This window comes from Medicago truncatula, chromosome 6 (genome assembly GCF_003473485.1).
Source record: "Medicago truncatula cultivar Jemalong A17 chromosome 6, MtrunA17r5.0-ANR, whole genome shotgun sequence".
Lineage (NCBI taxonomy): Eukaryota > Viridiplantae > Streptophyta > Magnoliopsida > Fabales > Fabaceae > Medicago > Medicago truncatula.
This window is the reverse complement of record NC_053047.1, coordinates 24010628-24154806: the sequence shown is the minus strand read 5'-3', so window position 1 is coordinate 24154806 and position 144179 is coordinate 24010628. Positions and strand designations below refer to the sequence as shown.

General features: G+C 35.2%; 5 protein-coding genes and 1 non-coding gene across 12 annotated transcripts; 3 read left to right on the top strand and 3 right to left on the bottom strand.

Annotated features, from left to right (window-relative positions):
- Window positions 1-27220: 27220 nt before the first annotated feature.
- LOC25479708 (uncharacterized) lies at window positions 27221-33412 on the top strand. 4 transcript variants are annotated; one of them, XM_013587855.3, is made up of 4 exons: window positions 27231-28162; window positions 32429-32578; window positions 32725-32781; window positions 33150-33412. In XM_013587855.3, exons 1-4 carry the CDS (start codon window positions 27314-27316, stop codon window positions 33183-33185), a joined length of 1092 nt encoding a protein of 363 aa, XP_013443309.1. In that variant the 5' UTR covers window positions 27231-27313; the 3' UTR covers window positions 33186-33412. The 4 variants fall into 4 exon arrangements, 3 of the variants coding, with proteins under 3 accessions (XP_039682639.1, XP_013443309.1, XP_024630522.1); XM_024774754.2 differs by having other exon boundaries at window positions 33144-33412; XR_005642114.1 differs by lacking the exons at window positions 32725-32781; window positions 33150-33412 and adding an exon at window positions 31369-31544 and having other exon boundaries at window positions 27226-28166; window positions 32429-32563.
- Window positions 33413-34488: 1076 nt separating this feature from the next.
- Window positions 34489-36761, bottom strand: LOC25479709 (cytochrome P450 736A117). The gene is made up of 2 exons (XM_013587856.3): window positions 35747-36761; window positions 34489-35253 (listed from the first exon to the last, which is right to left on the bottom strand). The coding sequence occupies exons 1-2, from the start codon at window positions 36689-36691 to the stop codon at window positions 34642-34644; spliced, it is 1557 nt and encodes a 518-aa protein (XP_013443310.1). The 5' UTR covers window positions 36692-36761; the 3' UTR covers window positions 34489-34641.
- A 2716-nt stretch (window positions 36762-39477) lies between these two features.
- Window positions 39478-44183, bottom strand: LOC25479710 (protein phosphatase inhibitor 2). 2 transcript variants are annotated; one of them, XM_024774750.2, is made up of 5 exons: window positions 44034-44183; window positions 42670-42742; window positions 40963-41075; window positions 40422-40607; window positions 39478-40091 (listed from the first exon to the last, which is right to left on the bottom strand). In XM_024774750.2, exons 2-5 carry the CDS (start codon window positions 42672-42674, stop codon window positions 39850-39852), a joined length of 546 nt encoding a protein of 181 aa, XP_024630518.1. In that variant the 5' UTR covers window positions 42675-42742; window positions 44034-44183; the 3' UTR covers window positions 39478-39849. The 2 variants fall into 2 exon arrangements, with proteins under 2 accessions (XP_024630518.1, XP_013443311.1); XM_013587857.3 differs by lacking the exon at window positions 44034-44183 and adding an exon at window positions 43857-43999 and having other exon boundaries at window positions 39484-40091.
- Window positions 44184-65084: 20901 nt separating this feature from the next.
- On the top strand, window positions 65085-67992 carry LOC25479712 (probable RNA-binding protein 18). Of its 2 annotated transcripts, none has more exons than XM_039827205.1 (5): window positions 65085-65142; window positions 65786-65846; window positions 66675-66748; window positions 67297-67423; window positions 67535-67992. In XM_039827205.1, the coding sequence occupies exons 2-5, from the start codon at window positions 65844-65846 to the stop codon at window positions 67802-67804; spliced, it is 474 nt and encodes a 157-aa protein (XP_039683139.1). In that variant the 5' UTR covers window positions 65085-65142; window positions 65786-65843; the 3' UTR covers window positions 67805-67992. The 2 variants fall into 2 exon arrangements, with proteins under 2 accessions (XP_039683139.1, XP_013443313.1); XM_013587859.3 differs by having other exon boundaries at window positions 65085-65200; window positions 65785-65846.
- Window positions 67993-83051: 15059 nt separating this feature from the next.
- Window positions 83052-89095, bottom strand: LOC25479714 (protein NLP7). 2 transcript variants are annotated; one of them, XM_013587861.3, is made up of 5 exons: window positions 88741-89095; window positions 86885-87459; window positions 86199-86246; window positions 84887-85829; window positions 83052-84498 (listed from the first exon to the last, which is right to left on the bottom strand). In XM_013587861.3, exons 1-5 carry the CDS (start codon window positions 88958-88960, stop codon window positions 83711-83713), a joined length of 2574 nt encoding a protein of 857 aa, XP_013443315.1. In that variant the 5' UTR covers window positions 88961-89095; the 3' UTR covers window positions 83052-83710. The 2 variants fall into 2 exon arrangements, with proteins under 2 accessions (XP_013443315.1, XP_013443316.1); XM_013587862.3 differs by having other exon boundaries at window positions 86885-87502; window positions 88741-88876.
- A 28010-nt stretch (window positions 89096-117105) lies between these two features.
- On the top strand, window positions 117106-117212 carry LOC120576222 (small nucleolar RNA R71). Its single transcript, XR_005642299.1, has one exon. It is a non-coding gene; the product is annotated as a small nucleolar RNA R71 (small nucleolar RNA).
- The last annotated feature ends 26967 nt before the right edge of the window (window positions 117213-144179 follow it).

Sequence of the window (144179 nt, the reverse complement as noted above, 5' to 3'; positions counted from 1 at the left end):
CTTTAGTTGCTATTATTGATACTGGTGCTACACATTGCTTTATTGCTTTCGATTGTGTTTCTACTTTGGGTCTTGATTTGTCTGATATGAATGGAGAGATGGTTGTCGAAATTCCAGCTAAGGGTTCGGTGACTACTTCTCTCGTATGTTTGAGATGTTCTTTGTCTATGTTTGGTCATGATTTCAAAATGGATCTAGTTTGTCTACCTTTGAGCGGTATGGATGTGATTCTTGGTATGAATTGGTTAGAGTACAACCATGTTCATATTAATTGTTTTAGCAAGTCAGTGTATTTCTCTTCCGTCGAAGAGGAAAGTGGTGCAGAGTTCTTGTCTACCAAGCAGCTGAAGCAACTAGAATGCGATGGTATTTTGATGTTTTCCTTGATGGCTTCTTTATCTATCGAGAATCAAGCAGTGATTGATAAGCTACAAGTGGTATGCGATTTTCCTGAAGTTTTTCCAAATGAAATTCCTGATGTGCCTCTAGTGAGAGAAGTCGAGTTTTCTATTGATCTTGTTCCTGGAACGAAGCCGGTGTCGATGGCACCTTATCGTATGTCTGCTTCCGAGTTAGCTGAGTTGAAGAAACAATTAGAAGATTTGCTTGAGAAGAAGTTTGTTAGACCAAGTGTTTCACCTTGGGGAGCGCCAGTTTTGTTAGTAAAGAAGAAAGATGGTAGTATGAGGTTATGTATCGATTATCGTCAGTTGAACAAAGTAACTATCAAGAATAGGTATCCACTTCCGAGAATTGATGATTTGATGGATCAGTTAGTGGGTGCACGTGTTTTCAGCAAGATTGATTTGAGATCAGGTTATCACCAGATTAAAGTAAAAGATGAAGATATGTAGAAGACAGCTTTCATAACGCATTATGGTCACTATGAATACAAGGTTATGCCGTTCGTTGTTACGAATGCACCTGGAGTGTTTATGGAGTATATGAATTGCATCTTCCATGCATTTTTGGATCGGTTCGTGGTTGTAGGACCACGAACCATTTGCAATGGGTAATGATTTGCACTATTTGGGGTAGGACCGAATTGGGGAACACTAGGACGGATGAACTCTTCATATCGTGGGCCATGCTTAACAACCACCCTGTTAACACATGCTTTTACTTGCTTGATTACCTTTCCCATGTCGGTAATAGGTTTGATAGTAGGGGAGAGATAGTTATAGGTGGTATCATCACATACATAGCTAGGCAATTGGGAGTGGGTGAGGACCAAGGGATTAACAACATTGAGGGAATTAATAGGCGTAACATAGAGACACTTATCTTTATGAACTTCATTAGGCCCCGTCCACCCATGTCCTACACACTCAAACTCAATGTGCCTATTTTGATTATACTTTCTAACCCATCTCGGACTAACACCGAGGTGGAAGAAATTTTTTTGTATGTTGTTGATGATCCACAGGTACATGAGAACACGATGATGAAGGCGAGGAAGATGCAAATTGCACCAAGAAGAGGAAGGTGCACAATTGCACCATGATGAGGAGCACCATGACCATGATGCCGGAGAAACCAATAAAAATGCAAAGATGGGCATGGATGCATACCGAGGTTGGGAGGATAAGCACCGAGCAACTAAGGCAAGGTGTTGAATTGTCGGGACTAAGGAATGATGTCCTAAGGGGCAACCGCATATCCGAATAAAATAACCAAATACTTCGGAACATAATGCACCATTTTCACCTCCAAGGTCCTCCTTATAGAACTCAATGAAAAATGTGAGTTTTCCTCTACCTCTCTTCTCTTACTCCTCCTCCTCCCCATTCTTCTTCTTTAGTTTTCTTATTTTGAATCATTGAGGACAATGCTTCTCCTAAGTGTGGGGGGAGCCTAATAAAGTGTCTTTAGTCGTAGTGTTTCCAAACTCCCTTGAACTTTATTCTTTTGTATAGTTTTATTGTAAAAGGCATGGTTAAGTAGCTAATTTTTATTGAAAATATCATGACACAAAATTTTCATTGTCTCCTCTTATTTGGTTGATTCTTGTACATGAAAGCAAACTCTTGTGTTTTAAGTCTTCTTGATATACCCACATCTTGTTTGAAAGTGAATAAAATTATCCAATGAGAAAAACACAAAGTTGCTTCCCTTGAGTAAATGTATGAATAGGTATTTTAAGGAAACGCGTTTTAATCTTAGTGGTGCATTCACCTTTAAAGATTCTCAAAGTGCCAGTAGTATAAGTTAGTATAAGGGAGTTCATAAAAAGCCAAAAAGTCAAATTAATTCCAAGATCTCATCATTGAATCTAGATTGGGGAAGGAGGTAGGCCCTCCGACTTCCTATGTAAAGATGATTGTTATCTTGAGAAAAACTTTAAAAAACATCATTGAATCTAGATTGGGGAAGGGGGTAGGCCCTCCGACTTCCTATGTGAAGATGATGTTTTAAGGGGCACCATTGAATATAGATTGGGGAAGGGGGTAGGCCCTCCGACTTCCTATGTGAAGATGTTGTTCCTTAAATAAAGAACTTAAATGTGCAAATGGCAAAGAACAAAAATTCTCAAATACTCCCATCTTTCTTATATGAATTATAGAAGGAATCTTTCTTGGTTGGTTTAGTGTTAGGATTAGACCATGTTTCCTCATAATGCCTATCTTATACAGGAGCAAGAAAAGGGTTGGACTTCACACACAAACTCACTTAAAACTTGATCGTTGGGTTGAATAAAAATTACAAGAAATGCTTGAGTTTGTGATTAGTGTACATTTGGGATTTAAGCCCTTGAGGAGACATGTCCTTTAATCGAATTGTCATTAGATAAAATTGTTTGTGCTACCATGTTTATGTTGGAACAAAATGTGTTTCACAATGAACCTTAATAAGTTTTGATGATAACAAGGTATTAAAAATTGTCAATTGGTTATTGCTAATAATTGTTCAAGGGTACAGGACCAAAGGCTACTCAAGTTATTTCAATAGGTCTTGGAAGAACAATGGAAAGAAAAAGAAATTCCAAGCATCTGAAGAAAACTGCGTCTGAAGCTAAAGTGCTTCTGAAGCTGAAGTGCATCTGAAGTGATGACGTCATCAGAAGCAGAAGGTAATCAGAAGCAAGGTTTTCATCAGAAGCGAAGTCATCACCAGAAGCTACATTTAATCCATATATTCAAACTGAAGATCCAAAGTAGCTGTTTCTCATTTCAATCTCATCTAAGAAGAACGAAGAATTGAAAGGAAGGTATCAACGGTCATTTGGACAGCGCTGAGCATTTGTCCTTCGTTAACAGAGTTGACAAAGTACAAGTGTACAACCACTACCTCCACTACTCTGTTTTGTCCACGCTACAAGACAAGACAACAGCTATGCCTGCAGAATTTGTGCCTTCAAGATGGGAATGAATTTGAAGCTAATTCATCAAAGGACTACACCCAAATCAGGCAAAGGATTACTGGTGAATGATCAAAGGATTTCAAATGACTCTTTAGACGTGCTAATTATCTCAACGTCTCTTTCACGCCTCTATATAAAGCAGTGAAGACTTGAAGATTGAGGAGTGATATATACAAGTTAAAAAGCGCCAAAACTCTGTCAATTTGATTCTACAAAGCACACTGAATTTCTGCACTGATTTGATACATCTTAGAAATTCAAAAGTCTAGAGTCTTAATTGTATTGTATTGTGAACACCACTGATTGTATATCAAGTGTTCAAGTCAAACTTAATTCATTGTATTTTTGTTTGATCAGAAGCCTCTTGCCTGCGTGCTTGAGCATTAGAAGACTCTTGCTTAGTGCTTGAGCATTGGAAGACTCTTGCGTGTGTGCTTGAGCATTTTTTAGAAGTCTCATACTTAGAGAGTATTGAGCATTTGTAATCTTTGTGATTATAGTGAAATCTCCTTGGAAGTGCAAGGGGGACTGGACTACTTCCGATTTGTGGAAGGAACCAGGATAACTGCTTGTGTCTTTGTCTTTCTTTTCTCTGCTCTGTTCTTTTCCGCTGCAATCTGATTCTGATCATTTCATCAGAAGCACTCACAAACTGCTTCTGAAGTTTTATCAGAAGAAGTATTTTTAGAGAGAAAAAGAAAACACAATTCAACCCCCCCCCCTTCTTGTGTTTTTCACACCTTCAATTGGTATCAGAGCTTGCTCTGTTATCATACGCACTTAACCGTGTGACAGTTCAAGATCCAAAAGAAAAACATGTCTGGAGGAGAGGAATCAGTTACTACAAAATACACAAGTGTCAAGCATGACTATGATACTGCTGACAAGAAAACAGACTCTGGAAAAGCTCCAAAGTTTAATGGAGATCCAGAAGAGTTTTCATGTTGGAAAACAAATATGTACAGCTTTATCATGGGATTGGATGAAGAGCTATGAGACATACTGGAAGATGGAGTTGATGATCTGGATTTAGATGCAGAAGGAGCTGCTATAGACAGAAGAATACATACTCCTGCTCAGAAGAAGCTTTATAAGAAACACCACAAGATAAGAGGAATCATTGTGGCTTCTATACCTCGCACCGAATACATGAAGATGAGTGACAAATCTACTGCGAAGGCTATGTTTGCTTCACTATGTGCAAACTTTGAAGGCAGCAAGAAGGTGAAAGAGGCTAAAGCTTTGATGCTAGTTCATCAGTATGAACTTTTCAGAATGAAGGATGATGAGAGTATAGAAGAAATGTACTCAAGATTTCAAACTTTAGTTTCTGGATTGCAAATACTGAAGAAAAGCTATGTTGCTTCTGATCATGTTAGTAACATTTTGAGAAGCTTGCCTTCAAGATGGAGACCCAAAGTAACTGCTATTGAGGAAGCTAAGGATCTAAATACTTTAAGTGTTGAAGATCTTGTTAGCTCACTCAAAGTGCATGAAATGAGTTTAAATGAGCATGAAACCTCTAAGAAGAGTAAATCCATTGCTTTACCATCTAAAGGAAAGACTTCAAAATGGCGATTCTGATGAAGATCAATCTGACCCAGTGAATCTGAAGATCATTTAACTACAAGAACTCTGAAGAAGAATCACCTGATGGAGATTCTGATGAAGATCAATCTGTAAAGATGGCTATGTTGTCCAACAAGCTTGAGTATCTGGAAAGGAAGCAAAAGAAATTTTTGAGCAAGAGAGGTAGCTACAAGAACTCCAAGAAAGAAGATCAGAAGGGATGCTTCAATTGTAAGAAGCCAGGTCATTTCATTGTTGATTGCCCTGATCTTCAGAAGGAGAAGTATAAAGGCAAATCCAAGAAATCAAGCTTCAGCTCCAGTAAATTCAGAAAGCAAATCAAAAAGAGCTTGATGGCGACCTGGGAAGATTTGGATAGTGAATCTGGTTCTGATAAAGAAGAAGCAGATGATGATGCTAAGGCAGCCATGGGGTTAGTGGCAACAGTATCATCAGAAGCAGTATCAGAAGCTGAATCAGATTCAGAAGATGAAAATGAGGTGTGCCTAAGGGCAAAAGAGAAACAAAGGTCATCGTACCTAGACAGCGGATGTTCAAGGCACATGACTGGAGAGAAAGCTTTGTTCCTTACCCTCACCATGAAGGATGAAGGAGAAGTGAAGTTTGGTGGCAACCAAACTGGAAAAATCATTGGTACAGGTACTATTGGTAATTCCTCCATTTCAATTAATAATGTGTGGCTAGTAGATGGTCTGAAGCATAACCTATTGAGCATTAGTCAATTTTGTGACAATGGGTATGATGTAATGTTCAGTAAGACCAACTGCACACTAGTCAACAAGGATGACAAATCCATTACATTCAAAGGAAAGAGAGTTGAGAATGTCTATAAAATTAATTTCTCTGATCTGGCTGATCAGAAGGTAGTTTGCCTTCTGTCATTGAATGATAAAAAGTGGGTATGGCACAGAAGATTGAGACATGCTAATTGGAGATTAATTTCTAAAATTAGCAAGTTACAACTTGTCAAAGGATTGCCTAACATTGATTATCATTCAGATGCACTTTGTGGTGCATGTCAGAAAGGGAAAATTGTAAAAAGTTCTTTCAAATCCAAAGACATTGTATCAACCTCAAGACCCTTAGAATTACTCCATATTGATCTTTTTGGACCAGTTAACACTGCATCATTATATGGAAGTAAATATGGATTAGTCATTGTTGATAATTACAGCAGATGGACTTGGGTAAAATTCATTAAAAGTAAAGACTATGCATGTGAAGTGTTTAGCAGCTTCTGCACTCAAATACAATCTGAAAAAGAATTGAAAATTTTGAAAGTTAGAAGTGATCATGGTGGTGAATTTGAAAATGAGTCATTTGAATCTTTTTGTGAAAAACATGGGATTCTCCATGAATTTTCTTCTCCTAGAACTCCACAACAAAATGGGGTTGTAGAGAGAAAGAATAGAACCTTACAAGAAATGGCCAGAACCATGATCCATGAAAACAATTTAGCTAAACATTTTTGGGCAGAAGCAGTTAATACTTCATGTTATATTCAAAATAGGATTTATATCAGACCTATATTGGAGAAAACTGCATATGAACTCTTTAAAGGAAGAAGACCCAATATCTCTTACTTTCATCAGTTTGGATGTACTTGTTACATTCTAAACACTAAAGACTATCTGAAGAAATTTGATGCCAAGGCTCAAAGAGGAATCTTTTTAGGTTACTCTGAAAGGTCAAAGGCGTACAGAGTGTATAATTCAGAAACACATTGTGTTGAAGAATCTATGCATGTTAAATAGAGAGCCTGGAAGTAAAACTCCAGAGCAAAGTGAAAGTAATGCAGGTACAACTGATTTTGAAGATGCATCAGAATCTGATCAACCTTATGATTCTGAAAAGCATTCAGAAGCAGAATCTAGTCCAGAAGCTGAAACTACTCCAGAAGCTGAGTCTATTTCAGAAGCAGAACCTAGTCCATTAATACAAAATGAAAATGCTTCTGAGGATATTCAAGATAACACTCAGCAGGTTATTCAACCTAAATTCAAGCACAAATCTTCACACCCTGAGGAGCTAATCATTGGAAGAAAAGATAGTCCTAGAAGAACAAGATCACATTTCAGACAAGAAGAGTCATTAATAGGATTGCTTTCAATAATTGAGCCTAAAACTGTTGAAGAAGCTCTCTCAGATGATGGTTGGATACTAGCTATGCAAGAAGAGCTAAATCAGTTTCAGAGGAATGACGTGTGGGATCTGGTACCTAAACCTTTTCAGAAGAACATTACTGGAACAAAATGGGTATTCAGAAACAAGCTGAATGAGCAAGGGGAGGTAACCAGAAACAAAGCCAGACTTGTTGCTCAAGGTTACAGTCAACAAGAAGGCATTGATTACACTGAAACATTTGCTCCAGTTGCAAGATTGGAAGCAATCAAGTTACTTCTATCCTATGCAATTAATCATGGCATAATATTATATCAAATGGATGTCAAAAGTGCTTTTCTTAATGGTGTCATTGAAGAAGAGGTGTATGTTAAACAACCTCCTGGGTTTGAGGATCTTAAGCATCCTGACCATGTTTATAAACTTAAGAAATCACTATATGGCTTGAAACAAGCTCCCAGAGCTTGGTATGATAGACTTAGTAATTTCTTAATTAAAAATGATTTTGAAAGAGGACAAGTTGACACTACACTCTTCAGAAGGACTCTTAAGAAAGACATTTTGATTGTGCAAATATATGTTGATGATATAATATTTGGTTCTACTAATGCATCTCTTTGCAAAGAATTTTCTAAGCTAATGCAGGATGAATTTGAAATGAGCATGATGAGAGAATTGAAATTCTTTCTTGGAATTCAAATCAACCAAAGTAAAGAAGGAGTATATGTTCATCAAACAAAATATACAAAGGAGCTTCTGAAGAAGTTCAAGCTAGAAGACTGTAAAGTGATGAACACTCCAATGCATCCAACCTGCATCTTAAGCAAAGAAGATACTGGAACTGTAGTAGACCAGAAGCTATACAGAGGTATGATTGGTTCTCTGTTATACCTCACTACATCTATACCTGATATTTTATTCAGTGTATGCTTGTGTGCAAGATTTCAATCAGATCCTAGAGAATCTCATTTAACTGCAGTTAAGAGAATCTTCAGGTATCTGAAAGGAACAATTAATCTTGGACTCCTGTATAGGAAATCCCTAGATTATAAGTTGATTGGATTCTGTGATGCTGATTATGCTGGTGACAGGATTGAAAGAAAATCAACCAGTGGAAATTGTCAATTCCTGGGAGAGAATCTGATATCCTGGGCAAGCAAAAGACAAGCAACTATTGCTATGTCTACAGCAGAAGCAGAATACATTTCAGCTGCAAGTTGTTGCACACAACTACTTTGGATGAAACATCAGTTAGAAGACTATTAGATTAATGCTAACAGTATTCCCATCTTTTGTGATAATACTGCTGCTATTTGTTTGTCAAAGAATCCAATTCTACATTCAAGGGCCAAGCATATTGAGATCAAACACCATTTTATCAGAGATTATGTTCAAAAAGGAATTTTAGATATACAATTCATTGATACTGAACATCAATGGGCTGATATATTTACAAAACTTTTATCTGTTGAAAGATTTGATTTTATTAAGAAAAATTTGAACATGCACTTTGTGTCTGATTGAAAAATTGCTTGCCTCTGAATAAGAAGTTCGGTTCTGAAGTCTATTCAGAAGCATCTGGTCCATCAGAAGCTCTTAACTGAGGTTCTGAGGAAAATGTGCTTCTGAAGATGACGTCAGCACTAAAGCTTCAGAAGCCGTATTCTTTGATTCTGAATAGCAAGGCTAGTGGGAACGTTGGCAGTTACTTTTTGTAACAGCTGTCCCATTACCCAAAGGTTAGTTTTCTGAAAAGTCTCTGACGTGGTCTATTTGTATTGGACTATAACAAAAAAAAAGGGCAATGATGTTTTATTTGCTTTTAAACATACTAACACGCCCCCCCAATTTGTCATTAATGCTATGTTTGTTTGTCCCTTCTGAATTGCAAACGTTTTACCAAAAACACTAAGTCAATTCACACACTACTCACTTCACAACAAACACTTTATATTTTCTTCTCAACCCTCTGCGAAGTAAGCGCATTCATCCTCTCTAAATCACCTTAGAACCCTAAAACATTCATTCGAATCAATGGAAAGTTCAAGTTCTGCTCCTGGATCATCCTCAAACATGGAAATAGATACTCCTGCTTATGAGATAAAAGGAAGAACTATGTCTATTGAAGAATGGGAGTTAATCATTCAAGCAAAAAACCCAGTGGATTTCGCCTCATTAACCTTCCATGGATGCGACCTGACAAAGTTCTATGAGAAACAGCAGTTGATGGGTTACTTTGGTCTTCTCAACGGTCCAATTTATGAAATTCTGGTCAAACAATTCTGGGTAAGGGCTTCAATCTTTGATGTTGTTGCTGCTCGACAAGAAGAAGCTCAGTTGATTTTGGTTGACCCTACTCTGAAGGGAAAAACCAGAGAAGAAATGGGTCTACTCTCCTTCACTAGTACAGAAATAAGATCAAATGTCATGGGTATTCCAGTAACTATAAATGAACAAATGATTGCTCAAGTCATGGGAAGGGATACCTCTGGTAAATACTTTGGAGAAGAGATTCCTAATCCAAGAACTAACTCCTGGAAGGAAATTGTTAATGAAACCATTTATGGATCTAAGGTTGCTCAATCATACAGCACCTTAAGCATTTAGAAGAAGTTGCTTTTGAAAATTCAAAATGAGAACATCTTTCCCAAAGGTGGAGGAAGTGATCAACCTTCACTTGGACATAAGGTTTTCCTGCATCACACCATCACTCAAGAAACCAAGATGAACGTTCCTAAGTACATGTTCAAGTACATGATCAAGGAACTTAGAAAAAGTCAGAAGGAAAACAGGAAATATGTTCCTTATGGAAGACTGCTCTCTGTGATTTTTCAGGAAGGAGGAATTCTAAGTGCCTTAAAGGATGTTGGCATTTATGATAACCATAAGCTGGGAGCAGTCACTGGGAAGGTAATCAATGGATCAACACTTGTGAAGATGAAGTTGATCCCAGCAGAAGCCTACAAGAAATTAGATACTGACATGCATGAATCTGATGCAATATCTGATTTGATTACTCATCAAATCCCCATTTGCAAGAAAGATCCCCTGGATGTGCAAAGGGTTTACATAATGGACTTCTACAAAACTTATAACAAGAAGATTGATTTGAAAGATGTCCCTGATGAAATGTTTGGTGGTGCACTGCCTGTGGCCAAAGGTAGAAAATCCAAGAGAAAGCTGATCACCAAGGAGGAATATCTTGCTGGTGATGCTTCTGAAAAGGGAGCTCAGAAGCACCAGAAAGCTAAGAAGGAAAAACCAGCTGTTTTCACCATTCAAGAGGAAGTGGAGGACTTGGATGAAGTCCCACTGATCAGGAAAAGGACCAGAAGTGGTCAAGAAACAGTAGAAAAGCCTGAAACTCAAAATGCATCTGAACAAGCTGCATCTGAACAACCTCAGATTCCTGAGAAGAAAAGAGAAGCTGCTCTTCAAACCATAAAAAGGAAGAGATCAAGAAGTCTGAAGACGGGTGAAGGACGCAAGGAGGAAATGATGGAAGAGCTGCAAGAAAACTTGGAAGAAGACTCAAGTCCCAAGAAAGCAAAAAGGACTATTAATACTGGGCCTACAGTCTTGCCTAGGTTTGAAGCTTTTGAGGATCAACTGAGACAAGCTGATGAGTATGCTGCATCTAAGATATAAGAGAAGAAACGGATGAAGGAGCTGTATGAGAAGCAAAGGGATGAGCGTCTCAAGGCTGCAGGGTATGTGCCTACTCCTGACATTACTGCTTTAGCATCTGAGTTAGAGCAAGAAACTGTTCAGTATGGAGCAACTCTGCTATCACAAGCCTTGAAGAATAAGCAAGCTTCAGGAGCCACTTCTTCAGAACCTGCTTCAAAAGCTCCAGAAGCAGCTCATCCAGAAGCTCACTCTTCAGGTATTTCATCCAAAACTGATATCTATACTCAGATTCCTACTCTACCCTCTTCACCCTCATCATCATCCACTGAATCAGATGACCAACCCCTTAGTCAACACATAGAAAAACTTCAAAATACCAAACTAACATACTATGGAACATTTGACTTTGAGCAAACTCAAATTGAATTTTCTAAGAACAGAATTAAAATCTGTGAGAAATTCAATTTGCCTGCTACTCACCCACTTTATCCAGAAATTCCAGAAGCTGTTAGTGTACAACACCCTGAACCCAACCAAGAACCTAACCAAACAAACCCACAAAATGACCAAACTCCACAAAGAGCCTCTGAAGTAGTTTCAGAAGCAACTACTTCAGAAATCCCCGAACAACAAGAATCCTCAACCCTTCACAACCTAGAAAGACATCTACGTGGTGAAATGCAACCTACACCTCAAAAAGCCTCTAAGACAGTCCCTGAAAAGATTGTTTTGGAAACCCAAACAGAAACCCACACTGAAACCATCCCTGAACAAACTATTCCTGAACAGGTTGCTTCTGACCAAGATCTAGGTGCTTCTGAACAATCTGTTCATGAACATCATGTCTCTGACCAACAACTAACAACACCAGAACAACAACAACCAGAATCACCTTCAATAATAGACTTAACCACAACAGAACAACAAACAGCCTCTGACCAACCCTCCACATCTCATACAACTCAATCTGAACCTTCACCCATCCCTGACTCTATCCTTAAATCTGAGTATATAGATGAACAGCTTATCAGGCTTAGTGATGAGATTCAGACACTGATTCTTCGCAGAACAGTTCTTGTACCTCCTATTCACTATCTTGATCAGTGGATGGATTTAAAGAAGAGTTTCAATGAGCTGCTGGATCACCTGAGCACAAAGTGTGTCTCATCTCACTCTGCAATGCTGAAAAGAATGTTGGATGATATGCATGAAGCAGCTAGAGTGAAAGAGCTGAATTTTGTGCCTTTGTTAGCCAACACTCCTTTCTATCCAGAAGATGAGTACATTTCAAGGACTGCTAGAATTCATGCTGGGTTGAAAAGTAGACTGAGAGCAAAGGATGAACAACTTCAGAAGAAGGATGAGCAAATTAAGTATCTATTGGAACAGATGTATAAGCAAGTCAAACCTTAGTTGCACACCCAATTAAGTATCTATTCTGAATCACACGTTTTACAAGCTTTGTACTCTGATAATATTTGCTGCATTTTAATGTTGTTTGCTCTGATACACTGTATTTTTAAAGTTTATACTTTTGTTGCTATGCTGCTCTTTCTTTTGTTTTTACTTACTTTTTGTTGATGACAAAAGGGGGAGTAAATGTATAGTATTTTAAGGCTCTGAGCCCCTTTATAATAACTTGATTAAGTTTTTTTTTTATGAACTTTGCTCAAAACCACTTCTAAACCTTTTAATACTTCTGATATGTTATGAATATTTTTTTTACTGAAATTTAATTAATAAGAATAGAACTCAGGGGGAGCTTACAAACCTCACCTTAAAGATTTATTAGACTCAGGGGGAGCTTACAAACCTCTATCCCAGTGGTCAACTTATTAATTAGATCAACAACAATTGAACATTTTAAATACTATTGTTTGTCATCATCAAAAAGGGGGAGATTGTTGGAACAAAATGTGTTTCACAATGAACCTTAATAAGTTTTGATGATAACAAGGTATTAAAAATTGTCAATTGGTTATTGCTAATAATTGTTCAAGTGTACAGGACCAAAGGCTACTCAAGTTATTTCAATAGGTCTTGGAAGAACAATGGAAAGAAAAAGAAATTCCAAGCATCTGAAGAAAACTGCGTCTGAAGCTAAAGTGCTTCTGAAGCTGAAGTGCATCTGAAGTGATGACGTCATCAGAAGCAGAAGGTAATCAGAAGCAAGGTTTTCATCAGAAGCGAAGTCATCACCAGAAGCTACATTTAATCCATATATTCAAACTGAAGATCCAAAGTAGCTGTTTCTCATTTCAATCTCATCTAAGAAGAACGAAGAATTGAAAGGAAGGTATCAACGGTCATTTGGACAGCGCTGAGCATTTGTCCTTCGTTAACAGAGTTGACAAAGTACAAGTGTACAACCACTACCTCCACTACTCTGTTTTGTCCACGCTACAAGACAAGACAACAGCTATTACTAGTGAATGATCAAAGGATTTCAAACGACTCTTTAGACGTGCTAATTATCTCAACGTCTCTTTCACGCCTCTATATAAAGGAGTGAAGACTTGAAGATTGAGGAGTGATATATACAAGTTAAAAAGCGGCAAAACTCTGTCAATTTGATTCTACAAAGCACACTGAATTTCTGCACTGATTTGATACATCTTAGAAATTCAAAAGTCTAGAGTCTTAATTGTATTGTATTGTGAACACCACTGATTGTATATCAAGTGTTCAAGTCAAACTTAATTCATTGTATTTTTGTTTGATCAAATGCCTCTTGCCTGCGTGCTTGAGCATTAGAAGACTCTTGCTTAGTGCTTGAGCATTGGAAGACTCTTGCGTGTGTGCTTAAGCATTTTTGACAAGTCTCATACTTAGAGAGTATTGAGCATTTGTAATCTTTGTGATTATAGTGAAATCTCCTTGGAAGTGCAAGGGGGACTGGACTACTTCCGATTTGTGGAAGGAACCAGGATAACTGCTTGTGTCTTTGTCTTTCTTTTCTCTGCTCTGTTCTTTTCCGCTGCAATCTGATTCTGATCATTTCATCAGAAGCACTCACAAACTGCTTCTGAAGTTTTATCAGAAGAAGTATTTTTAGAGAGAAAAAGAAAACACAATTCAACCCCCCCTTCTTGTGTTTTTCACACCTTCAGTTTATGCCTTTTGCTTGAGGACAAGCAAAGATTCAAGTATGGGGAGTTTGATGAGTCATTATTATATCTATTTTATCCATAATATTTAGTATTGTTTTATTTAGATTTTAGTTATATTTATATTTATAATATTTCCTTTTTGAATTATATTACTACAATTGCATATTTTATATTTCAGGAATGAATATTGGATGGATTGAGTCTTGGAGCAAAAGAAAGAGGATTGGAGCTGATTCGGTGCAGAAATACGAAGATTCGGAAGACAAAATATGTCTCCCCCAAGTCAGAACCTTGGCACGGCCCGTGCTAGGCTTGGCACGGCCGTGCCACCTTCCAATGCCTCTTTTGCTGCTTTTGCTTAGATTTTAAGCTACTCTATTTTTAGCCCAAATGTAATAGCTTAGATTTTAAGTCGAACAAATGCTATAAATAGAGTAGCCATCCATCACAAATATTCATCTTTTCTTGGAATGCAATATGTGACAATTGTCTTTCTAATAAAAGTTCATTTTACTTTCTTGCTATTTATTTTTATGTTTTCTCTCTTCTTCTCCTTGTCTACAATGAACGTCAGTGAGTAGACTTCTCTTGTCTTGGGATTGTTGGATAAGTCTAATGACATAATCCTAATCAAACCAAGCTTTAAACCTTAATCTTATGTAACCCTAATTCCTTATCTAAATTCACCGCTTTAACATGGATCAACCATTATCAAACTGTGGAAACGAAAGTGGAGGGTTTGATAATTGTTTATCCATCATCTCAAATATCAATTCATAAAACGAAAGTGGAGCTTTGATATTCGAACAAGTGAATTTAGACAAGGATTGCAAAGTCAGCGAAATAGGCTTTGCAATCTTTGAGACATATAGTTTCGATCTTCAAGGGAACTAATAACAATCAAGTCAGCGAAATAGGCTTGGTTGTTAGAGGAACCAAAATCTAATAGTAATCAAGTCAGCTAAATAGGCTTGGTTGCTAGAGGAACAAAAGAGAAACTGTCTTGAGAAATTAGGTCTAACATAAAGTTATAAGTTTAATAGTTTGGTTTGAGAAGGACTTGTCGTTAGGATGAACCAATAACCCCAAGGCTTTTATCTTTTATTTTATTATTTGCTTTTAATTAAAAACCCAAACTTTTCTACCTTATAAACCTTTAGTCTAATCATTATCTAAAGTCAATTAAATTCCTAACTCCCTGTCGGAACGATATTCTATTTTTACTACTTCGATAGAACCGTGCACTTGCGGTTTTATCCCATCAATGATTTAGAGTTGGCGGTTGTGGTCTTTGTATTGAAGATATGGAGACATCACTTGTATGGTTCGAGGTTCGAGGTGTTTAGTGATCACAAGAGCTTGAAGTATTTGTTCGATCAGAAAGAATTGAATATGAGGCAGCGAAGGTGGCTTGAATTATTGAAAGATTATGACTTTGGTTTGAATTATCATCCAGGTAAAGCTAATGTTGTTGCAGATGCCTTGAGTAGAAAGACATTGCATATGTCCGCCATGATGGTTAGAGAGTTCGAGTTACTTGAGCAGTTTAGAGATATGAGCTTAGTTTGTGAGTGGTCACCTCAGAGTGTGAAACTAGGAATGTTGAAGATTGATAGTGAATTTCTGAAGAGTATTAAAGAGGCACAAAAAGTTGATGTCAAGTTTGTAGACTTATTGGTAGCTAGTAATCAGACTGAAGAAGGTGAATTTAAGGTCGATGACCATGGTGTGTTGAGATTCCGAGGTCAGATTTGTATTCCTGATGATGAAGAGATGAAGAAAATGATTCTTGAAGAGAGTCATAGAAGTAGCTTGAGTATTCACCCGGGAGCTACGAAGATGTATCATGATCTAAAGAAGATTTTCTGGTGGTCTGGATTGAAACGAGATGTGGCACAGTTTGTGTATTTGTGTTTATTTTGTCATAAGTCGAAGATCGAACATCAGAAACCTGCTGGTATGATGGTATCGTTAGATGTGCCAGAATGGAAATGGGATAGTATATCCACGGATTTTGTGACGAGTTTGTCGAATACTCCTAGAGGGAATGACGCAATTTGGGTTATTGATAATAGATTGATGAAGTCGGCTCATTTTCTACCGATTAATATTAGTTTTCCTGTTGCCCAGTTGGCAGAGATTTATATTAAAGAGATTGTGAAGTTGCATGGTGTTCCTTCGAGCATTGTATCAGATAGAGATCCAAGATTTACTTAAAGATTTTGGAAGAGTTTGCAAGAGGCTTTGGGTTCTAAGTTGAGATTGAGTTCGGCGTATCATCCGCGGACAGATGGTCATTCGGAGAGGACGATTCAGTCGCTAGAGGATTTGTTGAGAGTTTGTGTTCTTGAGCAAGGAGGAACTTGGGATAGTCATCTTCCGTTGATTGAGTTCACATACAATAATAGTTATCATTCTAGTATTGGAATGGCACCTTTTGAGGCTTTATATGGTCAGAGATGCAGAACTCCATTGTGTTGGTTTGAGTCAGGAGAAAGAGTGGTCTTAGGACCAGAGATTGTTCAGCAGACTACTGAGAAAGTTAAGATGATTCAAGAGAAAATGAAAGCGTCGCAGAGTCGACAAAAGAGTTATCATGATAAGCGCAGGAAAGATCTTGAATTTCAAGAAGGAGACCACGTGTTTTTTAGAGTCACTCCTGTGACTGGTGTTGGACGTGCTTTGAAGTCAAAGAAGTTGACTCCGAGATTTATTGGTCCATATCAGATATCGGAAAGAGTTGGAACGGTGGCGTATCGAGTGGGATTACCACCGCATCTTTCGAATTTTCATGATGTTTTCCATGTGTCGCAACTTCGGAAGTATGTTCCGGATCCATCTCATGTGATCCAGAGTGATGATGTGCAAGTTAGAGACAACCTTACGGTAGAGACTTTACCGGTGAGGATTGATGATTGGAAAGTGAAGACGTTGAGAGGCAAGGAAATACCCCTTGTGAGAGTCGTTTTGGGTGGAGCGACTGGTGAAATCTTGACGTGGGAGCTAGAGAGTAAGATGCTGGAGTCTTAGACAGAGTTGTTTGCTTGAGGTAAATTTTCGAGGACGAAAATCTTTAAAGTTGGGAAGAGTTATAGCGCCCACTTTTATTTAATTAATTATTTAATTGAGTCTAGACGAGTTATATTATATTTATATAATATATGTGTGAATTATGGTGATTTATGACGATTTAGATGATTTGGATGATTTTAGATGAGTTATGTGTTTTGATGATTTTTATGAGGTTATGAGACTTATTTTATTGTTTAATAAAATAAGATTTGAAAATAAAATAAAATATTTAGTTAAGGGTTGTTTTGAGATTTTAGAGAGTTTTGGGGGAGAAAGTGAGATAAGATAAGATTTTAGGAGGAGATATAAAAAGAGAAAACCTAGTCTTAGAAAAATTAGTACGTACGACTGTTTTTGGAGAAAAGGGAGAAAAAGCCATAGAAGGGAGAATCACCATAGAGAGCTGCGATCTCTTCATACAAGGTAAGGGTGAGACTAACTCTACAATTCTATTAATCATGTAATCCATCCGGTTGTAATTAGCAAGAATTAGGATTGAATTGGAGAAATCGAAAATTAGGTCAAATTCTTAGAATTGATGATTAAACGGTGAAAATTGATTAGATTGATGTAGAAACTGTCCTTTGACCTTAGATTATGATTAGGATGAATTCTGGAATTGAAATTAGGCTTAGAACCAAGAGATTAGATGAATTTTCGTAGAAAACTGCATTCTTCCCGAGCCTACATTCATCGCTCGCCCTCGCGAACGATGATCCTCGCCTCGCGAGTGATGACGTTCATCGCTCGCCACGCGAGCCATTTCCCTTCGCCTCGCGAGTTACAAGTCGTAGCTCGCCACAGCGAGCAACCTTACTCGCCATAGCGAGCATGACTAGAGAGCATGTTGAATTCTGTAATTTTGACTTTTGAGTTGAACCTTAGATGCTTTTGAGTGCCTTAAGATGTTTATTAAAGATTAGATGATGATTTAGAACGAGATTGAACCTGGTTTTTAGCTTAGAACAACTTAAGTTGGAATTCTGGCTTGTACTAGCCATGGCGAGCAGATGCTCTCGCCTCGCGAGCACTTCCAGAACTGAATGCAAGTTAGAATGTTGCGATCTGTTTCGCATAAATTGATTAAGGTTGGACCCTTAGGTAGTAATGTGACCTATTTAAGATGTTAACTGAGATCTGTGAAGCTGCTATGAACTGTTAAGCTGATTATAATGGGATTTAATGATTAATTGCATTACTTGAAATATTATTGAATGATCAAGATGTTGATGAAATGAATTGATATGATGAAGTATAATGTTGTTGTGATCTGATTATGCTGCTATTGTTATTTAACTAAGTTGCATGAGTCTATACAAGATGATTAAGATGATGTTGAATTCCAAATTATTGGATGTATATGAGATGATGATTAAGATGTTTTAGATGATTGAGTCCATGCATTAGCATACATTTGTTGGGGGCTTATGCCCTGGAGCTTTGTACTAACCACGATGGAGCATTTGCTCAAAATAATTGTTGGGGGCTTATGCCCTAAAAGTATATTAATACAATAATGCTGGGGGCTCATGCCCTGTATTGGTACCACATGCATATAAGAGGTTTAGGTTGCATTGTAATTTTGAAACAACTCCGCTGCGATTGATAAAGATATTTTGTTGAAAGTTAAATTGTTATTTAACTGTTTTTAGATTATGTGAATGGTGATATCCCGTTTGTGATGTTTACTCTGATTTATGTTAAGAAATTTTTATGTTGGGAAAACGGGGTGTTACATCTACTACAATACCACTACCATAAATAACATGGCCAAGAAAACTCACCTCTTTCAACCAGAATTCACACTTAGATAATTTAGCATAAAGTTTCTTCTCTTTCAACACTTGCAAAACAGTCTTCAAATGCTCAGCATGATCTTCCTCGGTCTTGGAGTAAATTAAAATGTCATCAATGAAAAAAACCACGAAACGATCCAAAAATGCATGAAAAATGCGATTCATGTACTCCATAAATACTCCAGGTGCATTTGTAACACCGAAAGGCATCACTTTATACTCATAATGTCCATATCGCATTCTAAAAGCTGTCTTCTGCATATCTTTATCTTTCACTTTAATCTGGTGATAACCCGATCTCAAATCAATCTTGCTGAAAACACGTGCACCCACTAACTGATCCATCAAGTCATCAGTTCTTGGAAGTGGATACCTATTCTTTATTGTTACTTTGTTCAACTGTCGATAGTCAATACACAATCTCGTACTACCATCTTTCTTCTTAACTAGAAAAATTGGCGCTCCCCAAGGTGAAACACTTGGTCTTACAAACTTCTTATCAAGCAAATCTTCTAAGTGTTTCTTCAACTCAGCCAACTCAGAAGCTGACATGGTAAGGTGTCATAGACACAGGCTTCGTTCCCGGAATAAAATCAATCGAAAATTCAACTTCTCTTTCTGGAGGCACATCAGGAATTTCATCAGGAAACACTTCTGGAAAATCGCATACCACCTGTAACTTATAAATCACTGCTTGATTCTCAATAGACAAAGATGCCATCAAAGAAAACATCAAGATTCCATCACATTCTAATTGCTTCAGCTGCTTAGTAGACAAGAACTCTGCGCCACTTTCCTCTTCAGCAGAAGAGAAATACACCGACTTACTAAAACAATTAATATGAACATGGTTGTACTCTAACAAATTCATATCAAGGATTACATCCATACCACTCAAAGGTAAACAAACTAAGTCAATTTCAAAATCACGATCAAACATAGACAAAGGACATCTTAAACACACGAGAGAAGTAGTCACCGAACCCTTAGCTGGAGTTTTGACAACCATCTCTCTATTCATATTTTACATAGCAAGACCCAACTTAGTAGCACAATCAATAGCAATAAAACAATGTGTAGCACCAGTATCAATAATAGCAACTAAAGGTGTACTATCAAAATAACATGTACCTCTGATCAAGTGATCCTCATTCTCAGTCTGAGTAGCAGTCAAAGCAAAAACTCTACCAGTAGTCTGCGCCTTCTTAGGCTTCTTGCACTGCGAACCAATGTGACCTTCCTCATTGCAATTAAAGCACACAATATCATCATGTTTACACTCAGCAAGTGCATGACCTTTCTTCCCACAACGAAAGCATCTTTTCACGTCCCCAGGACAAGCATTACTCTTGTGACCTTTCTCACCACAAGTATTGTAGAAAATCTCAACAGGGGCATCTTTCTTTCTAGGGCGCCTCTCATCAACCATTCTCTGTTTACCCTTATCAGCAGAAGCACTGTAAGGCTTAGGACGACTCTGCTGACCTTTGACTTTTCGCTCATTCACAATCTTGTAATGAGCCTTAGTATCCTCCTCATAGATCCTGCAACTGCTCACCAGATCATAAAAAGTACGGATCTTCTGGTAACCAATTCCTCTCTTAATCTCAGCACGCAAACCATTCTCAAATTTGATAAACTTTGAAAATTCAGCAGTCTCTGCAATGTAGTGCGGACAAAACTTTTCCAACTCCACAAACTTGGCAGCATACTCTGTCACTGACATGTTTCCTTTCTTCAGCTCAAGGAACTCGATCTCTTTCTTCCCGCGAACATCTTCCGGAAAGTATCTGTCTAGGAACTCTCTCCCAAACACAGCCCAAGTAACAACAGCACCATCTTGCTCCAAAACAGGTAGAAGGCTAATCCACCAATCATCAGCTTCCTCAGCTAGCATGTGCGTACCAAAATGCACTTTCTGAACCTCTGAACACTGCATGACCCGGAACACTCTCTCTATCTCTTTGAGCCAAGTCTGAGCTCCATCAGGGTCATATCTTCCTTTGAAAGTAGGAGGATGGTTCCTCAGAAAAGTCTCTAGCATCCTCACTTCAGCATTAGCACCAACATTTGCATTAGGCTGATGTACCACAGCTTGAGCCACAACTTCTACGGCAGCAGCAATCGCAACATCGTTTCTTCCAGCCATTCTTAGTTTTCTACACAACAAGCAACAAAAAAATAAGACAGTATTACAACTGTTACTAAACACGACACGACTCAACTACTTGGCCGGATGGACCTGCTCTGATACCAATTGTAACACCCCGTTTCCCCAACATAAAAATTTTATAACAATTATCAGAGTATTCAACACATAAACGGAATGCTACACTTCTTAAAAATCATAAATGAGCGGATTTAATTCAACAACATAAATAGTCTTGGCACGAAGGCCTCATTAAACATCTCATAAATATCCAACTAACAACTTAATCATATAAATTCATAATCAAATACGTAAGGAATAGAAAATAGCCACAAAAGTTCCCAACCCGTTACGTATCAGAGCACCTAAAGACACAGTGAGGGATAGCCACTCACGACAGCAAGCAACAACTACTTATTCTCGATCACCTGCAAGTTACTCATACGAAGAGCAACATTTCCAAGCAGAAAGGGTGAGATTTCACAAAACAATAATATTAAGCATATAATTCAACAATTATATTTAATACCATGAAAACATCATAATATCATCATAGATAATAATATAATTATATAACACTTCATTAACAGCTCATATATATAGAATCACAACTTAAGGCTTTGTTTGGATATCTTAAAACTAACGAAACGGAGCGGAGCGGAATGGAATGGAGCGGAGCGGAATGGAATGGAGCGGAACGGAATGGAACGAAACGAATGTTCCATTCCATTGTTTGGATATTTTACGACGGAATGAAACTAATTTCTCATTCCATTGTTTGGAAAGTAGACAGAACGGAATGAGTTATAACTTTTTTATTTCAATTTTACCCTTTATTTTAAAAAATTAACAATAAAGCATCAATATTATTCTGCATAGGCTATAATTAATATGCTGGAAATGGACTATAATTAATATGCTGCAAAATTCACGTTTGTAGCAGCAACTCACTTGGAATTTTAAAACTAAAATAGTTATAATGTAACACATGAAAATTACAGGCTTGCAAGCTATGCAATTTGAAATCAAACATCAATATTGAATCTGCAGTGGCTATAATAAGCTGCAGAATTCTCCTTTTATAGCAAATTCCTTGAAATTCAAAAATTAAAATAGTTTTAAGATAACACATATATTCTTGAAAGTGGACATAATGCATTTTATATTTCTAAAACGAAGAATGAAGAGCTGCAAACAAGAGAAAGAGAGGTGGAGGTGAACAGTAAGAGCAAGATGGAATACAAAATGGTGAAGAGAAAAAAACGAGGGAATGAGGTCACATAAATGAAGTTGGGGAATGAAAGTAGGGACAATGTTGTAATTGTCTTATTAATGTGTTTCATTCCATTGGGAACACCTCAAATTGGGGGGAATGGAAAATTGGTTAAATGGGTGGTATTGGATGGAATGGGTTCCATCACACTCCATTCCATTCCATTCATTTTTTACAAAACCAAACAATGGAATATGGATCTATCCCACTCCATTCCATTCCATTCCACCACTCTCCATCAATCCAAACATAGCCTAACATCTTGACAACTTAACAACTTTGACTCGACAATGCGACTTCGACTTGACTATGCAACTTAAACCTCTTATATGCATGTGGTACCAATCCAGGGCATCAAGCTCTCAACGTATTAAGTATTAATATACTTACAGGGCATCAAGCCCTCAACTTAGTTGAGCTAAAGCTCTAGGCATCAAGCCCCCAACGTGGTGAGCAAAGGCTCCAGGGCATCAAGCCCCCAACAATGAATGAGTATGCATGGACTCAACAACTTAGCATCTTAGAACATCGACCTCTTATATAAATCCAATCATTTGGAAACATCTTCATTCATCTTGGACCGACTCATGCAGCTTAGTTAATAAACAAACAGCAACATAGGCAGCATATAAAACAGTTCATGATATAACAATATCAATTACAAATCAACATCTCAACATCATATATAATTCATGTAATGCATATACATTTATATCACATTATTAACAACATCAAATCATATAATTCAGGCTTACTGAAACAACAACAGTAAGATAAGCAACTTAGTTGCTTACCCCCATGATCAACTCACATCAACTCATGCGACAAAGGTCACATTTAACCTAACAAGGTGTTCTGTCTCACAAGTGCTCGCGAGGCGTGATGAGTCATTTATTATCCTTTTTTATATGTTATTTAGTTTAGTTTTAATTAGATTTAAGTTTATTTTATATTAGTATTATTTCCTTTTTAAGATAGTTTACTACAAATTGCATTTTATTATATTTCAGGAACGAATATTGGATGGATTGAGTCTTGGAGCAAAAGAAAGGGACTTGGAGCTGATTCAGTACGAAAATACGAAGATTCGGAGACAAAAATATGTCTCTCCCAAAGTCAGAAGCTTGGCACGGCCGGGCCACCCTCCAGAGTCACTTTTGCTGCTTTTGCTTAGATTTTAAGCTACTCTATTTTAGCCCGCAGTTTCTTGTGGAACATTCTAGTAATGTAATTGCTTAGGTTTTAAGTCGAATGTATGCTATAAATAGAGTAGCTAGCCATCACAAATATTCATCTTTTCTTGGAATGCAATATGTGACAATTGTCTTTCTAATAAAAGTTCTTTTCTTTTACTTTCTTGTTATTTACTTTTATGCTTTCTCTCTTCTTCTCCTTGTCTACGATGAACATTAGTGAGTAGACTTCTTCTTGTCTTGGGATTGTTGGATAAGTCTAAATGACATAATCCTAATCAACCCAAACTTTAAACCTTAATCTTATGTAACCCTAATTTCTTATCTAAATTCACCGCTTTAACATGGATCAACCATTATCAAACTGTGGAAACGAAAGTGGAGGGTTTGATAATTGTTTATCCATCATCTCAAATATCAATTCATAAAACGAATGTGAAGCTTTGATATTCGAACAAGTGAATTTAGACAAAGACTGTAAAGGCAGCGAAATAGTCTTTACAACCTTTGAGACATATAGTTTCGAACTTCAAGGATTCTAAATTGTGATCAAGTCAGCGAAATAGGCTTGGTTGCAACTTAGGACCAAAATCTAATAGTAATCAAGTCAGCGAAATAGGCTTGGTTGCTAGAGGAACAAAAGAGAAACTGTCTTTAGAAGTTAGGTCTAACATAAGATTATAAGTTTAATAGTTTGGTTTGTGAAGGACTTGTCAATTAGATGAACCAATAATCCCAAGGCACCTCTTTTATTTTATTATTGTTATTTTCTTTTAATTATACAAAAATACAACTTTCTATCTTTTAAACTTTAATTCTAATCATTGTTAAAAGATAATTGAATTCATAACTCCCTGTCGGAATGATACTCTATTTTTACTACTTCGATAGAACCGTGTACTTGCGGTTTTATCCCATCAAGGCGAGAGCCTCTACTCGCTATGGCGAGTTCAGGAAAAAGGCATTCGCCTTGGCAAGTAAGCAACTCGCCTTGGCGAACCAGAAACTGGGTGCTCTCGGGAATTTGACATTTTTCACCCAAAAATCCATTTTTAAACTTTCCCAGGTTCAATCTCAATCTAAAAACTTGCCTAATCATTATTATACATGTTCAGGCACTCAAAATCATCTAAAGTTCGACTTAATAAGTGAAATCACAAATCAGGTTCCTCACTGGTCATACTCGTTATGGCGAGTGATCTGCTTGCTATGGCGAGCTGCAAGGTGCAACTCGCGAGGCGAAGAAAAGTTGCTCGCGCGGCGAGCAATGAAGATCATCCCTCGCTATGGCGAGGATCATCCCTCGGGAGGCGAGCGATGAATGTTGGCTCGGGCAGAAGTGCAGTTTTCACCAAAATTCACCTAATCACCTGGTTTTTAAGCTTAACATTGATTCCTATTGATTACCTAAGGTCTGTAAACAGTTTCTACATCAATCTAACAACTCTACATCAATTAATCATCAATTTCTCACTTAAACCCTAATTTCCAACTTCTCTAAATTAATCCTACACTTGTCAATACAACCATCAGAATTACAGCCTTAATAGAATTGAATGCTAGTCTCACCCTTACCTTAGAATTCGAAATCGCAGCTCTCTAGGTCCTCTTCTCTTCTCTTGGCTTTTTCTCCATTTTTCTAAAACTGAACGTACGTACTAACTTTTTCTAAACTATGTCTTCTCCTATTTATATCTCCTCTATCTATTTTATCTTATTTCTCTTTCTCCCCCAAAACTCTCTAAAATCTCAAAACAACCCCTCAACTCAATATTTATTTTATTTTCAATTATTATTTTATTAAACAATAAAATAAGTCACAACTCCTCATTAAATTACATAAATCACACCAATCATATCAATCATCTAAAATCACACAAATCATATAAATATATTCTAAACTCAACAAAATAATTAAATTAACCAAAACGGGCGTTACACTAAAGGTATAAATAAGCCTTTAAAAAATAGATTATTACAAAAAATATCTTATCTTCTTCACGAGTTTCCAGAACCTACTGCAACAACGAGACCCCCTTTCACAATCTCAATTCAAGAATCTGGGAGGGTTTAGATCTGGATTTGAAATAGTTTTCCACTTCACCAACATGTTGAAACCAATATCAAATTAATTCTCTCTCAGAATGTCGGATCTGAAACATGGATCATCACATCCTTAAAATATCGAAAAGAAAAAGAGAGAAAAAAAGGCCGCGTTGAGTTTCGAACGACGACAAGGTTGTTAAATTAGAAGCGTAGAAAGAAAGTGAACGTGTTTTTGTTGTTGTTGTTGGTTTTGTGTGAAGAGAGAGAGAGAGATAGATGGAGAAGAAGAAGAAGAAGAAAAACACGCTTTTGTTGTTGTTAGGCGTGATGTATGCTCGTGTTATCTTTTTTAGGGAATTTGTGTGGTTGAATATTGATGATTTTTTTGTAGTTTTAATTTTTAATATTAATTAGTGAGGTTGAATATTTTTATTTCAAAATTAAAAAATTACACATGCGGCGTTTGACTCAACCTAGTAAATCGTCACATTTACATTGACTCGGCCAAAATTGAAGAAAAGAACTACAATTGCAAAGGGGCTAATTTACATGAGACTAAATTTGTTATTTTTTTAATAGGGAGTAGAAATCGCAACATTGATAAAGTTAGGGGGCCAAAGTACACTTAAGCCAAATATTTAAATAAAGTTAGGGGGCCAAAGTACACTTATGCCAAATGTTTAAATAAAGTTATGGGTTCAAATTAAAATTATGCCAAATATTTAATTTGTTCAAAGATTAACCCTTTACGTTTTTAGCGATGTTGAACGCGTTATTGTATCTAATGTATTTTCAATTTGAATGAATGAATATGGTTTTTTTTTTTTGTAAAAAAAAAAGGTTAAAATCAAATGAACGAAAAAGAAAAAGAGGTTAATTAAATAAAGGATATTTTATCAAATAAAAAAAAGTCAACAACACACATTTTAGCACACACTCTTTTTGATTGGCTAAAACTTTCATGGGTCCTGCCATATATGGGACTCCATGATTCGGTGAAACATATATATTTCAACCAATCATATAAAATGTGTTGAAAAATGTATGTTTTTGTATTCTCTTTATTTAATATAACCCAATGAAAAATTAATGGGTTAATAGTTATTTTGCTCCTTGAATGTGTAAAGAGTAGTCACACTACTCTAAAGAGTAGTCACACTACTCTTTAATATATCAAAATTCTAAAATAGTATCTGATTGTATATTTTGTTAATCAAAATAGTCTCTAACGTTAAAATAGTCGTTCATTGTTGGTAACACTTTTCATATGGAGATTGATATGAAAATAAGTAAATATTTTAAGATTTAATACGACAATAAACACGTACATTGACTAGCATTAAACTCGTACATTGACTAGGATAATGTACAATTAAAAATTATTTTAAAATTTCGATATATTGAAAATTTATTGTGTTTATTTCTTATACATTTAAGGATTAAATAGATTATTACCTAAAAATAAATATGTTAGTGTAATAATCTCAATTTTATTTTTTTTTACAAAAACAAAATGATATTCATTCATTCAAATCAAGAGATTACATCATTCAAATCGCTAAAAACGTAAATGATGAATCTGCGAACAAACTCACAACATCCAAGTTAATAGCATATAACGGCATAATATGCCTACAAAAATGTATGGTAAAATTAAAGTGACCGGAAAATCCATGACCTCTGAATCTGCAACGTTGACGGCCAAATCTTCGATTGAATAATCGATCTTTCAATATGAATCAAATGAATACCGCACGAAGACGAGAAATCAAACAACGCCGCACAAGACAAACAACAAACCACCACACTTAGATGATGAAATCACAAAGAAAAAAAAACCTAGGTGCATATGTTAGAGTGAGGACAGCCGACTTCAAATTAGAAAATTTCTTCCTTTATTTTTGGTCATATGGTTTTGATGAATTGAGAAAGAAGTGTAATTAGAGCAAGGAATGAAGAAAACATAGGAAAAATGAAGAATTCTTACGACGAACAGAAGCTAAGAGATGAAGTAATCTATCTTCATTATCTTTGGCAACAAGGCCCCCCTACTCCTCCTCCTCCTCCTCATCCTCATGCTCCTCAATCAAACCCTATTCTTCCTCATTGGCGTCATCATCATGATCCTTTTCCACCTCCCCACACCAGATCCCTCCCTCCTGTGAATTCCACCACATTCAAGAAAAAGAAAGTTACAAAACCCGAACCCATTTCCTCTGAGAACCGGAGGGTTAACACAGATGATAACAACGTTACAAAACCCGATTCACCGGGTTGGCCGGTCCCCGTCCCCGTTTCAAGAAACTCTCCTCAAACAGGCTGGCCCACACCAAACCCTCCTCCTCAACCTCAAGAGATTGAGAGACTCTCTGCATTACATTTGCAGAACAAAGCCTGCAAAGCTTTCAAAGACTCTCTGCTTATTGATTCCGATGATGACGATGATGATGAAGTTGAAGAGGACTATGAAGACGAAGATGAAGATGACAACGAAGACGGTGATGATAGATTTAAGCAGTTTGAGAATTTTTTCATTAAAGTTTTTATGGAAGATAATGAACTGAGATGGTATTACCAGAGGTGTTTTGAGAATGGAGAGTTTTTATGTTTGGTTTGTGCTGCTGATAAGAAGAATAATAAGAACAAGAAGTATAAGGATTGTATGGGTCTTGTTCAACATTCCAAATTGATTTTGAGGACTGCGAATAAAGTGGCTCACAGGGCTTTTGGGGAAGTAGTGTGTAAGGTTTTGGGTTGGGATGTTCGTCGTCTTCCGACTATTGTTCTCAACGGGGAACCTCTTGGCCCAGCTCAGTCACTGGTAGGTAATCATCATTTTCATTACAATTCCAATGTGTTTATTTATATTTTGTTTTGTTTTGTTTCATCTTATTAGGAAGATTTTAAATATTAGAGTAGATTAAGGCTCCGTTTGGTAAAAAATAGCGAATAGTTGATAAGTTAGCTTATAGAGGATGACCTATAAGCTAACTGATAGGTGATAGCAATTAGCAAATAAGCTAGCTTATTGAATTTATAATTTAGGGTAAAGTAGCGGTTGAAGTAGCTTATAGATATGAAATGACATAAATAGCATATAACTAATAAACTAGCTTAGCAGATGACTTATAAGCTAGCTTATTGATTTTGTAGTATTTGTTAAAATTAGCAGTTGAAGTAGCTTATAGATATGAAATGACATAAATGTAGTGTTCGGTACATATTAGAGTGGATAAAATGTGTGTCAATATTTTCTGTCAACAACATTAGTAGTCCCTGGTTTTTAGATAAAATGTTGGTGAGAAATGGTGGAGGCTCGTTTTAGGAAGGGTTGTTGGTTTAGAAATTCCCCTTTGTGTGAGCAGCTTCCTTGTTTATTCTCTTTAGCAGTGAACAAGGAGGAAAAGGTGTCGGATATGCGGGTGAGAGAAGGTGATTTATGGATGTGGAATTGGTCATGGAGGAGAAGGTTTTTTGTTTGGGAGGAAAGCATTTTTTATCAATTCCGGGTGCTCCTTGATTCATTTCTTTGGAGGGAAGAGTTGGATAAGTGGGCTTGGCGTCCGGGAGAGAGTGGCGATTTCACGGTTAACTCTATGTTCCTTTTCTTGGAAGAGAGGTTTGTGGTTAACTCTGGTTTTTGTTTGCTGTCCTGGGTGTTTCTGGGTGCGGGTAGCAGGGGATTAGATTGCAGTGTTTTTGCTTTTCTGTCCTGTTATGGTCACCTGTATTTGGCTTCTGTTTCTGTTCTGTTTGTTGGTGTTTTTCCGGGGCGTTACGTGTATGGGCGGCGCTTTTGTCTTGTTCCTTTTGCTAGCTTTTGCGCAGGTTAGTCGAAGCTATGTACATGCATTTCAGATGGTTTTCGCTTGATTACATTTCCATAACTTTGGCTTCGGTGATACGGATCGCTAGGGTGGCTGCTGCAGCTCGTTTGCTGTTCCAGTTTTTGGGGGTACAGGGCCTGGGTTGCGAACGTTCTGTCTGTTTTCCCTGCAGCTGCGTGTTTGCAGTGGCTGTTGGGTTTGTTTTTGGGGGTGGCTGTCTTGTGTTAAGCGGCTTTGTAGCGGCAGTATAGTGGTTGAGATTTTTTCGGTGTTCGCCTATATACGCCCCCGTTTTTGTATTTTTTTTTTCCCCTCTGTTGCTAGTTCTGTGCATGTTGTATGAACTAATCTTTAGTAATACTTTGCTAACTCATTGTTTTTTTATGCCAATAGTAACCCTTGTGTGGGAAAACAATAACAACATGGTTGCATCATTCATGATTTTGAGTAATCCTTGCATGATTGAACTCGTCATTAATTTGAATTGAACTTGAATAAATTGAAATGTGAAGATATCATTAGCTTTTATTACGGATTTCAAATGAAGCTATGTTGTCAAAAGTGTACCATAGCAGAATAGTGTAGCATTAGTAGGGTTCGGTGCGACGCTTTTGGCCTGCGAGCCGCCATTAGTAACAGCGCTTATTGCGGCCCCAAAGCGCTATCCCGTCCATTATTAGGATTTTGGGACGATATTCCTCAAATCCTGTTTTTTAAACTGTTGTCAGGGTAATGTTCTGTTCTTCATTATGTTATGTTCTTGCTCAAACAATCGTTTTGTTCTTCTTCCTACGTTTAGTTCAGTTTGTTATGTTAAATTTTATTGCTCTGTACTTTAGGTTCTTCAATTATTAAGTATGACAGTCTCTTTAATTTTGTGTATTTTTTTATTCTTTAGTATTTATGTTTACATCGTGAACTGATTTTTAGTTTTTGCAATAGTGTCTATCCACTATTGCATTTTAGGGGGCCGGTGCTACGCGGCGCTATCTAGGTTTAACAACATAAAAATAAGGATAGGGAGAATAAAGACACACTGCAACTCAGATGTACTATTTAGTATAAACAAAATTAACTCAACCAAATCCATAATAAGGTTATTAAAAACATACAGCAACACTAAATTTATGGAATTGGAACGCAGACACTTTGAGGTCATCATGTAAGATTTGAATCTTCGAAACATAGACGGTAAAACAAATTAGAAAGTAAAATCACAAAAAAGAATGTGAAACATTGTGAATTTCACTCGCCATCATTCATTGTGTGTTCCTATGGAGCACAAACACTAGACATGTTACTAGCACTGACACGTGAACATCAGGAATAATTTAAGAAAATAGAAGTTGTTGAATGTAACGCCGTGTGTCAGTGTCGTGTTTGTGCTCGGTACCAACACATGTCAGACACTTGACATGCCTTCAATATAGTGTCGGTGCTACATGCCCCAATCTAATTAAAGTGGTTGAACAAAGATGCCATAAGAAGATGGATGACGCTGGTAGTAGTTGTGGCCAGTGAACAATAGAGATTGACAGTACAAGAAGATGGATTGTTGGAGGGTGGTGGAAATGAAAATTAAACTGTAAATTAGGCAATTTGGTCCAGGGTCTGCTCATGCACGCGAACTCTGACTCAATGGTGTGTTAATGAAATACAGGGAACTTATTAGATGGGTTGCGTTCACAAGTTGACAGGTTTGAAAATGAAAGTATGTTCACTGCACCAAACGAGTGTGCGGGTTTGCACAGTATAGTTTGGGTTGGATTTGAACCACAAAATATACTGAACCAATTATTTTGGTTTGGGTTGGATTTTCAGGGTGATTGGGAAAGACCCTAACCCATGAACACCGTTTTATGGATTGATTCAGAATGAAGTGGATCAGTTAGTATTTTATTGAATATTCTTCTAATTTTTGTATCTAACTTGTAGTTTATGTAGATGATTATTGTCACAGCAAGAAGTGGTCATATTGGATTAAGATTTTGAACTTGGAATGCTGAACTTTGAACTTGTAAATAATCCAATGGGTTAAGATGTTAAATTTCTTCCTTGTGAAGGAGAATTATTCTCGGATTCAAGCTGATACTAGAGATTAATAGAAAACTCGATAATCTTACTTTAACTACACCGGACAGTTTTTTTTGTTGTTAGTATGGTGGGTCTATTTCTCCTAGCTTTTATCATTTGATTGCAGATGTCAAAGTATTAAGATTTATCAAAGGATAACTAAGAGTAGGATTGGTGTTCGAGAAATTTAGGCACAAGGATATTGTTCCCCATTTTGATGCAAATTTGGCAGTATCTTCTTGTGATAGAGGATCCACCTCAGGATGTTGTTTTCTATGGAGGAAGTCCTTGTTTCATGGATAGGTAAGAAACAATATTTGGTTGTAAGGTCAAGTGATCAACATAATATTAGGCTATGGCTCTCGCTTCATGTGAACTCATAAGGCTGAAACAATGCAATGAATGGTTAAAATTATGAGATTAATCTGTGATAATCAGGTGACTTTCTCTATAGAATCTAATCTAGTATTTCACGATTGGACCAAACATATAGAGTTTGATTGTCATTTTAATTTGTGAGAAAATTACTTCTAAAGATATGCAATACATCCTTTGCAATTCAAAATATCATTTAACGGATTTGTTCGCCAGAGCTCTTTGGGGACCAAGGATTTCTGATATCTGTTGCACGATGGAAGCTTTGGATTTCTACATTCCAACTTGAGGGGGTGTTGAAATTAGACAATAATTAATGTTCAGTTTTCCTAGTATTACAATATATTGTTTCATATGACTGATTGCTTTCCTAGATAATTTATATCTTAGTAAATAATGCTTGTTTTTGATCTCTCGTCTGGTAATTTGTATCCATCCTTTATATAAGTATCATTATGCCTTTATATAAGTATCTATAGTAAATTATGAGTGTTCATATTCAGAAATTCCTCTCCACTTTTCTCTCGAGCTAGGATAAATTGTGGATTATATGCCTGTTGATAAAAATAAAAAAATGTTGTGTTCATATATTTTATAACACTCAACCATTGATTTTTCAGTCAACTTTTAGCCTCTTACATTATCGCCTAAGATGCACTCTCTCACTTCACAAGAGCCAATTTCATATAGAATTTAGTCTCTGAAGAGAGTTAGAAAATTGGAACGTATACTTTTGGCAACAAAAGTAATACAATACGACATGTCTGAGTAATAAATGAATTTGATTTGATGAGGAGTTTGAAACATTGCAGGGTGAGCCTAAGGAAAGTGTTGCTGCTGCTGCTGCTGATGATGATGGAAAGGATGGTCTCTGCAACACAGAAGATATAGCTGTGTCTTTGGATCATGTTGAGGATCCCACTGAGGAGCATGCAAAAGGGGTTGATAAGAGTATTGCCGAGGTTAGATGTTTAAAATTTAATTTTTTTTTTTTTTTTTTTTACCTTTTTCAGGTGAAATAGAAAAGCTAGAAGTAGACTCGTAGTGCTATAACTGTTTTAACAGTTTGACTGTGTTCTAAACTGTGTTTTGATTGTTTTGTTTACAGTGTTCTTCCAAGGAAGGTGATATTGATGAAAGTGGAGGAGGGGAAGCTCAATATGAGGTGAGGCATTATTATCTTTCTCAAATTAAAAATGCTGAAAAGAGACAGGGCCTGTTTGGATTAGCTTATGAAAAGTTGTTTATGCAAATAAATAAACTTTTATGTTAATTCATACGTTTTCACTTTTTTTATAACTACCTTGATAAGCTTATGAATAGTACATTAAAACTTTTTTATTTGCATAAGCTTAAAAATAAGTCAATCCAAATGGGTGCGGTGTTGATATTTTCAATAAAAAGTTGCTGCTTTGATGTTGTTAGTTGACTGCAATCCATGCCAAATCCAATGTCTTCGTCTTGCAAGTCCTAAAACCCTCAATAAAATAATGCCTTAAAATAACTTAAACTCCCTATTGTTTCAAGATGCAGGGTGAGACTAAGGAGAAAGTTGTCTTTGAAGCATGATGATAACCAGTTGAGGAGCATGCACAACAAACATGGCCGTCCTTTAGGGGGTGCAACCAGCTCTATAGGGCGTCTAAAATATTGAGGGCTCCAAATTTATTATGTGTATAGACCAAATGACCCTAACTCAATCATATGTTGAGAATTGCTTTTTAAGGCACACACTTAATAATTGCTCGCATATACCTCAAATTACATCCAACGACAATAAATTACTGTTTGCATCATTTCTTTCTTCTTTTTATTTTCTAATTGCTAATTAATAATTCTTCTTTGCTAATTTGAAATTTTATTTGTTAATCGCTAATTATCTTTTAATTTTATTTACTGGTTCAACTTAACATTGTGAATCAACTTAACCCTTGATAAGATGTGATTGATTTTATGTAATTAGAAGATAATCAAATCTTCTTTTCAGTGCCTTTATTCTTTGTTTGGGTGAAAACCAAACACCTTTACAAAGTGAAAGAGGAAGAAGATTAATATTATTGAATAGAGAGAGAGAAAAAGAAACTTATGATTTGTTCAAGAAGAATAGATAGAAGTTAATAAATTTTTGGCAGCACACCACATTCTACCTTCTTAGCATTAGTATTTTCTGTTTGGTGTCGACTTCTAACCAACGCTATATGTCATATTCCTAGAAGCTTCTTATATAGAGCTAGGCATGGCAATGGGGTGGGATGGGGACGGGTTTTACATTCTCCGTCAGCATACCTGATTCTCATATACTTACCCGTTACCCTATCCATACCCAACAGGGATGAGAAATTGAACCTCATCCCCGTCCCCGACGGGTTTGGGTATCCTCGCCCCATCCCGTCTCCGCATTAAATATATTTTTTTTAATAAAGAATAGAAGTATTTTTGCAACCTCTAGAGAAATGTTGTAATGCATTATCCAGCAATATACTCACTTTAATATTTGTTAGACCGATTGATTTATTTGCTCCTTTAAATATCAATGGTTGTTTTAATAACACATCAATTATTAAACAAAATAACATGGCATATCAACATAAAATAATTTTCTGCATTCAGGACGAATTTGTGTATGGGTTCGGGGAGGGTACCAATATACCCGTTAACCGTCTCATACCCGTGTTTTGAAATCGGGGAAAACCCATACCCAAACCCAGTCAAAACGGGGAAAATCCGTCAAATTGAGTTTAGTTCGGGCGGGTAACCACGGGTATGAGTTTTTTTTGCCATGCCTAATAGAGCCGCCTTTCCCAAAGCCTATGATGCACAAATACGGATACTGGACACGACACAGACACTGACACACCAACACCATTAATAATTTGAGAAAATCATATAATTCAGTGTAATTATATATGTCGATGTCAGACACAACACGTGTCCGACACCAAAACACGCCTAATCCAATGAGTGTATGTGCTTCATAGTCCGAAACACTTCAAACAACCACAATATTTCTGAAGTATATCACTTCTTATATATGTGGGGATGCAACAGCCAAAAGATGAAATTTTCTATGAATAGTTAACCCAGTAGTTTCAGCCATGTCCAAACTTTGATCCCTCTCCACTCCACTAGGCAATGACCAATCAAATTGATGAACAAGATTAGCTAAAACCAACTCATTAACAACCATAGCAAAACTTATTCCAGGACAACCCCTTCTACCAGCACCAAAAGGTATCAACTGAAAATCATGTCCTTTAATATCAATTTCACTTTTCAAGAATCTCTCTGGTTGAAATTCTAATGGTTGATCCCAATAACAAGAATCAGTTGAAATTGCATATCCATTAACTATTACTTGTGTTCCAGCTGAAATGTCATAGCCCATAATTTTTGTGTCTTGCATTGATTCCCTTGGAATTAATAAAGGTGATGGTGGGTGTAATCTAAGAGTTTCTTTGATCACTGCTTTTAAGTAATCCATTTTGTTTAAATCTTGCTCAGTTATATGAGTGTTTTGGCTTACCACATTTCTCACTTCTTGTTGTAGTTTTTCCATCACTTTTGGGTGTCTTAGGAGTTCTGTCATTGCCCATTCTAAGACTGCAAGTGTTGTATCTGTACCCGCACCAAACATGTCCTAAAGAAAAGAAAAAAAAAATGCAACAATCTCTAATTACATTATTAGCATAAATTTTTGTATCTTGTAAACATATTATTAAATAGTATATAGTTTAAAATACCAAACAAATAGAGTTAAAAAAAATATTACATATGTCACATATTTTTGATCCACATTTATAAAATTTGATAATCGGGAGTTTACAATACTCACACATACGCATCAATTACCACTGGAACTGGACTCTGATATTAGACAAAATCACAAATGGCACATATATAGAAGGTGAATGCATATGCTCTAACATTAATTAGATTTTTTTTTTTTTGAAAGATCATTAATTAGATTTTAAAAAGCATTATATATGGTCGATTTTATTTTTTTTGAAAGACTTTGTTATTATTCACCATCACCTTATAGATATTTTTAAAAAGCATTATGTATGGTCGATTTTAACATAATTCACCTTATAGCTGGTCGATTTTAAAAAGCATTATATACTAATTCTTACCATTATCAAAGCCTTGATGATTGTTCTATCAATCTCAAACCCTGTGGCATTTGTCCTTTGGATCCAAAGCAAAACATCCACAAAATCATTTTCTCCTTCATGTTCAAAATCACCAAGTCCCTTTTTGCTTCTCTCCAACCAACTACTAACATGTTCTTCAACAACTTCATCCAAAAACTCATCAAACACCTTAGCCACTCTTTTAGCTCTACCATACAAACCATTAACTCTTCCAACCCAATCAAGCCAAGGTACAAAATCCCCTAAAACACAAGCACCTAACAATACCTCCAACTCAGCCACTGCCTCCCTAAGTTTTCCCTCACCTTCATCACTGTATCTCTTTCCAAGTGTTGCCCTACACACAATATCATTAGTTGTTTCACATAACAAATTAGTTAAGTTCATTGGTTGCAACAAAGAATTAGAATACCACTTTCTTATCTTTTCAATCATTATCACACTTTCCTCTTCTCTTACCATACTAAAAGATTGAACCTTTTTGGCACTAAGAAGATGTAAAACACATATACTCCTTATTTGTCTCCAATAGTGACCATAAGGAGCTGAGGCTATATCTCTTGAACCATACCAAAAGATATTAAACATCTTTCTATGTGGTCTATTGCAAAAAACAAGGTCATGTGTTTTGAGGATTTCACATGCAGCTTTAGAATTTGAGACAATAAGTATTGGAACATTTCCAAAGTGAAGTAACATTAAAGGACCATAGATTTGTGCTAAGGATTGAAGTTTGTGGTGAGTGAAAGTGGCTAGTTGATGGAGATTTCCTAGTATTGGAAGTTTTGGAGGAGATGGTGGAGAGTTTTTCTTGATTGAAGAGTTTGAATTCCATTTGGGTAGTGAATATAGTAAGGTGATGATAAGTGCAAGGATAGATATTAGGAACAAGAATGAGTAGGTTCCATGTAGAAAAGGCAACATTGTGGATGTTCAATAATGATTATCTAGGATTCTATTTTTCTTTGCTTGGCACAAGTACTCTTAGGTTTCTTAGCTTGAGTGGGAACAATATATTGGCAAATGCAATGGTGTACATTAATTGTTTTTTTGGCTAAATTGTATTTTTGGTCCCTTAACTATTTAATTAGTATCGTTTTAGTCACTTAATTAAAATTTGATTTATTTTGGTATCTTAACTTTCTCTCTGTTTACACATTTTGGTCCTTTACGTTAGTTTTAATTCAAAAACGTTAGGGTTTTTTCATCTTCTTCTCCTCTTCTTCATCTTCATATCATCTCCATCAACCTTCAACAACAATAATTTGAGAAAAATTCAAGAAGAAAATGAAAAACCCTACCGTTTTTGAATTAAAACTAACGGAAATGATCAAAATGTGTAACGAAGAGAAAGTTAAGATACCAAATTAAATCAATTTTTTTGAAGGAAAATAAATCAAATTTTAGTTAAGAGACCAAAGCGATACTAATTAAATAGTTAAGAGAACAAAACATAATTTAGCCTTGTTTTTTTTATAAAGGAAGATTTGAACATGAAATATCCTCTGACTTGAAAAACACTATGTATTTTCTTATCCCCATTTATAAACTAATGTACGGATCTTATTTTTATCCTATGTAGAAATTCATAATATAGGAATATAGATTAACTCAAATAAATAAATTCAAACATTATATGTCCCTCCATTTCAAATCCTATCTAGTTTTATTGAATATTTTTGAACAAAAAATAATTGTTTAAAAAATTCATGATATCTATCATCCGTACCTTTGAACTGACTTAATTCTTACAAACATTCTTACAAAATTATTTACGGTAGAATATCTATACACTTATCATTGAAATTTAATTAAAAAAATAATTAAATTTGTGACAAGTCGTCGAATAAAAGAATTATTTCAAATAAAAAAGTCGACTAATAAAAGAAAAAAGTCGTCTAGATTTTTTTTTTCTTATAGACATTATGTATTAAGTTAGTGATGATATTAATTTCAAGAGCTTGAGGTCCGTTCTTCAAAAAAAAAAAAAAAAAAAAAAAGCTTGAGGTCCGTTTGTTAAACAAAAAATATTTGAAAGTATCTCATAATATTTCAATATTTGGCTACGACTATTTTTGGATGGTAATTTTTTTAAAAAAATGGTTAAAATAAAGAGCTATTTATAAAATTATTTAAAAAAATGATTTTTATCATGTTAAAATCTTTAACATTAAATATCTAAAATACCGAATGTCAAAATTATTTTTTAAATTTAAAATAAATGAGTTTGAAATAACTTTATTTCTTTTTGAGTAAATTCTCATTAAAATAGTTTTTAAAAATATAAAATTAAAATCATTTTTTTCAACCATAACAAAGTGAACATAAATCTTAGACATACTTACGATTTCTTCGTTGTTCAGTAACTTATCAATCGAGCTATCTTGTGTGTGTCTTTGCAACTATTATAAAAAATATATACGTATGTTTCACATGGTTTTCTCTACTCAATTATTGCAGCTTGAAGATGCTAAAATATAGTTTCTCAGCCATATGTTTACTTGTATGTGTTTGGTCCACTTTATAGATAGAAACACCTATTTTGAAGGATCTTTTTTCTAACACAGCCACAAAATTATTCGATTACATCTAAATCTTTTAAAATTTTAATCATAATATATTTAATTTGTCTTACCAACAATTAATTGGTTCTAGAGCTAATGAACTTCGGCTTCACAAGTATGTGATTAAGGGTTTGATTTCCAACTCACGCATATGGAAGAATTATGGTTGACAGGGAAGAACCTATCTTGTGAGCCCTCATAATCTCTGACGAAGATTAATCATTTATAAACAACGATGAAAATTTTGTACCAATATCATGGTTATCCAAAACATAAAATTGTCCTTATTTATATAAATTCTTAAATTGTTTATCTCTCACCCTAAATCTTTATCTATCTCTTACAAATTTAATGAAGGAAAATGCTATGTATAAGTATAACTAACCAGGATTTGTCTAACGTGCAATTTTGTACATGTTAAAGGAACTAAAAGTAGCATATTATTATTGAAAAACACCAATCAATTATCAAAATATTATATTATTTAATGTAAAATGCACAAGTTCCAAAACAAACTTACTACTTTAAAATTCTTAACCCGAACATGACCAAATAAAAAAAAAAATCTTAACATGTGCAAATTTACGCATTATAAAAAACACAACTAAAAAAATTTCATGAATTCATCTAGATGAGTGTTATTTAATTGCACATGCACCACTACCTACATGATTGCCACAAAAAACCAGACATTCCACCAAGGCGAATATTAATTAGCATCCAAATAACCAGACAAGGAAGATAAGGAAGATTTTGATGGAAATCATTCATGGAATGTCTTGTTTCCTTCAAATTGGTTGTTGCTATAGATAAGAAAGGCTCTTCTATTAAGCAACTTAATAATCATATAATTAGGATTTATTTCCCCTAAAAAAAGTAGAATTTATTTATATCTCTTACTCTTATATAAGTCTTCATTGTAACAAAAAAAATATAAAAACAGTCTTCTAACTCACTGCATACATTTCAGACAATAAACTTTAAGTAATATAACGCTCAAATTTAGTTGTTTAACATTACAGTAAAAAAGATATCATGAAAATTTAGCTGTGATTGGATCTCCTCACTTTAAGAAATTTAAGAAATTATAGAACAACTATGTTGTATAATTTTGCAGGAATTAATAGACATCCACTACCACATTCATCAACATTATCAATTGATTGCTACTACATTCGCCAACATTTTCGAATGATCAGAACCTAATAGACTTCCAAGTTGAGGCATAAACCATCAGCACAGATGAAATAAAAATCATAACAAATGTAAGAGAATGTTATTCTAGATTATCCAGTTTACCCATCCATCCTTAACGCAAATTCCCCAAAATATTCCAAAGAGTCTCTTAGACAGAGTATAAGTGCGAAATCAGATTATGCAAGTGTTTGCATGAGCAGATATATAGTGGAAAAAGAAAAAAGCAGCATTCTCATATAATACAAAATTACAGTGAATCAGTTAGTTGTTTTCCAACCCGCGGAATAAAATAAATGTAAGCGAGTTTTCTTTGTTGATTGTTTACGAACCATTAGCCGGAGGTGTGGAAGACCTTTTCCCCTCAATGTCCATTTCTTTTACACTATCACTTAGAGAACATGGTTCACATTTCTTCTCCCCTTTGCCGGTTTCAGGATTATCATCCTCATCACTCTCATCCACAACATTAGGACTCTTTTGTCGATGCTCTTTCACTTTAAGATATTCATCATAGTGGGCTTTTCTGTGCTTTCTAAATTTTTTGCTCCGATCTGTTTCAGAATCTTAACAATCCAACCAACCAAAGAAAGTTCAAGTAAGATAAGGAGAACAAGTAATTAACCAATAAAACAGCAAATAAACTTATTAATCCAAATTCAATCCTGAAATTGCAATACTCAAGAATCTAGTAAAAATTGAGTTTTGTAATATAACTATTACACAAGTATATTTATCACTAATATAAATATTCAATCCAACAGTTAGTTTTTTAAACCAAGTATCATGGAAAGATGTCATCTTTATAAACTCATGCCAAGCGTTATCCTATCTGGGACTTGAGTTTTTACCAATAGTCAGAAATATGAAATGAAGAATATATCATAGTATCTTACCACCACCATCTTGTTCCATTGATTCTAGCTCATCCTCAGATGATGTCCAACCAAATGATTGTCCAGTGCCTCTTTTGCTGCTAGAGCCTACATCACTCAGAGCAGTCCATATTGCTTCAACTTGTGATGCACGCTTGTCATCATCAGTACTTGCATCAAAACTTCCTCGTACAGGGGATAGAGAACCTAAAAATTAAGGGTAATCCAGACAAAAATATTATCTCAGAACAAAAGTTTACGCACATAGAATGTCTAGAAACTACAGTAAACGAGCAGGTTCGAGAATAAAACCGCACAGTTATATTAACAGAGTTTGTTTGAAATATGTTCTCACATTTCTAAACCAAACATGTCAAAGACAAACTATATTCTAGCACAAGAATAAGAGCACTATTATAATTATTAACTATAGTTAAAAGTTAAAAGTAAAATAACCCTTCCCTGTTTAAGTAATATCATACTACTATTTGAATAATAGCCATACTCATGCATGAATCTAAAGTAATGGAAACATGAAGTTTACGTTATGTTCTTTACATACAGTCGTCATCAATCATAGGATGATATGGAGTCTTAGGCTCAGTAATTTTCTGCCTCACAGGTTTGTTTGCCTCAATTTCTCCAATGTTAGCCTCATCCCACCTTACACGTCCCCTACAATGTGATACTGAATGTGAGATTCATTTTAATAAAAATAAACCGACGAGTTAAAAGCAGGACAGTAATAAAATGAAAAGATCACATAAATGCTTCTAAAATACATATCCAAACATTCATAATTAATAAAAACATGAAGTTTAAACGATCATTTTTACATAATTATATAATGATCTGGACTATGGACTCGAGCTCGGAAAAATTCTGCCTCGCAGGTTTGGTTGCTGGGATTTCCCAAACAAAAAACACCATTTGAATGTTTCTATAATATATGGTCCAACCGCAAAAAAAGAGCAGAAGTTCCATTGATCATTCTCCATTTTCATCTTTCAATCATCATGTGCTTTAATTAAACAGACACTACTCCTTTTTTTCTTTAATTTGATGTCAGTTCAATACAAAATGTTACCACCCCCTTTAGGTGTTGCCTTTATATAGGCTTCTTGTTGAGCAAGTAATAATTTATGAGGTAGTTATCATGGATTTCCCTTTGGACTAAAAGGGAGTTATTAGATAGTGCTTTTTGGAGTGAGGTAGTTATCATCGAATTCCCTTTGGACTAAAAGGGAATTATTTGGTTAGTTAGTGCTCTTTGGAAGGCAGAAAACAGGAAAGAGGGTGATCTAGATATGCTTACTAACTCTTGCAGGATTTCCTTTCTCTTATCTACTCTGGTCAGATGTAACATTGATGGTGACGACAACCACATGTATCTTTTGGCAGCATTTATCAGTTATCACTTCAGAGACTCTCAATATCAGATCACACTTTTGCTACCAATTTCTCGGATATATATAGCCAATTATAAGTCTCCACTAGATTGCCTAAGCCTTTAGTAGAGTTAGTCCTTAACATAGTATCTTAGCCTCTGTAATCAAGTCGTCAAGAGTTTTTTTTCCCATTGCTCCTTTGACTTGCATTTACTTCCTAAATAATTTGAATCCGCTTACTCTTCCTAGGATTTTGAATTAGTATTTGAACTTTAAATGCCCTGAATTCTTGTCTAAACCTTTATGTTAATCGATTATCCAATTTCTACAAAGAACCAATTGCCCTATTATGAAATCCAATGTGAGTACGAGGTGCTCTAAAAGTGTTTGTGCTTAATATTTAAACTCAAGAAGGAAGGAAGCATAATGGAATGTGGCGTGTGTGAAAACTGTCTTCCCGCATAAAGTTCACGGTTTAGGAGTGTTCATGCAGGACTGTGTGTCATAGAGGTGCAAGGACTAATACTATTACTTTCTGTATTGGGCTACTTCGAACTACATAGAAAAATAACATGGGCCATGCGAAAGTTTAACCGCAGAACTCAGAATGTTGTATCAATCCAACTAAGAAATGCTTCAGGAAAAAATGAAGGTAAGGTCTAGTAGAGGTTTTATATTATGGTGTACAAGGTTAGTTATAAATTTTGAGCTGTTTTTTCATCCATGCTCACGTTAATTTGCTTCTTATGCAAATCATACAGATTCCTAAGTTTCCCTCGTTATAATACACAATATGTAATGAGCTGGCAATCCAACTTTCACTCTCCCGGTTTATAATAAAATAAGCAAACAAATAAACAAAAGAAGTTTGTATGCATTACTTCATTTTGGTAGACAAATTAGCTCTTCAAACAACAAAAGTATGCAAAGAAATCCTCAAGTAGCTTGATCAACCTGAGAAAACCATAAGTTTTTGCAGTAAGTTCTCAAGATTCAAGACCGCAAAGGATAAACAGGAATAAAATAGAAAAACAGAGAAAAGTTGTAAAAATCACTGCCACACAATTTAGAGTGTGAAATAAAAAGGTATTTGGTGAAAGAAACAACGGGAAAACGCATGCAAAATAACAACAACAACAACCAAGCCTTATCCCACTATGTGGTGTCGGCTACATGATTCAAACGACACCATAGCGTTCTATACAAAAACCATGTCTGTCTCCAACTCATTAACACATGCAAATTAAGAATCTAAATAAATAGCATGTCTTCTTAACTAATGTTCATACTTATTAGGGAGAAACAAAGTTGATTGAGTACAAACATAACAAAAAGATCACATATAAACTTTACCACCAGCTAAGATTTTCAGCAGAATAATAGAAGAAAATTAGAATACCGTATAGTTATATCTAAAGGAAAATGAGTTCCAAAACAGGAAGTTAACGGGGTCATGCCCATGAGGCATCTGTTCCAAGCCCTACTGTTTATCGCAGGCATGTAAAACCGTGTCGTTGTTTTCAACTTGCAATGGTTTTTATACTCTTACACTCACATCCATAAAAATTAAAGGAATATGCTTCTGTGGACAATTCAACAAACTTTATGACCATAAGAAAAAACAGTCAAACTCAAACCCTAAACCTTGTTAATAAATTAGATAATACAATCCACTCAAACCAAGCTTACATATATTATGAAGCACCAACTCAGACACGAACACGACACGGACATGTCGACACCGATAATAATTTTAGAAAATAACATAATTCAATGTAATTATATGTGTTGGTGTCGTGTCAATGTCTCCGAGGAGTATATGTGCTCAATAAATTTCACATAAAGAAAAAAAACCATCATCAATAAATCAATCAATGCAAAGCAAGTTCATTATTCAACATACAGAATATTAGGGGAAAAAACCTTAAATTTCAATTATTCAAGGCTATGTACATGCCCAATAACCCTAATTCCAATTCCAATTACAAAACAAAAACCAAAGAATTCAAATTCAAAACCAAAACAATTAAATACATTTGTTAAATGAAGAAAAAACAATTAAATTTACCTCAGAATATAAAATCCGAAAACTTCATAGACAGAAAATCATTCAAAAGAACAAACAAACAAACCCTAAAAGGAATTCGTAGCAATCAAACTCAAAAGGAAAATGAAAATCAATTTTCTCGGGAAAAACTAATAAGAGAAAATGGAATGAGAAAATGAAAAAGAGTTGTTGTAATACCTTGAAATTGAAATTGAAATTGAAACTGAAACGGAAAATGGATTTTTTGTGGTGTTAAAGTTGATTCTGCATAAGTCAAATAGTTGCAAAAGCGCGTTTTGTAGGAATCGAAAATTCTTGTTCGTATAATGTTTTTATTTCCAATATTACCCCTTTTGTTTATCCACCAAGTCAATGGTCAAACCGCGTAATTAAACTGGATTGACCCGAATAACTCGGACATATAACTCAGTCAATATAAAAAATTACTCCCTCCGTTTCAAAATACATGTCCAAGTCAACAACTTCACATATGCCAATGCACAATTTTGACCGTTAATATCTTTAATTATCTAAAGTAAAAAATTATAAAAATTTAATATTTTGAAAATATTTGTCGAGACAAATCAAACAACATCTTACACGCTAATATTTGTATTTATACATTAGTTAAAAATTATGGTCAAAGTAAGTCAAGTGAATAGTGCACATTGCAAAAGTTGAACATGTATTTTGAAACGGAGGGAGTATATTGGTATTAAATTATATTAAACCGGATGACTCGGTATCTAAATATTTGACACCTATAATTTTCTTAAAGAAAACATAAAGAGAAAAAAAGTAAAAAATATCTCTATCTCTATCTCTATCTCTATCTCTATTATAAACATTTGCCTTAATTTTTTTGAAAAGTACACATGGCATCTTCAAATTTTTCTTCTCATTTAATGCTTTTTCATCAACCAATCAAAATAGATCATGACTCATTTATTTTTTATTAGCCAATCAAAATGGATCATGACTCATTTATTTTTCATAAGCCAATCAAAATTGAGCATTACATGATTTTTTTTTTCTATATATAGACAAATTGTTTTACATTATTTTCATCTACCTCTTTCTCCCATAAAAAAACCACTTTCAACCACATTATCTTTTCTTTTATTTGTTTATTTTTTATTGTTTTACTGTTTGATTAACATTTCTTATTCTTATATTACTTTTTATTGTGATTTTGTTTGTGTGAAGAATATTGTGATTTCTTATATTATTGTTTTCTTATTCAAAATTGGTGTTTATATGTTCTTTGTCTTTGATCGGATTCTTATTTTGGACTTGGAAGTCTATCAAGAGAAAAGAAGAAATGCATCACATATCAATTAGAATATATATGAAGTATTTATTTTTATGTAGCCTTTTTCCCTATATATAGTCGATCCACCATCATTTTCACTTGCTTATTCATTTCATACGATCTTATTACCTTTAAAAAAAATTGCAATGGTACCATACACATGTTCTATTTCTGTTGTTTCTAAATATGAATCAATCATTAACGATAGAAAAAAATTAATCAACAACATGTTTGACTTCTCTTGCTTGAAACGGAAATTTTATAACATCAAATAAAATATTTAATTAAATTAAATGAAGGATTAAATGATAATGAAAATTCATGAATGAGTTTGAATGAAAAATAACCGTTAAAATAAAGTTTATAAAAAATATTCAAATAAGAACATTTACATTGGACAAATCCTTTTTCTTAGTAATATTTGTTTTTTGGTACATTTTAATTAGTATTTTAATCTCAACAAGAGTGCACCAAAGATCTTATGCAAATCTTCTTTCATTTTTAATTTCACTGAGATAATAATATAACATAAAATAAAAGATGTTAACCCTTTACCTCCGATTAAGGATCCATTTTCTAAAAAAAAAATACCCATTTATTACCAAAAAAAATGGTGAAGAAAGAATGTTTATGAGTTGATTATTGTTAGTACAATATTACCAAGTTTACTCCCTAAAAAAACAAAAATTTACCAAAAATTGTAACAATCACATTTGGATTGAATCCGAGTGAGATGCACCCAAATATAAAGATTTTTTAGTTGTTTTTGTAACAGCCCGATTTTCGTTAGATTTACTTTAATTATTTTTATTGTGTGTTTAATTGTGCTTGTGTGTGATCTTTCATCATTGGGTGCATTTTCGTGGGTTTTTATGTTAGAATGGTAGTTTAGTCATTTTGGACTTACGGGTATTTTGGTCATCTTGTGAGTACGGGTAATTAGAAATTTCGGTGAGGATTATTTTTAGTGTTTAGTAAGGATCATTATTTTTGCTAAGTTATTGGGGTAATAATTAGTATTTTACCGTTAAGTGACCGTTATTAGTAATTTACCGTTGTGTGTGTAGAAACATTTTAGATTTAAGTTGGAGTGGGTTAAGTCCATTAAGGGGACATCCTATATAAACATTGTCTTAGAGGAAATTTCCTACACACTTTCATTTACAAGATATTTTGAGAGAGTTAGAGAGAGAAAGTGCGAGAAAGAGGAAGAAAGGGTTAGAGAGAAGAGGAGCTTGAAGATTCAAGAAGAGAGAACCTAGAAGCTAAAGTGAAGCTTGAGCTAGGGGATTGATCTAACTAAGGTAAGGGGTTTATAATTCATCATAATCATTTTTTGTGTAAATTTTCAATTGTTGTATGAATAAGTGCTTAATTGAGTAATTGATTAATTGTTCATAATTGTTAGAATTCGTGCTCCAATTATGATGATATGTTTGAATGCATGAAGTTTTTGATAATTGAATTGTTGTTAGTGAAATTTCATGTTCAAAGTATGAGAAAGTGGTATATGGTGGAATATGCTAAATTTGTTGAATTATGCTATGTTGTTGTTGAATTGTGATAACATTCATGTTCAATTGATGTTATTGTTTCTAAGTGATGTTGTTGATGATAATTCATGGTTTGGGTGTGCATAATTCATGAATTGTTGGTGATAAATGAGTTGTTGTTGGTGACTTTGTAAAATGGGTTGAATTAGTTCAAATGTCAAATGTTTTCATGTTGTTGTGTCTTTGTGGATCATTTTAGCTATATTGACCTGAAAACAATCTTTGGAAACACATTTGGACTTTTGGAGATTAAAATTGGGGATTTTGGGTGAAAAGGGGTTGAAACCCGTAATATTTTTTTGCAGAATTATGATTGTTCGCTTAAGCGAACGCTAAGCGAACGGGTAAGCGAACAACCACAGTGGGTTCTGTGACTGGTTCGCTTAAGCAACCCGGAAGCGAACAACTAAGTGAACCTTAGTTGTAGCTTTTGGAACTTGTTCGATTAAGCGAACAAGGTCGTCGTTTAAGCTAACGAGCCCAGTTTCGGCCACTTTTGAATTTTGTTCCGGGACTTAGGGGGCCAATTGTAACACCCCTTTACCCAAAAGCAATTAAATAACAATTATTAATCAGAGTTAAGCACCAAACGGGCATGCCACATTGCAAATTCAAAATTTCTTAAATAGAAAATAAAACTATTTAATTCAACATGTTTAATAACTTCAAATCATGCAGCGGAAAGTTTACATTTCAATAACAACCACAACGGTTAAATTCTCCAACAACCTCTTGGCATTAAGCCTAATCAACAATAAGTCAACCAACAAAGGGCCACATCAACAAGTTCCAAAAATTGATACATAGGAAGGAAAACAACAATAATATAATATAATAATTCCCATCCCACGTATCAGAGCCCTAGACACGACTCTTGAGCCACCACCAACTACTCAGGATCACCTGCAAGTTACCCATAGGAAGGGCAACATTTTCAAGCAGAAGGGGTGAGATTCACAACAATAAATATAGATATTAAAAATCTTCAATTGAATCTAACACCCTATAACATCAAATACATCATCTTGTAAATATAAATAATTAATTCACAAGCAACAACATCATCATCGGAATCCACTCATCAAGTATGTATATAAATGTACATATTCATCAACAACATTATCATCATCAAAGCAACAACTAAGACTCATGCAAATGACATGACAACACTGCTAAGACAACACCTTAGACTCCTCAATAGATGCAATTATGCATGTGGTACCAGACAGGACCGAAGCCCTCACCGCTTTTGAATGGTTAAAGCATTCATCAGGACCGAAGCCCTCGCCGCTATTGAGCAACTAGTGCTCCAGGACATGAGTCCTCTCCGCTGATTTATGCATATGCAATGGACCTTCTTGTGTATATCTACATACAACTTGACCATGCATACAAACTTCATATGACTCCACTTCTACAACATGTATGTTTAAATAACAAATCATACATCACAACCATCAGTAACATTCAACAATTCAGCAATCCAATCACCCAGAATAATGCATAATTACATGAAACTATGCTCAACACAACAACATTAAATCTCTACCATTCATGCACGAAATTCAACACTCAGGAATTGTGCAGCTCGCCTCGCGATCACATCTGCTCGCTATGGCGAGTTCACAAAACTGGTTGCTCGCCATGGCGAGTTCAAGGCGAACTCGAGGCGAGTGAAAAATAGGTGCTCTCGGGAAAAATGACATTTTCTCACTCAAACCTCAATACTAAGCTCCCTATTCATCTTTTTAACCTAAAACTTGTTACAGTCATCATTAATATCATCTAGGTACCTTAAACCATCCCCAAAACATCTTATAACAACTTTTCAAAAATCAAGTTTTGTCCAGGCTTGCTCGCCATGGCGAGTTGGTCTGCTCGCGAGGCGAGCTATGAAGTTGCTCACTCGCCATGGCGAGCACAGCTACTCGCGAGGCGAGCGATGAACTTCTGTACGGGCAGAAAACAGGTTTTTCCCCAAAATCCCATTTTTCTTCAATTCACTCCCCAAATTAGTTTACAGATGTAAATTGACTTGCTGTGTACATTTAGAAACTATTTCTAACACCAGAACTACATTCTCTACCCCAAAATCATCAATTCTCACAAAACCCATAATTTCCCAATTTTCACCAGAACACTGTTAAACTCAAAATCAAAAATTAAAATCTATACTACTGAAGTAAACCTCACCCTTACCTTAATTCAACAAAGAAAATGCACAGCAAAAGGATTCTCTTGGTTCAAAGTTGCTCTTCTCTCCCTCTTCTCCCAAAAGTTGGTTTTTACGTGAAAACTGCTTCTGACATCTATTCTTTTCCTAACTTCCCATTAATTAACTCCCTTCTATTTTCATTTAACTCCCCATTAATTTTAATAAATTCTATTAACTCCCCAAACACCAAAATAATTATTATTTCACACTTATTCTAATTATTATTAAAATAAACTATATAATAAAATAAACACACCACATAAATCACCAAAAATCATATATATATATAGACTCCACATAAATCAAATAATTAAATATGACAACTAGGGCGTTACACCAATCCGAGCATTGTAAAATGATTATTTCAACCTGTTTAACTACTGTTTGAACCCCTAAACCTACTGGAACATGCCTAGCTTACCTGAACTTGAATTTTTCCTTTATGGGTTATAACTTGTAAATTTTTGGGAAACTCGGATTTTGGTTGATTGAACTTTTATGAAATGAATAAGATTACAAGTTAAGCCTGCAGCTCATATAGACTTAGGTAAGGCTTATAATGTCAGTCAAACATCTTAATCATGATAAACGTGAATTTCGGGTGGGAGTGTGAAAAAATGTTAACTTGGGTTTTATCATACAATCTTAAGCTATTCTTTGAACTAATGTTTAATAGTTGTAAGTGGCTTAAGTTCTTGTTTACATGGTTGATTAAGATTGTTTGGTAAGTTTTCAAACTTTATATATTACCTTACTTGATAGTTATCAATGTTGGCCGTTTGCCACTTGATACGGTTCATCGGAAACGAGTCTTTTCAAGTGAAATATCTTATGATCTTGGTGACTAGTTTTATATAACTACATGGAGATGTGTGAATGATTTGTTATATGGGGATATGATATTTATCATGTGATGTTGAATGATGTTAATGATTGTTGATGATTGTGGTGATAATGTGATGTTGACTCTTAATTGAATTATGACTTGAATGTTGTGTGGACGTAATTTCTTGATAATGCAAATGTTGTGGAGATGATCAATATAATTGGAAGTTGTCCTTTATATTGTTGTGAAAATTGAGGTGATTGCATTTTTGAGTCCTTACTGTATGTTCATACATCATAGTCATGTTGAGTCTTGTAGTTGTAAAAGGGTTGAGCTCTTTTACTTCGGAGATTATGTAAGACGGGTGTGAAATCTTACATACGATATTTTTGTTGCATCGAAGGTGACGACCTTGAGGTGATTCGGTACCACATGCATTTATGTGTCATGATTAGGGACATATCATTGTTGCATGAGTCCTCATCGTGAAATGATTGACATACTTGTGGTTGTGAGTGATTGGTTGTGATATTTGGATTTATCATTATGTATTATTGTTGAGATTAATTATTCATGTCAATTATTTGGGACTTGAATTGCTTTATTCATGTATAACTGTTATGTGGATTATGATGATGTAATACTTACCCCCAATGATTTTGACCGCCTACCTGTCTGCATGGATGGGTAGACGTTGTGCAGGATTAGTTGCTCTGGTGAGTTGATTGTTGCTTGGTGGATATCGGGAGCTATCTCCGGTATCGGTTTAGTTGAGTCTAGGATGACTCTGATATAGGCGTTTGTTAGGTTTCCTAGATTTATCTGTTTAGATTTTATTCATGTTGGAGATTTACCTGTTGTTGGGATTTGGAGATTCATCTATGTTGATGTATTATTTGGTTCATGACATTTATGCTTCGAAATATTCTGGTTTATATCCACTGCGACTGTTGAGATTATATGCATGCATGATGAATTTGAATTTTGTTATGATGACGTAGCATCTATTTCTTGAATAAATGTATTATTCGCATGTTTTATTGCTTTAATAGAAATAGAGTGTTACACTGGACATTCCCTTGGTGCTCTCCAAGTAAGTCTAATGGTGGGTGATGAGTCAATAATTATCTGTTTTAGTTTAATATTTAGTTTCGTTTTAATTAGATTTAAGTTTATTTTATTTTAATATTATTTCCTTTTTGAGCTACTTTACTTCAATTGCATATTATTATATTTCATGAATGAATATTTGATGGATTGAGTCTTGGAGCAAAAGAAAGGGGTTTTGGAGCTGATTCAGTGCAAAAATACGAAGATTCGGAGACAAAAATACTCTATTTTAGTCTTACCAAAAAGCCCTTTGTGTAACACCCTATTTCTATTAAAGCAATAAAACATGCGAATAATACATTTATTCAAGAAATAGATGCTACGTCATCATACAAAATTCAAATTCAACATGCATGCATAAAAAGCTCAACAGTCGCAGTGGATATAAACCATAATACTTCGGGGCATACATGTCATGAATCGAATAATACATCAACATAGATAAATCTCCAAATCCCAACAATGGGTAAATCTCCAACATGAATAAATCCAAACATATAACCTAGACCGACATAAACAGACGCCTAGGTCAGAGCCAACCTAGACCCTAAAAACACCGATAACGGAGATAGCTCCCGATATCCACCAAGCAACAATCAACTCACCAGAGCAACTAATCATGCACCACGTCTACCCATTAATACAGACAGGTAGGCGGTCAAAACCATTGGGGGTAAGTATTACATCATCATAATCCGCATATCAGTTAAACATGAATAGATCAATTCGAATATCATATACTTAATCAAATAATAATATCCATATATATATATACTCATACCATAATCCCAATATCTTACATTAAGCAATCATCAATCACATGGATCATGAACAACCATCAATCACATTTCCCAATAAGACTCATGTCATGATGTGCACCAAGTTCGACACATATATGCATGTGGTACCATTTCACTTCAAGGTCGTCACCTATATCTAGACCATCAAGGGTCTCTGCAAGGCTGGAGCCCACAATCTAGATCACTAATGGATCTCTGCAGGGTCAAGGCCCACAAACTAGATCTCTAAATGATCTCTGCAAGACCGAAGCCCAACGATGCAACAAAAACATCATATAAATCTCAACACGACTATGATGCATGGACATGTAGCAAAGACTCGATAATGCGACATCACCTCACAATTTCCACCACAATATAAAGGACAATTTCTAAATATATTGATCATCTCCAGAACAATTGCATTATTAAGAAATCATGTCCATACACAATCAAATCATAATTCAAATAAGATTCATTATCACCACATCATCATGATCATTAATAATCAACAATGTTCTTCAACATCAACTACCTTATATAGTTTTATCACTTCAAGCATTTCTCACATTCTAAGTAAGAAAACATACCACATCACATGATAAGCATCATATCCAACATATAATCATTCATTCATACAACTTCACTTAATCATATAAGAATAGTCACGATGAATCATAAGCCAATTGACTCAAAGAAACATTTCCGACAATACCATATCAAGTGGCAAACGGCCAACAATGAAGATTCCCAAGACAAAGCAACATAGACAAGTTGAAAACTCTCAAACAATCTTAATCAATCATGTAGTTATGAGCTTAAGCCACTTATGGACTATTGGACATTAGTCTAAAGAATAGCTTAAGTTCGTATGAAAAACCCAATTTCACAATCGTTCACATTCCCACCCGAAATATCACTTTTGACATGATTAAGATGTTTCACCGATCTCACAAGCCTTACCTAAGTCTATATGAGCTGTAGGTTCAACTTGCAAGCCCCATTAGTTTGCAAAAGTTTGTTTCGACAACAATCCGAAATTCTCCAAAACTTCCAAGTTATAACTCAAAACGGAAAATTTCAAGTTTAGGTAAGCCAAGCATGTTCCAGTAGGCTTATGGGTTCAAACAGTAGTTAAGCATGTTGAAAGAATCATTTTACAAAGCTCGGATTGGCCCCCCTAAGACCCGGAACAAAAGATTAAAGTGGATGAAACTGGGCTTGCTTGCTTAAGCGACCACCTGGTTCGCTTAAGCGAACGAGTTCCAGTAGCCACCAGAAAGTACGCTTAACAGTTCGCTTGCAGGGCGCTTAAGCAACCTCTACCCAGAAAGTGCTATGAATGTTCGCTTACCAGTTCGCTTAAGCGAACGTTCATAGCTCTGCAGAAAATGTTACGGGTTTCAACCCCTTTTCACCCAAAATCCCCAATTTTGATCTTCCAAAGCCCAAAAGTGTTTCCAGAGATTGTTTGCAGGTCAATATGACTAAAATGCTACACAAAGACTCAACAAACATGAAAACAATTGACATTTGAACCAATTCACCAATTTTTACCAAACTACCAACAACATCTCATTTCTCATCAACAAATCATGAATCGTGCATACCCAAGCCATGAATTATCATCAACAACATCACTTAGCAACAACAACATCAACTGATCATGAATCTTATCACAATTCAACAACAACATAGCAAAATTCAACAATTTGAGCATATTTCAACATATACCACTTTCTCATACTTTAAACATGAAATTTCATTAACAACAATTCAATTATCAACAACTTCATGGATTCAAACATATCATCATACTTGGATCACGAATTCTAACAATTATCATCAATTAATCAATTAAGCATTTATTCATACAACAATTGATAATTTACACAAAAGATGATTATGATGAATTCTAACCCCCTTACCTTAGTTAGATTAATTCCCTAGCTTAGGCTTCACTTTAGCTCCTAAGTTCTTCTCTCCACTTGAATCTTCAAGCTCTTCTTCTCTCTAACCCTTTCTTCCTCTTCCTCCCACCTTCTCTCTCTAACTCTCTCAAAATATCTTGAAAAATGAAAGTGTGTAGGAAATTTCCTCTAAGACAATGTTTATAAAGGGTGTGCCCTTATTTGGCCTAACCCTAAGAGGCTTAGTGGACTTAACCCAATCTAATTCAATTCTAAAATGTTTCTACACTCTAAACGGTAAAACACTACAACGGTCACTTAACCGTAAAATTCTAATAACTATTTACTACGAAAGTAACTTAGCAAAAATAACGGTTCTCACTAACCACTAAAAGTAATTCTCACCAAAAATTACTAATTTACTCTTACACCCAAAATGACCAAAATACCACTAACCCATGAAAATGCACCCAATGATGATTAATCACACACAAACACAATTAAACACTCAATAAAAAATAATTAAAATAAATCTAACGAAAATCGGGCTGTTACACATTGCTTGTGGAACATTCTAGTGATGTAATTGCTTAGATTCTAAGTCGAATGTAAACTATAAATAGAGTAGCTAGCCATCACAAATATTCATCTTTTCTTGGAATTCAATAAGTGACAATTGTCTTTCTAATAAAAGTTCTTTTCTTTTCCTTACTTTCTTGTTATTTACTTTTATGCTTTTCTCATTCTTCTCCATGTCTACGATGAACATGAGTGAGTAGACTTCTCTTGTCTTGGGATTGTTGGATAAGTCTTAATGACATAATCCTAATCAAACCAAGCTATTGACCCTAGTCTTATGTAACCCTAATCTCTAATCTAAATTCACCGTTTTAACATGAATCAAACATTATCAAACTATGGAAACGAAAGTGGAGGGTTTGATAATTGTTAATCCATCATCTCAAATATCAATTCATAAAACGAAAGTGGAGCTTTGATATTCGAACAAGTGAATTTAGACAAGGATTGCAAAAGCAGCGAAATAATCTTTGCAATCTTTGAGACACATAGTTTCGATCTTCAGGGGAACTAATAGTAATAAAGTCAGCGAAATAGGCTTGGTTATTAAAGGAACCAAAATCTAATAGTAATCAAGTCAGCGAAATAGGCTTGGTTGCTAAAGGAACAAAAGAGAAACTGTCTTTAGAAGTTATGTCTAACATAAGGTTTTAGGTTTAATAGTTTGATTTGAGAAGGACTTGTCATTAAGGTGAACCAATAATCCCAAGGCTCTTTTTATTATATTATCTTTCAACCGTTTGAAAACCCTAACTTTGCAACTTGATCTTCTTCTAATCATCAACAAATGTTAATTGAATTAAACAACTTCCTGTCGGAACGATACTCTTATTTTACTACTTCGATAGAACCGTGCACTTGCGGTTTTATCTCATCAGTGGAAACTGTGGTTAGACCAACTTTATTCATGGTGGTCCCATCAAAAGCTAACTTCAACTTATTGTTGGGGAGACAATGGATTCATGGGATAGGTGATGTTCCCTCATCCATGCTTCAAAGAATCTCGATCTGGAGAGATGATGGTATAGTCGAGAATATTGAGGTTGACCAAAACTATTTTCTTGCTGAAGTAAATCAAATCACGAGGAAGACATTTGACAAGAACTTAGAAAATATTGCACCATGTTCATTTGCAAAAATTGATGATACTAATCAAGCAGATGCAAGTTCTGTGAAGCTCCATCCAACTCATGGCTTCATGTGGGAAAGGGAGACGTTCGACACAGAATCTGACATGGAGGATATGGATTCCCTAACTTTGGGGAATGATGAAGATGATCATCACATCTAAGCAGGATGATTAGAATCAAATCACGGTTGTGTAGCCGGAGTCCTAAATCAAACTGTCTTTAATGGCTAATGTAACAGCCCGATTTTTAGATAGATTTATTTTAATTACTTTTATTATGTGTTTTATGTGCTTGTGTGTGATTATTCGTCATTGGGTGCATTTCCATGGGTTCCCGTGTTAGAAGGGTATTTTAGTCATTTTGGACTTAGGAGTATTTTGGTCATTTTGTGAGAACGGGTAAAATTATAAGTTTTGGTGAGAATTACTTTTAGTGATTAGTGAGAACTGTTGTTTTACTAAGTTACTAGAGTAATAATTAAGGTTTTACCGTTTAGTGACCGTTGGAAATATTTTACCGTTATTTGACCGTTATTAGTGAATTATCGTGGTGTGTGTAGAAACATTTTAGATTTTAGTTGAAATGAGTTATATCCATTAAATTTGAGAATTAGGCCCATTAAGGGAACCTACTACAAAAACCTTGTCTTAGAGGAAATTTCCTCACACTTTCATTTCATAAGATATTTTTGAGAGAGTTAGAGAGAGAAAGTGGGAGCAAGAGGAGCAAGGGTTAGAGAGAAGAGGAACTTGAAGAATCAAGGGGTGAAGAGAGCTAGGAGCAAAATTGAAGCCTAAGCTAGGGAGATTAATCTAACTAAGGTAAGGGGGTTAGAATTCATCATAATCATTATTGCAATTTTTCAATTATTGTATGAAAAGTACTTATTTGGGTGAATTGATTAATTGTTCATAAATGATGAAATTCGTGCTCTAATTATGATGACATGTTTAGATGTATGAAGTTATGAACAATTGAATTGTTGTTAGTTGAATTACATGTTCAAAGTATGAGAAATTGGTATATGTTGAAAATATGCTCAATTAGTGAATTATGCTATGTGGTTGATGAATTGTGATAAGTTTCATGATCAATTTATGTTGTTGTTGTTAAGTCATGTTGTTGATAATTCATGGCTTGGGTTTGCATGATTCATGATTTGTTGTTGAGAAATGAGATGTTGTTGGTGTTTTGATGGAAATTGGAGAATTGGTCCTAATGTCAAGTGTTTTCATGTTGGTTGAGTCTTTGTGAGTCTTTTTAGTCATATTGAACTGTAAACATCATCTGGAAACACATTTGGGCGATGAGGGATCAAAATTGGGGATTTTGGGTGAAAAAGGGTTGAAACCCGTAACATTTTCTTCTGAACTGTGAATGTTCGCTTAGAGGTTCGCTTAAGCGACCAGTAAGCGAACATTCATACTTTTTTCTGGGTTCAGGTCGCTTAAGCGATCTGCGAGTGAGCTGGTAAGCATACTTTCTGGTAGCTTCTGGAACTCGTTCTCTTAAGCGAACTGGTGAGCGACCAATCAGCGACTAGAAAGCGTACATTGTGGTTGGCTACTAGAACTCGTTCGATTAAGCGAACCAGGTGGTCGCTTAAGCGAACAAGCCCAATTTCAGCCACTTTAATATTTTGTTCCGGGTCTTTGGGGGCCAATCCAAGCTTTGTCAAATGATTCTTTCAACATGTTTAACTACTGTTTAATCCCCTAAACCCACTGGAACATGATTAGCTTGCATAAACTTAAAATTTCTCATTTGAGTCTTAACTTGGAAGTTTTTGGGAAATTCTAGACTTTTGTCGAAAACAAACTTTTGCAAACAATGGAACTTATAAGTTGAACCTACAACTCATATAGACTTAGGAAGACTTATAAGAGTGGTCAAACATCTTAATCATGTCAAAGGTGATATTTCGGGTGGGATTGTGAAATTGGGTTTTTGATATGAACTTAAGTTATTCTTGGATTAATGTCTAATGATCCGGAGGTGGCTTAAGTTCATGACTACATTGTCGCTTGTCACTTGATAAGGTTTTTGGTCGGAAGTGTTCCTTGAGCCAATTGTCTTATGATTTATCGTGACTACTCTTATATGACTAAGGGAAGTTGTATGAATGAATGATTGTATTGAATATGATATTTATCATGAGATGTGTATGCTATCTTACTAGAATGTAAGGAATGCTTGAAACGGTGAAACTACATGTGATAGTTGATGTTGAATGACATTGTTGATAATTGATAATCATGTTGATGACATTGAAGTGAAATGGTACCACATGCATATATGTGTCGGACTAGGTGCACATCATGACATGAGTCTTGTTTTGAATTGTGATTGGTGATTGTGTATAAATAACTATGATTTGGTGATTGTTCATGACACATGTGATTGGTGATTAATTGATGTGAGAAATTGGGATTATGATATAAGTATTTATATGTGAATATTATTGATCAAGTACATGATGTTTATATTGAATTATTCATGTTAACTGTTATTTGAATTATGATGATGTAATACATACCCCCAGTGGTTTTGACCGCCTACCTATTTGTATGGATGGGTAGACGATGTGCAGGAGTAGTTGCTCTGGTGAGTCTTTTGTCCTTGGTGGATATCGGGAGCTTTCTCCGATATCAGTGTTGTAGAGTCTAGGTGGCTCTGATCTAGGCGTTTGTCATAGTCTAGATTTTTTATTTGGATTATTGTTCATGATTGGAGATTTACCCGTATGTTGGAAATTTGAGATTCATCTATGTTGATGTAATAATTGATTCATGACATGTATAATTTGAGTACTCTGGTTTATATTTCGCTGCGACTGTTGAAGTTTTTATACATGGTTATGGTTTTGAATTTTTGTATGATGACGTAACATGTATTTCTTGAATAAATGTATTATTCGCATGTTTAATTGCTTTAATAGAAATATGAAGGTTACAGCTAATACTTATCAAAAGATGGTTAAGAAACCATTGATGAAGATATTATTGAAACACTTAAGTTTATGCTTAAGGAATTTTGGTCAATTGACCATGAATTTGATAGTATCTCCAATAAGGAATTGGTATGATTCCTTTAGTTAAAATTAAATGGTGAAATTTGGCAATAGTTGCCTTAAAGATTCAAAGGGTTAAGTAAGAAACCATAAGCAGTGGGTGAGACAAAGATAGACGTAACTCTTGTCTAAAACCTTTGGGACAAACTTGTCAATATCAAAGTTTGAGGGCAAGAAATTATGTTCATTGAAGTTTTTACTTATGATTTTGGTCTGTTTGCAAACGCTCACTCAGGTTGCGAATAATTCTTATCTTAGACCATTGAGTTTCTTTACCATGTTACAAATCATCAATGGAATTTGATTCCTTTGATAAATATGTCAAAATAAAGGCATGTATTGATAATATGAGCCCAATTGTGTGAAAGTAAGTAACACAAACATTAAATTTCAACAAAGAAACAAGCATTCAGCTTTGAAATTAACAAAGCGATACAAAAATTTAGCCGAACCATTACAAAATTGGGCATTGTTATGTCACACCACGATGCATAACAACGCCAATGTGAAAAGAAATAAATGGCAATTTGTTGGTGATTGGATCGGAAAAGCCATCAAAGTCGAGTTGAAATACAAGAGATCAAATAAAGCTACATCTATCAAGTGTAACACCCGGTTTTCCCAACATAAAAATTTCATAAAAATAATCAGAGTATTCACATAAACGGAATGTCACATTCTTTTCTTAAAATCCTAAACTGAATAAATAACTATTTATCCTTTAAAATTCAATAACAAAATCTTTAATACTTCGCAGCGGAATTTATTCAATAATTAAAACAGTCTTTGGCACAAAGGTCTCATCAATAAATATCTCATAAAATCCAATCTAAAAACATAGTCATAAATCTTCTTAAAACAATACGTAAGGAATACAAAGACAACAATAAAATTCTCATCCCGTTAAGTATCAGAGCACCTAAAGACACACATGAGAGCTAATCCACTCACGAAAGCAATCTAACAGCAACTTACACTCGATCACCTGCAAGTTACTCATACGAAGAGCAACATTTCCAAGCAGAAGGGGTGAGATTTTACAAAACAATAATATCAAACATATAATTCAATAATTATATTTAACAACATAAATAACTTCATATATTAGTAATAATAATTCTTCATGTAATAATTCTTAATAGTTCAACCAACTTCTAATCATCATTTCATAATAACATAACAACACAACTTAATCATCACTTAATAATAATAATAATAATCATATACAACATGACATAATCATTACTTAATGATAATAATCATATAAACAAACAACATATTCATCTTAATCATAATCATATAAACAAACAATATATTCATCATCTTATATTGATATAACAACAACATAATCAACAATGATTAATAAATATTAATACTTCACTTAGTTCTTTATTAACAACTCATTGACAAATGACAACTCAACGACAACGACAACGCAACTTCTACAACTTATCAACTCGACAACTTGACAATCTTGACAACTCAACAACTTGACAACTTGACTATGCAACTTAATCTTCTAATCATGCATGTGGTACCAATCCAGGGCATCAAGCCCCCAACGTATTTGATTTGAGCGTAAATAGGCTCCCAGGGCATCAAGCCCTCAACTTTATTTGAGCGTAAAAAGGCTCCCAGGGCATCAAGCCCCCAACAATGAAATGCTAATGCATGGACTCGACCTCTTAAACATCTTAAATCGACAACCTCTTATATAATCCAAATACTTTGGAACTTCATCATCTTAATCAACTTAGACCGACTCATGCAGCTTAGTTAAATAACAACAGCGACACAACAGTATACAAAACAGCATGACATAATCATATCAAATGCAAGTCAACAACATCTCAAATATACATTCATAATTCAAGTAATAAGTACGACATCATAATCAACATTAACATATCCTAAAACAGCTTCACAGATTATCATTAATATTGTAAACAACTACCATTCCTACCCCAAAGACCAACTCATGAACTCATTAGACCCTTTATACAAGGTTATCTCCTTCCTAAAAACATCTCTAGATGGTTAGGATAAAGTTCCTACACTTAAGAAGAAGTTTGGAAACATTTGGAGTGAAGAAAATTGCATTTTTAAGGTTTCTGGTAAGACAGCATCAGACATACTAAAATTACAGATTTTTCTGTCAAAATCGCCTCATGATCACTAGAATCGCCTCATGATTTCGACAGCATCAGACATACTAAAATTACAGATTTTCTGTCATGATCACTAGAATCGCCTCATGATTTCGACAACATCAAATTTTCACCCTTCACGTTTTTGCGCCTAAAAATCAAACCGTTAACCCGTTTACGATGCTGTTTTCGCCTACGCGCTCCTGACAAATAGCTCTATCACAATCTACAGAAAAATTCCAGTTTCAACCACCCAAAATACGGTTTCTAAAACCTCACATAATCACTCATTTGCAAAACATTTAGACACCGACTCTTCAAGCGAAAATCCCAATTTTCATCAATCCAAACTCAAAAAAACTGATTAGGAATTTAACCTATGATTATTCTACAACTTGAACACCACCTATTACTTTAATTCATCAGATTATCTACTCTTTCTACATCAATCTAACAATTTTTCATCAATTCCTCACTTTAACCCTAATTCTCAAATCCTCCAAAACTAATCCCACCCTTCTTAAATTTAATCATCATAATTACAGACTTAATAAGATTGAATGTTAGTCTCACCCTTACCTTATAACTCAAAATCGCCGCTTTCTAGGTCTTTCTCCCTTCTCTTGGCTTTTTCTCCCTTTTCTCCAAAATTGATTGTACGTTATGTTTTTTTTTCTAACCTAGGTTTCTCCTATTTATAACCCTTTATTCTATTTTATCTTATTTCTCTTTCTCCTCAAAACTCTCTCAAATCTCATAACAACCCTTAAACTCAATATTATTTTATTTTCAAATTTTATTGTATTAAATAATATAATAAGCTACCTAATAAATCATATAATCATATAATATATTCTAAACTCTTCTTAATAAATTCTAGACTCAATTAAATAATTAAATAAAACAAATAATTCAAAGAGGGCGTTACATCAAGCGACATAGAAGACAGAGGTCTGTTGTCATGTATTCTTCGTAATCTCCTGTAAGAGGCCAGAAGATATTGGGCCTCCGTCCATGACCTTGGCAAGTTCCCTTCGAAGAACAAGCAAACTTATGCTCTAAACCCAGAGGCAAAGGCCTCGTCCAGTAGTACTCCCAAAAGAAAGGGATGCCACCAATGTTTGCTAGGGCGCGCCCGCATTCAGCAAGACATCTTCGTTCGAACAGGTCCTTCAAGACAGGAAGGATTTCATTATGGGAAAACCCTCCTATAGCCAGTACTTTCAGTATGAGGTCAAAATAACTAGCGCTATCAGACCTTTGAGCAACTACTTCTTGGAGAATGAGCTTTATTTCTTCCAAGTTGGGATTGTCTCGTTGGAGCATTTGAGCTTTTGATGCTACGCCAAACATCCCATGCCCACTGTGAGAGATTTGGCGCATAAGTTTGCGTTTCCCCTCACAAATGGAATGATCGGCCAAGTACCATACACAGCTATGGGGCAAAGCTCTAAGGGTTGCTTTATCACGAGTGAACTCGCGGTAAAAAGGAAAAGCGGTTTCAAATCTGACAAGATCTTCAGCTCCAAACTCTGTTATCTTCTTGATGATCACCAGCAACATATCTTTTGGCAAAGTGTCCATCATCAAGAAAAAAAAATTGCAAAAAAGGAAAAAGAGCGGAAGAACAAAGAATGGTTGAAGATGTAAAAGGTCGACGGATGGAAACAACTATCCCTTAATAATTAAATATGGACTACACTTTAATTTATTTTATTAGAAGTAAATATTTTTATCACATATACTAATTTTGAACCATCAATTAAGAAAAATAAATTCATTTCTTTATAATATTTTTTTCAAGTGTGTTAGATTATTATTGTTTTGCTAGATTATTAGAAATAAAAAAATTATTTAGGGAGTAAAGTGTAGATAGAAGAATGTAATTCAAGCTTTTTCTAGAGGAGGGGAGTAAAATATTTTATAATATATTTTGAATAAGAGAGAAGTGTGTATTTTAACATAAGAGTGGAGATGGGAGTAGTTCAAACATATTTAAATTCAAACATATTTAAGGGAAGGGGAGTGTAATTTACTCTATAAACAATCATCCAAAGTTTCATTCAAAAATCCGAAGATTACATGTAAGTTGACTTAAAAATAGATTAAAAAAATGGTGATGATTTTTTTTTTATAAGATTTTTAATCCTTAAATTTTATGAAAACTTCCTAAAAGTTGATAACCGGTATCAAATAACAAATGAGTAAATACAATTATCCCTTCGAAATTGTAAGTTTTGTCATTTACCTCACATTAACAAAACTTCAATTACTCCTCTAAAATTGCACAACATTAATCAATTTATCCCATCCGTCAAATTCTTATGTTAATCAATATGGCGTTTTGCAAATACCCTCATAAAATTTTGTACTTATGTGCAAAATATCCTCTAAACATAAAAATTTATATATTTTTTTTTCTTATCCTTGACTTAAAACTATTCATAAAATGCACGAAGTATATCACTGATTTAATTTGAAGTAAATTTTTTATCCTTACTTACATGCTAAAATTTAAACATGGATACAGCTTTACTTATGCACTTTACAAACAAATTAGAGAAGTTTTGTGCACATATATAAGCAGATCAGGAACAAAATTTTGGGATACTGATTATATGGGCATTCTGAGTAGAAAGGGGAACTGAAAAACTTATATGTACTTTTCAAATCTATGTCTTATGCGGTATGACTTTTTATCTTTTTAGCAACCTCTTGTTCCTAATTGACCGAGAATATCATAAATATTTTCCATGCATTTCTTGATTCAAGTTGTTATTACACTTATGTCTTAATTCATGTTCCTACACTTGACAAGTTTATCGTGCATCTGCGGGGTTTTTTTTTTCCAGCCCAAACTTGTTGAACTGAGTAAAGAACTCAAAGGATTAAAGGTTTATCTTTGGTTTTAAGCTATTTTTAAAGGTTTCTTGCTACTAACTCCTTCGGTACTGGTGCAACCTTTCAAGCCCTCGTTCCTTGTTATGTAGACATTGTTACATTGTTGTAAAATCTCATTAGTTGACGGTGTTTCTAAAGTTAAAAACCCCATTCAAACTATAAATAACTTTTGAGTTAAGGATAAGGAAAAAAAATAAAAAATTATAAGTTCTTGGGACGTTTTACATATAAGTGCAAAACTTCAGTAGGATATTTGCAAAATGTCATGTTGATTAACAGAAAAATTTGACGGATGAAGTAAATTGATTAACGTTGTGCAATTTCATGGAGTAATTGAAGTTTTATTAATGTCTTACAATTTTGAGGGTAATTGCCTATTTATTCAAGGTTTAAATAGGTCTTTCGTCCCTGCAAATGTAGATCATTTGAATTTTCATCCTTACTAATCCTTCCAATATGCAACTGCAAATATTAATCATTTGAATAATGATTTTAATTACATCTGATTAGTAACTTCATGGACGAAAATTCAAATAACATATATTTGCAGGGACGAAAGATCTATTTAAGTCAACTACCTCGCCCAATCATCACTTGTCACATGAGCACCACATCGCTAACGACAGCCCACCTGAGCAAAAAAAACCTAATTAAGACCAAAAGTCAAATGATTAATATTTGTAGTGACAAAATGGAAGGATTAATAACTTGGGACGAAAATTGAAATGACATATATTTGCAGAGACGAAAGACATATTTAAGCCTTCATTGACCAATCTCAAGTGTTGAAATATCAAAGACAAAAAATGAGTAAATAATCAATTTCCCCCCTAAAATTGTAAGTTTCATCAATTACCCCCTTGAAATTAACAAAACTTCAATTTCCCCCCTGAAATTTCACAACGTTAGTCAATTTACCCCCTCCGTCAAATTTTTCTGTTAGTGAACATGATGTTTTGCAAATACCCCCATGAAGTTTTGCACTTATGTGTAAAATGCCCCCCAAACTTAAAAATTTATATTATTTTTTTCTTAAAAACAAACAATTAATAGTTAAATATTAAAACTAACTATTAATTTTGGAATTTGGGAAAACTACATGCATATATACATCAAAATAGGCTCAAAAATGGGGAAAAATATGTATTTTTTAAAGTGACAATAATGGGATGATTTGTGGATTAATATTGGGGGTAGTGTAGTTTAAATGGTTTGAGCAAATTGTTGAAGGAGTTGGAGGAGTTAAAAGACTAAGATGGTGAAGGAGAAAATATAAATTTAAATCTGATTATTAATTTGTTTATAAACCTCTAAAAATAATAATTTTTCTATTAGAAATAACCATTATTGTCACTTTAAAAATACACATTTTTCCCTATTTTGATGTATATATGTATGTAGTTTTTCCAAACTCCAAAATTAATAGTTAGCTTTAATATTTAACTATTAATTGCTTGTTTTTAAGAAAAAAATAATATAAATTTTTAAGTTTGGGGCATTTTGCATATAAGTGCAAAACTTCAGGGGGGGTATTTGTAAAACGTTATGTTCACTAACAGAAAAATTTGACAGAGGGGGTAAATTGACTAACGTTGTGAAATTTCAGGGGTAATTAAAGTTTTGTTAATTTCAAGAGGGTAATTGATGAAACTTACAATTTTAGGGGGAAATTGACTATTTACTCGACAAAAAATCTTTGTTTTGTTTCTTTGTCGGTTTGTCCTTTCGTTTGCGCGAGATAAACACAAACACAAACACACAGAACAGAAGAGAAGGTAAAACCCTAATTCCTTTGTTTTGCATCTGTTTCCTACAATACAACCATCGCTTGCGGTAATTATTTCTGAATTCTTCGTGTAGTTTCTCATTTTGTTTAATTGTACTAGGTTTAAATATAATTGGTTTTTTTAAAAATTATTTTATTTTTAAAATTTCATTTTGGGTGTGATAGTGTTCTTGAAATAAAAACCCATTTTGTAAAATTGATAATTTGATTCTAATTTTTTAATTTTTTTTTATTATCAATAAGTTAAAGTCAATTAATTTTTTTTTGGTGAATATGGTTTCGATGTTATTTTTTTTTATCTTGCAGCTTGTGATCTTGTAATTGAAAATTGAATGATATCATTTGTTGTCTATGTGATAGTTGTATAAGAAGCAATCACCGACACATAGACACCGGTAATAACTCAAAATTGAAGTGGTTGAATGTTACTACAGGTGTCGTGTCATGTGGGTGTCGGGCACCAACACGTGTCTGGTATCACACTCTTTCCATCAGAAGTATCAGTGCAACTTAGGATCCTACACGCAGTGATACTGCATTTTTTGACTTTATCTATGTAACCTTTTTGTGAACATGCTGTTTTGAATAAGATGTAAAGACTTGATTTTTATGATTGATCTTTCATTTGCAGGGTGATGCTTATTTGATGCTTCAGAGTTTTACTTCAAGTTTCACTCGCCTGGTTCTGTCATGGTATGTTCAATCTCTTTAGCTTAGTGCTGTCAAATAGCAGCTTGAGCAGTGCTATAGTGTAGCGTAATTTGAACAAATCGCTATTGTTCCACAATGCACTATGTAGGATAAAGAGTAAACCATGAAATTATTGGTCCCTTTCTTTGTAAGCAATTCTCAAATTAATCCCTTGATTATTAATATTTCAAACAGTCCCTGTCTTTGTCAAAAGTTTCTCAATTAGGTATCCGTCTTTTATGTTTCTGAATATTTTGACAAAGACAAAGACTAGTTTGAAATATTAATAGAGTCAGAGACTAATTTGAGAATTTCTTACAAAGACAGGGACCAACTTGGTGCTTTACTCGTAGGGTAAACTACAAAGTGTTGATGGCTATTTCCGCACTATGGCGTTGTAGCGAAGAAAAATGTGAACAAACCGCTTCTTTCCATAATCCGCAATTGACAGCATTGCTTTAACTATATATTTTGTCAATGTGATGTTTGATTTCAATTTTTAGTGTTAGGAATTTTGTCACGCTTCTCTTTATGACTGGTAAAGAGATCCAGTTTAATACTATGAATAGTATACTTGTCTGAGTGTGCATATCTTTGTATTGCTGTGAAAAACAACTATTGGCTGGAAAATGTTTGCAAACAGAACGACGATATACCATCATTAACAATACAACAACATCACGAGAGTAAATTTCATCCCATAGATAAATTCATATTTTGAAATTGATAGCATTAACTTAACATGGCAGTATTTAAATTGATCCAGTGGATATTTGATATTTCCCATCTCAATGTATTGTGGAACTTAGTTTGATGTATTACTGAATGCAGGATCCTAATGGTTCTGTTGATGATAAGTGTGAAAATAGACTCTGCGTTGGCAATCTTGATCTCAGAATTACAGAGTGAGACTCTCTGACCCCTCAACATGGCTTAATTTTTATTTATTTTTTGCAAATGTTAACATTTCTTATGAAGGCTTGTTAAAGAATCAAAGATGGAAAGTGTGCATTAAAATGTATAGGCTTTTTAAGTTATAAATGTATTTTGTACTGTTTTTAAAATTAACACTTTCTGTTTCTCGATTTCTTAAAGCATGTTTGGATTTCAATTGAAACAGCTCAAATACTCAAACTTATGTTTGAGTTGATCAGCCAAGAGAGATTGAAACATAGGTTTGACTGTTTGAGTTCCTCAGAACAGAAATCCAAACATGTGGTAACCATTGCCATGACAAACGGTAGCAGGAATCAAGTTTTTAAATCGTTGTAACAATTGCTGTTGCATCGTGGTCCTTGCTATTGGGAGGTTGACAATCAAATGTAACTGGTTCGACCTCAATATGGTCACGAATACATCAAAAACCTAGATTTTGTGGCACACATGTTTGTTCTCTTTTCCGTGTACTATATGCATATTCTTATTTTCTTTCTCTGTTTCCATCATTTTCCAGAGCTGCTCTGCTCAAAATGTTTTCTCCTTATGGAAAGATCGTGTCCGTGGACTTATTGTGGCACACCCGTGGCCCGAAACGCGGGGAGCCACGCGGTTTCGCTTTCATCCATTACAGCACAAAAGAGGTACGTTTTTTTTATCCGTCGATAGAAATAAATGAGGTATGTTGATAGCATACTTTTGTTGATTTCACATTCAAGCAATTTCTGATTTCCATTCTTAAAGTGAGAATGCAGGAAGCAATATTGGCCAGGGAGAAAATGCACGGGAGGTTAGCTTGCAGCCGGCCATTGGTTGTTCGCCTTGCGGGTGAGAGGTATGCCCTGGAAAAGGCAGATAGCTCTACAAAAGCAGTAAGTGAAGGGCACAAGTTACATCTCACTGGTGGTGGCATAGGACAGACGAGTCGAAGTGCGAAAATAGCTGCAATAAAGAACAAGTTAAAGTCTTTAGAGGAGGATAATTCTAAGACTAAGAAACAGAAGCTGAGTGACAATATATCTTGAATCAGTAATGTTATTGTAAAATCTGTATAATCAGGGGAATATTCTGTGTCTTATAAATTGAATATGATTCAGTTGTTTGTAACACCGTTAAATTAAATTGCAGTTTGGAAAATGTGATTCAAAGTTTCTCTTATTTGAGATGGAAACTGGAATCTTAATTCTGAATGGAATGGACTGTTGTTTTATGAGTGTAAAAACAAGTGAAAGGATTTAATTGAGCTCAAAGTTCAGTGGCAATGAACCGAACCAACTCGAATATAGTTCGAAATTTGACTCGACAATTGGTCCATTGAACTTGGTTCATGAACCAAATGAGTCGAACTTGAGCTGATTATTAAGTTTGTTAATTAAATGAGCTGAATTTGAACTATAGATATTTCGATTCGTTTGGTTCATGAGATGACTTGATATATATATATATATATATATATATATATATATATATATATATATATATATATATATATATATATATATATATATATATATCAAGTGAGAGGACATCTTATAATGAGATGAGATGTGAGAGGGTGAGATGGTGACCATTGGATGAATTTAGATGGTTGAGATTAGACTGCTTCACGCGCTATTCTAAATATCTATATAAACTTTTATATTTTTTACATGAATTAAATATCTATATAAAAAAGATGAACTTAATTGTTGTCGTTATATTTCTCCTTTTCTTTTTACCCAATTTAACTTACTAGTATAGTGATCTGTGCCAAGCACGGGTAATAAAAAACTTTTTTGATCAAATGTATAGATTTTATATTATGTTATCTTAAAGTTATAAGTGTGGTTATAATTTAAATTTGATATGGAAAAAAATATCATCTTAATCTTGTTAATTTTGTATATATTTTGCAATATCTAAACATTGCACATAGCGATTAAAGTATTTGGATTTATACTTAACTAATTATTTGTAGTATAAGATGTACTCATTGTTAAGCTTAACATATGTAATATTTTTGCAAAAATACGCCGACGTACTGTATATTATTATTTGTTGACATAATGTATTTTATTAACCATAAAAACTAAAAAAAATTGTATTTTTTTATATAATAGTCAGTGTCAGATGTATACACCTAGTCTGTGAATGCAAACGTTAAATTTTTTACGGGTGTGTATAAATATAGTTTGGGCTACAGAAACGCCGATTGTTATTTGTTTTTATTTTTTACAAAACCAATGGTCTAATGTAAGTATTGTATTTTAGGGTAACAACGATGTAAAAAAAAAGTTCCGCGTATTGTTATTCATGAAAAGTGTATCAATTAAAAGTCAATAGATGGAGGACCTGCTTATATAGAAATTGCATGTCCTGTAATGACCATTACACTTTACAAAGAAATAAAAAAATAAAAAAAAAACGACTTCCGAACAACACGCAACTTTGGTTTTCTAAATTATAGCAACAACAATTCTAAAACATAACCAATGATCATACTTATTGAAAAACTTCACGATACACAACATTTGTGGTCTCCTTGCAAACATTATTATCTTCATCCAAGATGAGCAGCTTCAAACCTTTTCTAGAAGTAAGTCGAGAGACAACGACATAGAGTTGTCCATGCGTGAACACGGGCTTAGGAAGATAAACTCCCACTCGAGATAAAGATTGACCCTGACTTTTATTTATTGTCATTGCAAAACAAAGCGTTAATGAAAATTGCTTGCGCTTGAATTTGAAAGGTAGTCCTGGATCACTCGAAATAAGATTCATCCTGGGAATGAATACCCTGGTACCAACCCTTTTTCCCGTAATTACGGTAGCAACTATCGTGCTCTTTCCTAGATGTGTAACTGTCAGCCTCGTACCATTACACAGTCCATTGGTCTGATCGATGTTTCTCATCAACATAACTGGAAATCCCACCCTTATTTTCAACCTGTGATTTGGAACGTCAGAGCTCTTAATACCATTAAAAAATTATGTACCAAGCACGGGCTAGAATTTCGTCATACTTGAGGGAGAAAGTTGGTATTGTTAAAGTTCAACATTGAATAAAAGAGTGTAAGTTGAACAACTTATAAGTAAAAAAATAACTCATATACTTAAGGCTTAAAATTTTGGATGAAGTTGATATCATTCTAACTTATGTGGTTACTCTTTTTAAAATATGTGGATCCACACCGGTGTTGGCTCCCTTAGAAGGCCCAACAGTGGCATGATATCCCAGTTCAACATTTTGGGGGGAACGAAGTGGTTCTTGGTGGTCGATCACGGGCACAGAGAGTTTGACACCATTCACACCAATGTTGGCTCCCTTAGAAGGCCCAACAGTGGCATGATATCCTAGTTCAACATTTTGGGGGGAACAGAGTGATGTTAATGTGTCAAGTGTGAGTTAAAGTTTCAAATTTTATGTAAGAGTATATGTTCAGCAACATATAAGGACATGTGTAACACCCCTTTTTCCCAACATATAAATAATATAAAATAGATCAGAGTTCATCACAAACAGGATGTCACATTTCGTTCTTCAAAATAATATTTAACACAAATAGAGTTAAAATCCACTCTGTATTTAAAACATCTGCTACCAATAATTTTCAACAACGTCGCAGCGGAAAATAATTATTCTTTCAAAAAAATTGGAACTAAGGCCTCAACATAAACGACGTCATTAAAATCCAACAATAAATTCATAAGGATTGCAAGAGGCTTTATGTTCTAAGTTGAGGTTGAGTTCAACGTATCATCCGCAGACAGATGGTCAGTCGGAAAGAACGATTCAGTCGTTATAGGACTTGTTGAGAGTTTGTGTACTTGAGCAAGGAGGGACTTGGGATAGTCATCGTCCATTGATAGAGTTCGCGTACAATAACAGTTATCATTCTAGTATTGGAATGGCACCTTTTGAGGCTTTGTATGGTCGGAGATGCAGAACTCCGTTGTGTTGGTTTAAGTCAGGTGAGAGTGTGGTTTTAGGACCAGAAATTGTTCAACAAACTACTGAGAAGGTTAAGATGATTCAAGAGAAGATGAAAGCGTTCCAGAGTCGACAGAAGAGTTATCATGATAAGCGTAGGAAAGACCTTGAGTTCCAAGAAGGAGATCACGTGTTTTTGAGAGTCACTCATGTGACTGGTGTTGGACGTGCATTGAAGTCAAAGAAGTTGACTCCGAGATTTATTGATCCGTATCAGATATCAGAAAGAGTTGGAATGGTGGCGTATCGAGTGGGTTTACCACCGCATCTTTCGAATTTACATGATGTGTTTCATGTATCGCAACTTCGGAAGTATGTTCCGGATCCATCTCATGTGATCCAAAGTGATGATGTGCAAGTTAGAGATAACCTTACGGTTGAGACTTTACCGGTGAGGATTGAAGATCGAAAGGTGAAGACGTTGAGAGCCAAAGAGATACCTCTTGTGAAAGTCGTTTGGGACGGAGCGACTGGTGAAAGCTTAACGTGGGAGTTGGAGAGTAATATGTTGGAATCTTATCCAGAGTTGTTTGCAAGAGGTAAATTTTCGAGGACGAAAATGTTATAAGTTGGGGAGAGTTGTAACGCCCACTTTGATTATTTAATTATTTTTGTTGAGTTTAGAATATATTTATATGATTTGTGTGATTTAAGTGATTTAATGAAGTGTTGTGACTTATTTTATTGTTTAATAAAATAAGATTTGAAAATAAAATAAATATTGAGTTGAGGGGTTGTTTTGTGAATTTAGAGAGTTTTGTGGGAAAAAAGAGGAATAAGATAGAATAGATAGAGGAAATATAAATAGGTGAGAACTAGAAAAGTTTTATAGTACGATCAGTTTTGGAAAAAAAGGAGAAAAGTCAAGAGAAGAGAAGAGGACCAAGAGAGGTTGCGATTTCGATTTTCTAAGGTAAGGGTGAGATTAGCATTCAATCTTATTAAGTTTGTAATTCTGATGATTAAATTTAACAAGTGTAGGATTAGTTTTAGAGAATTTGAGAATTAGAGTTAAGAGTGAGAATTGATGATTAGATGGTGAAAACTTGTAGAATTGATGTAGAAAGTGTTACATACCTTAGATAATCCATAGGATGATTACAGGAACCAGTTTTAAGGTTTAAACCATGTGATTAGGTGAATTTTCGTGAAAAACTGCATTCTGCCCGAGCCAACATTCATCGATCGCCTCCCGAGTGATGATCCTCGCCCTCGCGAAGGATGATCTTCATCGCTCGCCTCGCGACCACTTTTCCTTCGCCTCGCAAGTTGCATGTTGCAGCTCGCCATAGCGAGCAGATCACTCGCCATAGCGAGTTTGACCAGTGAGGAAAACCTAATTTGTGATTTAACTTATTAAGTCGAGCTTTAGATGATTTTAAGTGCCTGAATATGTATAATAATGATTAGGCAAGTTATGAGATTGAGATTGAACCTGGAAAAGTTTATAAATGGATTTTTGGGTGAAAAATGTCAAATTCCCGAGAGCACCTAGTTTCTTGTTCGCCAAGGCGAGTAGCTTACTCGCCAAGGCGAATTCCAATTTCCTGAACTCGCCATAGCGAGTAGAGGCTCTCGCCTCGCGAGCTCCTGTAAGACAGAATACCTTGTTTAGGTTGTTGCGATCTTTGTCGCACGAGATGTTATGAGTTGATCATGGGGTAAGAAACTAAGTTGCTTATCTTACTGTTGTTGTTTCAGTAAGCCTGATTTAGATGATTTGATGTTGTTAATAATGTGATATATTTGTATATCCATTACATGAATTATATATGATGTTTGAGATGTTGTTGATTTGCATTTGATATTGTTATATCATGAATTGTTTTATGTACTGCCTATGTTGCTGTTTGTTATTAACTAAGCTGCATGAGTCGGTCTAAGATGAAAGATGTTGTTCCAAATTATTGGATTTATATAAGAATTCGATGTTTCTAAGATGTAAGTTGTTGAGTCCATGCATACTCATTCATTGTTGGGGGCTTGATGCCTTGGAGCCTTTGCTCAATTAAGATGAGGGCTTGATGCCCTGGAAGTATATTAATACTTAAATACGTTGAGGGCTTGATGCTCTGGATTGGTACCACATGCATGAATAAGAGGTATAAGTTGCATAGTCAAGTTGAAGTTGCATTGTCGAGTCAAGTTGTTAAGTCGTCAAGTTGTTAAGCTGTGTTCTATACTTGAGCTGATAATGAGGTTTTATATGATTATATTATTTTCTATGATGAAATTATGATGTTGTTATGTTGTTAAATATAATTGATGAATTATATACTTAATATTGTTATTTGTGAAATCTCACCCCTTCTGCTTGGAAATGTTGCTCTTCGTATGAGTAACTTGCAGGTGATCGAGAATAGGTTGCTGTAGTTGCTGTCGTGAGTGGTTTCCTTCTCACGTGTGTCTTTAGGTGCTCTGATACGTAACGGGATAGGACTTTGTTGCATGCTTTCTATTCCTTACGTATTTGCTTATGATATTTTTATGACTATGTTTTAGATTGGATTTTTATGAGATGATATGATGAGGCCTTCGTGCCAAAGACTATTTATGTTGTTGAATTAATTCCGCTGCGAAGTATTAAATATGTTGTTGGATTTTTGAAGAATAAATTGTTATTTATTTTTGTTTAAGATTTTAAGAAGTGTAGCATTCCGTTTATGTGGAAAACTCTGATAATTGTTATGAAATTTTTATGTTGGGAAAACGGGGTGTTACAATTGGTATCAGATTCTGAAAAGAAAGAAGCTGAAGATGAAAATAAATAAGTCCAAATCCCGACAAATGGGTAAATCTCCAAAACATAAATAAGTCCAAAATAAAGAATCTAGAGTAATCATAAGACAAACACCTAGATCAGAGCCTATCCTAGACTCTAAGGACCCGATACCGGAGATAGCTCCCGATATCCAAGCAAGCACCAAGCAACTCACCAAAGCAATTAATCCTGCACGTCGTCTACCCATCCATACAGACAGGTAGGCGGTCAAAACCACTGGGTAAGCTTTACATCAATCATAATCCTTATAAACAGTTTGACATAAATGAATCAAATCAAGTATCAATTAATTAATCATAAGCAATTAATTTACATATACACATACATGCAACAATTCCAAATATCACAGGTATATATTCATCAACCACACTTATCATCAACAACCATCAATCATATGCAACAAATAAGACTCATGCCAATATGATATGCACCTAATCCCGACACATATATGCATGTGGTACCAAATCACCTCAAGGTCGTCACCCATGATGCAACAAAAACATCATATGTAAGATTTCACACCGGTCTTACGTTATCACCGAAGTAAAAGAGCACCCCTCCTTTATAACATCAAGACTCAACATGACTATGATGCATGGACATACAAGCAAAGACTCGACAATGCAAATTCACCTCATAATATTCACAACAATATAAAGGATAACCTCCAATTATATTGATCACCTCAACCACAATTGCATTATCAAGTATTTACGTCCACACAACAATCAAGTCATAATTCAATTAAGAGTCATCATCACATTGTCATCATAATCATCAACAATTATCAACATCATTCAATATCAACTACATAATATAGTTTCATCACTCCAAGTACTTCTCATATTTCAAGTAAGAGAAAATACAACACCCCATGATAAATATCATATCCAACAATTAACAATTCATTCCCACATCTTCATTTAGTCATACAAAGCTAGTCACGAAGGATTTATAAGGTAATTGGCTTCAAGAAATGGCTTCCGACAAAATCCGTATCAAGTTGCAAAACGACCAACATTGATACTTTTCAAAACAAGGTAACTTATTCAAGTTTGAAAACTAACAACTCAATCTTAATCAATCTTGTAGTCATGAGCTTAAGCCACTTACGAACTATTAAACATTAGTCCAAAGAATAGCTTAAGTTCGTATGAGAAACCCAAGTTCACATTTTCCACATTCCCACCCGAAAACCAAGTTATTTGACATAATTAAGACATTAAGTCAACTTTACAAGCCTTGCCTAAGTTCACATGAACTGTAGACCAAACTTGTAATTCCTATTAGTTCACAAAAGTTCGTTCTCGACAAAATCCGGAATTTCAAAAAGTTCAAGTTTCAACCAAAATAGAAAATCCCAAATTCGAATGAGTAAATCATGTTCCAGTAGGTTTAGGAGTTCAAACAGAGATTAAACAAGTTGAAAGAAGTATTTTACAAAGCTCGGATTGACCCCCTAAAGCCCGGAACGAAAAATCAAAGGTTGCTGAAACTGGGCATGTTCGCTTAAGCGACCACCTTGTTCGCTTAAGCGAACAAGTTCCAGTAGCTTAGAGAAAAGTTCGCTTACTGTTCGCTTACCGGTTCGCTTAAGCGACCAAGTTTCAGAACCTTATGTTATTGTTCGCTTAGCGTTCGCTTAAGTAAACAGTCATCAGTTCTGCAGAAAAATTACGGGTTTCACCCTTTTTTCACTTAAAAATCCCCATTTTGATCTCCCAAGGTTCAATTATATTTCCAAAGTTTGTTTACAGGTCAAGACACTTAAAATGGCTCTCAAAAACACATCAAACATTACAACAAATGCCATTTAACACAATTCACCAAATCAACCCATTTCAACAACAAGAACTCATTTCTCATCATCAATTCATGATTTATGAACACCCAAGCTATGAATCATCAACAAAAATATTTCTTAACAACAACAACAACAATTAAGCATGATTCTCATCACAATTCAACATTTAGAGCACAATTCACAATATATCATTTTCACATACTACGAACATGCAATTTTACCAACAACAATTCAATTATCACCAATTTCATGTACTCAAACATATCATCATAACAAGAGCACGAATTTTAACAACTAGAGAAAATAATCACTTACTCAATTAAGCACTTAAGCATGCAATTAATGAAAAATTACAACTAATTGATTATGATTGAAATCTAACCCCCTTACCTCAATTAGCAAATAATCATAGCCAACGCTTCAATTTAGCTCCTAGAATCTCTATCACCTCTTGAGTCTTCAAGCTTTTCTCCCTTCTAACCTTTTTCTCTTCTCTTGAACTTTCTCTCTCTACCTCTCTCAAAATTCTTGTAAAATGAAATGAAGACCTATTTTCTCTAAAGTCTAGAACTTATATAGGCTCTACTCAATTGGACTTAACCCTAATGCCTTAGTGGGCTTAATCCACTCACTCACAATTCTAAAATGTTTCTGCACACTTAACGGTAAAATACTAACAACGGTCACTTACCGGCTCACAACTATTTACCACACTAGTAACTTAGTAAAATAATGGTTCTCGCTAGATACTAAAAATAATCCTCACCAAAAATTACTAATTTATCCTTACTCACAAAATGACCAAAATACCCATGAGTCCAAAATGACTAAATTACCCTTATAACACGAAAACCCATTAAAATGCACCCAACGATAAATAATCACACACAAGCACATAAAAACACATATTAAAACAATTAAAATAATTCTAGCAAAAATCGGGCTGTTACACCTTGTGTAGAGAGTTTGATTGCTTCTAGTTACTCAGTGCCTTAGGTTTAATACCTCTTGGTTCTGATTCCCAAGCAGCAGCAACTGTTTTCTTCCTCTGAAACTTAAACTTTAAGATACCAGCTTCTGGCTTTAACAGACTCTGAGGAACAGGTTTTGATCTCTTCAGAATCTTAATCGTTGAAGTCTTAGAATCAGAATTTATCATTGCCTTTGGCTTAGAGTTCTTTGACTTTGAAGTAATCTTAACCTCAAAGCTAGTAGCTTCAGGTTCTGACTGAACAACAGTTTCACTCTTAGAACCTTCAGGTACAAAGAGGGTTTTCAACCCTTCCTTGATGCATTCACAACAGGCTTTGAGACTGATTTCATTTGGTTTCCCTTCTGAAAATCCAATCCCTTTACCATTGTTTCTATAAATGCTATAAATCATAGAAGCAACTTTGCTTCTGTCAATACCAGACATAATATACTCCTCAAGAGCAATTTCTTCTTTACTTAAAGATTTCCCATTACACTTTTCTTGTAGCTTCTGAGAAAGATGCTTGAGTTTTTCTTCATAAGTTCTACAAATGAAGTCAAAACAACATATCTTTATTTTAAATCTTTCAACTCATTAGTTCTGTATTCAAAGTGTGTAAGAAGTTCTTTAAGAGACTCAATAAGTTCTTCTCTAGGAATTTTAGAGTATACCTTATTTTCATCTTCAGAATTTGAATTAGGATCTGCTGTTGAAGTCACAGTAGCCACTAACCACACATCTACTTTTGCTTCATCTTCAACTTCTTCCTTTTCAGAATCTGATCCACTGTCAAAATATTCTCAGGTTGCCATTAAACTCTTCTTGATCTGCTTTCTGAATTTCCTTGTGTTGAAGTTTGAATTCTTTGACTTGTCCTTTGATTTCTCGTTCTGAAGATCAGGGCAATCAGCAATGAAATGTCCAGGCTTCTTATAGTTGAAGCATCCCTTCTGATCTTCTTTCTTGGAGTTCTTGTAGCCACCTCTCTTACTCAGAAACTTCCTGTTCTTCTTTGCCAGATACTGAAGCTTGTTGGAAAGCATAGCCATCTTCTCAGTAGGATCTTCATCAGAATCTCCATCAAGTGATTCTTCTTCAGATTCAACAACTTTAAGAGCTTTTGATGACTTCCCTTTATATGGTAGAGCAATGGATTTACTCTTCCAAGAAGGTTCATGTTCATTAAGACTTATCTCATGAACTCTGAGAGAGTTGAGTAGATCTTCAAAACTTAAAGTGTTTAAATCTTTAGCTTCCTCAATAGCAGTCACCTTTGGTCTCCATCTTGCAGGTAAGCTTCTCAGTATCTTGCTCACAAGATCAGAGGCTGCATAGCTTTTCTTCAGTATTTGAAGTCCAGAAACTAGAGTCTGAAATCTTGAGTACATTTTCTCAATACTTTCATCATCTTTCATTTTGAACAACTCATACTGATGAAAAAGCATAAGAGCTTTTGCTTCTCTTACTTTCTTACTACCTTCATAGTTTGCACAGAGAGAAGCAAACATTGACTAAGTAGTTGATTTGTCACTCATCTTCATATACTCTGCTTTAGGTATAACTTTGACAAGTGCTCATCTGATTGTGTGATGCTTGTTGTAGAATTTCTTCTGAGCAGAAGTATGTTTTCTTCAATCAACAACAGCTCCTTCTTCATCAACGACCAAGTCACCAATACCATCTTCTAGTATGTCCCATAGTTCTTCATCTAAGCCCATGACATGACTATAGAAGTTGGTCTTCCACCAGGAAAATTCTTCAGGATATCCATTGAACTTTGGAACTTTTCCATAGTCAGATTTCTTGTTGTTACCATAATTATATGGAATAGCAGTGCTAGTACTGGATTCAGGTTCCATACCAGACATGTTTTTCTCATATCTTTTTATGTTACACTGTTAAGTGTTTTGACAACAGACCAAGGCTCTAGATGTCAATTGAAGGTGAGAAAAACACAAGAAGGGGGGTTGAATTGTGTTAGCTTTTTCTTCGTTTTCTCCTAAGCTGAAAACACTAATCATAAGCAAATAAAGTTCTGTTTCTGAAGTGATTCCCAGAACTAAGTAGCAGCGAATAAAACAGAGACATAGAGAAAGAAGAAAGACAAAAAACAATTATACAGGTTCCTTCCACAAACCAGAAGTAGTCCTATCCCCTTTGCACTTACAAGGAGAGTTCACTAAAATGTAATATCTGATTACAATTGCTCACTGCTAGAACTAGCAAGAGACTTCCTATGCTCCTGAACACAATCAAGAGACTTCTAATGCTCAAGCACAACTGCAAGGGACTTCTAATTCAAACAGAATTACAAAAAAAAAATGTTTGAGGTTGAACACTTGATATAAAATCAGTGGTGTTCAAAATACAAATCAGATACAAACTCTTAAGACTCTAGAATTTCTAAGATATGAAAGTTGTTAAGAAATTCTAAGTGAACTTTTGAATGCAGAACAATTTCAGCAGAGTTTTGGCACTAGTAGATTGTTGTTGAGTCCTCTTATAATCTCTAAGTCTTCACTCCTTTATATAGAGGTGTGAAAGAGACGTTTTGAATTGCCAGCACGTCAAAATAGAGTCGTTTGAAGCTTTGATCAATCACCAATGATCTTTTGTCTGATATGGTTATTGTCCTATGAAGGATCAATTTCAAATCCATTCCAATCGATAGGGAACATCGTTGCAGGCAGGGATGTTTTTCTTGTCTTGTAGCAGAGACAAAAATAGAGTAGTGGAGGTAGTGGTTGTACACTTCGTACAATTGTACTTTGCCAACACTGTAACGCCCTAGTTGTTATTTTATTTATTTTTGATTTATTTAGAGTCTTTTATGTGATTTTAAATAATATTTGTGATTTATGTGGTGTGCATTATGTTATTATATAGTTTATTTTAATAATAATTAGAATAAGTGGGAAATTAATATTATTTTGGAGTTTGGGGAGTTAAATTAGGATTTAATAGAATTAAGGGGGGTTTAATGAATTAAAGGGAAGTTAAATTTTGGGGAGTTAAGAATAGAGAAGTCAGAGAAACGTTTTTACGTACAACCAAGCTTTTGGGAGAAAAGGGAGAGAAGAGCAAGTAGAGCCAAGAGAATCCAATCACGGTGCATTTTTTCCTTCTGAATTAAGGTAAGGGTGAAGTTTACTTCAATAGTGTAGATACTTAATTCTGATGTTGATTTTAACAGGTTTTTGTTATAATTGGGAATTTTAGGTTTATGGTGAATTATTGGGTTTTGAGTGTAGGAATTGTTGTTCTGATGTTAGAAATAGGTTCTGAGTGCATACAACAAGTTATTTCACATCTGTAAACCATTTTGGGGAGTGAAAGTGAGAAAATTGAATTTTTGGGGAAAAACCTGCATTCTGCCCGCACTGATGTTCATCGCTCGCTCCGGCGAGTAGACTTTCCCGCCTCGCGAGTGAGCAACTTCATGGCTCGCCTCGCGAGCAGAACCACTCGCCATGGCGAGTATGTACATGAGAGATCATGATTTTTGAAGTGTTGTTATAAGCTGTAAAATGGATAGTTTTAGGTGCCTAGATGATTTTAGAGAGGTCTAGACAATTTTCAGATTAAAAAGATGAATAGGGAACTTAAAAATGAAGATTTAGTGAGAAGAATGTCAAAACTCCCGAGAGCACCTGTTTTGAGTTCGCCTTGAGTTCGCCGTGGCGAGCAGCCCGTTTTCTTGTGCTCGCCATAGCGAGTAGATGTACTCGCGAGGCGAGTTGCCCAGTTCTGAGCTGTTTGTTAATTAAATGAATGTTGTTGAATGATATTGATGTCTAAGCATGATTATTATAAATTGTGCATTTTTCAGGAATGATTGGATTGTTTATAATGATATTTTGTTGAATGAGATGTATGATTTTATTTAATTGAGTCATACTTGTGTTGAATTATGGAGTTGTAAGTCATATATACATATATGCATTGTCAAGTTGTATGTAGATATACACGAGTGGAGTCAGTTGCATAAGCATAAAAGCGGGAGGGCTCTGGCCCTGGAACGCCTCGTCGTTCAAAGCGGTGAACACTTTGTTGTTAAAAGCGGTGATGACTTATGTCCTGAATGAATGCTTTAACCATTCGATAGCGGTGAGGACCTATGTCCTGAACGAATGCTTTAACCATTCAATTAGCGGTGAGGGCTCCGGCCCTGAATATGGTACCACATGCATGAGCATTGTAGAGGAGTCTTAGTGGAGTTGTTGAGTGTTGCATGAGTCGATGTCGTTGGTTATAATTTCATTTATTGTTGATGTTGATAATGGTGATATATCTATGTATTGATGAATTATTATTATGTTAGGGTGTTAGATTCAATTGATGAATTTATTATCTATATTTATTGTTGTGAATCTCACCCCTTCTGCTTGAAAATGTTGCCCTTCCTATGGGTAACTTGCAGGTGACCCTGAGTAGTAGGTGGTGGCTCAATGTCTAGGGCTCTGATACGTACGGGATGGAATTTCTTATTTGTTTTTCATTCCTTATGTATCACATTTTTGGATTAAGCTAATGTAGCCCTTTATTTGGTTGTTGAAATAATTGATGAGGCTTTTATGCCAAGAATACTTTATGGAGAATTAAACCATTGTTGTTGTTGCTTTTGATGCAAATATTCCGGTGCATATCTATTGAAGTTTATGGAAGATGTTTCGTTAAATAGTTTTTATATTCTATTTAAGAAAATTTGCAAAGTAGTGTGACATGTCCGTTTGAGATTTACTCAGATTGCATGTTTAATTTATTATTTAATTGATTTTGGATAACGGGGTGTTACAAACACTCTTTAAAGAACATGCATCTAATGCCTTCAAATCCTTTCAAATTAGTTGTTGCTTCACTCTTCTAGTCTTTTGTAATGCCTAGACGAGATTAAATCCATTGAACAGCCTTTGAAGCTTTAAATCTTGCATCTCCTGATGAACTAGAGCTTCTGGTGATCTTCAGCTTCTGATGAACTTGCTTCTGATGTCGTTATGACTTCAAGAGCACTTTGACTTCAGGAGCACTTCTCTTCAGATGCTTCAAGCTTCCTTTTTGTTGATTCCTTTGCTCTCTTTTGTTCTTCCAGAACCTAATAATGATTCCAAATTTTTTTCTATGGTCCTGTACACTTGAACAAATATTAGCATATCCAATTGACAATTTTTAATACCTTGTTATCACCAAAACTCTTAAAGGGTAATGTTAACACATTTTGTTCCAACACAAGGTATGGACCTCAAAAAAAAAATTATAGTCTATTAGTACTACTAAGTACTACTCCACTATTCCCCAGGTTTCCACTTTCTTTTTCTGTTGTCTTGTTTTAGGCCTATTAGAATTGGGTCCTCTTGCTTTTTGTGTTAGGTGGATGTTTTTTTTTGGGACGGTGGTTTGAGGTTGCTCATGTATACGATTGTGATTTTCACCTTAGGGTGTACAACATAAATACGGCACCTTGTATTTATCTTTTAAAAAAAAATTAAATAGAACATTGTTCTTTTTAAAAAAAATACATTTTTATTTTATTACGAACCTCTTTTCACTTACAGAGCAGAACCTCCAGATTCACAGGATCGACCCTGTTTCTAAGAGAAGAGAAAAATGTTTACTATTTTTTTTTTGGGTTAAATATGTTTTTGGTCCCTATAAATATATCCACTTTTTGTTTTGGTCCCTCTAAAATTTTCCTTCAACTTTTAGTCCCTATAAAATTTTCAATCACTACTTTTGGTCCCTATTTTAAAGTTAATTTTAGTATTTTTGAATGAAATTGTGCAGAAATGTGTAGAATATTGTAAAAATATTTCGCAAAAAAAATTAGAATTTTTTAACTAAACATAAATTTAATATGAATTTTTAACTATCAAAAATATAAAAATTCATGTTATTTTAAAAAATTCTAAATTTTTTTGGGAGAGACTCTTATAATATTATGAATGTTTCTGCAAAATTTTATTCAAAAATACAAAATCTACATATGATTTTATTTTAAAGGAGGGACCAAAAGTGAAGATTGAAAATTTTTAAGGGACTAAAAGTTGAAGGAAAATTTTAGAGGGACTAAAACGAAAAGTTTGTATATTTATAGGGACCAAAATCATATTTAACCCTTTTTTTTTTTTCTTTCTAGAATAAGCTTTAAGACTACTGCGTAACACTTGAGTCTTATTCTAGTTGAGTATTATTACAAAGTATTTCAAGAAGCATAAGAGATAAAGGTGGTCATCCAAATCTTTGCTGGAGATTACTCATTAGGGAAATTAGAATTTATAACATAATAACATGGTAATAAAAAACGATATCTAATCTACCATTGAATAGTAACAATAGCACGAAAGTCTTGAAGGTTCTCGATCCAAACTCAAACGAAGGAGAAAAAACTAATCCAACAACTGATTACTAACATTTACCATTAATTAAAAAAGGTTTAATTGCACTTTTGGATCCCTATCTTTCCAAAAGTTGCGGTTATGGACCCCTAACTAATTTAAATACAAAACAGCCACCTATGTTTTGATTCTTTGGCAGTTTTGGACCCCCAAGGCAAAAAAAAATAAAAAATTTGACACGTGGCACCTCACTTAGGGTGCCACGTCAGCGTTGACCGAGTCAACAATGGACTGGGGTCCAAAACTGCCAAAGAATCAAAACATAGGGGGCTGTTTTGTATTTAAATTAGTTAGGGGTCCATAACCGCAACTTTTGGAAAGATAGGGGTCCAAAAGTGCAATTAAACCATTAAAAAAAAACATGAAAGTGGTAGTCCTTTAATCTAATGGTACTAAGTTTCTTACAATGGGTGAATATTTGAAACTAAATATATTCTTAACCTAATCCTATAATTACAAGAATCCAAATCATTAAGTACAAACTATATTATACACAACCTTTCCTCATTCTCATGAGTTGACACAAGAAAATTTGAGCTTATTTTTGCCAGAAACTTTTTTTAGATTTTCATTTTCTCTAATAATTACATAATTGTTTCTTGAATTCAAATATTCCAATAAGAAACAGTGAAAATATGTCATTTGCCTATTTTTCACTGTTTCCTGTACATATATTTGAAACAAGAAACAACGTCATACTTTTGTAATTATTTATGAAAACAAAAATGGGAAAAAATGTTTTCTCAGACAAAAAATTCCCTAAATAACTATGGACTTGAACTACATCTAGCCTCCCATAAGGAACTGGATTTTCTGCATTGACACTATCACACTGTCGCCGATCTCGACAGTTGGATAAAGATTGGACGACTCTTACACTGAGTTGTACTATAAAGCCGATTTAGTAAAGTCAGAATACTACTCATACAACTCGTCTGATCTTTATCTAATAGCTAAGATCCCTTGTCAGTGTAATTTCCTCGAGTGCAGAGAGTCAAGGTTCCCTCTCCTCATTCCCCTGAGCTCTCAACCGAGCTTCCAAGAATGGACAAAATATCATGCACAACAAGCCGGATAATGTTGCTTCCTGATAATGTTAAAATGTCCATGCACTCCTGTAAATCTGCATCACAAGCTACCAATATCCACTCTTGATCATCATCCAAATACTTGATATCAAATGTCCCTACCTCTAGTTTCAGTCTTTTAGCAATTTCTTCTCTCAATTCCACAATGCCACAGTTCCAAGAAACCCTAAACCTTATGATATCATCTCTATATGTTGCCTTTATAGTCACAATCTTCATCTCTTTCTGAGCTGCAAAATTAAGAGTATCCATGTGCTGCATTTGCATATGAACAAAATCAGAACATGGAGGATGAATCCTTGAAGCTTCTAGGACCTGATCCTCCAAAACAACATCTGTTGAAGGACACAGATTTTTCAAGTCTTTAGAACTATCAGCACCTTCGATTAGCATTCCTCCTAATGGTTTTTGAGGTTCTGATTTAGATGCATCTAAATAATTTTCGTTCTTCTTAGGTTCTGATGGCATTATGCTTAATGAGGTATGGTGTTCAAACTTGTTCGAAGTAGAAGGTTCATTAAAGGAACCAGCAGCAATAGGGATTGTGCTTGTACTTGGAGAATCCAAACCAAATGCTCCTTCAACACCGTGGACCGATTCAATCACACATTTGAGCTTGGACAGCGAACGGTTAACCTTTTTGATCTTTCGAGAAGGCCAACGGGATATTCCGTGCTGCCTGCAGATTCGCTTCATTGTAGTTGGACAAACTGTACAACAAGGATATATCCAATAACAACAATAGATTTTAGTTGATATTTCTTTCCAATTTTTGTCAAAGAATTATAAGTTACTAGTAATAAACAATGATTAATAATTAAGTATTCGATTATCAATTTATTCTTTGATTACTATATGTTTTCAGATAGAAGCAAAACATTGATTTAAATTGCGGTTAACATTATAAAAGTTTTGAAATTCTTTGCAACTGCATTGCAGCCATAATTGCAGACACATTTTTTCATATTTTTCAACAGTATCAATAATCAAAGTGAGTCTGCAACTGCAAGTCAAAATCTTGGAGAAAATTGCACATTCGTACAGAAAACAAAACAGCATCATATTGCCTAAAACAACTAAATCAGAAAATGAACATACCTCCAAGGCTCTTTGCAGCATCCTTTAGACTCCCACTGAAATAATCTTGCAAGACTTCAAGACTAATTGATTTCTCAGCTTTTCCGCGTTTTCTCAACGACGGTTTCTTTTTGGTTTCAGTCTTCAAGGAATGGATCTGATCAATGCTTCCACCTGCATAATCATCAAGATTTCCTATATCATTTATGTCATCAAAATTTGTGATTATTTTCTGTCGTGATTGATCTAGTGGCACTCCCTCCTCCATATCCGGCGAGGCATCATCATGTCTAGCTGATAATTTAGTAGATTGAATAATCGGAACTGATTCAAGCCTCGAATGAACTGTTCCATTTATTATTTCAACAATTTCAACTGATCCATCTTCCTCAAGTTCAACGCCAGAAGCAACCTTAAGACTTTGGAAATTTTGTTTCATTGTTGCCAATATTGATCCTAACAAACCCTTTTGTTCACAAAATTTATTGATACTAGGAGGAAGAAAAAACTCTAGTACATAATCATCACCTCCGGTATGAGAACTTTGTAAACATATTGAAAAAGAGCTTGTTAAATCAAACATGAGAGCATAGTGTACTAAAGGGTAATCGGTTTTGCAGAATTGAGTAATGTTTCTACAGAAACACATGTTTTGAGACAAAAAAGCTCTTCCGGCAACTCCTTGACCTTGTTGTAAGTGATGTTCAACACATGCATCATGGAAACCCCATGTGTGAGAATCTATGATATAGAATGCTACCTCGGTTATTGACATGCAAACTTGTCCCATACAATAACCATCAAAACTTGAGCAATTTTTCTTTAGACCACCACCATGAGCCAAAACACTTCTATGCCTGCATGGAACCCATGTTTGTGCCAAAGGTAAATTATGAGTTTCACACACCACTGTCAATATCTCCAAAATCTCGGATAATGCATTCTGTCTATCTTCGTTACATATCTGGTTTAAAAGAATTGCTATGTTATTTGACTGACAACAATAGAAGGCTTAAGATAGATGTCATACAGAAAGACTTAAATATGTTTTCGGTCCTTGTAATAATATAACTTGTAATATACTAATGTTTTCATTTTAGTCGCTGATTTATTTTTCCGTAGTGGTCCCTTGTAATTTTTTTTTTTGTTTCATTGCATTCACTGTAGTATACTTTTGTTTTAATCTCTTTAACATGCTCTTTTTTGACTCCTTATAATATAGGGATTTAATAAAGATAAACCAAATAATGAAGGGGTTAAAACAAAACAACAAGGACTAAAGTGAAACAAAACTAAAAGGGAGATATACATCATGAATAGCAGTAAAAACTACCTGACTGTATGGATGCTCCAAAATTTCTGAACTCCTCAAATTTACTGCCTGCAAGGAAACTGGTAGAAGGTGACTCAGGAATAAAAAGCATGTTATTTATTATGTAACATTTTCCAACATGTTAGTAAAAAGAGTATAGTTTGAAGGCAGATGGCTTTTTTAAAATCAATCTATATGGTTATAAGACTCGAGGAGCAAGTTCTGAAGTTGCCATCTCAGCTTCTTGTTCTATATTTTATACGCATATCGGCAAATAAGTAGGATATCTTTGATTCTGCAGTCAAATAATATCATTTTAAAGAGTATTTCTAATATTTACCAATTTCTAATATATGTATGGGCTTGTTTGAATTGTCTTATTTGATCTTGTCAACTGGCATAACCAACCACTTGTGAAACTGAGAGAATTTATGAAAACAACTTATGAAATTTCCGTAAGCTGTTTTCAGCTTATGAAAATAAGCTCTCCTTGATAGCTTATGAAATCAGCTTATAGGTTATACAAAGCAGTTTGACATTATTTTATCTTGTGTTATAGAAATAGCTAATTCATAAGCGCTTATATGATAAGCTCTTACAGTATAAGCTGTTTTCCCAAACAAGGTCTATGTAATATTATAACCATCACATGACACTCACCAAACATAAGAAAAGAAATGAATAGCACATTTAAAAAGATACCTAACCTCAAGTGCTTTGCAGACTTTATCCACTTCAGGAGCATAGTTAATCTTCTGTGAAGTCATAATCAATTCCAACACAGCAACACATGATTGTCCTGGAGGTTCAAACACCGGCAAAGCCAAAGTTCCGCGAACATTATAATGTAGAGCATGATTTAGCCTTGAATACTCTTTACTAGAATAATACTGAACATTAGGAGTCCATTCAGGTAACTTCTGCTGAAAAACTCTTCCAGGAAGTCCTAAAACTTCGTCGTTTTCTCCGTCAACAGAAAACATATACATCAAAGAAACTGTTCTGTACTGATGAAGTCCATTACTATGTGCATCGAGAACAAATGGTTGGCCTGAAGTTGTGAGTTTATACCGACTTCCATTCCTCACGGGCGCCCAAACTTGAGCAAGAACATTCAGTTCAGTTAACTCTTTGAAGTTTCTAAGAGCTTGTGTCATTCTTTCCTTGATTAGGCAATAACCATGTGGATTTTGTAAAGGTGGTAGACCTATATGGGGTGTCACACGTTTATGCTTGTCATCATTTTCGACTCGGTTTTCAGTTATTATGTTTTTGTTGTTACCTGAAAGTGGTAGCTTCAATCAGAAGTGCAGGTCCAGCATAAACTACAATGTTCATGTTTAGAATCAAATGTCACTTGAGTGGACTATGAATAGCTTTTATATTGACATCTTTGGATTTCAACAAACATCATATTTAGAACTTTCTAAGTTTATAAACGAGTAAACATCCAAATTAGTCCGTGAAATTGTATGATGGTGTCTACGTATCTATGAAGCACTGGCATAGACATAGGTCAAACATGACACTGACATTCTGAAACCAACTATAATTTGATAAAATATAACTAATGTGTTGGTGTCGTGTTGGTGTCAGACACCTGACATTCATGCAATCTGAAGTGTCGGTGTTGTATAGCTAGTTAGTACATGGAATGAGCGATATTTAGAAAAGTCCCTAAAATCGTGAATGGTCGGTTATTTTAGTCCAGACCTTACCTTATATCATCAAACATTTCAAATTAGTCTCAAATTCAATACCTAAAATCACGAGTATTTGAAATTCATTGTGATTTCAAGCAAGTCCTCAAAAGTTTATTTTTTAAGGATCAGTTTGTTTGTAAGTATTCAAATCGCCTATGATTACAATTTCAGTGACTTTTTTCTGAATTTCTTTTATTCTAGTGACCAAATTATTAATAATGAAACTTCCAAGAAAACAGGAATTATAGACAAAATCTGGCCTGTCAAAAGTCCATCTATATTTCATTTATGCTTTATACTCAATTTCTGAACACTCAAATTGAGCTTCAAGCACAATAAGAAAAATAGATATTTCAAAAAATGAAAATTTGAGATTTCTTCAATATTCAAAACTCTAAACTAAGAAATAAGCAAAGTATATTCCAAAAGCAAAATTATTAAAAAATATAATCACAGACCCTCTTGAATTTTCCAATCAATTAAGCAAGTTGAGTGACAAATAATTTATGTTTGAATTGACGGTGAGTTTGGCAGAATCAGGATGTGACACTCTGATTTAAACAAAATCTACACTTCAAAACTTCAACAAAATCACGGTGTCAGTGATTTAGAAGTTGAAAAAAACTTCTAAAGTGAATTGAATATAAACCAAAAATACAAAAACAAAAACAATAATCTGTGGCAATTTTTCATATTGAATAATGAATATAAATTCAACTCCTTAGCAAAATATATTCCATTAAAGCAACTAGAGTAAAAGTCAACTTAGACATCAAGCAAGTCCAAGAAATTGAACAAAAGTTCAAAACCTAATTGAAACAAACCAAAAACACAAACATAACAAGATAAGGATGAGTAACCTGAAGCTGCAATGTTGTGATCATCATCAGAAAAAGTCCAAATAGGTGAAAAAGGTTGTTCAGAGATATTTTGCAAGAAAAAAGGATGCATGGAGTTAGATATATGATCCAAAGGCCATGAAGTTTCAAAGTCAATATCATAATCCATGGAAAACACATTTTCATCTAGTGGTTTTGACTTTTGAGGAAGGTCATGATTTTCTTCTTCTGACTTTTGCATTTTCAAAAGGGTGTTTTTCTTTCCTGGAAAATTTGTAGCAAAGATTGCAATTTTGTGATGATAATGAAGAAGAGAAAGCTGAAATTAATATCAAAATAGGATGATGGATAAGTAAAATTCTTCAAGGTTGATGAGAATATCCACAAAAAAAAAAAGTGAACTTTTTCTTAATTGCAATTGTGGTCCTCCATCTATTAGGATTGTGAGATTTTGTCGTCCACTTTTCTTTTTTATAGATTTTAATCAATCGTTCATATTTTACCCTTTTAATTTGGTAGTTCATTTTCAATTTCATAAAAATGTACGGTCAAAGTGAGATCATTATTCACGTATAACACCTAGCTCTATGTGAATTTCTTTTAAAGAAAATAAAAAGGGAGCTTCTACGGTGCAGTCAGGAAATTGACTTTTTTGAAAAAGTTAATTTTGATTTTAATGTTTAATTCATTTTTAAATTTTTTATTACTGATTAATGATCAATTGTATATTCATTTAGTAATGCTTGCAACATCTTGGACTTACAGACACTATTTTATCGTTGGAATCTTTAACATGCAAATAGAGTTGATGATATTATGTGATAGTCTTAAGTGTTACACTTTGTAGGGTGTTATGCTTAGAACAAGGTATGATAAAATTATATTAAGTGTAGTCTTGTTAACCTGATGAATTGATGATACTATGAAGGCTGAACTTTTGATGTCATTCTACAAATAATGGGGTGTTACTCATTACATTTTTTATGTTATAATGTTAACTTAACCAAAAAAATCATTCTTATGACTTCACCGTAGAATTTTTCAAAAAAAATCAACTTGTACACATGAGAGCGAATGGACTTCTAGTTTAAATTTTAAACTTTATAATGTTTCTTATTTTTAAATAAAAAGATACACCGACTATAAGAATTGAATGTCATTTTAAATTTCAATAAATGATATAATCTCAACATAATTTAGACGAAAATATAAAGGAATATGATCGTATAAAAAGATTAAAATCGTACGATCGCGATATTTGATGATTAAAAAGGATATTTAAGGTTTTTTTTTTTTTTTTTACCATGGATATGCCACTTGCAAGGGGAGACAAAAGGTGATTGCAATGTTGAATAAAAGAATGGTTACCAAATGAAAAAAAAAATCATGGTTGGGACCAAATGCCAACAAAGATTGGCACTACCTACTTGTCTTTTTCTTTAGGTATTAATATTATTCTCATTATTTCATTTTCAACCACTAACACCCAGAAAATATACTGGTGTACGAAAATGAAAATGATGGGCTAATATATTAGATTGTTTTAACTAGTGTGGGGTTTAGTGAAAGTTTATCATTTTATAATAAGACGACTTTGTTAACTCTTTAGTCCCTTTGATATATAATGCTTTTTAACTTTAGTCCCTATCTTTAAAAAATAAAAAAATTAGTCCCTATAACTATAAAAAAAAATGAAGAAAAAAACTTTGTGTTGCTATAAAAAAAGTGTTATCTCGTACCTAGAATAAAGAATAAATTAATTTTGTTATTTTAAATATTTTAGTCTCTATAATATTTTATGCATATGGATTCATTCATAGTAATAGGAATAAGATATGCCCAAATAGCTTACAAGATCATACTGATTTGAGAAATAATATTTGTATAATTATTGTGATAATTTTTAGATAATTTTCATTTATACTCATTATTACGTTCTTATTTACTCTTTTTCTTTTTTCATTGTTTTAAACAAATAAGAAGAAAAAAATAAGTTGTGGTAAATGTTGTCACTAAATGGTTGTATAAATTTTCTCAAAAAAAATAATTGTATAAATATCATTACTCTATTGATTTCAAAGTCCGAAAATAAAGATTAGTCTAAATATGATGATGATTGAACTCATATTCCAAAAGGATGTGGGTGTGAATCTCTTTACTACTTTGATGATGGATATTATGTAAATATATTTTCTGAATATATGGAACCTTTGGAATCCAACTTCCATTTTCTTTTTATTAAAGAAAGGCAAATGTTAACTAATGTCTGGGGCATCTAAAATCTTTAAAGTGTTAACAATAATGTTTTTATTATATTGGAATTTGTATGATCAACATCTTTAAAGTGTAAAAAATAATGTTTTCAATATAATTTTTTTTTTCCTGTCTCCTTAACTAGTACTCCAAAGATATTAGTTAGTATGATGTATGACTTAAATATCAAATGACTAGAATAAAATAAGAGAACTAAAAACTTTTTTTTCATATATTTTGGGACTAAACCATGAGTAAATAAATTATGTATCATGAAACATAAAAAAATTATTTAAGTCTATTAAGATAACCTCCCAAAAGAAAAAAATTCTAATAAGACAAACTATTCTAAAATCTCCAACTATCTTTTGTTTATTATTCAGGGGCCCAAGTTAATTATTACCCGAGATTCAACAACTTCTGTGTAAAAGTGAACACTAACTTAAATCGTATCAACATAATAAATAATTTCTTTGTGCATCTAAAAAATTTGTAATTATAAATTAAGTAACAAATAATAACAATCTTTTCTTAGGGAATCTCATTCTTCAAGGAATAGACTTCACCTTGTTAATTGGCCTAAAGATAAGGAAATTTAGTGAATCAAATCTAGCCATCTAGAAAAAATTGGACAAGAATCCTCTTCAATGACTAACTGTAAACCACAAATATAAATTCAATGAATAAACTGTTCAAGCATATGCTGGTGAGCCTAAAGTAAGAGTATGATCCTCTTTATATACTTTTAACAGTTACAAGTGTACAATTTTGGAAAATTTGCATATACATGGCCTATGAGATCAAAAATATTGTTTTAAGAAGGTGATGTGACAGTGTTAGAAATAAATAATTAAAAATAAGGCTCGTCCTAGACAAATTTGTGGTTTCGTGCATGTCATCAGATCTAATCGGTGGGAGAATGACAGAGAGAATAGGAGATTGAAAGAAACTGAAACAGAGAGAATAGGATCCGTTGACACCAGATGTCAACGAATTCGTTGACTCTAAATCCTAACCATTCTTTGTTTTGATCTTAATGGCTCACATTTATTCACTTGATTGTTCAGGTGGGGACTCTTCAAAGAAAAACATATCACACTCTCATCTTCTTCCTCCCTAGGTCTGGAATCTTTCTTCTTCCACACAACCAAATACCAATTGATCATAGCATACAAAGGGATTATGAACCACACCACCAATAATAATACAAATTATAACTTTTTTGCAATCAAATATTGAATTGATCCTGGCTGCTGCACCACACCACCGATAAAGAAAAATTTGAATTATTGTTGACCTCCAAAGTTAATTCTTACAAAGTAGAATTGAGTAATTCTTTCGAAAGAGAAATATCTCATGAACGTTGGTGTGCCTCCAAAGAGATGTTGTAGAAATTTTAGGGAATAATTAGGCAGAGATTAAAAACGGTTACAACTAGTATGAGAGTCACCTCACATTAGCAATTTAGGGAATAATTAAACACCATTAGATTAATTAAATGGACCTAACATCCTACATTCATATGTCTTTTGACCCTGAATAGTCTTTGACTTTTCGGAGAAAAATTCGGCAGAGATGTATTTTAAAATATCTCATTTTTGTTCCGATTTCGGACCCTCTTCTCACTTTTATTTTATTACTAGACTTTCCACCCGTGCTGCCGCACGGGTCATATATATTGTAGATGTAGTAGACAAAAACAAATCTCAATGCATATCAAAGAGAATGAAATATGTGGTCCCAAATATATGCAGATGTTGGAATTCGAACATCATACACGACACTTATTCACCTTAAAAATATTAATTTTTATCAATCGTGTGTTACTTCATTCTTTTGTTAAAATTATATGTCAACGTTATATTATTGGTATGTTACTTCATTTTTATTTTTATTTTTGACAAAATGTTACTTCATTCTTTTGTAAAAATTATATGTTAATGTTATATTATGTACCTAAAAATAGCTCATTCTTAACCTCAACATGTAAAATGTTTTATTTTAATAATTTTCCTTTTATCGAATATTTGACCTTTACCGTAAATGATACCCTTTAACTGTTTGTTGAAATGTTTCTTCCACCTGTTTATATAGATTGCAAAATTCTGGTGCATTTTGTGGTAGATATTTAACAAAGAGAGTTCAGTTCTAATTTGGATGAAAAGTGTAATATTAACAAAAAAAAATATTGCTATAATCTTTCAAAACCCTTTTATTCCAATAGGGCGATTTGTTTTGTTGAAGAAATAGGGCGATTTGTTTTGAAGAAATAGGGGAAATAAAGCGATGCCGATTTGCTTTGTTCATGAAAATAGGAGATTATGTGTGAGCATTAGGGTTTAAACAGTAAAATTATTCAATAGGGTTTAGGTTAAAATTAGGGCTTATGGGTTAACTTTAATATATAAGAAGATTACGTGAGAGCATTAGGGTTGTTCATGAAAATAAGAGATTAGGTGTGAGCATTAGGGTTAAAACAGTAAAATTATGCAATAGGATTTAGGTTAAAATTAGGGCTTACATGTTAACTTTAATATATAAGAAGATATAAGAAGATAAGAAGATTAGGTGTGAGCATTAGGGTTGTTCATGAAAATAGGATATTAGGTGTGAGCATTAGGGTTAAAATAGTAAAATTATGCAATAGGGTTTATGTTAAAATTAGGGCTTACATGTTAACTTTAATATATAAGAATTCATGAAAATAGGAGATTAGGTGTGAGCATTAGAGTTAAAACAGTAAAATTATGTAATAGAGTTTAGGTTAAAATTAGGGCCTACGGGTTAACTTTATTATATAAGAAGATTAGGTGAGAGCATTAGGGTTGTTCATGAAAATAGGAGATTAGGTGTGAGCATTAAGGTTAAAACAGTAAAATTATGCAATAGGGTTTAGGTTAAAATTAGGGCTTACATGTTAACTTTAATATATACTAGCGTCCAGACGGGCACTCCTGTGCCCGTCTGTCCGCTCTTTCTACTGGGTTAACGCATGTAACGCATAAGCAGTATGTTTTTCAACATCAACGTTGCTTTAGTTTTCTTTTTTATATATATCGAGAAAATTATTAGAATTAAAAGAACGATCAAACTTGATAAAAAATGTAAGTTATGTAATTTATGCACTTCTTTGACATGGAGTTACTTAATATATACTTAGTTTTGTGATGCATACTCATCTATCTATGGAGGATGAATATACATGAAACATGAGTGACATTTATGGGGGTGGGTTTGATGAAGACTTTAAATCTTTCATATCCTTAAAACAATTTACAGAAATCAGTACAAATATGCTCTATATTATTTCTCGAGCCATTTGAGTCTATCATAAAATATAAAATTCAAAAAATCTAAGGCAAACCAATAGAAGAAATAAGAACAAAACTTTGATAAGTCTTGCAAAGGACGGAGACATTTCAAAAAGAGTGAAACAATGTTTACATATTAGTCGCATCATTTATAAATACTTTACAATATTTTTGATTGAAAAAGTCAATGTAACATAGCAAGTGGAATGTTAATTAACTTGGGATATATATGTGATGTTCTTGTTTGAGAAATTTTGGAGTAATAGAAGGCAAGAGCCCCTACCTACAACCACCCCTTACCTAGCATTCAAATCTCTCTCTCTCTCTCTCAAATCGTTGTTCGGTTTCTTAGCTACACGACCATACAACCAAGCATTTTCTCGATTCATCAATTATTTAGTGAAATATTTAGTGGCATTTTTTTATATGAAAACATTTGATTCTAATTAAGTTTGTCCAAGAATAATCCAGTTATTCGGTTCTATGTTCAGTTTGGATTTTTTTTATTATATTGTGCAAGACAATAAAAAACATACATTTTGTAAGTAAACGGAGATAAGATTTTTATAATCATCACTTCAGGCGTAACAGTATAGTCTTATATGTATGGTAACATGTTTAACTGTATAAACTTTGCATGATACTAATTTCCATGTAATTGAGATAGAAGAAGCGGTTCTCTCGAATTATATTCGTTAAATCAACTTCATCACTTGGCCTTTAATCCAAAATGATCAACAAAATCTAAAAAACTGTATTATCAAATAGCAGCATGAATAATATAATGCAAATAGAAAATTTGAAGGCACTGTGAAAAACTGGAATATATGGTTAAAAAAAGCCCAAAAAAAAGGAAAGGGAAAGAAAATCAAAATCAACCTAAAACCCAACAATATCTCGATATGTAAGGATAAAGAAGAATGAAACTAAACAAAAAATTATATACAGACCCTTAAGAAAAACATTATATACAGAAAATTGGAGTAGTTTCGTGAAAGAGAGAAGATTCAGATAAAGCATCAGCAGAGAAAGAAATGACATGAGCAGTTTTGTCCTTGGCTATTACAATCATAACATTGTGAGTTCCCTTAAGTGATAATGGTTAAAATTATTATTTCTAAAGCGAGTTCAACAATTATGGAATAACATAATGAAGGAGCAATCCAGTCTAATTATCAATAATTTTTTTTAGGGATCTAATTAACAATCATAAAAGTATGTAATTAGGCTTAACAATACAAAATAAGATTATGTAATAAGGGAACAAACCCTTACTGCATTTAGTAATCAAGTTTCACATCTTTAATTATCAAGTTTCATGTATAATGATACATGGTATTACATTATTTTGAAATCTCAGACAAACACAAACAATACTTTGCATAGGAAACAAACCCTCACTTTTAAACGCTAAATACGAACATGAACATTACGTTTTGCCCAAGATTGCAGCCTTCTTCTGGAAAGTATGAGGGGAAAAAATTAGTAAGCAAATTGGAGAAAAAACTGACAAAAGTGATAAAAAAGAGACAACAAAAATCAGACTGAAACAAACATATTTACTTGCAGATTTTAAAAAAATCAATAATCGGGATCAACAGTTTTTTAGTAATTTTTAACGTATCAAAATGATAAGAGAGAATGAGACAGTGAAAACTTAATTGTGACTCACGTCGCCTCGTTTCAATTCAATGACCAGGGCAGCAAGCGGTGGTCGAGTGTCGGAAAAAACCGTTTAATCTTCATATCACGTATTGGTCATCTCATGTTCTTTCGCCATTACAGATGATGTTGCCTTGTTATCCATTGGTCTTACTCCTTTTTACTCTCATCTTCCTTCATTGTCTGTATTGAAAAGAAAAAAAATACATAAATGGAAAATTCAATGCCACTGAATCATGAAGAGAAATGAAAAGTCGAGAACACCGAGATAACAAAAGACATAAAGCAATGAACTTACCGTATACAGAAGTCCACTTGTGGCCTTCCCTGATGAATTGATGATCGTAACTCCTCTCTTTCAACCTATTTCTCTCGGTCATAAAAGACTTGCGGTTTACAACAGGTAGAATTGGGGGGAGTTTCCAAACTGTTTTTCAATTTTAACGGGCAAATTGGGAAATTCTCATAAAAAAAGAAGGGTAATTTAGGAAAGAAAATAGGCTACACGAAACAAATGTTTTGCCTTTATTAATAGGTATTAATAGGTATAGATATATATATATATATATATATATATATATATATATATATATATATATATATATCTAAGAAGATTTATTAATCTTTTAGTTTTTATTTTACTTTTAAATTTTCCATCTTTTACTTTTATCTTTATTTTTTGTTTTTATTTAAGGTGTATCGGATATGATTCTAAAAGATTTTAAAAGATTTTTTTAAAATTGACATCATCAAATCAATATTTAAATCGACATCATCATCAAAATCAATATCCAGTAACACAAATTCAACCCAATCCCAAACAATCATCAAATCGACATCATCATCACCCCAATCACAAAACCAAACAAACCCATTTCAAAAGGTAGTTAGATCTAGGACTTTATATTTTTTATTTTTTGTTTTGTTTTAATAAAAAAAATCAATCAAAAGAAGAAAGAAGAAAAAGAAATCGAGAAAGAAAAAGAAAGAGAAGGGTAGGAGACAGAACTTAGAAGGAGTATGTGGAAATGAAGAGAATCAGGACATTGATCGTGTGTGTGTGGGTGCATGGCCCTAGCGTGCGCCCTCACACCCTAAACCCCTTTGATTTAATTTTGACGGCCTGTGATGATCTACCTTAGATCAGATCAGGGTCATTGATCAAATCAATTGCCCCAATTCGATCTGTTAGATCCTTGCACACCTCCCACCTTATGATTGGACCCTTCCTTTTATTTATTTTTCGTCTTTCATGCATAACACCCCGTTTTCCCAATATACAAATTTCTTAAATCATTTATCAGAGTAAGCATCATAAACAACGAGATATCACATATAACATAATCCAAAACAGTTAAATAATAATTTAACCAAATATCTTAATCATTGCAGCGGAAATTATATCATAGTCATAAAACGTTTTGGCACGCAGGCTCCATCAAAATAATCTCAAAAGAGTTAGTTCAATAACACAATAGCATATTATTCACGTAATAGAACGAAGCATGCATAACATATAGCCCCATCCCGTTACGTATCAGAGCGACCTAGACGACACAGTGAAGTCAAGGCCACTCACGACGGAAACTGCACACTAAACACGATCACCTGCAAGTTACCCATACGAAGGGCAACAATTTCAAGCAGAAGGGGTGAGATTTCATAACAAAATAATGTTAATCAAAGTAATTCGAATCATAATTAACATTAACATCATAATCAATCTTAAGTAACTTTGCATATTTGATAAACAATTTTCACGTAATCACATCATCAATCATAGACAACTTTGCATATTCAATAAACAAGTATCACGAATTCACATGTTCAATCGTCATCAACAACATAGCATTATAGACATGACAATGTGACAATGCTCTTAGACTCCTTATATGCATGTGGTACCAATCGTCATCATAAGTATTAATATACTTTAAAACGTGCGGAGGACAAAGCTCCTAATAAATCGTGCGGAGGACAAAGCTCCTAATAAATCGTGGTGAGGACTAAGCTCAATGAATGCTAATGCATGGACTCTTATGAACAAATCACCGTAATCAACATATCAACATGCATCCAATAATTTGGAGCTAAACGTCATCATTTCATCATATATATAGACCTTATGCACTTAGTTAAATAACAGCAGTAGCACAGTCAAATCACACAACAACAGGGAGATATCAATATATCAATTGCAATTCAATAGCATCATAACATTTCATTATATCTTACATAATGTTTAATACATTAACTCATGCTCAATTAATATCAACATATCTTAAACAGCTTTACAGACTACATTAAACGTCATCATTGGTCTCAATTACCATAAGGGGGTTCTCTCTTGATCCAAACGTGCGACACAGATCGCACAAACACTCAAGACACTCCAACCTGGAAGTGCTCGCGAGGCGAGAATTCTTACTCGCCATGGCGAGTACAAGACAAGTTCCAAACTAATGCTGTTCTGGGTTTAATCTTGTCCTACATTCATCCCTATTCATTACTAGGTATGTTCAGGCACTCAAAGGCACTCAAGGTCCAACTAAAAAGTCGAAATTACAAAATCCAACATGCTCTCTGCCTTAGCTCGCTATGGCGAGTAAGGTTGCTCGCTATGGTGAGCAATACCAAAAGAACTCGCGAGGCGAAGGGAAAGGCTCGCGTGGCGAGCGATGAAGATCATCACTCGCGAGGCGAGGTTCATAGCTCGCCGTGGCGAGTGATGAATGTCGCTACGGCCAGGCTTCCTATTTTCACAAAAATCCGACGATTCATATGGTTCTAAGCCTAGTATTGATTCCAAAGTTTGTTCTAAACATTATCTAAGGTCCAGGAACACTTTCTACACCAATTTAATCAGTTCCTACCGTTTAATCATCAATTTTAGGGATTTGACCTAGTTTTCGTTTTCTCCAATTCAATCCTAATTCTTGCTAACTAATCATCAGAATTACATTCAATTAACAATACAGAGTTATTAGTCTCACCCTTACCTTAATTTGCAGAAAATCGCAGCTCTCCCTCTTGGTTTCTCTTCTCTTGGCTTTTCTCCCTTTTTCTCCAAAAACTTACTTACAACAATGTTTTTCTAAAACTAGGTCTAACTCTTTTATATCTCCTCTAATTTACTTATCTTATCTCACTTTCTCCCCCAAAACTATCTAAAATATCAAAACAACCCTCAACTAAATGTTTTATATTATTTTCAAATCTTTATTTTATTTAACAATAAAATAAATCCCTTAATCTTATCAAATCTTCCAAAACTCATAACTTATCACAATATCAACCAAACCATCAATATAGTCGTAAATCATTCAAATCATACCAAGATCATGCATATAATATAATTGCCTAAACTCGATTAAATAAACAATTAACAAAAGTGGGCGTTACAACTCTCCCCCACTTAAAAGATTTTCGTCCTCGAAAATTTACCTCAAGCAAACAACTCTGGATAAGACTCCAGCATTTTACTCTCAAGCTCCCACGTCAAGCTTTCACCAGTCGTTCCCGTCCAAATGACTCTCACGAGAGGTATCTCCTTGCCTCTCAACGTCTTCACTTTACGATCATCAATCCTCACCGGTAAAGTCTCTACCGTAAGGTTGTCTCTAACTTGCACATCGTCACTCTGGATTACATGAGATGGATCCGGAACATACTTTCGAAGTTGCGACACATGGAAAACGTTGTGCAAATTCGAAAGATGCGGTGGTAAAACCACTCGGTAAGCCACCGTTCCAACTCTTTCCAATATCTGATACGGACCAATGAACTTCGGGGTCAACTTCTTTGACTTCAATGCACGTCCTACACCAGTCATAGGAGTGACTCTCAAAAATACGTGGTCTCCTTCCTGAAACTCAAGATCTTTTCTACGCTTATCATGATAACTCTTTTGTCGACTCTGCGACGCTTTCTTTTTCTCTTGAATCATCTGAACTTTCTCAGTAGTTTGCTGAACAATCTCTGGTCCTAAGACCACTCTTTCACCTGACTCAAACCAACACAACGGAGTTCTGCACCTCCGACCATATAAAGCCTCGAAAGGTGCCATTCCAATACTAGAATGATAACTATTATTGTATGTGAACTCGATCAACGGAAGATGACTATCCCAAGTTTCTCCTTGCTCAAGAACACAAATCCTCAACAAATCCTCGAGCGACTGAATTGTCCTCTCCGACTGATCATCTGTTTGTGGATGATACGCCGAACTCAATCTCAACTTCGAACCCAAAGCCTCTTGCAAACTTTTCCAAAATCTAGAAGTAAATCTTGGATCTCTATCTGATACGATGCTCGAAGGAACACCATGCAACTTCACAATCTCCTTGATATAAATCTCGGCCAACTAGGCAACAGGGAAACTAATATTAATCGGTAGAAAATGAGCCGACTTCGTCAACCTATCAACAATAACCCAAATTGCGTCGTTCCTTCTAGGAGTATTCGGCAAACTCGTCACAAAATCCATTGATATACTATCCTATTTCCATTCTGGCACATCTAAAGGTACCATCATTCCGGCAGGTTTCTGATGCTCGACTTTTGACTTTTGACAAACTAAACAGGAATACACAAACTGTGCCACATCTCGTTTCAAACCAGACCACCAGAAAATCTTCTTTAAATCATGATACATCTTCGTAGCTCCCGGATTAATACTCAAGCTACTCCTGTGACTCTCTTCAAGAATCATCTTCTTAATCTCTTCATTGTCTAGAATACAAATTCTTCCTCGAAATCTCAACACACCTTGATCATCGATTTTAAAATCACTGTCTTCAGTCCGATCCCTAGCAACCAATAAGTCCACAAACTTTACATCAACTTTCTGTGCTTCCTTGATACTTTTCAGAAATTCACTATCAATCTTCAGCATACCCAGTTTCACACTCTGAGGTGACCATTCGCAAACCAAACTCATATCTCTGAACTGTTCAAGTAATTCGAACTCTCTGACCATCATAGCGGACATATGCAATGTCTTCCTACTCAAGGCATCTGCAACAACATTAGCTTTACCTGGATGATAATTCAAACCAAAGTCATAATCTTTCAGCAATTCTAGCCATCTACGCTGCCTCATATTCAATTCTTTCTGATCGAACAAATACTTCAAACTCTTGTGATCACTAAACACCTCAAATCTCGAACCATACAAGTAATGTCTCCATATCTTCAATACAAAGACTACGGCCGCCAACTCGAGATCATGCGTAGGATAATTCTTCTCATGAACTCTCAACTGTCTTGAAGCATAAGCTACCACTTTACCTTCTTGCATAAGCACACCTCCTAAACCCAACTTGGACGCATCACAATACACCACAAAAGGTTCATCTGACTTCGGTAAAATCAGCACTGGAGCAGTCGTCAGACGCTTCTTCAATTCACCGAAACTGTTCTCACAATGGACGTCCCACATAAAAATTTTACCTTTACAAGTCAACTGTGTTAGCGGAAGAGCTATCTTGGAAAACCCTTCAATAAACCTTCTATAGTAACCAGCTAAACCCAAGAAGCTTCTAATCTCTGTAATGGACTTAGGAGTCTCCCATTGCGATACCTCTTCAACTTTAGACGGATCCATAGCAATACCATCACCGGAAATAACATGGCCAAGAAAACTCACCTCTTTCAACCAGAACTCACACTTAGACAATTTGGCATAAAGTTTCTTCTCTTTCAACACTTGCAAGCCAATCTTCAGATGCTCAGCATGTTCTTCTTCAGTCTTGGAGTAAATCAAAATATCATCGATGAATACAACTACGAACCGATCGAAAAATGCATGGAAGATGCGATTCAGATACTCCATAAACACTCCAGGTGCATTGGTAACACCAAAAGGCATAACTTTATATTCATAGTGACCATAACGCGTTCTGAAAGCCGTCTTCTGCATATCCTCATCTTTTACTTTAATCTGGTGATAACCTGACCTCAAATCAATCTTGCTGAAAACACGTGCACCCACTAACTGATCCATCAAATCATCAATTCTCGGAAGTGGATACCTATTCTTGATAGTTACCTTGTTCAACTGTCGATAATCAATACATAGCCTCATACTACCATCTTTCTTCTTTACTAGCAAAATCGGCGCTCCCCAAGGTGAAACACTTGGTCTAACAAATTTCTTCTCAAGCAAATCTTCCAACTGTTTCTTCAACTCAGATAATTCGGAAGCAGACATACGATAAGGTGCCATCGACACCGGCTTCGTTCCAGGGACTAGATCAATAGAAAACTCAACTTCTCTCTCTGGAGGCACATCAGGAATTTCATCTGGAAAAACTTCAGGAAATTCACACACCACTTGTAGCTTATCAATCACTGCTTGATTCTCAATAGATAAGGTAGCCATTAACGAAAACATCAAGATACCATCGCGTTCCAGTTGCTTCAGCTGCTTAGTAGATAAAAACTCTGCACCACTCTCCTCTTCGACGGAAGAGAAATGCACTGACTTGCTAAAACAATTAATAAGAACGTGGTTGTACTCTAACCAGTTCATACCCAGAATCACATCCATACCGCTCAAAGGTAGACAAACTAAATCCATTTCAAAATCACGACCAAACATAGACAAAGGACATTTCAAACATACGAGAGAAGTAGTCACTGAACCCTTAGCTGGAGTTTCGACAACCATCTCTCCATTCATATCAGACAAATCAAGACCCAAAGCAGAAACATAATCGAAAGCAATAAAGCAATGCGTAGCACCACTATCAATTATAGCACTTAAAGGAGTATTATTAATATAGCAAGTACCTCTGATCAAGCGATCCTCGTTCTCCATCTGAGTACCAGTCAAAGCAAAGACCCTACCAATGTCCGTTGAGTACACTGTGAACTAATGTGACCCTCTCCATTGCAGTTAAAACACACAATGTCCGTACGCTTGCAATCAGCTACAAAATGACCCTTCTTGCCACACCGGACACATTTCTTAATCTCTTCAGGACAAACATTGCTTTTGTGGCCTTTCCCACCATAATTGAAACACACAATTTCAGTAGCATCCTTCTTCTTAGGCCGCCTATCATCGACCATCCTCTGTTTCCCTTCATCAGCACGGCTTAGGACGACTCTGCTGCCCCTTGCCCTTCCTCTCGTTCACTATCTTGTAGTGAGCCTTAGTATCCTCTTCATAGATCCTACAGTTATTGACCAAATCTGGAAAAACTCTAAGCTGTTGGTATCCAATCGCCCTCTTGATGTCGGGCCTCAAACCATTCTCGAACTTGATGCATCTCGAGAACTCAGCATTCTCAGCAGTATAGTGCGGGTAAAACTTCGCCAACTCAACAAACTTGGCAGCATACTCAGTCACAGACATGTTTCCTTGCTTCAGCTCAAGGAATTCAATCTCCTTCTTCCCGCGAACATCTTCCGGAAAGTATCTTCTCAGGAACTCTCTCTTGAACACAGCCCAGGTCACAACAGCTCCTTCTTGCCCAAGGGTAGTTAGAAGGCCAACCCACCAGTCATCAGCTTCCTCAGCTAGCTGATGAGTACCAAACCGCACTTTCTGATCTTCAGTGCACTGCATAACACGGAAAATCCTCTCAATCTCTTTAAGCCACGTCTGGGATCCATCAGGGTCATATCTTCCTTTGAAAGTTGGAGGGTTCTTCTTCATGAAAGTCTCCAACATCCTAGTCTCAGCATTCGCACCAGCATTTGCGTTAGGTTGTTGTCCCACAGCTTGGGTAACAACTTGTAGTGCAGCAGCTAACGCAGCATCGTTTCTTCCAGCCATTCCTGATATTCTACAAAAGTAGCAACAACAACATAAGATAGTAATATAAATATTACTAAGACTCGACACGACTCTTCTAATTGACCGGACGGACCGACCTGCTCTGATACCAATTGTAACACCCCGTTTTCCCAATATACAAATTTCTTAAATCATTTATCAGAGTAAGCATCATAAACAACGGGATATCACATATAACATAATCCAAAACAGTTAAATAATAATTTAACCAAATATCTTAATCATTGCAGCGGAAATTATATCATAGTCATAAAACGTTTTGGCACGTAGGCCCCATCAAAATAATCTCAAAAGAGTTAGTTCAGAGCGACCTAGACGACACAGTGAAGTCAAGGCCACTCACGACGGAAACTGCACACTAAACACGATCACCTGCAAGTTACCCATACGAAGGGCAACAATTTCAAGCAGAAGGGGTGAGATTTCATAACAAAATAATGTTAATCAAAGTAATTCGAATCATAATTAACATTAACATCATAATCAATCTTAAGTAACTTTGCATATTTGATAAACAATTTTCACGTAATCACATCATCAATCATAGACAACTTTGCATATTCAATAAACAAGTATCACGAATTCACATGTTCAATCGTCATCAACAACATAGCATTATAGACATGACAATGTGACAATGCTCTTAGACTCCTTATATGCATGTGGTACCAATCGTCATCATAAGTATTAATATACTTTAAAACGTGCGGAGGACAAAGCTCCTAATAAATCGTGCGGAGGACAAAGCTCCTAATAAATCGTGGTGAGGACTAAGCTCAATGAATGCTAATGCATGGACTCTTATGAACAAATCACCGTAATCAACATATCAACATGCATCCAATAATTTGGAGCTAAACGTCATCATTTCATCATATATATAGACCTTATGCACTTAGTTAAATAACAGCAGTAGCACAGTCAAATCACACAACAACAGGGAGATATCAATATATCAATTGCAATTCAATAGCATCATAACATTTCATTATATCTTACATAATGTTTAATACATTAACTCATGCTCAATTAATATCAACATATCTTAAACAGCTTTACAGACTACATTAAACGTCATCATTGGTCTCAATTACCATAAGGGGGTTCTCTCTTGATCCAAACGTGCGACACAGATCGCACAAACACTCAAGACACTCCAACCTGGAAGTGCTCGCGAGGCGAGAATTCTTACTCGCCATGGCGAGTACAAGACAAGTTCCAAACTAATGCTGTTCTGGGTTTAATCTTGTCCTACATTCATCCCTATTCATTACTAGGTATGTTCAGGCACTCAAAGGCACTCAAGGTCCAACTAAAAAGTCGAAATTACAAAATCCAACATGCTCTCTGCCTTAGCTCGCTATGGCGAGTAAGGTTGCTCGCTATGGTGAGCAATACCAAAAGAACTCGCGAGGCGAAGGGAAAGGCTCGCGTGGCGAGCGATGAAGATCATCACTCGCGAGGGAGGTTCATAGCTCGCCGTGGCGAGCGATGAATGTCGCTACGGCCAGGCTTCCTATTTTCACAAAAATCCGACGATTCATATGGTTCTAAGCCTAGTATTGATTCCAAAGTTTGTCCTAAACATTATCTAAGGTCCAGGAACACTTTCTACACCAATTTAATCAATTCCTACCGTTTAATCATCAATTTTAGGGATTTGACCTAGTTTTCGTTTTCTCCAATTCAATCCTAATTCTTGCTAACTAATCATCAGAATTACATTCAATTAACAATACAGAGTTATTAGTCTCACCCTTACCTTAATTTGCAGAAAATCGCAGCTCTCCCTCTTGGTTTCTCTTCTCTTGGCTTTTCTCCCTTTTTCTCCAAAAACGTACGTACAACAATGTTTTTCTAAAACTAGGTCTAACTCTTTTTTATCTCCTCTTATTTACTTATCTTATCTCACTTTCTCCCCCAAAACTATCTAAAATATCAAAACAGCCCTCAACTAAATATTTTATATTATTTTCAAATCTTTATTTTATTTAACAATAAAATAAATCCCTTAATCTTAACTTATCACAATATCAACCAAACCATCAATATAGTGGTAAATCATTCAAATCATACCAAAATCATGCATATATTATATAAATATAATATAATCGCCTAAACTCGATTAAATAAACAATTAACAAAAGTGGGCGTTACACATGCTCCCTCCGTCCCAAATTGTATGTCGCTTTAGGGAAAAAAATTGTCCCAAATTATATGTCGTTTTAAAATACCAATGCAACATTAATGATACTTTTCCTATTATAACCTTAATTATTTATTACTCTCTCTTCTTTCAATTCTTTCATTTATTTTTCCCATATCATTTACTAAGGACAATTTTGTAAAACAACTCATAATATCTATTTTCCACACAATATTAATTGTATTTCTTAATATGTATGAAATGACCAAAACGTCATATAATTTGGGACGGAGGGAGTATTTACTAGTTTAGATTTATTATTCTTCATTTGTATTTTTTATTCATGCATATTTATTTTTTATCATTTATTTTTGCATAGATTTAGAATGTAATTAAGTCTAATGTACAATATAAATGAGAAGAAAGGTGTACGTGTGTCTTTTATTTCTTTACCGCTTTATATATAAAAAAATGCAAAAAAAATTAGGTTAGGGATTATGTGGTGATTCAACGTCACTACATAAATCCACGCGCTTTTATTTTTATTGTTCCGTTAGTTTAATTTTCATTCATTATTCAAAAAAGAAGAAAAACATTCAAATAACAAAAATCACAAAAAATCATTTTCATAATAAACCTTGATCGTCAAATCAAGTGATCCCTTTTTTCATTTACTTTTTGAATCAAATTTCAATCAACTTAACTTTACTTTGAGTCTCTTTCCTTTTAATATAAAAATACAAACAAATTCTTATTTTTCACTTTTCTTTTTTATTTTAAAACTTTTTCAAAACTAATAAAAAACACAAAACAAATCAAACGTCAATTTTTACCCCGAACTATAAGGTTTTGACCCCTTACAGGTACGTAGGCAAAGGACCTTGTCCTTCGAAATCATTTTTTTAGGGAAACGTGCTTATAGCATTTCATTGATAATAATAGTTTCAATACAAGTGGGTATATCATATTAAATGGCGGGACTAGCTAAAGATGTGGCCTTTCGTGCAATAGCATGAGCAACCTCTTTGGCTTGTCGCCTAACAAACTCCACCCTAGAGTTAGAAAATAAATTGCCTTCCTTTCCTGGTAGAAAGGAAGGCATCAACTGTTAGTTTAGAGTCTGTTGCAAAGTCGACGTTATCAATCTGCATATCACTCAACCATTGCAAAGTAGAGTGCAGCCCTAAAGCTTCTCCCACATCCACTGAAACAGTATAAGGATATGTAATAGTCTTAGCCAGAACAAAAATACCTTCCGAGTTGCGAACACAAATGCCAATACCTGTGCGGTTATGTTGAGAAGAAAAAACCGCATCAAAATATTGCACTTATATCTACCTGACATAGGGGGTTGCCACAAGATCCTGTTGTGTTGGTGTGAGGTGGTTCTCTTAATCTCCTCCACTGCTTAACATAGTTTTCTTCATGAATTAGGTTGTTCCTAGCTTGAACTAATTTGTTCAGCTCCTGAAAGATATTCTCACACACATCTGCTAATATAATAGAATCTAGAAACAGGGTGCGTGGAGAAGGAACTTTTGTAGTTCTGGCAAGAGTACAAGTTTGAAGGGCTTGGCTTGAAGATGAAGGTAGGTCAGTGGTAAATAGTTCAGGGTCAGCATTTTGAGGGATGGTCTTAGAAGGTTGATCAGGAACAGAGTTTAAGACCACAGTAGAAGATGAGCTTGTATACTTATTAAGAAATCCAGGTTTGAAACAGGAATTAGTGTGCTCATCCTTACCATCAGAATGATCTGATGCGATCATAAAATCAGGTTCAGTGATTTGTTCAATAAAAGTTTGAGACTCTTGTTGACCAACAATGATTTGTTCTTTTGGTTGATAGAACCTATCAGACAGAGATTGTTCAGGAACATATGATCTTTTCTTGGCTAAATTTCTCAATGCAATGCCAAAAGAAATGTTTGAGTGAGTTGCATTAAGATGATATGGAAGATGTTCAGGGTGAATTACAAGATCTGTGTAGGTTATTGAGGCCATTTGTAAGTTTGGTGCATGTTGTTGGGGGCTTTCTAAAGTAACTGCATCAGAAGCTACTTCAGAGGCTCTTTCTAGATTGGGCTCAAAACATAGTAATTCACCTGAGTAGTAATTAGCCAGTTCATCCAAAACAGATGAGTCAAAAGTTTGGGTAGATGGTTTGGGATGTGATGATGATTCAGTAAGATTGGAAGACTCAGACACTATTGGTTCACTTACAACCTCTGCATCAGTAGGAATAGATTCTCATTGGAGGTTGGAAAGGATGATCAGCAGGAAGTCTTGCACAAACATCGATTCTCATTGGAGACATCTCACATATGCTTTTAAGAATAGAAGGATACATAGGCACAAATGTATCATCATCAGGTTTTTTCTGAAATTTGGTGGATGGTGAAAGGTTCTTATGTATGGTTGTATAGATTCTACTCAAAGGGACATCATCTATATCTGAGGAGGTTGAGACTGAGGTTGAGTGTGAGGCTGAGGTTGAACTAGATTCTATTTCTATTATATTAGCAGTGTTAAGAGAATCAGTATTATCTCTTCTTGCTTCTGAAGCATCAGCTTCTGAACAAGAAGCTTTCTCCTTCTGAACTACTTCAGTAATATTCAACAACTCACCAGACACCACCAATTGTTGAAGATTATCTGTAAGCTCAATCCCTAGTTGAGCAGCTTCAACAGTTGATTCCTTCAGTAAGTGCTCAGCAGGAACACCAATCTCCTAAGCAATTTCATCAACCTTCTGCAGTGTAGCTTCATCTGCAGCTCTCTTCCTTTTAACCTCTCTAGTTACAAGATCAGTTACAGCTTCAATCTGATCTTCTTCTTCTATTGCATAACGTGATTCCTTCGACTTCCTTACAACATGTTTCCTTTTCTTCTTTGGAGACTATGAAGAGCTAACTATTTTGCCACTACTAGTTCTTTTGTCCAAAAATTCAGCAGGTTCCTGATGAGATAAAACCGCAAGTGCACGGTCTTACCGAAGTAGTATAAAAGAGTATCGTTCCGACAGGGAGTAGTTCAATTCAATTAACTTTTTAGAGATGATTAGAAGAGAGAAGAGAATTGTAAGTTGGGGGTTTTCAAGCGTTTGAAAGATAATAATAATAAAAAGAGCCTTGGGATCGTTGGTTTCCTCTAAATGACAAGTCCTTCTCAAACCAAAACTATAAGCTTATAATGTTATGTTAGACCTAATTTCTCAAGACAGTTTCTCTTATGTTCCTCTAGCAACCAAGTCTATTTCCCTGACTTGATTACTATTAGATTTTGGTTCCTCTAACAACCAAGCCTATTTCGCTGACTTGATTGTTATTAGTTCCCTTGAAGATCGAAACTATATGTCTCAAAGATTGCAAAGCCTATTTCGCTGATTTTGCAATCCTTGTCTGAATTCACTTGTTCGAATATCAAAGCTCCACTTTCGTTTTATGAATTGATATTTGGAATAATGGATAAACAATTATCAAACCCTCCACTTTCGTTTCCACAGTTTGATAATGGTTGATCCATGTTAAGACGGTGAATTCAGATAAGAAATTAGGGTTACATAAGATTAAGGCTTAGAGCTTGGTTTGATTAGGATTATGTCATTTAGACTTATCCAACAATCCCAAGACAAGGAGAAGTCTACTCACTCATGTTCATCGTAGACATGGGAGAGAAGAGAGAAAACATAAAAGTAATGACAAGAAAATAAAGGAAAAGAAAAGAACTTTAATTAGAAAAGCAATTGTCACTTATTGAATTCCAAGTAAAGATGAATATTTGTGATGGATGGCTACTCTATTTATAGCATTTGATCGACTTAAAATCTAAGCTATTACATTTGGGCTAAAAATAGAGTAGCTTAAAATCTAAGCAAAAGCAGCAAAAGACACTCTGGAGGGTGGCACGGCCGTGCCAAGGCTAGGACGGGCCGTGCCAAGTTTCTGACTTGTGGGAGACATATTTTGTCTCTCAATCTTCATATTTTTGTGTCCAATCGGCTCCAAGTCCCTTTCTTTTGCTCCAAGACTCAATGCATCCAATATTCTTTCCTGAAATATAATAAAATGCAATTTAAAGTAAACTATCCTAAAAAGGAAATAATACTAATATAAAATTATATAAAATCTAAATAAAACTAAACTAAAAAGCATATTAAAATAGTCAATAAATGACTCATCAAACTCCCCCATACTTGAATCTTTGCTTGTCCTCAAGCAAAAGGCATAGACATGGCAGCAACTGTAACGCCCCATTTTTTATTTAATTATTTTTAGTTGATTTAAAGTCTTTTATATGATTTTTAAATGATTTACGTTGATTTTATGGTGTGGTATATTTTATTAAATGACTTTTTTATTATTTAATAGAATAAGTGAGAAATAGGATTTAATTGGAGTTTGGGGGTTATACGAGAATTAAGTAAACTTAGGGGGAGTAAAGTGAATATTGGGAGATTATATTTATTAAAGAATTAGAAAATAGAAGTGGGGGAGAAAACAGTTTTTACGTACAACAGAAAAAAGGGAGAAAAGTCAAGAAAAGGGAAGAGAACCAAGAAGGGCTGCGTTTTCGATTATCTAAGGTAAGGGTGAGGCTAACTTACATTAATTTTAGTGTATATGATTCTGATTATGTTTTAACAAAAGTTATGAATAAATTTGGAGAATTGGGAATTAGGGTTATGATGGGAATTGATGATTAAATGATGGAATTAGGGTGAATTGATGTAGAAATGATGAACAGACCTTAAATGTTTCATATATTGATGTTTAGAATCAGTTTTAAGGTTAGAACAATGGGTTTGGGTGAATTTTTGAGAAAAACTGTAACCTGGCCGTACTGTTATTCATCGCTCGCCTCCCGAGTGATGAACCTCGCCATAGCGAGTGATGAAGACCATCGCTCGCCTCGCGAGCAGGAGTTACTCGCCTCGCGAGTTGCACCTCGCAGCTCGCCGTGGCGAACAAGTTTACTCGCCGTAGCGAGTGTGGGCAGAGAGCTTGCAAGATTCTGTGTTTTTGAGCTGTGAGTTTAACCTTGGGTGTTTATGAGGGCCTGAACATGTACCTTAATGATTAGGCAACGTTTTAGAATGAGATTGAACTTGGAATGGTGTCAGAATGGAATGGTGAGTATTTTACCCTAACTCGCCATGGCGAGTAGAGCCTCTCGCCTCGCGAGTTGTCCCATTTCAGAAGCCTTGTTTAGGATTTTGCGATCTTTTGTCGCACGTGATGATATGAGTAGACCCTTGAGGTAGGAGAGAAGTTATTCTTGATTATACGGAGATTCAGAGAGGATGTTTGTAATGTTTAATGACGTCGACTTAGGTTGATGAACAAATGAGGAGATAGTTATATATTATGAAAGATGTTGATATGAGTCCTACTCGTTGTATATGATGGTTATTATTGTTGTAGTCTCGCTGCTTATTATTATATGTTGTTGTTGAATTGAATATGATTTGCTGCTGATTGTTGGTTTATGCATAAATGCATTCAATTGGATTATACAAGATGTTGGTTCAGGTTGTAAGGTTGCAAGTTGTCGTTCTAAGTAACGGAGTCATAGGTTGTTGATGTTGACCAAGTTGGGGAGTAAGTCATAAGTTATTATGCACAGTCGTTGTCGTTGTTGTTGCCTATGTTGTCGTTGTCGTAGTTGAGTTGTATGTTGATATACACAAGTCGAGTCCTTTCATGATTAGGAAACCGTTGAGGGCTCATGCCCTGGAATGCTTTGTCATTCAACCGTTGAGGGCTCATGCCCTGGAATGCTCGTCATTCAACCGTTGAGGGCTTATGCCCTGGAATGTTAATCATTCAATCTGTTGAGGGCTCATGCCCTGGAATGTTAATCATTCAATCTGTTGAGGGCTCATGCCCTGGAATGTTCATCATTCAAATTGTTGGGGGCTTATGCCCTGGAATGCTTAGTCATTCAATGAGTTGAAAATAGTACCCCGTCGTTCGTTGTCGTTGATGTAGTGGATGATGTTGTCGTTGTCGTTGATGGTGATATTGTCGTTGTGGTAGGTTGTGTTGTGGTTGTTGTTGTTGAGGGAGATATTGTTGTTGTGGTCGAGTTGTTGTTGTCGTTGTTGGTTGATTTAGTAAGAGTTATTAAAGTTGAAGAAGTATGAATATTATTGTGGGAATATATGTTGCTTATTACGTTATTTAAATAAGTTGATGATTTATATATCTATTATTATTGTTTGTGAATCTCACCCCTTCTGCTTGGAATTGTTGCCCTTCGTATGGGTAACTTGCAGGTATTGAAGCTTATTAGAAGTGGTGGCTCAAAGTGTCTAGGGCTCTGATACGTAACGGGATGGGATATCGTTGTCATGTTTTCATTCCTTATGTATCATTATGAACCTGTTGATATTGATTTTAATCATTAAGGATATTTTGTTGAGGCCAAGTGCCAAGGATTTATTTGAAGGATGTTTAATGTTGAAAATTATTTCCGCTGCGATGAATTGATATGTTTTGATGAACTATTATTTAATGAATATCATTTTATCCTATTCAAGAATTTTTGAAAAGCAGTGTAACACTCCGTTGTTGATTTAACTCTGATTTTACTTATTAATATAACTGTTGGGAAGTCGGGGTGTTACAGCAACAAAAGGATTAATATATGACACTTTAAATAATAAGCTTATGTCTCCCTCGAGGTTTCATTTCAATGTACACTAATCACAACTTCAAGCATTTTCTTGTAAACTTATTCAACCCGACAACAAATTTCAAGTGAGTGTGTGTAGTCCAACCCTTTTCTTGCTCCTGTATAAGATAGATATTATGAGGAACATGTTCTAACCTTAACACTAAAATGACCGAGAAAAATCTTTTCTTCATTTCATATAAGAGAAGTGGGAGAGTTAAGATAGACTTGATGAATTTATACATTTGGGGGCTTGTAGATGCCTAGGGGCTATCATTTCACATTGGAAGTCCGTGAGGGGGTATCCTTTCCTCCAAGTTTCTATGATCACCCTAAGTAGTGCTACAACTTGTTTACTTCACTTAGGAAGTTCCTCTTTTTGGAGGGTATAATTCAAGCACAATTTATTTGAGAAGTCATCACCACATTTAGGAAGTTAGTGAGAGGGTATCCTTTCCTCCACGTGTGGTGATATCCTTCCGCCCCATTTCGGTTTACACATTTCATCACATTAGAATTATTCCCACATAAACTTATACTACTTTTACTCTGAAGATTTTTAAGGGTCCAGGTTACCATTAAAGTTAGAACGTGTTCCTTAAAATACCTATTCATACACTTACTCAAGGATTGCAACCAAGTGTTTTTCTCATTGGATAATTAATTTCACAATAAAACTTGATGTGGGTATAGCAAGAATACTTATAACACAAGAAATCACTTTCATGTACAAGAAACGACCATTGAAGAGACAACAAAAAATTTATGTCATAATAAAACAATAAAAACAAGCTGCTTATTCATGCCTTTTACAATAAAACAAAACAAAAGATTAAAGTTCAAGGGAGTTTGGAAACACTACGACTAAGGACACTTTATTAGGCTCCCCCCACACTTAGGAGAAGCATTGTCCTCAATGATTCAAGATAGAAAAATAAAAGAGAAGGAGAGGAAGAAGAAGAAGAAGAAGAAGAAAAAGAGGGAGGAGGAGGAGAAAGAAGGGAAGAGAGGAAGAGGAAAGCTCACATTTTTATCATTGGGGTCCATATGGAGGACCTTGGAGGTGAAAGTGGTACATCATGTTCCGAAGCATTTGGTTGTTTTCTTCGGATATGCGGTTGCCCCTTTGGACATCGTTCCTTATGCCCATTAGTTCAACACCTTGCCTTTGTTGCTTGGTGCTTATTCTTTCGACCTCGGTAGTCATCCATGCCCATCTTGCATTTTCATTTGTGTCACCTTCATCAGGGTCATGGTGCTCCTCATCATGGTGCAATTGTGCACCTTCCTCTTCTTGGTGCAAGTGTGCACCTTCTGCTTCTTCATGATGTTGGTCTATGTGCACCTGTGGGTCATCATGAACATACAACAAATTTTCTTCCACCTCGGTGTTAGTCCGAGATGGGTTAGGCAATAAAATCAAAGTGGGCACATTGAGCTTGAGTGTATAAACAAAGGGGATTCGGGGTTTTATGAAATTCATAGAGATAAGGGTTTCTATGTTGAGTCTATTGTTACCCTCAATCTTGTTTATCCCTTGGTCTTCACTCACGCCTAACCGTCCAGCTATGTATGTTATGATACCACCAACTACTATTTCTCCCCTACTATCGGACCTATTTCCTATAAGGGAAAGGTAGTCAAGCAAGTAAAAACAAGTGTTAACGGGTTGGTTGTGCAGCATAGCCCAAAGCATGAAGAGTTCATCGTTCCTAGTGTTCCCTAGTTCTGTCCTTCCCCTAATAGTGCAAGCCATTACCCTTTGAAGGTACCTAAGTACGGGGTTGTGAATGTTGCTAGCTTTGTTGGCACGTGTGTTAAATTGGTCAAGACCTGTAATTCGCTCCCAAAAGGCGGCGGGTTGATAGTTAACCGGTTTCAAATTTTGATCCCAAGAGTCGTGGATGAACCCCGCATTGGCGAAGCCCATCTCATCACAGAAGTGTTGAAGAGACATCTCGTAATCAATATTCATCAGCCGGAAAGAAACTCTATGATTAGGGTTATCGAAATTCAACCTATCTTTCGTAAAAACAATAGAACTTAAAAATTCATAGGTGAAATTCTCATACCCTCTCATAGGTTTCAACATATCAACCCATCCTAACCTTTCTAGCAGATTAAACACATTATCTTTGATTCCTAGCTTATTCAAGTCATGGTTATCAAGGTATCGGCAAGGATGTAAAGGTTTAGAGATTAGAATTTTATACCTATCCCTTTGCTTGTTGTCCCTGAAGGTGATGCCATGATTCTTAGCTTGCGTTTTCTTCTTTGGAGGAGGTCCCCCGGATGTGCTTGCAACTTCTTTACCACTTCTCTTTGAAGCCATTGCCTTGACCTTACTTTTGGTGTGGTGGTGGTGATGGTTTGGGTGTGGGTTGTTTTGGTGGAAAAAGGTTGGTTTAGTGATGTGGTGAAGGTTTAAGTGAGTTTGAGGGGTTGGGTTATGGAGATTGGTGAAAAATTTCAGGTTTTTGGGTTAGGTTTATGGGGGTTACGAATTTGGGTGATGTTGTTTGGATGGGTGAGATTGGTTTTTGAATGGGGGCTAAAGATTGGAATGGTGTTTGTGATTGATTGGGTGGAGAAATTTTGTAAATTGGTGAGATTTGAGGGGGGTTGTGGAGGTTTGAGGTTGTTTGGTTATGGAGGTGTGAGAGAGAAGGTTGAAGGTAGAGAGATGTTTGGTTTTGGTGTGTCAAGGTCTGGCACGGCCGTGCCAGTGTGAGCACGGGCCGTGCCAAGGTTTTGGAGGGCGAGGCTTCAAAATTTTCTGTTTTCTTGAATTCTTTTCGGACAATGACCTACAAAATAATTTAGAATAACAAAAACAACACAAAAGCAGTTAAATGCGTGGGTTGCCTCCCACGAAGCGCTTCTTTATAGTCATTAGCTTGACGTTAAAAGAAAGTGTCCATTAGAAAGGATCAAAGATGTTGTATTGTGTAGATGACGCTAAAAAGCGTTCTTTCACACTATGTTCTTTGACCATATTGCAATAATAAAGGGCGAGACCTTCCTTAATGTTTTCAAACTCAAATCCTACCATGTCTTCACTCACTTGAAAAACTATCCTACCATTCTGAACGTCAACTATAGCACCCGCAGTAGCGAGGAAGGGTCTTCCTAGGATCATAGGGCAATCATGGTCTTCCTCGATGTCAACAACCACAAAGTCAGTTGGGATGTATATCCCTTCTATCCGAACGGGGATGTCTTCAACATATCCAGCTATTGGGATAACAGAACGGTCGGCTAACTTTAATATCATCTCGGTGGGTTTCAACTCTCCTATTCCCATCTTTTTAAAGAGGGATAGAGGCAACAAACTAACACTGGCTCCTAAATCACACAAGGCTTTGTCAACGGTCTCTTTCCCTATCACACAAGGGATGGCAAAACTACCTGGATCTCTAAGCTTTTGGGGTTGCTTCTTGACGATTGCACTACTTTCCCTAGTTAAAGCTATTGTCTCTTTGTGATCTATAGCCTTTTTCTTTGAAAAAATTTCTTTTAAAAACTTGGCGTATAGAGGCATACGAGACAAAGCTTCAGCGAAGGGAATCTTAATGCAAATCTTTTTAAGTATGTTTAAGAATTTAGCGAATTGAGCCTCCAAGTTGAGCTTAGTAAGCCTTAATGGGTTAAGGGCCTTGTTCTTATCAAGTGGTTTCTTTATCGCACTCTCCTTACCTAGAAGCTTAACACTTTCTCCCTTGACATTTTTAACTTTGGTAATGGTCTCTTCTAATTTACTGCCCCCAAGAGAAATAGCATTGACATGGGCTTTGGGGTTTGTTTCAGGTTGGCCAGGAAAGATTCCTGGTGTTTGAGAAGAGGTGGCCACTTGTTGGGCCACTTGGGAGATTTGGGTCTCAAGCATTTTGGTGTGTGTGGCGATAGAATCAACCTTGGTATTGAGTTTGGAGAGAGAGTCGTTCAGAAATCCTGTTTGGTTTTTCAATTCTTGAAGATTTTTATTTTGATTAGCTATGCAATTTTCCAACAAAATCTCCAAACTTGATTTTTGAGCCACTCTCTGGTTGTTTGCATAGCCAGGTGGTGCTGCTTGTCCATAGGAACCTTGAGGATTTTTGTAAAATTTTTGATTTGGCCTCATTCCTTGGTTATATTGAGCGTAATTCAGTTGCTCAATATTGGCAGCACTACCTAACTGACAATCAACACCGATATGATCGGATATACCACAAATTTCACAAGGAGGGGATGCAGAAGAAGGTGTGACAGCATTAACATTAAGCTTTTCAAATTTTTGGGTTAATGCCTCAACCTTAGCAGCAAGGTGGTTATATTCAGAGACTTCGTGTATACCTGCCTCTTTCTTAGAGGGAGTAGGAGTGGTGACGGCTCTCTCGTTGGTCCATTGGTAGTGATTCTGAGCCATGTCTTCAATCAAAGCATAAGCCTCCGTATAGTTTTTGTTCATTAGAGCTCCACCTACAGCTGCATCAACAGACATCTTAGTGGTATATGACAAGCCATTATAAAATGTGTGGACTATAAGCCACTTCTCTAGGCCATGGTGGGGACAAAGTCTAAGCATTTCCTTGAAACGCTCCCACGCCTCATAGAGAGATTCCCCATCTTTTTGATTGAAACGCGTGATTTGGTCTCTAAGCTTAGCGGTTTTAGATGGGGGGAAAAATCGGGCGAGGAATGCTCGCCTCATATCGTCCCATGAAGTAATGGAACCGACTTCTAGGGAATGGAACCAAGCGCTAGCTCTATCCCTTAAGGAAAAGGGAAAGAGATCAAGTCTTACGGCTTCTTGGTTCTCTTTTATGGTGCCACTGAGTCTTAGGAAGGAAGAAATATGGAGATTTGGATCCTCAGTGGGTGATCCAGAAAACTGACTTTGCTGCACCAAATTGAGTAGTGCAGGCTTGATTTCGAAGTTATTAGCCGCAACCGTTGGGTACACGATAATAGCTTGTGGCTCTTCCGTTGAAGGAGTAGCATACTCTTTGAGAGTGCGTTCAGCCATAGCAGTATTATTTTGTGCCTCTCTCTTTTTCTTATGCAAAAACCTTTCGATCTCAGGAATAAATTCTTCGAGACTTTTACTTCTTCGCATAAGAAACCGAGAACCCAAGAAGTTAGTGGTAATACAAAAGAAAGAAGTAGAAGAAAAGAAGAAGAAGAGAGTTCTAATCACAAAGAAAGAGTTAATCAAATTAGTTTACTCCCCGGCAGCGGCGCCAAAAACTTGATGAGATAAAACCGCAAGTGCACGGTCTTACCGAAGTAGTATAAAATAGTATTGTTCCGACAGTGAGTAGTTCAATTCAATCAACTTTTTAGAGATGATTAGAAGAGAGAAGAGAATTGTAAGTTGGGGGTTTTCAAGCGTTTGAAAGATAATAATAATAAAAAGAGCCTTGGGATCGTTGGTTTCCTCTAAATGACAAGTCCTTCTCAAACCAAAACTATAAGCTTATAATGTTATGTTAGACCTAATTTCTCAAGACAGTTTCTCTTATGTTCCTCTAGCAACCAAGCCTATTTCGCTGACTTGATTACGATTAGATTTTGGTTCCTCTAACAACCAAACCTATTTCGCTGACTTGATTGTTATTAGTTCCCTTGAAGATCGAAACTATATGTCTCTAAGATTGCAAAGCCTATTTCGCTGACTTTGCAATCCTTGTCTGAATTCACTTGTTCGAATATCAAAGCTCCACTTTCGTTTTATGAATTGATATTTGGAATAATGGATAAACAATTATCAAACCCTCCACTTTCGTTTCCACAGTTTGATAATGGTTGATCCATGTTAAGACGGTGAATTCAGATAAGAAATTAGGGTTACATAAGATTAAGGCTTAGAGCTTGGTTTGATTAGGATTATGTCATTTAGACTTATCCAACAATCCCAAGACAAGGAGAAGTCTACTCACTTATGTTCATCGTAGACATGGGAGAGAAGAGAGAAAACATAAAAGTAATGACAAGAAAATAAAGGAAAAGAAAAGAACTTTAATAAGAAAAGCAATTGTCACTTATTGAATTCCAAGTAAAGATGAATATTTGTGATGGATGGCTACTCTATTTATAGCATTTGATCGACTTAAAATCTAAGCTATTACATTTGGGCTAAAAATAGAGTAGCTTAAAATCTAAGCAAAAGCAGCAAAAGACACTCTGGAGGGTGGCACGGCCGTGCCAAGGCTAGCACGGGCCGTGCCAAGCTTCTGACTTGTGGGAGACATATTTTGTCTCTCAATCTTCATATTTTTGTGTCCAATCGGCTCCAAGTCCCTTTCTTTTGCTCCAAGACTCAATCCATCCAATATTCTTTCCTGAAATATAATAAAATGCAATTTAAAGTAAACTATCCTAAAAAGGAAATAATACTAATATAAAATTATATAAAATCTAAATAAAACTAAACTAAAAAGCATATTAAAATAGTCAATAAATGACTCATCAGTTCCAAGTCCTGAACTTCTGCTTGAAGAGTTAGCACAACAAAGCCAACTGCTTTCTTTTGAGAGTCTCTTTTATCCTTCTATTTTCCTGTTGCCCAATTGGCAGAGATTTATATCAAGGAGATTGTGAGGTTACATGGTGTTCCTTCGAGCATTGTATCAGACAGAGATCCAAGATTTACTTCTAGGTTTTGGAAAAGTTTGGAAGAGGCTTTGGGTTCGAAGTTGAGATTAAGTTCGGCTTATCATCCGCAGACAGATGGTCAGTCGGAGAGGACAATTCAGTCGCTAGAGGATTTGTTGAGAGTTTGTGTTCTTGAGCAAGGAGGAACTTGGGATAGTCATCTTCCGTTGATCGAGTTCACATACAATAATAGTTATCATTCTAGTAATGGAATGGCACCTTTTGAGGCTTTGTATGGTCGGAGATGCAGAACTCCGTTGTGTTGGTTTGAGTCAGGTGAAAGAGTGGTCTTAGGACCAGAGATTGTTCAGCAGACTACTGAGAAAGTTAAGATGATTCAAGAGAAAATGAAAGCGTCGCAGAGTCGACAAAAGAGTTATCATGATAAGCGTAGGAAGGATCTTGAGTTTCAGGAAGGAGACCACGTGTTTTTGAGAGTCACTCCTGTGACCGGTGTTGGACGTGCCTTAAAGTCAAAGAAGTTGACCCCGAGATTTATTGGTCCGTGTCAGATATCGGAAAGAGTTGGAACGGTGGCGTATCGAGTGGGATTACCACCGCATCTTTCGAATTTGCACGACGTGTTCCATGTGTCGCAACTTCGGAAGTATGTTCCGGATCCATCTCATGTGATCCAAAGTGATGATGTGCAAGTCAGAGACAACCTTACGGTAGAGACTTTGCCGGCGATGATTGATGATCGTAAAGTGAAGACGTTGAGAGGCAAGGAGATATCCCTTGTTAGAGTCGTTTGGGCTGGAGCGACTGGTGAAAGCTTAACGTGGGAGCTTGAGAGTAAGATGCTGGAGTCTTATCCAGAGTTATTTGACAAGGTTAGGATTGATTTAGAAGAGTTTTGGAATTAGGTCAAAACCCTAAAAATTGATGATAAAACGGTAAAATTGTGTTAGATTGATGTAGAAACCGTCCTATAACCTTAGATATGTTTAGGATGAATTCTGGATTTGAAACTAGGCTTAGAACTATGTTAGATGATGATTTTCGTGTAGAAACTGCTTCCTGTCCGAGCCAAAATTAATCGCTCGCCATAGCGAGCTATGATCCTCGCCTCGCGAGTTACTTGGTGTAGCTCGCCACGGCGAGCAACCTTACTCGCCATAGCGAGCTTGACCAGAGAGCAAGTTGTTTTCTGAGTTTTTGACTTTTGAGTTGAACCTTAGATGCCTTTGAGTACCTTTAGGTGCCTACTATTGATTAGAGAATGATTTAGAACGAGATTGAACCTAGAACAACCTTAGTTGGAATTCTGGCTTGTACTCGCCATGGCGAGCTGATGCTCTCGCCTCGCGAGCACTTCCAGAACTGAGTGTTTTTTAGGATTGTGAGACTTGAGTTGTTTGGATTAGTTAGGAAAGGAACTTTAGGTGCTAATGAGACCTAATAATGATATTGACTGAGAACTGTGAAGCTTTATGAGTTGTTAAATGATTATGAAGTGAATTATGGATTGAAATATACTTGCTTGAATTATTGTTGAATGATTTAGAAACTATTGAGAATGATTTGTTATTTAACCTGATGTGATTTGATTATGCTGCAATTGTTATTAAACTAAGTTGCATGAACATGAATAAGTTGATGATGAACTCCAAATTATTGGAAGTATAAGTGATAAGTTGATTAAGGTGTTTTGTTGTTAGAGTCCATGCATTAGCATTCATTGAGCTTTGTCCTCACCATGATAGTAGCTTTGTCCTCCACACGTTTTAGGAGCTTTGTCCTCCGCACGATTAAAGTATATTAATACTTATGATGACGATTGGTACCACATGCATATAAGTGTCTAAGTTGCATTGTCGCATTGTCAAGGTTTAAAGGTGTTTATGTTATTGATGAAGATTGAAGTTATGATTATGTGATACTTGTTTATCAAAGATGCAAAGTTGATTAAGACTGATTATGATGTTAGTTATGATTTTTGAATTATAATGATTGATATTATTGTATTATGAAATCTCACCCCTTCTGCTTGAAAATGTTGCTCTTCGTATGAGTAACTTGCAGGTGATCGTGCTTAGTGTGTAGTTGCTGTTTGTGAGTGGCCTTGCCTCATTGTGCCGTCTAGGTCGCTCTGATAATATTAATCAGTAGAAAATGAGCCGACTTCGTCAATCTATCAACGATTACCCAAATTGCATCGTTCCCTCTCTGAGTATTCGGCAAACTCGTCACAAAATCCATGGATATACTATCTCATTTCCATTCTGGCACATCTAAAGATACCATCATACCAACAGGTTTCTGATGCTCAATCTTTGACTTCAGACAAACTAAGCAGGAATACACAAACTTTGCCACATCTCGTTTCAAACCAGACCACCAGAAAATCTTCTTTAAATCGTGATACATCTTCATAGCTCCCGGATGGATACTCAAGCTACTTCTATGACTCTCTTCAAGAATCATTTTCTTCATCTCTGCATCGTCGGGAATACAAATCCGACCTCGGAATCTCAACACATCGTGATCATCGACTTTAAAGTCACCGTCTTCAGTCTGATTACTAGCAACCAACAAGTCTACAAACTTGACATCAACTTTCTGTGCCTCTTTAATACTTTTTAGAAATTCACTATGAATCTTCAGCATTCCCAGTTTCACTTTCATAGGTGACCATTCACAAACCAAACTCAAATCCCTGAATTGTTCAAGTAACTCGAACTCTCTAACCATCAAAGCAGACATATACAATGTCTTCCTGCTCAAGGCATCTGCAACAACGTTAGCTTTACCTGGATGATAATTCAAACCAAAGTCGTAATCCTTCAACAATTCTAGCCATCTACGCTGCCTCATATTCAATTCCTTCTGATCGAACAAATACTTCAAACTCTTGTGATCGCTAAACACCTCAAACCTTGAACCATACAAGTAATGTCTCCATATCTTCAATACAAAGACCACAGCCGCCAACTCTAAATCATGCGTCGGGTAATTTTTCTCATGAATTCTCAACTGTCTTGAGGCATAAGCTACCACTTTACCATCTTGCATAAGTACACCGCCTAGACCCAACTTGGACGCATAACAATACACCACAAAAAGCTCATCGGACTTCGGCAAAATCAAAACTGGAGCAGTTGTCAAACGTTTCTTCAATTCACTGAAACTGTTCTCACTATGAACATCCCACACAAAAGTTTTACCTTTACAAGTCAACTGCGTTAACGGAAGTGCTAACTTGGAAAATCCTTCGATAAATCTTCTGTAGTAACCAGTCAAAACCAAGAAGCTTCTAATCTCTGTAACTGACTTAGGAGTCTCCCATTGCGATACCGCTTCAACTTTAGACGGATCCACTGCAATACCATCACCAGAAATAACATGGCCAAGGAAACTTACTTCTTTCAACCAGAATTCACACTTAGACAATTTAGCATAAAGTTTCTTCTCTTTCAACACTTGCAAGACAATCTTCAGATGCTCAGCATGTTCTTCTTCAGTCTTGGAGTAAATCAAAATATCATCTATAAACACAACAACGAACCGATCCAAAAAGGCATGGAAGATGCGATTCATATACTCCATAAACAGTCCAGGTGCATTGGTCACACCGAAAGGCATAACTTTATATTCATAGTGACCATAACGCGTTCTGAAAGCTATCTTCTGCATATCTTCATCTTTCACATTAATCTAGTGATACCCTGATCTCAAATCAATCTTGCTGAAAACTTTTGCACCCACTAACTGATCCATCAAATCATCAATTCTCGGTAGTGGATACCTATTCTTGATAGTTACTTTGTTCAACTGACGATAGTCAATACACAATCTCATGCTACCATCTTTCTTCTTTACTAGAAAAACTGGCGCTCCCCAAGGTGAAACACTTGGTCTAACAAATCTCTTTTCAAGCAAATCCTCTAACTGTTTCTTCAACTCAGCTAACTCGAAAGCAGACATATGATAAGGTGCCATCGACACCGGCGTCGTTCCAGGAACAAGATCAATAGAAAATTCGACTTCCCTTTCTGGAGGCACATCACTAATTTCATCTGGAAAAACTTCAGGAAAGTCGCATACCACTTGAAGATTATCAATCACTGCTTGATTCTCAATAGATAAAGAAGCCATTAACGAAAACATCAAAATACCATCGCGTACCATTTGTTTCAGCTGTTTAGTAGATAAGAACTCTGCACCACCTTCCTCTTCAGCGGAAGAGAAATACACTGACTTGCTAAAACAATTGATATGAACATGGTTGTACTCTAACCAATTCATACCCAGAATCACATCCATACCGCTCAAAGGTAGACAAACTAAATCCATTTCAAAATCACGACCAAACATAGACAAAGGACATCGCAAACATACGAGAGAAGTAGTCACCGAACCCTTAGCTGGAGTTTCGACAACCATCTCTCCATTCATATCAGACAAATCAAGACCCAAAGCAGAAACACAATCGAAAGCAATAAAGCAATGCGTAGCACCAGTATCAATAATAGCAACTAAAGGAGTATTATTAATATAGCAAGTACCTCTGATCAAACGATCCTCAGTCTCTGTCTGAGTACCAGCCAGAGCAAAAACTCGACCCGTAGTAGGCATCCTCTTCAGCTGCTTGCACTGGGAACCTATATGACCCTCTTCATTACAATTGAAGCACACAATATCATTTCTCTTGCAATCAGCTACAATATGACCTTTCTTGCCACACCAGACACATTTCTTGATCTCTTCAGGACAAACATTACTCTTGTGGCCTTTCCCACCACAGTTGAAACAAACAATCTCCGAAGGAGCATCCTTCTTCTTAGGCCGCCTATCATCGACCATTATCTGCTTGCCCTTATCAGCAGGGGCACTATAAGGCTTAGGGCGACTCTGCTGGCCCTTAGTCTTCCTCTCATTAACAACCTTGTAATGAGCTCTGGTATCCTCTTCGTAGATCCTACAGCTGTTCACCAAATCAGGGAAAACTCGAAGTTGTTGGTATTCGATCGCCCTCTTGATGTCGGGCCTCAAACCATTCTCGAACTTGATACATTTTGAGAACTCAGCATTCTCAGCAGTATAGTCTGGGTAGAATTTTGCCAACTCCACGAACTTGGTAGCATACTCTGTCACAGACATGTTTCCTTGCTTCAGCTCAAGGAATTCGATCTCCTTCTTCCCGCGAACATCTTCCATAAAGTATCTTCTCAGGAACTCTCTCCTGAACACAACCCAAGTCACCACAGCTCCTTCTTGCTCAAGGGTAGGTTGAAGACTAACCCACCAATCGTCAGCTTCCTCAGCTAGCTGATGAGTACCAAATTGTACCTTCTGGACCTTAGTGCACTACATCACACGGAATATCCTCTCAATCTCCTTAAGCCGTGTCTGGGCTCCATCAGGGTCATATCTTCCTTTAAAAGTTGGAGGATGATTCCTCATGAAGGTCTCCAACATCCTAGTCTCAGCAGTCACACCAGCATTTGCATTAGGTTGTTGTCCCACAGCTTGGGCAACAGCTTGTAGAGCAGCAGCTAACGCAGCATCGTTTCTTCCCGCCATTTCTGATATTCTACAACAAGTAGCAACAAAAACATAACATAGTAATACAAATATTACTAAGACTCGACAAGACTCTTCTAATTGACCGGACGTACCGACCTACTCTGATACCAATTGTAACACCCCATTTTCCCAATATGAAAATTTCTTAAACATTTATCAGAGTAAACAACATAAACAAACGGGATATCACATTTAACATAATCCAATAATAGTTAAATAAGAATTTAACCAAATAACTTAAACGTTGCAGCGGAAAATTGTTTCATAAACCATAAATCGTTTTTGGCACGTAGGCCCCATTAAAATGTTTCAACAGTTAATCAACATCAAAAATAACATAATTGTCATAAATGTTCACGTAAGAGAATGAAGCATGCATATCAAACACCCCATCCCGTTACGTATCAGAGCGACCTAGACGACACAGTGAGGCAAGGCCACTCACAAACAGCAACTGCACACTAAGCACGATCACCTGCAAGTTACTCATACGAAGAGCAACATTTTCAAGCAGAAGGGGTGAGATTTCAGAATACAATAATATCAATCATTATAATTCAAAAATCATAACTAATATCATAATTAGTCTTAATCAACTTTGCTCTCTCGTCAAGCTCGCTATGGCGAGTAAGGTTGCTCGTCGTGGCGAGCTACACCAAGTAACTCGCGAGGCGAAGGGTTAAGGCTCGCGTGGCGAGCGATGAACATCATCACTCGCGAGGCGAGGATCATAGCTCGCTATGGCGAGCGATTAATTTTGGCTCGGACAGGAAGCAGTTTCTACACGAAAATCATCATCTAACATAGTTCTAAGCCTAATTTCAAATCCAGAATTCATCCCAAACATATTCTAAGGTTATAGGACGGTTTCTACATCAATCTAACACAAGTTTACCGTTTGATCATCAATTTTTAGGGTTTTGACCTAATTCCAAAACTCTTCTAAATCAATCGTAACCTTGTCAATTAATCATCAGGACTACAACAATTAACATTACTGAATTATTAGTCTCACCCTTACCTTATTGTGTAGAAATCGCAGTCCTCCAAGGTCTCTCTTGCTCTTCTCTTGGTTTTTCTCCCTTTTCTCCAAAAACGTACGTACAACAATGTTTTTTCTAAAACTAGGTCTATCTCTTATATACATCTTTCTAATATCTTATCTTATCTCACTTTCTCCCCCAAAACTATCTAAAATCTCAAAACAGCCCTCAACTAAATATTTTTATTTTCTTATCAAATCTTATTTTATTTAACAATAAAATAAGTCTCATAATCTCATCAAATCATCAAAACACATCAAATCATCCAAATCAACCTAAATCATCTTAATTCAACAAAACTCACACATATATTATAAAAATATAATATAATCGCTTAAACTCGATTAAATAAATAATTAAACGAAAGTGGGCGTTACATTGGACACTACTGATGATTCCTTCAAATCTGTACTTAGTTCAGTGTACTCTTCTTTCTTGATCAACTTCATCTTCTTAAGGGTACTGCCATTGATGACCTTACCTGTTACTATGCCTAGCTGAGCATCAATAAAGATCTTAGTCTCCTTAAGTGCGTTCTGAATCCCTCCTTGATGAAAGAGTTCTGAAAGAAACCTTCCATAGGGAACCCAGCTTCTCCTGCTGACTTGAATTTCCCTTAGAGTCTTAATCATGTGATTGAAGATGTACTTAGGCACATTTGCTTTCTTCTTGGTCATGAAGTAGTGTAAAAACACTCTATGATCCAATAGAGATTGATCTCCACCACCACCTTTTGGTAGAAGATTATCATTCTGGATCTTCAGAAGCAGCTTGTGATCCATCTTCAAGTCATAGTGTAACACCCTCTTTAATTATTTGATTATTTTAAATGAGTTTAGAATATACTTATATGATTTGTATGATTTATATGATTTATTCTGATGAGTGGTATTTTGTTATGTTATATGTTGATATTTATTAGTATAATATATATATGATTTGCTATAGAAATATATGTTATTTGTTATAGAAATATATATGATCTGTTATAGAAATATATATGATTTGTTGTAGAAATATATGTTATTTGTTGTAGAAGTATATATAATTTGTTGTAGAAATATATGTTATTTAATGTGGAAATATATATATGTTATAGAGATATATTTGTTATTTGTTATAGAAATATTTTATGTGTGTATATATATATATATATATATTAGAATAGAATATTAAGATTTGGGATATAAGAGAAAAATAAGTAGGTTAAGGATTTTTATAAATAGGAGAGACCTAGTTTAGAAAAAAACATAACGTACGATCAATTTTGGAGAAAAGGGAGAAAAAGCCAAGAGAAGGGAGAAGATCTAGGAAAGCTGCGATTTCATTCTTTAAGGTAAGGGTGAGACTAACTTTGCAATTCTATTAAGTATGTGAATCAACGCTTACATTTAACATGAATTAGGATGAGTTTAAGAGGAATCAGAAATTAGGTCAAATTGATAGAATTGATGATTAAACGGTGGAAACTTGTTAAAAAGATGTAGAAACTGTCCTTAGGCCTTAGATAATGATTATGATGAATTCTGGAATCGAGATTAGGCTTAAAACCATTAGAGTTGATGATTTTTAGGTGAAAACTGCATTCTGCCCGTAGCGACATTCATCGCTCGCCTCCTGAGCTATGATCCTCGCCACGGCGAGGGATGAACTTCATTGCTCGCCACGTGAGTAGCCTTTCCCCGCCTCACGAGTTGCACGTTGCAGCTTGCCACGACGAACACTTGAACTCGCCTAGCGAGCTAGACTAGAGAGCATGCAAGATTTCGTATTTTTGACTTTTGAGGTGAACCTTAGATGCCTTTGAGTGCCTGAACATGACTAATAATGATTAGGAAAGAATGTAGGATGAGATTGAACCTGGAATGAAACTTGTGGGATTCTGACCTGAACTCGCCATGGCGAGCAGAGGCTCTCGCGAGTGACCCAGAAACAGAGTGCCTTGTTAGACTTTGCGACCTTTGTTGCACGAGTTGTTGAGCATTGAACCTTTGGGTAGTATTAAGACTTAATGAAGAGGCTAACTATAATCTGCGAAGCTGTTTCAGATGTGTTGTTATTGATTATGATGTGATATAATGTTTTATGCATTACTTGAGAATTATTTGAATATGATTTGATGTTGATGGTAATGTAATATATTTGTATATGCATTATGTGAATTATATAAGATGTTTAAGTTGTTGTTGATTATCATTTGATATTGTATATCTTGAGATGTTTACGTGCTGCATATGTTGCTGTTGTTGGTTATGTGAAATATTTATATGCCTTATGTGGAAGATGTATGATGTTTAAGTTGTTGATGCTTCACATTAATATTGTTATGTTGTGAATTGATTGTGCTGTTTCTGTTGCTGTTGAATATTGATCAACTTGCAGGTGTTGGTCTAAGTTGTAAAGTTGAAAGTTGTCGTTCCAAAGTATTCCAAAGTATTGGAGTCTTAAGTTGTTGATGTTGTCTAAGTTGTTGAAGATGATGATGTTCCAAATTATTGCACTAATATAAGAGATGATGACTATGATGTTTAAGAGATCGAGTCCATGCATTAGCATACATTTGTTGGGGGCTCATGCCTTGGAGCTTTGTACTCACCACGATGGAGCTTTAGCTCAAATTAGCGATGAGGGCTTATGCCCTGGAAGTATATTAATACTCAATAACGTTGGGGGCTCATGCCCTGAATTGGTACCACATGCATATAAGAGGTATAAGTTGCATAGTCGAGTCAAAGTTGTTGTTGATGAATTATCATCCATGAGTTGTCAAGTTGTTAATGAATTATCATCTATGGGTTGCTGAGTTGTATTCTACCCATGTGTTGTTAAAGAAGTACCTATGAAGATTATACGATGTTCATGACGTTGTCAAGTTGCTTATGACAATTTCTATGTTGTTTATGATATTGTTTGTGATGTTGTTTTATGATGTTGTTTGTGATGTTGATTATGATGTTATTATGTGTTGATTATATTATTATAAAATGATGAATATGTTGTTGTTGTTATATTATTATAAAATGATGAATATGTTGTTGTTGTATTATTATAAGATGACGTTTATGTTGTGATGTATATAATGATTATTATTGAGTGATGATTATGTTGTGTTGTATATGATTATTATTATGTTGTATTATATATGATTATTATTATGAGGTGATGATTATAATGTGTTGTTTAAGTTATTAGTGATGATGATTACATGATGTTATCTATGAGTTGTTAAATGTACTTGATGATGGTTATGTTAAGTTGATAAGTTGTCTTTTATTCATGAATTGATAATGAGATGTTTGATGAATAATTATTATTATGAATTGATGATGTTACGTATAATTGTTAAGTTGTCTTCTATTCATGAGTTGCTTGGTGGAGAAATGTTATTACGAATTAATGATGTTGTTATGTTGTATATGAATTAGGATTAATATGTTGTTATGTTGTATATGAATTATGATTAAGATGTTGTTATGTGGTATATGAACTATGTTTATAATGTGATGAATATGAAGTAAATGATAATTAGAAGTTGGTTGAGTTATTAAGAATTATTACATGAAGGATTATTATTACTAATAGAGGAAGTTATTTATGTTGTTAAATATAATTAATGAATTATATGCTTAATATTATTATTTTGTGAAATCTCACTCCTTCTGCTTGAAAATGTTGCTCTTCGTATGAGTAACTTGCAGGTAACCAAGAATAGTTGATGTCGTGTGAAGTTTCTCTCTCGTGTGTCTTAGGTGCTCTGATACGTAACGGGATGGGAACTTGTTATTGCTTTTTTATTCCTTACGTATTGTTTTTGAAGATTTATGACTATGTTTTTAGATTGGATTTTTATGAGACATCTATGAAGAGGCCTTCGTGCCAAAGACTGTTTTTAGTTATTGAATAAATTCCGCTGCGCAGTATTAAAAGATTTTGTTATTGAATTTTAAAGGATAAATAGTTATTTATTCAGTTTATGATTTTAAGAAAAGAATGTGACATTCCGTTTGTGTGAATACTCTGATTATTTTTATGAAATTTCTATGTTGGGAAAAGAATGTGACATTCCGTTTATGTGAAAACGGGATGTTACAATTGGTATCAGAGCAGGTCGGTCCGTCCGGCCAATTAGAAGAGTCCTGTCGAGTTTTAGTAATAGTTATATTACTATCTTTATGCTGTTTGATTAGTTGTTGTTGTGTTTCTGATTAATAGTTATGTTTATTATGTTATCATGTTTGATTGACTAACTTTGATGTGGTTTACATGTTTTGTTGAAGTTTCTATTTGGCTAAATATAGTTTAATATATTTAAGCAATAATTGAATTCATTACTTTTGTGCTTTGAATTTCGAGGATGAAATTCTTTTAAGGGGGGAGATTTGTAACGCCCTCTTTAATTATTTGATTATTTTAAATGAGTTTAGAATATACTTATATGATTTGTATGATTTATATGATTTATTTTGATGAGTGGTATTTTATTATGTATTTATTAGTATAATATATATATATGATTTGCTATAGAAATATTTTTTATAAATAGGAGAGACCTAGTTTAGAAAAAACATAACGCACGATCAATTTTGGAGAAAAGGGAGAAAAAGCCAAAAGAAGGGAGAAGACCAAGGAAAGCTGCGATTTCATTCTTTAAGGTAAGGGTGAGACTAACTTTGCAATTCTATTAAGTATGTGAATCAACGGTTACATTTAACATGAATTAGGATGAGTTTAAGAGGAATCGGAAATTAGGTCAAATTGATAGAATTGATGATTAAACGGTGGAAACTTATTAAAAAGATGTAGAAACTTTCCTTAGACCTTAGATAATGATTATGATGAATTCTGGAATCGAGATTAGGCTTAAAACCATGAGAGTTGATGATTTTTAGGTGAAAATTGCATTCTGCCCGTAGCGACATTCATCGCTCGCCTCCCGAGCTATGATCCTCGCCACGGCGAGGGATGAACTTCATCGCTCGCCACGCGAGTAGCCTTTCCCTGCCTCGCGAGTTGCACGTTGCAGCTCGCCACGACGAACACTTGAACTCGCCTAGCGAGCTAGACCAGAGAGCATGCAAGATTTCGTATTTTTGACTTTTGAGTGGAACCTTAGATGCCTTTGAGTGCCTGAACATGACTAATAATGATTAGGAAAGAATGTAGGATTAGATTGAACCTGCAATGAAACTTGTGGGATTCTGACCTGAACTCGCCATGGCGAGCAGAGGCTCTCGCCTCGCGAGTGATCCTGAAACAGAGTGCCTTGTGAGACTTTGCGACCTTTGTCGCACGAGTTGTTGAGAGTTGAACCTTTGGGTAGTATTATGACTTAATGAAGATGCTAATTATAATCTGTGAAGCTGATGAGTCATTTATTACCTAATTTTATATGTTGTTTAGTTTAGTTTTAATTAGATTTTATTTTATTTTATATTAGTATTATTTCATTTTTAGGATAGTTTACTACAAATTGCATTTTATTTTATTTCAGGAAAGAATATTGGATGGATTGAGTCTTGGTGCAAAAGAAAGGGACTTGTAGCTGATTCAGTGCGAAAATACGAAGATTCAGAGACAAAAATATGTCTCCCCAAAGTCAGAAGCTTGGCACGGCCCGTGCTAGCATTGGCACGACCGTGCCACCCTCCAGAGTCACTTTTGCTGCTTTTGCTTAGATTTTAAGCTACTCTATTTTAGCCCGCAGTTTCTAGTGGAACATTCCAGTAATGTAATTGCTTAGATTTTAAGTCGAATGTATGCTATAAATAGAGTAGCTATCCGTCACAAATATTCATCTTTTCTTGGAATACAATATGTTACAATTGTCTTTCTAATAAAAGTTCTTTTACTTTCTTGTTATTTACTTTTATGCTTTCTCTCTTCTTCCCCTTGTCTACGATGAACATTAGTGAGTAGACTTCTCCTTGTCTTGGGATTGTTGGATAAGTCTAAATGACGTAATCCTAATCAAACCAAGTTTTAAACCTTAATCTTATGTAACCCTAATTTCTTATCTAAATTCATCGCGTTAACAAGGATCAACCATTATCAAACTGTGGAAACGAAAGTGGAGGGTTTGATAATTGTTTATCCATCATCTCAAATATCAATTCATAAAACGAAAGTGGAGCTTTGATATTCGAACAAGTGAATTTCGACAAAGATTGTAAAGGCAGTGAAATAGTCTTTACAATCTTTGAGAAATATAGTTTCGAACTTCAAGGATTCTAAATTGTGATCAAGTCAGCGAAATAGGCTTGGTTGCAACTTAGGACGAAAATCTAACAGTAATCAAGTCAGCGAAATAGGCTTGGTTGCTAGAGGAACAAAAGAGAAACTGTCTTGAGAAATTAGGTCTAACATAAAGTTATAAGTTTAATAGTTTGGTTTGAGATGGACTTGTCGTTAGGATGAACCAATAACCCAAGGCTTTTATCTTTTATTATTATTTTCTTTTAAATATACAAAAATACAACTTTCTACTTTCTATACTTTAATTCTAATCATTGTTAAAAGATAATTGAATTCATAACTCCCTGTCGGAACGATAATTTTATTACTACTTCGGTAAGACCGTGCACTTGCGGTTTTATCTCATCAACTTTTTGGCGCCGCTGCCTGGGAGTTATTGTAATTTGATTAACCTTTTAATAGTGGTTAGTCTAGAAAATATATATATATATATATATATATATATAATAAATAAAAAACAGAAAAATATATATTTATATATATATATATATATATTTTATTTCCTTTTCTTATCATTTTTACTTTTATTTCTATTTTTATTTTTTATTTCTTTATTTCTTTATTTTTTTATTTTTTTTCTACCTTCAGCTATAATATTTATCTCTCTCTCTCTCTCTATATATATACATATATATATATATATATCTCCTTCCTATTCTCTTTTATTTTATTATTTTTTGTTTTTGAACCGTTCTAATTTCAGACATGGCTCAAAACTACTATCCTTGGACTCCTTCCCCTGTTTTGCCTCCTTGTTATGAAATATTTGGTCATACTGATCAACTAGGTAGTATTGGTAGACGTCCTGAGCAAGTAAACCATGCTCAATATAATCAAGGGTTTAGAAACGATCATTTTTTTCCAACCCCTCAAAATCTTTTTGGACAACAAACAACACCACCTAGTTTTGAAAATAACCAAGGAGTCCCTCAAAGACCCAACTTGGAACTTTTGCTAGAAAATCTTGTATTAGATAACTCTAGGCAGAACAAAGAATTTGAAATCCAAGCTAGAAATTTGAAGGACTCTCTCGATAGGCTTTCCTCAAAAGCAGATTCTCTTTGTACTCGCAACAAAATGATAGAGATTAAAATCCCTCACGTAGGCCATCAAGTAGCCTCTCCCTCCCAAACCTCCATAATCCTTCCAAGCCAACCTAAGGCTAACCCAAAGGGTCAACCGAATGATGTTACACTTAGGGATGGTAAACAATTAGAGGTAGAGAGTGAAAAGCCACAAAGTGAGAAAGTTGTGATAGAGAGTGAAAAGCCTAACAAATCACCACAGTATGAACCAAAAATTCCTTTCCCACAAGGGTTTGATGAGTTCAAGCTAGATGAGCAGGTTAGGAAATTTATTGAAATCATTCAAGTCAATTTGCCATCTAAACTTAAGGATCCAACAAATTTTTCCATACCATCTGTCATAGGATCCGAGATTATAGAAAGAGCCATGTGTGACTTGGGGGAGAATGTCAATTTGATGTCATTGTCCCTTTGTGAAAGATTGGGTATAGGATAGAGAAACCCTTTGATCGTCAAGCTAATGACTTTAAACGAGAGCTTCGTGGGAGGCAACCCACGCATTTAATTGCTTTTGTTTTATTTGTTTTTTGTTTGTTTTTTTTTATTTTGTAGGTAATTGTCCAAGAACGATTCAAGAAAATGAAAAAAATTTAAGCCCCGGAGCCCAGAACCTTGGCACGGCCCGTGCTCACACTAGCATGGCCGTGCCAAACCTTGCCTCTCCAAAACCCAACCAAACTCCAGGAACTTTGTAACGCCCACTTTCGTTTAATCGTTATTTAATCGAGTTTAGGCAATTATATTATAATTATATAATATATACATGATTTTGATATGTTTTGATGATTTGTGGTGATTTTGATGATTTGATTGATGACGTGATAAGTTATGAGTTTTGGAGGATTTGATAAGATTAGAGAATTTATTTTATTGTTAAATAAAATAAAGATTTGAAAATAATATAAAATATTTAGTTGAGGGCTGTTTTGATATTTTAGATAGTTTTGGGGGTGAAAGTGAGATAAGATAAGTAATTTGGAAGAGATATAAATAGGAGAAGACCTAATATTTTAGAAACTCATTGTACGTGAAAACTTTTGGAAAAAGGGAGAAAAAGCTTAGAAGGGAGAAGAGCATAGAGAGGGCTGCGATTTCTTCATAACCAGGTAAGGGTGAGACTAATAATTCAATAATGTTAATTGCTGTAATTCTGATGATTAGTTGACAAAGTTAGGATTGATTTAGAGAAGTTTTGGAATTAGGTCAAAACCCTAAAAATTGATGATCAAACGGTAAAACTTGTTTAGATTGATGTAGAAACCGTCCTTTAACCTTAGAACATGTTTAGGATGGATTATGGAATCAAAATTAGGCTTTGAACCATGTTGTGTGATGAATTTCTGAGAAAAACCCTAGTCTGCCCGTGCTTCTGTTCATCGCTCGCCACGGCGAGTGATGATCCTCGCCTCGCGAGTGATGAACTTCATCGCTCGCCACGCGAGCCCCTTTCCTTCGCCTCGCGAGTTGTTTGGTGCAACTCGCCATGGCAAGCAACCTTTCCTCACCTCGCGAGCTTAGGCAGAGTGCATGTCATATTTTGTGTTTCGACCTTTTTAGTTGAATCTTGTATGCCTTTGAGTACCTGAACATACCTAGTATTGATTAGGAATGAATGTAGGATCAGAGGGAACCCAGAACAACCTTAGTTTGGGAGTTGAGTGGTACTCGCCATGGCGAGTAAGTACTCTCGCCTCGCGAGTACAACCAGGATGAACTTGTTTATGTGTTTATGCGATCTGTGTCGCACCTGTTGATCAAGAGTGAACCCCTAACTGGTAATGAGACCTAGTGATGTCGTTTAATGCAGACTGTAGAGTTGTTTAAGTTATATTAATATTAATTGAATATGAACTATTGTATTGTATATTCATGCAAGATAAGAAGATGTGATAATGATACAAATTATGTGCTTTGATATAATGATATCATCTTGTTATGTGACCTGTTTATGCTGCTTCCGTTATTTAACTAAGTGCATAATTATATGATGAAGTTTAGCTCCAAATTATTGGATGCATGTTGATAAGTGATTACGATGTTTTGTTCATATGTGTCCATGCATAGCATATCATTGAGCTTAGTCCTCACCACGAATATTAGGAGCTTTGTCCTCCGCACGTTTTATAGGAGCTTTGTCCTCCGCACGATTAAAGTATATTAATACTTATGATGACGATTTGTACCACATGCATATAAGGAGTCTAGGAGCATTGTCACATTGTCATGATTAAGATGCCTTGTTGATGATGAATGAATATGTGATTACGTGATAAGTGTTCATTGATTATGTTATGTTGTTTATAATGATTGGATATATGATTACGTGATAACTGTTTAGCATCTATGCAAAGTTAATAATGGAATGATTATGATGTTAATTTATGATTCGCAATTACATTGATTAATGTTATTTTATTATGAAATCTCACCCCTTCTGCTTGAAAATGTTGCCCTTCGTATGGGTAACTTGCAGGTGATCGTGCTTAGTGTGCAGTTGCTTCTGTGATTGGCCTTGCCTCACTGTGTCGTCTAGGTCGCTCTGATACGTAACGGGATGGGGTTAATGCTATAACATGCTTCATTCTTTTACGTGGATAATATGTTATTTCTATTATGTTATGGAATATGAACTATTTTGATGGGGCCTACGTGCCAAACTGATTTATGGATTATGAACTAAATTCCGCTGCAATGTTTACGACTTTTGGTTAAATTATTATTTAACTGTTTTGGATTATGTTTTATGTGATATCCCGTTGTTTACGATGCTTACTCTGATAAATGTTATGCTTTTAAAGAAATTTGATTTTGGGAAACGGGGTGTTACAAACTTGGCACGGCCCGTGCCAACCTCGGCACGGCCGTGCCCAACCCCAGGTAAGGTTAAACCTCATTTTTCATCTTCTTCTTCCCTCATTCACCAAACCAAACATCTCTCATCCTTCCATCTTCTCTCTTAAACCTTCATAACCACAAAAACCATTCCAACCACAACCCTTCATTCAAAAACAACTTTCATCCACCCAATCCAAAAATCATCCAAAATTCGTAGCCCCCATTAACCTCACCCAAAACCCACAAATTCATCACCAATTTCCACAACCCAACCCCTAAAACTCACTTAAACCTTCTCTCCATCACTAAACAAACCTCCTCCACCAAAAACATTCACTAAACCCAACCTTCACCAAAACCACACCAAGTCCAATCAAGGTCAAGGCTATGGCTTCCAAAAGAAGTGGAAAAGAAGTTGCAACATCTTCAAGAGGACCTCCCCCAAAGAAGCAAGTACCGGCAAAGAATCATGGCATAATATTCAAGGACAACAAGCAAAGGGATATGTATAAAAATCTCATCTCTAAACCTTTACATCCTTGCAGGTACCCTGATAATTATGACTTGGTTACACTAGGCCTTAGTGACAATGTGATTAAATTTCTAGGACGATTAGGGTAGGTTGCTATGTTAAGACCTATGTTGGGTTATGAAAATTTCACCTATGAGTTTTTAAGTTCTATCATTTTTACAAAGGATAGGATGAATTTTGATAACCCTAATCATAGAATCTCTTTCCGGCTTATGAACATTGATTACGAGATGTCTCTCTAACACTTTTGTGATGAGATGGGCTTCGCTAACGCGGGGTTCATCCACGACTCTTGTGATCAAAGTCTTAAGCTGGTTGACTATCAACCTGCCACCTTTTGGGAACATATCACCGGCCTTAGGAAATTTAACACACAGCTAGCAATATTCACCACCCGGTGCTTAGGTACCTTCAAAGGGTAATGACTTGCACTATTTTGGGTAGGACCGAATTGGGGAACACTAGGACGGATGAACTCTTCATGTCATGGGTCATGCTTAACAAACCACCCCATTAACACATGCTTTTACTTGCTTGATTACCTTTCCCATGTCGGTAATAGGTTTGATAGTAGGGGAGAGATAGTTGTGGGTAGTATCATCACATACATAGCTAGGCAATTGGGAGTGGGTGAGGACCAAGGGATTAACAAAATTGAGGGAAAAAATAGGCTTAACATAGAGACCCTTATCTTTATGAAGCCCTGTCCGCCCATGTCCTACACACTCAAACTCAATGTGCCTATTTTGATTGTACTTTCTAACCCATCTCGGACTAACACTGAGGTGGAAGAAAAATTATTGTATGTTGTTGATGATCCACAGGTACATGAAGAACACGATGATGAAGGCGAGGAAGGTGCACATTTGCACCAAGAAGAGGAAGGTGCACAATTGCACCATGATGAGGAGCACCATGACCATGATGCCGGAGAAACCAATGAAAATGCAAAGATAGGCATGGATGCACACCGAGGTTGAGAGGATAAGCACCAAGCAACAAAGGCAAGGTGTTGAATTGTCGGGACTAAGGAATGATGTCCTAAAGGGAAACCGCATATCCGAAGAAAATAACCAAATGCTTCAGAACATGATGCACCATTTTCACCTCCAAGGTCCTCCCTATAGACCTCAATGAAAAATGTGAGTTTTCCTCTTCCTCTCTTCTCTTACTCCTCCTCATTCTTCTTCTTCTTCTTCTTCTTCATCTTCTTCTTCTTCTTCTTCTTCTTCTTTATTTCTCTTATTTTGAATCATTGAGGACAATGCTTCTCCTAAGTGTGGGGGGAGCCTAATAAAGTGTCTTTAGTCGTAATGTTTCCAAACTCCCTTGAACTTTATTTTTTTGTTCTATTTAATTTTGAAAGGCATGGTTAAGTAGCTTGTTTTTATTGTTTTATTATGACATAAATTTTTTGTTGTCTCTTCAATGGTCGTTTCTTGTACATGAAAGTGATTTCTCGTGTTGTAAGTGTTCTTGCTATACCCACATCAAGTTTTATTGTGAAAATTCTCCAATGAGAAAAGCACCTAGTTGCAATCCTTGAGTAAGTGTATGAATAGATATTTTAAGGAACACGTTCTAACTTTAATGGTAACTTGGACCCTTAAAAATCCTCAAAGTAAAAGTAGTATAAGTTTGTATGGGAATAATTCTAAATGTGCTGTAATGTGTAAACCAAAATGGGGCAGAAGAATATCACCAGCACGTGGAGGAAAGGATACCCCCTCACTGACTTCCTAAATGTGGTGATGACTTCTGAAACAAATTGTGCTTAAATTAAGCCCTCTAAAAAGAGGAACTTCCTAAGTGAAGATGAATAAGTTGTAGCACTACTTAGGGTGATCATGGAAACTTGGAGGAAAGGATACCCCCTCGCGGACTTCCAATGTGAAATGATAGCCCCTAGGCATCTACAAGCCCGCAAGTATCTAAATTGTCAAATCTATCTAAACTCTCCCATCTCTCTTATATGAAATGAAGAAAGGATTTTTCTCGGTCACTTTGGTGTTAAGGTTAGAACCTGTTCCTCATAATATCTATCTTATAAAGGAGCAAGAAAAGGGTCGGACTACACACACACACACTCACTTGAGACTTGTTGTTGCGTTGAATAAGTTCACAAGGAATACTTGAAGTTGTGATTAGTGTACATTGAAATGAAACCTCGAGAGAGACATAAGCTTTTATTTGAATTGTCATATATTAATCTTTTTGTTGCTGCTATGTCTATGCCTTTTGCTTGAGAACAAGCTAAGATTCAAGTATGGGGGAGTTTGATGAGTCATTTATTACCGATTTTTATATGTTGTTTAGTTTAGTTTTAATTAGATTTTATTTTATTTTATATTAGTATTATTTCCTTTTTAGGATAGTTTACTAAAAATTGCATTTTATTTTATTTCAGGAAAGAATATTGGATGGATTGAGTCTTGGAGCAAAAGAAAGGGACTTGGAGCTGATTCAGTGCGAAAATACGAAGATTCAGAGACAAAAATAAGTCTCCCAAAGTCAGAAGCTTGGCACGGCCCGTGCTAGCATTGGCACGGCCGTGCCACCCTCCAGAGTCACTTTTGATGCTTTTGCTTAGATTTTAAGTTACTCTATTTTAGCCCGCAGTTTCTTTTGGAACATTCCAGTAATGTAATTGCTTAGATTTTAAGTCGAATGTATGCTATAAATAGAGTAGCCATCCATCACAAATATTCATCTTTTCTTGGAATACAATATGTGACAATTGTCTTTCTAATAAAAGTTCTTTTACTTTCTTGTTATTTACTTTTATGCTTTCTCTCTTCTTCCCCTTGTCTACGATGAACATTAGTGAGTAGACTTCATCTTGTCTTGGGATTGTTGGATAAGTCTAAATGACGTAATCCTAATCAAACCAAGCTTTAAACCTTAATCTTATGTAACCCTAATTTCTTATCTAAATTCACCGCTTTAACATGGATCAACCATTATCAAACTGTGGAAACGAAAGTGGAGGGTTTGTTAATTGTTTATCCATCATCTCAAATATCAATTCATAAAATGAAAGTGGAGCTTTGATATTCGAACAAGTGAATTGAGAAAAAGATTGTAAAGGCAGCGAAATAGTCTTTACAATCTTTGAGGCATATAGTTTCGAACTTCAAGGATTCTAAATTGTGATCAAGTCAGCGAAATAGGCTTGGTTGCAACTTAGGACCAAAATCTAATAGCAATCAAGTCAGCGAAATAGGCTTGGTTGCTAGAGGAACAAAAGAGAAACTGTCTTGAGAAATTAGGTCTAACATAAAGTTATAAGTTTAATAGTTTGGTTTGAGAAGGACTTGTCGTTAGGATGAACCAATAATCTCAATGCTTTTATCTTTTATTATTATTTCCTTTTAAATATACAAAAATACAACTTTCTACTTTCTATACTTTAATTCTAATCATTGTTAAAAGATAATTGAATTCATAACTCCCTGTCGGAACGATATTTTTATTACTACTTCGGTAAGACCGTGCACTTGCGGTTTTATCTCATCAGAAGCTGTTTAAGATGTGTTGTTATTGATTATGATGTGATATAATGTTTTATTCATTACTTGAGAATTATTTGAATATGATTTGATGTTGATGGTAATGTAATATATTTGTATATGCATTATGTGAATTATATAAGATGTTTAAGTTGTTGTTGATTATCATTTGATATTGTATATCTTGAGATGTTTACGTGCTGCCTATGTTGCTGTTGTTGGTTATGTGAAATATTTATATGCCTTATGTGGAAGATGTATGATGTTTTAGTTGTTGATGCTTCACATTAATATTGTTATGTTGTGAATTGCTTGTGCTGTTTCTGTTGCTGTTGAATATTGATCAAGTTGCAGGTGTTGGTCTAAGTTGTAAAGTTGTAAGTTGTCGTTCCAAAGTATTCCAAAGTATTGGAGTCTTAAGTTGTTGATGTTGTCTAAGTTGTTGAAGATGATGATGTTCCAAATTATTGCACTAATATAAGAGATGATGACTATGATGTTTAAGAGATCGAGTCCATGCATTAGCATACATTTGTTGGGGGCTCATGCCTTGGAGCTTTGTACTCACCACGATGGAGCTTTAGCTCAAATTAGCGATGAGGGCTTATGCCCTGGAAGTATATTAATACTCAATAACGTTGGGGGCTCATGCCCTGAATTGGTACCACATGCATATAAGAGGTCTAAGTTGCATAGTCGAGTTGGAGTCCCATTGTCGAGTCAAAGTCGTTGTTGATGAATTATCATCCATGAGTTGTCAAGATGTTAATGAATTATCATCTATGAGTTGCTGAGTTGTATTCTACCTATGTGTTGTTAAAGAAGTACCTATGAAGATTATACGATGTTCATGACGTTGTCAAGTTGCTTATGACGATTGCTATGTTGTTTATTATATTGTTTGTGATGTTGTTATATGATGTTGGTTGTGATGTTATTATGTGTTGATTATATTATTATAAAATGATGAATATGTTGTTGTTGTTATATTATTATAAGATGATGTTTATGTGTTGATGTATATAATTATTATTATTAAGTGATGATTATGTCGTGTTGTATATGATTATTATTATGTTGTATTATATATGATTATTATTATGAGATGATGATTATAATGTGTTGTTTAAGTTATTAGTGATGATGATTACATGATGTTATCTATGAGTTGTTAAATGTACTTGATGATGGTTATGTTAAGTTGATAAGTTGTCTTTTATTCATGAATTGATAATGAGATGTTTGATGAATAATGATTATTATGAATTGATGATGTTACATATAGTTGCTAAGTTGTCTTCTATTCATGAGTTGCTAATGAGATGCTTGGTGGAGAAATGTTATTACGAATTAATGAAGTTGTTATGTTGTATATGAATTAGGATTAAGATGTTGTTATGTGGTATATGAACTATGTTTATAATGTGATGAATATGAAGTAAATGATAATTAGAAGTTGGTTGAGTTATTAAGAATTATTACATGAAGGATTATTATTACTAATAGAGGAAGTTATTTATGTTGTTAAATATAATTAATGAATTATATGCTTAATATTATTGTTTTGTGAAATCTCACCCCTTCTGCTTGAAAATGTTGCTCTTCGTATGAGTAACTTGCAGGTAACCAAGAATAGTTGATGTCGTGTGAAGTTTCTCTCTCGTGTGTCTTAGGTGCTCTGATACGTAACGGGATGGGAACTTGTTATTGCTTATTTATTCCTTACGTATTGTTTTTGAAGATTTATGACTATGTTTTTAGATTGGATTTTTATGAGACATCTATGAAGAGGCCTTCGTGCCAAAGACTTTTTTAGTTATTGAATAAGTTCCACTGCGAAGTATTAAAAGATTTTGTTATTGAATTTTAAAGGATAAATAGTTATTTATTCAGTTTATGATTTTAAGAAAAGAATGTGACATTCCGTTTATGTGAATACTCTGATTATTTTTATGAAATTTTTATGTTGGGAAAACGGGGTGTTACACATAGTATTTCCCCTTCTTAGCATTATTGAACATTGTCTTGTTCACAATTTCATTCCAAGGACTTTTCTTGTTGTTGTCCAAACCCTCTATAAAATTCCCTTCGGCTGTCCTTCTGATCACCCAAGTAATTACTTCCTCAGAGATAGAAATGGGGATTCCCATGATGCTTAAACGTGTCTCTGTACAAGTAAAAGGTTCCAAACCAAGTTCCTTTCTTGATTTACCCTATAGATTGGGATCAATCATAATTTTCTCATCAACTTCCAATTGAGCAGCATGACGATCGTAGATTTGTGCTCTAATCTAGAAGTGCTTAACCATATTCAAATAGGACGGACCATTCAGCATGTTGAAGTAGTCAATGAGGTCCTGAGCTTCATAGTATCTTCTGAGTTCGCAACCATGATGCGCTAAAGAGATGAAATCCACCAGATTTTCAACTTGAACATTAAGTTCCCATTCCTCCAAAGACATCATTCTTCCTCTGATTTGATACACATGTGTTTCTTGCATGGAGGTTTCTAGAACTGAACTTGAGGATCCCATTGATATTGACGAAGGTTTTAGGGTTCTAAGGTTTTGATTGAAGAAGATGAAGTTTTTCATAGAGAATCAGTTTAAAAACAGAGTGTAGGTTGTGAAGTGAGTAGTGTGTGATTTTGTCTAAGTGTTTTTAGTAAAAACGTTTGCAATTCAGAAGGGGACAAACAAACACAACATTAATGACATAGGGGGCGCGAGATAGTACATTCAAAGCTTAAAATCATCATTGCCCTCTCAATTTAGTGGGACATGTGTTACCAAAAAGTAACTTCCAACGTTTCCACTAACTCTGCTATTCAGGAGCAAAGAGTCCAACTTCTGAACTTCAGATGCTGACGTCATCTTCAGAAACACATTTTCCTCAGAATCTCAGTTAAGAGCTTATGATGGACTATGACTTCTGAACTACTTCAGGACCTAACTTCTTATTCATAAGCGAGCATTTTAATCAGACACAAAGTGCATGTTCAAATTTTTCTTTATAAAATCAAATCTTTCCACAATTAAAGGCTTAGTGAATATATCAGCCCATTGATGTTCAGTATCAATGAATTGTATATCCAAAATTCCTTTTTGAACATAGTCTATAATAAAGTGGTGTTTGATTTCAATATGTTTGGCTCTTGAATGTAGAATAGGATTCTTTGACCAACAAATAGCAGCAGTATTATCACAATAATTGGGAATACTGTTAGCATTAATCTGATAGTCTTCCAACTGATGTTTCATCCAAAGCAGTTGTGTACAACAACTTGTATCTGAGATCTATTATGCTTCTGCTGTAGATATAGCAATAGGTGCTTGTCTTTTTCTAGCACATGATATCAGATTTTCTCACAGGAACTGGCAGTTGCCACTGGTTGATTTTCTTTCAATCCTGTCACCAGTATAGTTAGCATCACAAAAACCAACCAACTGATAATCTAGGGATTTCCTATACAGGAGTCCAAGATTAGTTGTTCCTTTCAAATACCTGAAGATTCTCTTAACAACAGTTAAATGAGATTCCCTAGGATCTGACTGGAATCTTGCACACAAGCATACACTGAATAAAATATTTGGCCTAGATGCAGTGAGGTATAGTAAAGAACCAATCATACCTCTATACAGCTTATGGTCTACCTTTGATCCAGTATCTTCTTTGCTTAAGGTGCAGGTTGGATGCATTGGTGTGTTCATCACTTTACAATCTTCCAGCTTGAACTTCTTCAGAAGCTCCTTTGTATACCTAGTTTGATGAACATATACTCCATCCTTGCATTGATTAATTTGAATTCCAAGAAAGAACTTTAATTCCCCTATCATGCTCATTTCAAATTCATTCTGCATTAACTTAGAAAATTCCATGCAAAGAGATGCATTAGTAGAACCAAATATTATATCATCAACATATATATGCACAACAAGAATGTATTTCTCAAGAGTCCTTCTGAAGAGTGTAGTGTCAACTTGACCTCTTTTAAAATCATTTTTAATCAGGAAATTACTTAGTCTATCGATCATACCAAGCTCTAGGAGCTTGTTTCAATCCATATAGTGATTTCTTAAGTTTATAAACATGGTTAGGATGCTTAAGATCCTAAAAATCAGGAGGTTGTTTGACACACACTTCTTCTGATATCACTCCATTTAGAAATGCACTCTTTACATCCATTTGATA

Excerpts from the sequence above, each read along its gene's own strand:
- LOC25479708 (XM_039826705.1), top strand. The coding sequence starts at position 27,314 with ATGAAGAATTCTTACGACGAACAGAAGCTAAGAGATGAAGTAATCTAT. Across the intron at positions 28,167-28,731 it reads CCCAGCTCAGTCACTGGTAG|TGAACAAGGAGGAAAAGGTG; the intron begins GTAATCATCATT and ends TCTCTTTAGCAG.
- LOC25479709 (XM_013587856.3), bottom strand. The coding sequence starts at position 36,691 with ATGTTGCCTTTTCTACATGGAACCTACTCATTCTTGTTCCTAATATCT. Across the intron at positions 35,254-35,746 it reads TCATCAAGGCTTTGATAATG|GACATGTTTGGTGCGGGTAC; the intron begins GTAAGAATTAGT and ends TCTTTTCTTTAG.
- LOC25479710 (XM_024774750.2), bottom strand. Across the intron at positions 40,608-40,962 it reads TCCTATGATTGATGACGACT|GTTCTCTATCCCCTGTACGA; the intron begins GTATGTAAAGAA and ends CTTAATTTTTAG. Across the intron at positions 40,092-40,421 it reads AATGGAACAAGATGGTGGTG|ATTCTGAAACAGATCGGAGC; the intron begins GTAAGATACTAT and ends TGGATTGTTAAG.
- LOC25479712 (XM_039827205.1), top strand. Across the intron at positions 66,749-67,296 it reads CTTGATCTCAGAATTACAGA|AGCTGCTCTGCTCAAAATGT; the intron begins GTGAGACTCTCT and ends ATCATTTTCCAG. Across the intron at positions 67,424-67,534 it reads TCCATTACAGCACAAAAGAG|GAAGCAATATTGGCCAGGGA; the intron begins GTACGTTTTTTT and ends GTGAGAATGCAG.
- LOC25479714 (XM_013587861.3), bottom strand. The coding sequence starts at position 88,960 with ATGCAAAAGTCAGAAGAAGAAAATCATGACCTTCCTCAAAAGTCAAAA. Across the intron at positions 86,247-86,884 it reads AAGTCTGCAAAGCACTTGAG|GCAGTAAATTTGAGGAGTTC; the intron begins GTTAGGTATCTT and ends GTTTCCTTGCAG. Across the intron at positions 85,830-86,198 it reads TGGAGCATCCATACAGTCAG|ATATGTAACGAAGATAGACA; the intron begins GTAGTTTTTACT and ends CTTTTAAACCAG.